The sequence below is a fragment of the Pantherophis guttatus genome, chromosome 2 (genome assembly GCF_059756535.1).
Source record: "Pantherophis guttatus breed Tessera chromosome 2, ASM5975653v1, whole genome shotgun sequence".
Taxonomy (NCBI): domain Eukaryota; kingdom Metazoa; phylum Chordata; class Lepidosauria; order Squamata; family Colubridae; genus Pantherophis; species Pantherophis guttatus.
In genome coordinates this window covers 168,666,378-168,794,267 of record NC_142064.1, presented here as the reverse complement: position 1 = coordinate 168,794,267, position 127,890 = coordinate 168,666,378, and the positions used below count along the sequence as shown (strand labels likewise).

At 36.5% G+C, this 127,890-nt stretch overlaps 1 protein-coding gene across 2 annotated transcripts; it reads right to left on the bottom strand.

Annotated features, from left to right (window-relative positions):
* Positions 1-8,815: 8,815 nt before the first annotated feature.
* COX10 (cytochrome c oxidase assembly factor heme A:farnesyltransferase COX10) lies at positions 8,816-126,152 on the bottom strand. 2 transcript variants are annotated; one of them, XM_034408355.3, is made up of 7 exons: positions 123,526-126,152; positions 120,035-120,161; positions 119,037-119,358; positions 107,488-107,612; positions 45,892-45,962; positions 23,422-23,654; positions 8,816-9,409 (listed from the first exon to the last, which is right to left on the bottom strand). In XM_034408355.3, the coding sequence occupies exons 2-7, from the start codon at positions 120,125-120,127 to the stop codon at positions 9,003-9,005; spliced, it is 1,251 nt and encodes a 416-aa protein (XP_034264246.1). In that variant the 5' UTR covers positions 120,128-120,161; positions 123,526-126,152; the 3' UTR covers positions 8,816-9,002. The 2 variants fall into 2 exon arrangements, 1 of the variants encoding a protein (XP_034264246.1); XR_015732504.1 differs by lacking the exons at positions 8,816-9,409; positions 107,488-107,612; positions 119,037-119,358; positions 120,035-120,161; positions 123,526-126,152 and adding exons at positions 81,223-81,317; positions 82,999-87,232 and having other exon boundaries at positions 23,593-23,654.
* Between the last annotated feature and the right edge of the window lie 1,738 nt (positions 126,153-127,890).

Here is a 127,890-nt window from a genome sequence, read left to right as displayed (position 1 = left end):
GGTAGGAATATTTAGAACAGCTCTGGAGAACAGGAGGACACAGAAGAACAATTGTGGTTGAGTGCAAGGGGAAAATGGGAGGCTGTGCGTGTGAACAAATAAAATAAATGATCTTTCTTACTATTTATATTTCTTGAGTTCAAGTGCATGATTTTTGCAGTTCAGAAAGAGAAAGGAACAAAACCTTTTGTGAATTTAACATGGAGTTTGTGTATGTTGAACTGATGTTCTTTCCAAGTCTCATGTATACTTTCATCAATTCCAGTGCTTTTATACTTCAGGATTCCAGCCTTACGCATGTAATTAGGACTATGTATTTGGAAGATCAGTCTAAATGAAGCCATAGTTTAGGGGATTCACTCATTCTGCACTTTTACATGATATGCAGAACCGTAAACTAACACGCAGGGTAGATTTGCAAACATGCAAAGCTAAAACATGGTTCTTTAGCTCCATTGTATGTTACTTGATTTCTATTCCCTTTAAAAGAATTCCCACCATAAAGTAAGGCAAAGCACAAGACAGAAGCTTAGAGCTGACTCTGACCTGTTACTTCTTTAGAAATAACATTTCTTTAGAAAAACAGGCTGCTGGATTCAGATCAGTGCCTGTAGGATTTCATCATGAATGTCATCTGTGATTTGAACTTTATTTATCAGTTATACTGATGTATACATTGCTGTCATGCTAAGACAGACCTAAACTGAGTGCATGGCATTTAGCAATATTAGCCAGCTTCAGATTTTCCAGATTTAAAATTTGCTGCAGGCATTCAAATGATCGCAGCTCCATCCTATTGGCATTATAGGTTTAAAAGCTTCACAGCCAGCAACCTCTTGCCTTGCACATTTCCCAGATAATTACAGATTAGAACAGGCTAATTTTTATTTTTGCAAAGCTGTCTACGTTTGTTATTATTGTTTCCTAGGTTGCCCCTTGCATAAATACATATGCAAAGCTCTTTGATCTGTAGACATAATGACACAGATTTATCAAATGTTTGCATTATTCTGTCTTTTTTTGTTTTTCGTTTTCTTTCTTTTTTTTAAAGAACAAGGTTGATTTATGGAGTGCAATTCCCCACTGCCTGCGTCTTTTGAAATATGAAGTGTTGGGGAATAGCTAAGGTAATATTTAATATCCTCCCAAGAACCCTTTGCATTTCCTAACAAATGAAGTACAACTTAACCAAATGGCTCTCATCTGTTTAGCCTCTTCTCTCTCTCTCTTTTTTAGCCAAACAAATTAGCATTAGAATACCTGGGAGAGAACATACAATATCTCCTCTCTAGATGACAGAACATAGACAATTATTAGCAAGGGGAAAACAGGGACTGAAAAGACCCCAGCCTGGCTTGATCAGATGTTTTCACATCTCCTGTTGGATCCTGCAGTGAGGGAGACCCGGAGGACACATTGCCACAGTCTTTTGAAGTGGGCCGGAAGGAAAAGTGGCTTCAATGTTTCATTTAAATTCATTCCATACAAGGCTAGCATATTGCTGCTCAAAGCCTTTTAAGACCACCACAGCAAAACATCCCTCATCTTTAAAAACTGCTTAAGTCTGTCTATGTCAAATTTGACGTTCCTTCCAGCAAAACTGAGTAGCAATAAAGTAAACCCATCGTTCTGCTTTGAGATATTAATTTGAAAACCACCCACCCATCCTTATTCTTAGAATATCAGGTCCTAAAAGCCCTGAGAAAGATCAGAGTCAGCATCCTCCATTGCTCCTTAAAAGTGCATGTAGGAGAAGTTCTACAACTTCTCTGAGTAATTTTCTTTCAACATTACAGAGTTTCCCAACAACAATTTACTCCAATCTTATGATGAAATGCTGCATACTTCATTAAAAATACCCTTGAAAGATTCTTGCAAATAAGAAATTGGCAGATCAGGAAAGAATGGAATGACACTGGGAGCTGACTTTTTATGCCCAGAAAGATTAATTGGCATGAACTTTTCAGCTTAGAATGTAAAAAGTATTATTATTATTTTTTTTTTGCTAAATCAATCCATCAATCAATCTAGATCAGAATTGTTACACTGGCAGGCATTAGTTCTTCTGGAAAGGCACCTAGGAAATGATGGGCCTGTAAATCTCTGCCCGCATTTGAACACGCCAGCAGGTTCTGAACAGTTCTGGAGAACCGGTAGTGGAAATTTTGAGTAGTTCAGAGAACTGATAAATACCACCTCTACTGCCCCCATCTATTCTCTGCCTCCTGAGTCCCAGCTGATTGGGAGGAAATGGAGATTTTGCAGTGGGGTGCAAAATGGAGATTTTACAGTATCCTTCCCCTGCCACGCCCAACAAGCCACGCCCAACAAGCCATGCCATGCCACGCCCAACAAGCCACACCCACAGAACCGGTAGTAAAAATTTTTGAAACCCACCACTGGTACATGCACACATTTACATTTAAGTTGCATCCTTTTTCTAAATGGACAGGCATCAGTCTGAATATAAATCAGATGTTAAGATTAGCAGCCATGTATAATATTAGGATGTCACTAGTATGGCTGTGATGCCTACTTCCTATCTGAAATGAACCACTTCAGGCAAGAAGTGAAAATAGACATTTATGAAAGCACCATGCTTTGTGTTTTACCACTCTCTTCTTCAGATGCTTCAAATAAAACTTTCATAGCATGGGGAATACTTTAACTACAGGAGAGAATTCTGATTGGTCCCTCCATCCCTTTTTTGAGGTCCCCCAGTTTCTCTTTCTCTGTCTTATATTCCATAATGTCAGCTCTCTACCCTTTTTACTTTAGTTTAATCTTCTTTTTCAATATGGTGACCACAACTGGACCCAAGACTGCACTTGAGACCTCATCTGTGCCAAATCAAATAACACTGTTACTTTCTCCTGTCTGGCAAGCTGGGATGCTGTTGAAACAACTGCAAGTAGTTTATGTTGTGTTTTAAGAAATACTATATTGCTGGCTCCACTTCAGATTTATTCCGTGACTTCCAATTCCTCCTCAGTAATGCTAGAACCTAGACTATCTTCCTCCCAGTTTGGTAATTATACATTTGGTATTCCTTTCCAATGTGTCATGTTGAATGCTTTTCATTGTCAAATTTCATTTTCTTATTTTCCGTTATAATACATAACACCACATTTCTCCCAAGTTTACTTAAATAAATCCAGATCACTTTGTTTGATCTCCTCTTGTAACTGTTTCCCCTACTTTCAACACTATCCAGCCTTTTAGTTGCAGGCAAAAGGAATTTGACTTTCGTTCTGTTTCATGATTCAGAGTTCAGCTGAAAATATGTTCTTTCTTTTTCTTTTTTTGTGAAAACCAAACAATCCTGAAAGTAGCAGAATCTCCCTAATGCTCCCAAAGAATTAAAATGAAGTGTTAGATAGATTATGGGAAGTGGTCACATTTTAGCTTTAATTCACAACAGGCAGGACGAACCACCTTGTCTACAAATTGCCTACAACTTAATATACTCTCTGGATGAGTAATGTAGCTTGGTTCTTGGCATTCCAATTTCTCTAGCTATAAAACACAGATGTAATGATAATGCCATAAGAAATGTTTGTTCAGTTTATTTTTTCAGAAAGTATTAATATGGGACATGATATTCCTAAAGCTAATGGTTTGTTCAATTATTAGAGTGAGATATGTATTTATGATTCAACATATTTGACTTTAAGAAGGGATATACTGTAATACATCCTGGTGGTGCAGGGGTTAAAGTACAGTATTGCAAGAAAACTCGGACTACGCCCTGAAGTTTGATCCTAATGGGACGCAAGGTTGACTCCACCTTCCATCCTTCTGAGGTTGATAAAATGAGGACCCAGATTGTTGGGGGCAATACGCAGAGTCTGTAAACCACTTAGAGAGTGCTTTAAAGCACCTTGGGGCAGTGTATAAGTCTAAATGCTATGCAATTTCTATCCTGAATAGATGAAAGAATGTCACCCAGAAGTTAAGACATGTTCCATATTGTTCTAGTATTTAGTGCATGGAAAGATATAGTATGGGAAGTAATATTAGAAAATTTAATATAAAGGATGTGGCCTATGATCTAATATAAAAAGTAATTTGACAGTGGAACAAATTAACTGAATAAGATGGTGGGCTTTTCATCTGATGTGCTTAAGCAAGGGCTAGATGGTTATCAGTATCTATCTATTATCTATCTATGTCTATCTATCTTCTATCAAATTTATAGGCCGTCCATCTTACCTCAAGATAACTCTTGGATGGCATGGGGTGCTTTAAACTGGATACCTGCCCTGAGCAGAGTGCTGGAGTTTATGACCCCAGTGGCTTCTTCCAATTGTATGTTAGTGTCAGACTTTGATGCTATCTCAAAATAAATGAATTTCCAAACTGCCAATCTTTAAGGAAAACTCTTTATTCGAGCACAGCAACCGGATCATGACTCGATGTGGACAAGACTGACCTTTTGCCCCCCAATCCTTCCCTTTCTGATCCCCAATTATCTGCTTCTCATTGGCTATCTTCCAAGTCATTCTCCTGACTTCTTGTCTCGTCATTTCACAGGAATGTCCCCCCTCCCCCCTTCATTTCCACGGAGACCGAGCTTCAAAGGGATTTAGCAGGCAAAAGTCCAGGGCTTATCTTCCTTTCTATGTCAGCGGTGAGACGCTGACAGTTAGTAGGCTTTGGTAATTCCACCACCATTGCTATTAATGGGACTTATAACCCAACATATTGGCAAGGCAGTAGAGAATGATTGACAGTAGCTACCCAGGATTTTAGACAGGAGTCTTTCCAATGTTGCTACAAACATTTGGTGTTCAGGAAACTCCTACAAAAGTGGAACTTCTATTTCCATGTAGTTTCTTCAGAAAAATTAGAGAGAGAAAATAAATGCACTATTAACACACACACTGAATGAAATGAGCAATGCAATGAGCACTTCCTGTTTCAAAATTTTCTCTCGAGGCACATCCAAACTTCCACTAACTCAAATTGTCATTTCATATTCAAATTAAGGAGAAACTTTGCGCAGAAATGTATTAAATGTAGTAATCCAAGGCTGCTTTTCCTGATGAAATAGTAAGGTGATAAAATCATATCATGGTTGTGTCTCATCCCTACAATGTCTTCTGTTCAGATTTTGGTTGTTTAAAGTAAGTGGATGGATTAGTTTTGCTCTTTAATAATGGTGTGTAGTTTGCACAAACAAGTTGAGAAGAACTACATAATCTACTGGGGACAGTGCAGTACTTTAGGTTTGCATGCCAGGGATGTAGTTTTACACTTTCTTTTAAGGGAAATACTATTGTTGCTACTACACATACTCCATTCAGTATGGGTGGAGACATTGTCCATTATTCTATTATTCTTCTGTTGAAACCACAGTCTCTCCTTGGAGGCAGGCCCCATTCTATTACATGGTTTCTTGGATACTATTGCAGGATTTAAGACTGCACTCCGTTAGCTTGATTTAATTTCTATGTATATAAATGAGTGCAAAAAGTGATTTATAGTATTATCAAGTATGGCTATTTTAATTCTGGGTCCTACAATGCAGAGTAAATTAAGCTTGGATGAGACTAAATCAAATATATTGATTATGTTTTTATTGCTTGGCATCACACCTTACAGGTGATTAAGAAACATACGTTTGTGTTTTTAAAGTATATAGATGGCATTGGGAATATTGAGACTTTATGATGTAAAAATAGCAATTAAAATTATGCTATGGTATAAATTATTTTTGTAGTCATAACGTCTTGAAGCCATAAACAAGGTTGGCTTCTTAAGTGAGCATGCACCTGTTTCTGTGGTTAATCATTCATAAAGGTTTCAGCCTAAGGTTATTTCTGATTGGTTCAAAATGTTTTCTCTGTTGCCAAACTCAGATGATCCCCTCCATTTAGCATTCCAACTTGTACCAAAGGTGCCTGATATAACCTGAAAGAGTGGTGGAAGTCAGGAAATTATACTGAGAGCAGTCTCTTTCTTCTCTCTCTCTGCACACAAGAGTTATGGAGGCACAGTGGTTAAAATGCAGTGTTGCCAGCTAACTCTGCACACTGCTAGCAGCTTGATCCTGATTGGCTCAAGGCTGGCTCAGCTTCCATTCTTCCAAGGTGGGTAAAATGAGGACCCAGATTGTTGGGGGAAATATGCCTATTCTGTAAACCGCTTAGAGAGGGCTGTAAAAGCACTATGAAGCTGTATAAAAAGTCTACGTGCTATTGCTAATAAGACGTTTGATTCTCTATGATATTCTTTAGTGAAGTCATCTTCCCTACTTTTGTTCCTAGGGAAACAATACTATGCCAGGCAGCAGGAAAGTGTGTTTATAGAAGTGAAAAGTAGTAGGCCTAGAGTGCCAAAGACATATGCTGTTACTAGGTGAGCAAAATTTTCATAAGATTACCAGCAATTTATATTTTTTAAAAAATAAAATAGCTAAATGTGGGAACTAGGCAGTGGTCGGTTGCCCCCGGTTCGGACCAGTTCTCAAGAACCAGTAGTAAAACTGGTGGAAGGCTGTGCCCACTGACCCGGACGTCATAATAGGTGATCTGCGCATGCACAGAAGAGCGCGCGGGTGTGATGCGAACCGGCAGTAAAGGTAAGTAGAACCCACCCCTGGAGCTAGGTAATAGCATTTAGATTCCGGGGACATAGTTTAAACAGAATTGGCTTCTTGTGAATGAAGTTCAGCACAAGTGTTCTGTATTGCATGAAGAATCAATAAGCTCAGCACCTTTGCACTAAAGAAAGCAAAGAGGAGTGAAAAGGAAATTATTGTGTTGCAGTTATATCTGGGAAAATTCATTATAGCATTAGGAAGCCTTCCAGAGTATGAACTGAGAAGTTACAATATGAGATTGGTATTTCCTCACAGTAGAAGACTGTAAGTAAAATCCGAGTATTAAATATCTTTGCCTGTTCAAACTGAGGATGTTCCACATATAATGGCAGTTTGCATAATAATTAGTAGATAGAATCACTTTTCTTTTAGAGTAGTTATTTCAAGTTCTTCCTCATCTCAAGTTCTTCCTCATCTCAAGTTCTTCCTTGTGACAACATTTTATAAAGGCTTGCAGACTTCATTGAAGAGCATTTTCTGAACTAGTGAAAGGTTTAGACATCTCAGCAGCTCATTGTAAAATGGAAAAGGATTGTTGTTTAGCAGCCAAGAGATGAACCTCGATTTTAGTCAGGGTTTTTACAGCAGAACCAGTGTAAAAACTAAATAGAAGTCGGGTTAAAAAAATAGCCCTTGCTTAATAGCCTTCAGAATGGGAACTGAAGCAGAGCCCTTCCGTAGCAATACCTGTATGAAAAGATGTTATCATACAGCAAGCACCATGATCAATCTTAATAAAAATTGATCTATAGAGGGGCTCCGAGTTTCGTCTGAAGCCTCATTTTGGAATTTTAAATGAAAGCCAACCTTAAACAAATAAAAGTGGTATAAAGAGTTCCTCCTGGGTAGTTATAATATTTTTCTATCAAGTTATGTGATTTATTTATTTAACATATGGCATATAGTGTTAGGGAAATCTGCAAATGCTAGAATTAATGCCATCCCGACCACTTTTTTTTTTTTTTAATTTGATTTATATGCCGCCCTTCTCCGGAGACTCAGGACGGCTTACAATGCGTTAAGCAATAGCCTTCATACTTTTGTATATTTATACAAAGTCAGCTTATTGCCCCCACAAACTGGGTCCTCATTTCACCTACCTTAGAAAGGATGGAAGGCTGAGTCAACCTTGAGCCTTGGAGAGATTCGAACCAGCAGTAAATTGCAGGCAGCTGTGTTAATAACAGGGTACGTAGACCACTGTACTATCAAGGCACTTAAAATTACTAGTTCATTCTGTTCAGCACTTGCGTGCCTATCCTTGTACTGCAGGGGGCGAACTAGATTACACCAACTGACTAGTAGCGTTCAGGTTGCTGGCTCTTCTGGGCTACTCTGCTAGTCTCGCCTTGCCTCATGTTGCATTGCCTTGTGTTTGCCCAGGTCCAATACCAGCTTCTGCTCTCCACATGCATGAACGCAGCTAGATTTTTCCCACCGAAGTGGTACCCAATTACCTACTTGTACTATTGCAGTGCTTTCGAACTGCTGGGTGGGCAGGAGCTGGGGAGCAAGCAGCAGGAGCTCACTTCATTAAGCTGCTGGGTCACCGCATCCCCCAAGTTATGCAATATGATGTATTGATCAAGTTAACCATCTGGCCTGAAGCCATTTTGTCAGTCACTACTTCGGTTATGTAAGCCAATCAATAAGTTTTATGTAAAGATAGCTGACATATCAGTTGCTAGTCAAACCATCTTAAGATGGTTGAGCAAAGAGATGTTTGTCTTTCAAAGTATATAAATAATAGGGAGGAGTTAGTCCCAAAATATCAGAGAAGGCAGAAGCAAATAGAAATGTGGCTGTTTCATTCATACAATACGACGTTAGTGTATTGGGACAAAAAGGGTCATTTAAAAGCAGGTTTGTGTAGGAAGCAGTTTATAACTGTCCAAGCTTAGGAAAGTGGTTGAAGAAAAAGTAGGTCATTTCAAATATAGGACAAGTATTGCTTAGTATTATAGACAGATAAAATTATCTCAGATATGTTATTGATTGTCACAAAAGGGATTAACTTTTGCCTAATGGTTTTACAAAGCTATAGTACAATGCATTACAAAGAGTACTATGATGTACTTCTTTATGCTATTACTGAACATTTATCTTTACAAAATATTTTCTCTGCAGTACTCTGGGATCTTCTGAAGGAGTGGGGTAGCAGTAAAATAAATTAATAATAATCACAATACTCAAACCCAAGATCCATGAAAGTGCCTTAAATGAAATCATTTAATTTGAAAATAATAAACACTGTGTTTATTGGACAGAAACAATTCAGACCATATCAACACCAACTTCTTCCATCTGCCATGATTAATCAAAACTGTCCATTTGGAAGGCAAGCTTCTGAAGCCATCTTTAATATTGAAACGCATGACTTTTTCAACATGAGGTAATCTCAGGTGGTAGGTTGCTTTGGCTTGTCCTCATGGGCCAATGACTTCTTGCAGGCTAACATAAGAAAAATGAGCAATGGCAAGTGCCAGAGGCTACACAAAAACAACTTCCTTGAGCTGGCACGGTCTGCATCTCTGTAGAAACGAAAGCCAAGGTAGGAAATGTATAAGTTGATTGGGAGAGAAATTACAGGGAAAGTCCACGTGGTGACATCAAGAACAGGAGCCAGCGACGTGAGTCCAATTAAGGCAAAGCAGTGACGCAGAGCCACTCGCCTGCACATTGCCGGGTGAGTGACAGACATCATGCAGTAGCCACTTCGGGAGTAATCTTCACGGAGGCCCCAGCTCAGGGCATTGAAATGAGGAAACTGCCAGGAGTAAAGAATTCCTCCAAGCACTAGCGATCCTGCAAAAAGAGAAATTTAAAGCATTCAATTGTTTATACAGTGGCTAAAATGGATTATTTCAATAATAGAAACTTTATTCCTAGAGTTGCCTTTTAATGTTTTATTATTCTGTTCTTCAAAATTTGAATGCCCAAAGTCTTCTGGAGTTGGAGGCCACACCAAATTTTAACAACAACAACAACAAAAACAACTTGGCTGAACTTACTATTTGTTATTTTATATAGCTAGTAAATCATTTGCAGATGCAGAAATCACATCATCATAACCTGCTTGTCCCAAGGCAGTGAAAGGTATACATAATGCAGCTGCAAGAAACATTTTATGTAGTTTGCCCATGGAGCCCCTAAATACTTGCTTTGTATGTGAAAGAAGGTGATAAAATCAGGTGACAGACCAAATGTTATATGCGTTATATATTATATGTATTATTATTACTACTATTAGCATGATGTATGAAATAAAAAAAATGAACAAAACATTCTCAGAAGGAACAACCCCTAGTTAATTCTTGATCTTAGTACCTCTATTTTCAGGTGGGCCCCCTTCAATTGTTGCCCACAGGAATTCTCTGTTTAATTAGAATTCACCATTAGCAGTGATCTCTCTGGGTAAATGGAATCACAATATTTATTAATAAAATGGAATTATTTAAAAAACAGAAGAAACCATTACTTTTCATATCCTAAGTCAGAAAAGTGCAATTTACTCAGACATTACATCTTACAAAAGAGCTACAAAATTCCTGGGATGAAAAAACACTCTATATGACCTTAGTCACTTCGTAAGTGGACAACTGACAGCTGCGTTTTACATGTGGCAAGCCTTGAAGACTTCTTGGAAGGTACAACTGATCCAGAATGCAGCAGCTCAGATGGTAACAGACATGCCTTTCTATGTACATGTGATACCTCTTCTCTTTGAGATCTCCTGCTTGACAATTGACTTCTGAATGCAATCCAAGAACCTGATTATGGCTATAAAGCTCTTTGTGACTATTTGAAAGTCTACCTATCTCTGATAGTTTCTGTACACCCTACACCAGTAATGGCGAACCTTTTAGACACCGAGTGCCCAAACTGCGCATGTGCATGCACGGACATGTGCACATGTGCAGCAGAGACCCGAAGACCAGCTGGCCGGCGGGAGGCGCAGCATCCCAACACCGGCAGCACGGCAAGAAGTAAAATCTTTTTCTTTTGTGAGCTTCTGTTTTGGCGTTTGCAGGGAAACAGAAGCTCACAAAAGAAATACCTCGGAGCTAGGGTGATGGTGCATGTGCTAGTAGAGAGAGCTCTGTGTGCCACTTCTGACATGTGAGCCATAGGTTCGCCATCATGGCCCTACACAATCAGCCAAAGTGGCTGCAGATTTTCCGAAAGCAGTCATTCTGCTTTCAAGAGATACAGGAAAGTAGTTTAAATAAAATGGCACCTGAATATTACCTTGCCATGTTTCTGGTGCAGGTTTATTAAGCAGAAATGCATGAAATTGATCTTGTGGTAGCCATGTAATTTAGATGTATACAATATATAGGCGAAAATGCTGTAAGTGTGGATAAGCATGTAACTAATTCAGCATTACAAAATCCATGTGCCATAGCATTTTATTGTTGCTCTGTACAAATCAAAAGTACAAGGTTTAAACATACAGGGTAAAAACAAGAACCGTAATTATTTAAAATGTGGTTCTATTTATTCTGTTTGTGAGTTATCTATTTTTGGACAACTTTAAAAGTTGATGCAAAAGCAAAAATTAAAGAGAAAACGAGAACCATCCTATAATAAGAGCTCAGGCACTTGGGCACTGTAATTGTCACAATAATTATGGAACATTTTCTTATAATTAAAGTCCATGTTCAAAATCATATGCTTCAAAAGATTGAATCTTACGACCCTAAAATTTAGTAAAGACACCCAATAGTCTCTTCAGAAAATCTGTCTTTCATGAGAGACTTTTAATAGGCATTACTAGAAGTTTAACTGAATTTCACAGGTCCAGTTCTGAACTAATTTCATGCATTCAAATTTCAAAGCATAACAGGAAAATCTGTTTTATTCACAAGAGAATGGAGAAATTGCTTTAATGGTGTTGAGCAATATTTTTGCCATGGTATGTACTTCCTTCCACTCTTTTTTGGCTAATAGTAACTTGTCTGATCTACAGTTTCTATTAAAAATATATTCTGCTCCACTACTCAAGCCCTTTTTTCCTGTTATAATCTATGTGCCTGTATTAAAAATAAAATCTGCAAATTTGGACTTGAACACTGCTTGAGCTAATCCCCTCCACATCAGAAGTAGCTATTCCCCATTCTGTTAAAAATCAGTATATAAATCTACTGTGCACAAAAAAAAAGTTTTATCTCTAGTTATGTTTGCATACATATATCTGAATGGAAACTCATGGTAATGTTTTGTAAAAAGTCTTGCAATGTAAAACTTTGGTTCGTTCAACTTTGTATCATTTACAATTTCCAAATTGGAACTTCAAACCAATTTGCTACCTCTTTCAAAGTCTTGGTTTCTGGCTTCATATGCATATAACAAAGACAGCCAACTAGGCATTGTATAGTCAACACTGAATGATAACAATATCAGCTCAAAAACAGATGTTGGAAGTCTTATTACTGTTCCTAAAGGCAATGTTTATTGCTTTAGCTACCAAAAAACACTGTTTCGTTAAACACACAATTTGGGTAATTCTTTTTGAATAATATGAAGGAATTTTAAAATTATTTCCACATTCTAGGAGCCAGTTGATATAGTTAGGGAGAAAGTTTGTGTGCATGGTAGTTGGTGGTGGGGAATACATGCCTATGACTTTGCTAGTTATGTAAGATAATGTAGGTATTCTGAAGTTTAAATCCAGTCTTTAAGAACCTCTGTTTAGAAGGAGTGTATGGTTGTTTTAATTGGCTTTGGTAAAAATCCTAAATCGTCCTAGCTTATAAAATACTAAATAAATTAATCTCCCTTAGTCTAGATCAGTGTTTCTTAAAACTTTTTTTTCTCAGGACTTCTTCCCACTTCTAAAAATTATGGAGGATCTCAACAGAGTTTTTGTATACATGGCTTATATTTATTGATATTTACTATATTAAACATTAAAATGACAGATTCTTATAATATTTATTTCCTGAATCAGGTAAAAATAACAATATTAAATCACTAGATACTAATGACACTAGATCTTATGACACTAAAATTTAGCAAAGATACCCAATAGTCTCCTCAGAAAATCTGTGTTTCATGAGAGATTTTTTAATAAGCATTACTAGGCCCAGAAGTTTAACTGAATTTCACAGGTACAGTTCCAAATAAGTTTCATGCATTCAAATTTCAAAGCATAACAGGAAAATCTGTTTTATTCACAAGAAGATGGACAAATTGTCCTAATGGTGTTGAGCAATATTTTTGCCATGGTATGTGTGAAAAAACCCTAACAAAATAAAAATATAATAAAATAAAATAATTTTTGCTAATATCTTCAATATCTGGCAATCATTTTGATTTTGTGTACCCCTAAGAGGGTCTTGGGGTACTCCCAAAGGGCCCTCAGATTAGACTTTAAGAAACAGTGGTTTGAACAACTGATATTAGAATCAGAAAATGAGCATCAATTCAGCTACACTTTGCAATAGAAGAAATATTAATGTCAGTTACATAACATTCAAATAAAAAAACTAAGCAAGATGCCTTTCTTGATGGTGTATATTTCCCAAAGCGAAGGCTGTACATTGCTGTTATTTTTTTCATATTTAACCTGGAAATTGAGATTTAGTATAACTGAGCCTTATTTATGTATAAACAACTTTGTTTCTATTATCTGAACATTGCCACCAATAAAACTGATCAAGCCAAATAGGCAAACTATTTTTTAGAAGTTATAACTATAATAGGTTGACAGATTTGTTAAAATTCCTAAAGCATATCATTAGTTTAATTTCTATGCTGTACAACACATCAAAATATATTTTATATAACCTAGTATGAGGGAAAATATTCTGACGAGAAAGTGGCAAGGTTGCTATGATGCAAGAACGATTGAAAACAGATTCTTTTAAAAAAAATAATTTGCTTAAAATATAAATTATTTTCTTAAAAATAATTATGCTAAGTGTATCTCTTTTATTAGTGATCCAGACTCTTAAGGAAACATACTGAGAAAATGTAGAGCATTTTTAACTTTCATTAATTCTAATTTAAGGATATGCTTTTCTTTTATGGACCACAATGGCCACTTAAAAGTATTTAGCTTCGGCTGAATTATCTAATGTGACCTAAAAAGGTCACAGATTCAGTTTTTAAAGAGATTATAAAAAACTACTTTTAAATGAAAAAAAAGTGACCGCTGAGGTCAAAGATTATGGATGTAACACAACAGGTCATGCTACTTTTATTTTTAAAATTTGTCTGTTGAAACAAGATAACTCTCTCCTTTTCAGCAATGTACAGTTTTTGCTTTGGGAAATATACACCATCAAGAAAGGCATCTTGCTTAGCTTTTTTATCTGAATGTAGTGAATTACAAGAGAAAGTGTTAATTTTACAACTGATCCCCAATTAGATATAAATTACATCATGCAAAGGTCATACAGGCTGCACAATCGTGAACTACTTTCAATGTAGAAAAATAGCTATAGCGTTTGTTGTCACTGTGATGCAGTCTATACATCAATGACAAGCAATTCAAAACTGCAACTGGTACTAAATGTGGCAGCCTGAACAATGATGTGTATATCCAAATATACCTGGGTGATCCTACTGCTTCGGGACCTATACTGGTTGCAAGTGGATGTCTGGGAGTGTTTTAAGGTACCGATGCTGGCTTTAAAGCTCTCCACTGATTCAGACCAGGGTATCTGTGGGACTGAGATTTCTGTACTGATCTGCTCATCCCATCAGACCCAATTGTCTACATTAAAATATCTGGGTCCGATCATCTAGATTAAAATATTCTCTGATGTGATCCAAGAAATGAATATTTTTAATTGCTGTTGCCATACTTTGGAATTTCCTCTCTACAGAGATCCAGCTGACATGTTGGGATGAAGATATGAAACTAGTCAGTGCATAATTTTGTCTACTACTGATAGTTTTGATAGTTACTATATTATGCTCAAGTTTAATTATTATTTTTCCTTTGCAAAGTTTTTTTTTTTTTTTTTTTTTTTACACAAACACACACACAAACATACAATGTATTTTTGCTGAACAGAGTATTTGGCCGGTTAACAAATTTAAACAATTTTTAGTCCTTTCAATTAAAATTACAATTTCTATACCTCCTTTTTGCCATATTTATTTTCATCTATTTTTTTACCAATATTACCCTTCATTTTCATCTCTAATTTTAACTAAATTCCATTTTCCCTTCTATTCTATATTAAACCCCTTCCCATTATCATCTATTTTTATATCCATCATCAAATTAATTAATTATGTGGTATTACAGTTATTTAATTCTTGCAGTAATAGTAAAACCCACTTATTTTATAACATACATTTCCTTAACTAATACAATCCAACATTTTAATATAAATCAATTAATTATGTAGATATCTTTTTCAATTATATATTTGAATCAGAAGGAAAACATATAGATAGATAGATAGATAGATAGATAGATAGATAGATAGATAGATAGATATAGATATAGATATATAGATATAGATATATATAGATATATATAGATATATATAGATATATATTCTTTCTTCTTCGTAGGGTTTATGTGTGTTTTTCCTCTAGCCAGATTTTCCCTACGTAACCAAGGTTTTTCTGCAGCACCAGCTCAGTAGAATCACACACACACACACACACACACACACACACACATATATGTATGTATTCCAATTAGTTCCATTTTCATATATCAAATGATTTTACCCATATGTTCCTCCAAACCACATCTTAATCATTTCTACTTTCACCACAATATGCAATTAAAAATATTTCTTTTATTAGTTTCCTTAGTTAAATTTAAAAATATTTTAACTATTATCCTCTAATCATATAGTTTTCCCCATATATTGTTCCAAATCATCACTTAATCATTTATACACACACCACTGTAAACTGTTAAAAATATTTCAATTATTATTCCAATTATTGTTCAGTTCATTTTCACCATCATGATTTAACATTATTTCTTACTACAATTCATCTTTCAATTCTAGTCATATACATCATATTCCTCTTCCATTTCTTTGCTTTTCTCTCTTTTCATTTTTATTTTTACCTTTCTTTCCCCTTTTTACTTTTTGTGCCTTAAAATCCTGATCTCTTCTATTTTGCCCTATATTTCCTATTATTTTCCACCTTTTTTCTTTTTTATCTTTTCCCTGTATATCCCAGTGTAATCATTTAAGTTCTTTATATTCTTTCTGTTCCACCCTTCCTTCCTTATTTGTCTCTTTCCATCCTCTTTATTTTTTCATTGTTAATCCCAATGTAATCTCTAAAAACCTCCTTTCTATTATTAATATTCACGTTCAGTTACTTTTTCATATTTAATCACATTGTCTTTATCTTCTTTATTTTCAGCCTCAGTGTCTTGCTTCTAAGTTTAATTATTATTTTTGAGGAAGTTATTTTTTGTTTATGAATTGATTTTGATTGTCAGATGCTCAGAGCTTTTGGAAATGGCATCAAAAATAGTAAATAAAATATGTGTGTTTATTCTTGCACTAGCCTTAGTTGATTTGCAGCTCCAAACTAGCTTAAACTTCTTATCTCTCCAAATCAAACATACTGTTTCCATGATAAGCAGAGCTACAAATTACTTTAGCCACATTTCAATCTTGTGTGTTGGATGAACCTTGCCTGCATGACAGTTCATAGCTCAGTGTGACAGGGATACCCAGAAAATTGGATTAGCAGAATAAACCATGCTTCTGTTAACAATGGGGGTAAGCTTGTGGTATGAACACAACTGCAATGTTCCCAAATGGGAAGAATTTAAAATATGAACTGCATTTTGACATTTCACTTTTAATCTGCTTCAAAGCAAACCTGAATGCATCAATTCTCTACAGGAGAAGTTAACCATAGGCTGCTTCCTTTCTTCCATAGAATCACTAAATTTACCTAAATATCCTTAATCCAAATGATCATTTTTTCCATCAGAACCAGTACACAGCATGATTAAAGCAGGAGCTCCAATTAAACTGATCTGAGAATAATCAGTCACTTCAAATTCACTGGAGCTTACTTTCCAATAATTATATGAACAAAGTAAGTTTCAGAGTATTTTTATTTTTTTAAAATATCAGTTATTTTTTAAAAGGCTAGGCTATTGGTTGGTTTAAATCAGGAGTATCAAACTCACAGTGTCCCAGCGTCGTCACGTAACATATCAGGACTTTTTCCCCCTTCACTAAACTGGGTGTGGGTGTGGCCAGCAGGTGACGCATCTGGCCTGCGGGCCAGGAGTTTGACAACCCTTATTTAAATCCAGTATGACTTCAGGATCAGTAAGTTAGAAATCTGGCCTTATGGATTAACTTCTTTCCCTTCACTTTCAAGAAAGTAGGTGACCTAGGGCCGTGATGGTGAACCTAAAGCACGTATGCCAGAGGTGGCATGCAAAGCCCTCTCTGTGGGCACGCATGCCATCGCCAGCTGCTCTTCTGGTTTCCAGCGCATGCATGCATAGTGGCCAGTTGGTATTCGGGTTTCTGGCACTCCGGCATGTGTGCATGTGCGCGTGTTCCAGTTTGGGCACTCGGTGCCAAAAAGGTTCACCATCACTGACCTAGGTGATTTAATCTCTTGATGAGCTGCAGTGGCGCAGTGGTAGAGTATAGTACTGCAGGCTACTTCTGCTGATCACCGGCTGCCAACAGTTTGGCAGATCATATCTCACCAGGCTCAAGGTTGACTCAACCTTCCATCCTTCTGAGGTCGGTAAAATGAGGATCCAGATTGTTGGGGCCAATATGCTGACTCTGTAAACAGCTTAGAGAGAGCTGTAAAGCACTATGAAGTGGTATATAAGTCTAAGTGCTAGTGCTAGTGCAGAAGAACAGAAGAAAAGCTACTTCTGAAAGTCTGATTCATTTCCGGTGGAAGATCCAACACCTGCTACGACTGTACTAAATTTTGTGTGGGTCCAGTACATATATCTACTTGGAACTTACTTTCAAGTAACCACATTGTTTGATGCTTTCCAGAGGGATGATAGAGGCCCTAGGCTTCCTAGGGCCTTTCCCTATTATTTGTTTTCTTCTTCCATCCTTGAATCAACAACAGAATTTAAAGGAGCAAGAAAGAAAAAGAATGGCAAGACCTTGCAGGCACAAACCAAGTACTTCCCCTGGATTGACAAATGGAAGGATTTATCTTGCCCAAAGGATGGGAAATATTGAGCAGCAGAGCTCTGAACAGAAATAAGAGAGTGGAAGGTGAATAGTAGATGACGAGAGAGAATGAGTAATGCAGTAATTAAAACAAGAGTTCATCACCTCTTGAATTAGAATTTTCAACAAGCATCCAAGGCTGTATTCATAACATGTTTACAATATGTTTCCATAATATTGTTTCAGTTAATGAGGCTGTAATCAAATCAATTTCAGTCCTATTATTCTCACACATTACTGTCAAGTCAACTCATTGTTCTTGCTACTACTTTGGTGCCCCCTGCTGATTACTTTGTAATAGAGACTCAGGGTAGAACAAACTGGAGCAGCTGTCCCATATGGGTGGTTGAGTATTTTTTTCTTTTATTTGAAAGCACTAGGAACTTAACACAGCTGTGTACAGTGGAGATGACAATGAATTTATTGACCGGGCCCTGACTTTGATTGCACCAATCCCTCAGGTATCTCAACGGCAAAATGAGCATATGATTGGGAAAGAAGAACCAACTGACTTTTGTCTTATTGCATTTAAAACAACTGCCTACAAGCATTACCCATATGTTTCCATATTTGTTAGATGAGTAGCATAGTATTTTGCCTTCAAGTACCTTGTACTATCCATCACTATTGAGATGTTTGTCTCTTTTACAAACTGGGTAAGATGTTTTTGAGTTGCTGTCATTTTTGAAGAAGATAAAAAAAATCAGGGTTTTACTAAAGATCTATGCAGCTCAATTCTCTATATAATTCTCCAGGGTAATGTGCTCCAGGCAAAGAAGCTTCCCCCCACTTTTTTTGCAACTAGTTATACATTTTGTTTGAAGGTGGTTCAAAACATGGTCTGTCTGTCTGTCTTCCTTCCTACCTACTGAAGGAAACTTCACTTGAAGTTTCATTAGTGTCATTGCTTCAGAACAAAGTGATGAGTTTTCTTTACTACCCTTCTTCTGGGTAGTTGAGGGCTTTTCCACACACACAATTGTCTTTTTCTTTTCCCCTTGGTGTTTTGTTGTTAAACCTATCCATCTGCCACCTGTCACTTACTGATAAGAAGTGCCCAGTTTAAAATCCCCAGTTGTAAATAGATGTGGGCTGACATAATTAATGTCTACCCTACGACCCAATTTGAATTACAAAGTCAAGGCAATTTGAAAATCAGCCTCAGTGTGATTAACATTAGTACACACAGGCAGTCTATAAATTCCACAGCCCCAGGAATTATTTAAATTTTCTGAAAATGAATGAAAATTAGGGCAAGATGTCTTTCAGGAAAAATAGAAGGCAGAAGTGGGGTGTCTGAGATAAACTAAATAGTCCCTTGAGATAAACATTCTTGGACCCAGTAATAGCAATGGGTCTAGGCCACTGTGGGTCTCTAATGTCTAACAGAGTTGCCAGGCTGTTGTTATCAGTCATGCCACCATCACATCTGTACCAGAGTAAATTCTCTTATCTGATGAAGCCTTCTCTGGCAAACATCCCTCTTGCAAACAGGATTGTTTCACATTGGATACATTCTCTCAGCATGGAGATGCCACACTCTATGGTCTCTGGAGTCCACTGTGGAAGTGGGAACTAGACACTATCTTGCAAAGCTAGCAGGATCTACTGCTTTCATATGGAAATGTGGCAACAATAGAAAAATCTTGACTGTTAAGATGGTAATAGTTGCTGTAATTAGGGTTATTCTGTTCCAATCTGTCTTTCTTTTTCTGGTTTCTCTTATTAAGTTTATTATTTTAAATCTCTACTTGCTGTTTGGGACTAAATAAAGACAAGATTTTGATACATGGGAGAAGTGACTGCAAAAAATTACATAATTAAGGCAGAGATCACTGAGATACTTATAACTGATACTACAATAATAATTGTAATAATGACAGTGCAACTCAGAAAGCAACCCAAAACTTAAAATTAGTTTTTTCATCAACTAACAAATTATACATATAAATTAATGATAGTCTATTAACCACAATAATGATTTGAATTTGAGGCATAATAGATTTCAATGCATCTAAATTCCTAAACTATACTAGACTTTTTTTCACATGTAAACAAGCAAATTAAATAATACTAGAAATGCAAATTATTAGATAAACAAGACCAATTGAGAAATGGAGATTTCTTTCATTTTGATGCATAATTTGTTCTTTGCATTTTTTTTCTTTTTGTGAAAGAATAAAAGGAACATTTTTTTAAAAATAAAAGTTCTTCATAAATACTAATACTTGTGTTATATTTCAACTATCACAATTTATCTTTAATATGAAAAAAACTTCACTTTCAGGAGAGGCCTGTGAATATATAAATACCTTTGACTAATCCTCTCTACCTAGATTAATTGCATTTTTAATCATTTTTCTTTGCAAAATTGAAATTGGCTTTTAGATTCTCTGGTTTACAGCACAATTCTTGCCATGGAATTGCAGAACCACTAAATAGGAGATGGTATGCCATGAATCAAGAAGAAGGATATATTAGTAATAAACTCTTGCCCAAAGGAAAAACGAATTGATGATTCACTCTAAATGGCTAGATTTAACAAAGCGAATAAACAAATTCTCCTTCCCATAAAAATAAAATACAGCAAGTGCCAATAAAATCTTGAATTTCTTTCTGCCTAATTCTCTCTTCCTTGTTGAATTACTTTTTCAGCAGAGAACTTCACTTTCTCTATTTTTAACTGTGCACAAATGTATTTCTGCCTTTTTACTTAAAGTTATATATGCTAATTAATGATGAAGTACTAATGGATTCCAGAAATCTGGCATGGACGTCTGTCTCCTTGCCCACACTAACAAAGGTATTCACAATCTGTCTTTCAAAAATATATATATATATTTAAAAAAATCTCCTTTTCCCCCTTCTCTCTTCTGGAGTAACTTTTGAACAAATTCTTATGAAATGAAGCCCTGAACTAAGAGTACATATTTTGAGAACTGCCCTTCATTCATTAGTAATTTTGTATTTATTTACAATGATTTTTGTACTGCCCATCCTAGAAATTACATAAAATAATGAAATACTGCTTACATTTAAAACCTGTATGTTTGACAGGAGTTCCAACATTTACAATGAAAATATAAATGCCAAACTGACAATGACAGAATGTGCAATCTATGCAATCAAAACTTTTAACTAAATTGCACAGAACAGACCCAGGGCATACCAAATGTCAGCAAGTGGCAATTCAATACAACTTCCAGAGTGAAAGCTACTGCCCACAAGTCCAACAACAACAATAAAAGAATGATGTGAGACAGACCTGGCATGAATTGGATACATTTCTATTTAATGGAAGATGTCTTGAAATACTGCTTAAAGTGAGCAAACAGCTGAATTTGCAAAGCTCAGCATGCCAAAGCAATTGCCTGTGCAAAACCAAGGTGAGAACCATTCTTTGCTTCATAGATGCTTTCCAAAGACTTCATTATGGCAGATTCAGTGGTATGAAATGCCAGTCATCTGTAGATTCTAATCCATGCTATTTGGTGCACCAGATGGAACACCTGGAATTGCTGGAGGGTATTGGACAAATGTGATTCTCCGGAAGAGCCTAGCAGTCAGAGAAACAGGAAGGGCTAGATCCAAGACTTCCCTCCAGTCCTAAAGCACATTGTGCAGAAGGTCAAGTAATGTGAAGACCTGGTTTCTCGCCTGTCAGGGTTGTCCTGCTTTTGTTGTCTACATCAGAAGCAGATACTACTGAATAGCTATTGTCACCAGCAACCCTCTGTTGAAAACAATCATTTTGGTTACTGTAACGTTGTGCATATGTTTCCTGAACCTGTTGCCTGTGGAAGCTCCCCCCTTGCTGCCTCAGACAAACTGTCAACCTACGTTTGGACTCCTGGACTTCTGGATGATGATCTGACTATAATTTTGCTTTCACCATCTGAATTCTGGCTATTTTGAACCCCCTTTTTTTGCAAGTAAGGCCTCTAGGGACTGGGATTTTGTTGCTCTGTGGGTATACTTAAAACAGTCTCCCTGTTTGCCTTGGCTTGAAATTGTCTTTCAAGTAAACTCCTTGGTGCACATGCATTGTGAGACTGGCTTGGAACAGGACAAGAAAAATCAATAAAAGGCACTGTTTTCACATGATATCAAAGGCAAAGGTGGGTTACCCTTGAAGCCAACTTTGGCCCCAGTTTTTAAAATCAGGAAAACAATTGTAAAGTCTAAAATTGGCTAAAGAGATATATATATATATATATATATATATATATATATATATATATATATATATATATATATATATATATATATATATATATATATATATACATACACATATTTAAACAAACTCAACTTTTTCTAAAATTCAAGAGAAAGAAATTGCCCCATGCACTTTGTACCATCACTCCATCACTGCCTCAAAAAAAAAAAAAAAAAAAAAAAAAGGTTAAGAACAGCCCCTGGCTATTAAAAGATTGCTCATATCTTAGCAATGAATAGACAGCAAGATTTCAAGGTATGTGAAAATGCTGGTGGCAAAGGCTAAGCAGGAAGAGATCAGGCACAGGTAATTTCACAGAACAGATATGCACATTAACAGCTTGCTTGTCTTTTGACATATCCAAACACAGTATTATTGAAAATCACAAGCTAAATGTAACTTCTGGTACAAGGGAATCACTCTAACCTTCTGGTAAGGATTGTTTCTAAATCACATGAACCCCAGTTCCTGGTTTCTCCTAAAGATCAATTGAAAAGCTGCCATCTCATCTCCCTACTCATGAATAGCAGTCTGCTTCCATTTTGGTTCAAGTGAACTATAGATGTACAAATAGCTCAAAATATCTGGCAGCATCTACTTCTCTTCTCTTCTTGGTATCTTTGTCAAATCCATAAGGCGAAACCTCTCAGTCCTATCTTGCCAAGAGGATTTTTTGTTCAACAAATAACATTTAAAGACAGCAATCTTGCAGGCCATACGTGTCAACTTCTTATAGTACCTAGCAGTGACAGATGAATCTTACATGACCACATAAATACTGTACATCTTTTCAAATCATCTATACTATTCTTTTCTAGCACTGTACTACCTCTAAGCTTTTTAAAATAAACCATGATCTCCATCAGCTTTGAACCAGAAGTCAAGCTAATCATGTGATTTATATGCATGTTACCCCTTTTTCCGTGACTTTATTGCATTACCCACTATTACAAAGTCCATCGTCTCCATGCCTGGAGCCATTCCCAGGATATAACAGCTTATTATTAAAGTAATTTTTAAGCGTTTTACTCTTTACTCTTGGAGTTATCTCATGCTTACTAAAAACTCTTTTCCACCCTGAGATTAGGATGCTAGTCTCATGCCTCTGCATATGTTGCCCAAGAACTTCTACCTATCTTTGGGAGTATCTAAAACAAAGATAATCTTGATTTTTACTGATATATCAATATGTAGCCAGGAGTGCTATGGAATTCAATATGGAGGATGCAGATTCTGGAAAATGTAAAGGCTACCCTAGCAAGTGTCGATTAAAAAGGGAATGTTTTATTTGTAAAAGAGACTTATGAGAAACAAAGCACTTACAGTATTTCCATAATATACTGCACTTGCTTTTTGCTAGTCCCAAAGCAAAAAGAAATTTTTAAAATTCCCATTCTTCTCTATGATGTTATGGATTTTCACTTTATACTCACCTGCATCCAGACTACCCGTTGCTGCTAGCCAACCCACGACTGGCGGAACGGCACCAACCACAGCTCCTACCCATGTATTCACAATGCTAACTCTTTTGAGAGGCGTATAGCAGCAGGAATACAGGAAAATGTTGAAGGCTCCTAAGGCACCAATAAGAGGATTAACTCCAAGGATCAGCAAGGTTATTGCTGGAACTGCACAGCAGATTCCGAAGGAGACAGCAAGCAGAGGACTGTTTAAAAACAAGAAACAAAGAATTTGGAAGGTATCAGTAAAGGATCTAAGATCAACATCTATTAGCATTTTCTCTTGTCCTAAACTTTTCATATTTTTAAGTCCAATGATGACAATCAGCATCTATAGAAGGGTATCTCTTTGGTGATATACTAAGTAAGCTGTAAAACAGACAGGCAGGTGAAAAAGAAAAGCAAAATGCATTGCACCATTACTATATTTTGCTGACTTGTTTTTTACACAGCACGATGGAAGTATGGGAAATACGGTGAATCTCTGTAGGCAGATTAAATAAGTAGATGGAAATATGTGTGATTTACATTAAATATATTATGCATTAAGCATCCATCCAGAAATTCTGATGCTGCTTGTACATAGTTATAGATATATTTCCTGCACTAAATTTTAATTAACCATGCACTGCTTTACAGAAATCTGTACTCAAAATGTATTGCCCTGGAAAAAAAATAATTTATCAAAACTCTATAAACCTAAACTATGGATTTTATTAATGTTCCAGCCATAACTATGTCAACTCTCAAAAGCACAGAAGAAATTATTTTTAATAACATATCTAAACATTTGGTGTGGATTTTTATACTTTCATACAGACCACTTATAGTGTTTATTTAGAATCGCAAAATAACCCCAGGACCGGCTCTGCATCAATCTTGTTAGAATGCTAAGAAGGAAGAGATGTCTGCCTTTAATTTAACTTTTAATTAAATGGACCAGGGCAACAATTTGATAAACTGAAACATAATTTGACCCATTTTACAAGCCCAACTGTGGATTTTGGTAATTTAATTTAGCGGATTGCAATGTTTATTACATTTTTTTCACAAGCTTTGGAGCCAAGAAAACTATACACAGCTTTCAATGAAAACATGTGAAACACTAACACAGGGACCTAATTTGACACAACAGCGTAAACTATGACAGAATATTGTTATATGACAAGCTTTATTGCATGAACCCATCACTTGCAAATGGAGGCAAGCCTATTGATTGATTAATTCTGCCTCAACGGGATGTCTGAACTGACCCCAATTCAAGCCATTAGCAAATGTTAAAGATCATATTTTTTTGCTGAATGGGCTGAAGAGAAGGAAGGACCCTTAACAAGAAAGAAGAAACAGCCTGAAGTTCGGTTTATTGCTTTAGATGTTACAGATTTTTTTATTGGACAAAAGCAGGAATTAAACAAAGTTTCTTCTTACAGTGGAAACAGAAAGCAGTAAATAGGGTCATAGCCCTGCTGGAAATCTACCTCCCATGAAGATCCTGTACAGCAAAACATTAAGTTTAGGGAGGAAGGCTGCTGTGATCATTGCAGTGACTGGTGGACTGTCCTAGAGGTGAATGATTATGGGTCATTCTGTGGCTGGAACTGGGCTTAAGGTTCATTACCAGTCATGAAGGGGTCTATGACAATTCGCCACAGTCAATTCGCCACAGCCAACACACTTTTGAGGTTTGCCCAAATACTTTTCAATATATGAATGTTGTTATGTGTCTAGATTCTGAAAACACCAATGTAGTAGTAATAATAGTAATACAGATCGTTCCAGGAATAGTTTTTTAAAAGGAAGAAAGCTGTTTTTGTACCTTCACAAGAAAGTTACCAGATCCTCAGGCACTAGACCTTTTTTTTTGCCATTTAATTGTTACCAGGTGCACTTCACCTTTAAGCAGATACTTCTCTTTCCAAACGTTGAGCTGGGAGTTTGGAAGATTGTCAAAATCAAAGACAAGGGAATATTCTAGTGGTCAAGTTTTGATTGCTGGGAGAACTGTAAGAAAATTCAAGTTTTCCCCCTTGGCATTTTATTGTTTAGTTGTAGTACAATTGGAGTTGATGTAAAAAGTTGAGAGTCAAATCCATATTAAAACATCAAAAACAATGGCAATTTAGGACAAATTCTCCTAGTTTAACGTACTCCATAAGAATCAGAGAGGACAAAATGGGGATGTTCCAGGTTCTTGGAACATCCCCTTCATTACATGCCCTGAATGATGGGTTTGAAAACTAACAGATTTAAAAGATTACACATCAACTATTTGTTTTGTCTATATATTTTGATTTTAAATAAAAGCTAAGAGCTTAATGATGACAACATTTGGTTTAAATTACAAGAGAAGTACGGTAATCCCATGGAGGAAATTGATTAGAAAAGATAAAGAAAACACCAAAGATTAGGATTACTCAAAAGAGATCCTTCACGTAGAACAGGAAAATTCATGACACACTTAACTTTAAATAATTAAAGAAATCACATCTTTTTCCAGACTTATACGTTGTCATAAGCTACTCCTGGTTGTCTCAAGTTACTTTTGCATACATAGTCACTTGATAAAATGATGTGGCTGCTTTAATGATTTGAAGCTTAATATACCAGATGACACCAGATATATAGCTTAATATATATTAGATGTTATAAAAATTGCAAGAAGTACCAATGAAACTAAGAGCTTCTATGAGTGTGCATGTAAAAGATTTTGCTTTGACATCCTCTCCTGAAATGAAAGCATCAAGATTTTGTTTTGGACAGCGAGGTGAATAGCTTATAATTTAATAAATAAACAAAAAGAAAAAGAAGCTGGATTCTGGTTCAAAGATCTTTAGTTTTTGATGATAATTAACTAACAAGACATGGCAATTGACTTGTCTCCATAAATGGAAACTCAGTATGGTCTTAGAATCATGCTTCCCTAATAGTTTTTGAAAAATACAAGCAATTTGCTGGTGAAAATATACAAATTTCATTCAACTGAGCAGTAGCTTTCTTGAAGTACCTTATAATGTAATTAATCTGCTATAATCTATTTATCTCGAAACCAAAACCCAAACAAGAATGCAAAACACAGTATCTACTCTGAATAATGTTGAAGGTTTCATATGTAGGGCATCCACGATACTGTATAATATACATACTGTTGCTATTTTGTTTGAAATTGCTTCTCTCAGAGTAAAAATACAGTATTATGCCACCTAACGCACAATAAATCCAAAAGGCAATGTTAACTAGGATTAGAATTTTGTCTTTTGGATACATAAAAATGTTCAAAAATAGAATGTTTTATTTATCTATAATTTTATAGATATACTCTCCATTAGCATGTTTATAGCAGGGGAGTATAACTGGCCAAAAATAACTGATTTTCTGGTTCCATGAGGTTACAGAAATCATCTGCTTTATAGGGCTAAACAGCTTTCGATCGTTGATCAAAATAAATAATTTTCTACATCTTACAAATTCATGTCAGTGAAGGGCTGATTATTCGGTGTGGAAAAAACACTGTCACGGGATTACATGATGACTGAAACATTCTTAAATGAATACAGGTAGTAGTCTGTGATGGTGCTGGTTAAAATTTACCCTTCCATAAAAGCTACTATATATCAATGTGCTTGGTTACAGAAATACCAAGTGGAGCTTAATAATAGAAGCTATTTATATTGGCAGTATATAAAACGTGAAGCATTTTTTACATGCAATAAATGTTTGCATTTTGATGTGGAATATTTTCTCCCCCAAAACATTGACTATCCAACACTTCATTCTAGAAGGAAAAAATTCAGCTCAGGTTCAAAGTCTACAGTAGAGAGAGAAAAAAAGAGCAAGTTTACTCTGGCAAATTCAATGCAGTCACTCTTAAGAGTATTTGTGTGACAGTGACAGACCCCGCAGGGTACAATATGTTCCATTTCCCTGAGTGTAACATCTGTTCAGTTGACAAGACTCAAGCAGATTTTTCTGTTTGCAGACATAGCCTGGAAGCTGATAATCCAGCTGGTGTATTCTGTTTCTAAATTACCAATTGTAACAAAATAGCAATCAAGAATTATGACAAATCTTTGATGAAGGATGAAAGGGATATATTCTGTACTTAAGGTAAGGAAAAGGCAGTCAAAGTTAGTTTGCATCAACAAAATATGTAAATCTTGAGCAAACATACACAGCTTTTTCCGACATTCCTCTGAACCATCTCCACTTATTCCCACAGTGCCAAATGGCAAACAACTAGGGCTTGCTGAAAACAGAGGTGGATAATTATTTTATAGAACAGGTTATTCTAATTTACTTTCATAATGTTTCAATGAACATCAACGAACCTTCATGGAACTACTTGTTACTCAAAGCACAGCATGTCATATCCTACATTCTTCTAAACACTATTTCAAAAAAGGTACCAAGGCATAGCAGAGACATGGTTTTTGATTATACAGTGGTTAACAATGAAAATACTCCAGAAATTAAATTATGAACATTAATCCTGTTTATTCTAAAGACAGCAGCTCTTTAAGATCATAAACACAGACTTGGAAGACACAACCCCTTTGATCTTTTGTTTCTTGTCTCACAGTGTTACACTATTTCCAGATGGATTCAAGTTCTTTTGAAAAAGTCAATATGCAAGACATCAAAAACAAACAAGGAAGCAACAACAAAAAACAAAAAACAGAGAAGGGCAGAATAGGATTTTTCAAACCTTTCTTTCCACAATACACAATGTCTTGACTTAACAGCATCTACAATAATTAAAGCCCAAACTTACATGTTTGTAGTCTAATTATTTTATTTATTTAAATAGAATCACCAACTCTTGAGGCTAATAAAAGCTACTCAATGGCCTAAAACAATTATAAATGACTACAAAAGCAGGCAACATCAAATCAAAAGTCTCTGCCCTGACTCAGGTTTTATTTTATTTGGGTAAAAAAGTGCCTGGCTAACTACTATAAGAAACGATGCTGTTCTTGTATTTTATTTTGTAAGTATTAAATTATGCCCCTCCCCCTTTCTTTCTTTGCTATATCCCTGCCAGGTTTTCTCATTTATTCCTGGCCTCTTTTTTCCGGCCCTGTCCATTTTCTGAGTGCAGTCTTGGCCTGCCAAAATGTGGAAACCTGAATACCACACTTGGCGCACTAAAAGGCTGTCTGGCTCTGCTTTGTAACAACAGAACAAACCAGACATTAGCTGAGCAACCACAGCAATTGTGAGAATTGCAATGGTCAATTGTATGAAGCCTATCTTTAATTAACATCTCGGGGTCCTCACGTTTCTGACTTGGTATGCTGATACCTTGTGTTCACCCACAGAACAAGCTACTGACTGGCTCAAATGGCTTGGGCTAACTTCTGAGCGAATGATAATGGAGAAAGCATTCGTAACAAATTAAGAAGTCGCCACAAACATGCGAATCCTGGCACTTCCTCAGTGCTGAAAGCACACGCTAACTTGATCCACATACCATTTCAGGCAGCTATATTTATATGTAGTATAATACAAACCACATTTACTAACATTTTCAGGTTCGAAAAATACCACAGCAGTAACGATAAAGTGAAACTAATATGTAAGGAATATGCAGCCCCTCCGAACTAATACTTATTTCATGGAAGATTATTTTTCTTTAAAATGAAAGAAAACAAAGGAACACACCCCCCCCCCAAATTAACTCACACATTATGAGAATTACAGGAGCTTTATCTGGCATCTGTGTAAAATACTGCCATTCACATATCCATCTTAAACTTTAAATTATTATTAAAAAGTGTCCATTATGCTTCTCCTTTAATACAATTTAAAGGTGGCATTTGTGACCTCCAGAATGTTTCAACACATACGTTTTAACATTCAATTAGTGGTTTTAATCAGAAATTTTGTTCATGTCTAATGAGATATATCTTCCAATTAACAGGAAAACATACTCTAAGCATGAGCATTGCTAATTTATTGCTAGAGCCACCTCTTCTTCTTTGATGGGGGGCACACATAGGAAGTAACAATGACATCCTTTAAGAGGACGAACATTGCTATAACATTTTCTCTGGGGTTGTTTTTTTTTTTTTTTATGTTTATGAATGAGCAGGAAAACTGACACCAGATCTGCTCTTTGCAAAGACACAAAATTACATTAACCCGAACTAAGTGTAATGAAGTAAAAGGGCACTCGTTTAAGCAAACAAAATAGGCATTACTGAAAGGGTGGTGGTGGTGGTGGGGGAATACTAATATACATATTCACTGATTCCTCCAGTCACTCATGCAAAAAGGTTCATGACTCATGAAAAGGACTGGAGACTGTTTGGTTTTAAAATTGAAATGCAAAACTAAATTACAGTTTTAATTGAGAACTCAAGTCTTCTTCGATCAATCCAGAGGCTTTGGGTTCTTCTCCACCACTCATGCCTAAAGAATGAAAAATGCTTTAGGTTTTAGGTGAAGGTGGAAAAGAATGAGAAGATTATAAAATCCTCTCCCAGGATTTTTGAAAATCTTTACTTACCCATGCAAATAAATATATAATATCCTGACTTTGTCTTCTGGACACGTAGATTTTTAACAGTCTTCACAACAAGGGAATTGATAAGTCAGGTGTTCTGACCTAGGCTTCCTTAGAAAGCATGAATCAAAGTCTCAGTCCCACAAAACCTCTTTTATTTATACGACTGTAAATTACTTTCATTTACAATCCGCAAGGCTTGATAAACAGTCTTTCAGAGGAAGGTTATCAACACCCACCTATCTCACGGGGGAACGCTGCCAGAGAGCTAATTTCCAGATGCAGGGCAAGTCCAAACTTGGCACAGAGTCACTTGCAAATCTTGAGTTGGCCAAATAAACTAATTGCTTCCTGCAAAAGCTCATGTCCTGTTCGCTCTTCTTTTATGTCTTATGGGAGGGGCCAATCATCTCCAAGCCTTATTCCCAAGATGACCCTGTTTTCTTAATTGTTCTTGTCATCTGGCAGCTGTATCTGCACGCACACAATGGAAACAGGCTCCCGCTGTTCTTCTGCCTCGCTGATGTCAGACTCCAGAGGCTGCACATAACTATCAGATGGTCTTGGCCCCCTCTCTGCCTCCGATGAAGACCCCTCATTCAAACTTTCCCCAGCCCCCAGGACTGGCCCCAGTTCCTCCCCAACCTCCTCACTGTCCGACTTTGCTGCCAGCTCTGCTGGCCGCTGGGGGGGCCACAACATCAGGAAATAAAAGATAATACAAAAAGTTCTTTATGTATGTTTGAAACAGAACATTGTGCACCTTAGCTGAATATTTCACATCAGAGAATAGAAACTGAGTAAAGCAAACAATGAATTCCCAATTTGCTTTTGCCATAATCTACACATTTTTTATTGTTCAATATACAGTGGCATAAGGATGCAAAAATACCCAACATGCCTGAAAGGTTTAAATCTATGAAATAAGAGAGGTATACTACTCTTAACCTCCTAGGCCAGTGATGGTGAACCTTTTCGGCACCGAGTGCCAAACCGGAATGCAGGTGCATGTGCGTGTGTGCATGGACCAGAACACTGGAAACCTGAAGATCAGCTGGCCAGTGTGCACATGCCTGGTTTTTGGCCGTTTTTGGGGGCCATTTTCAGGCCTTTTTTGGGGGGTTGTTTTCAGGCCATTTTTTGAAAACACCCCCAAAACAGTCTGAAAACACCCCAAAAACACCCTGGAAAATGGCCTGGTTTTTTTAGCTGTTTTTCAGGCCATTTTCCGGCGCTCTGGCAGCTGCGAAGACCAGCTGGCCGGCATGCATGTGCACACCAGAAACCAGAAGAACAGTGGCAATGGCACGTGTGCTCACAGAGAGGGTTCTGCATGCCACCTCTGGGACGCGTGCCATAGGTTCGCCATCACGGTCCTAGGCTGTTGTACTTTTATTTCACTCAGAGATTTCAAAGACTGAGCAAAAATGGCAAACTATATAAATCAAAACTCATTCTAGACCATACCAAATAGGTTTATCACAATAGGATTTTCAATTCAACCAGGTTGTCAGGAAAGACTAAGCCAGATGAAAATGACTTCCCTGAGATTTGATGTTGGTAGCCAGCCAGCTCTGTGTAGTGATTAAGGCAGTGGTGGTGAACCTTTTACTCACTGAGTGCTGAACAGGTATGCGTGTTGTGCGCTTTGCTATCTGCGCTAACATCCAGCTCCTCCATGTGCGCGCAACCACACCATCTGCGCATATGCACGGTTTTCACGCACACAAAGCATGTGCACGAATGCCATCTATGCATGTGCGTGCTGCAGGCAAGTACTCTCGTGCATGTGTAAACACGCGCACATGCTCAGGAGACTTCCAAAGACCAGCTGAGTCTCCTGAATTGCGCACATGTGCACCGAAGGCCCAAACACCAGCTGGGGTGCGAGCGCATGCACAGCTGCAGGTGAGTTAGCTCCTCGGCACCTCGGGCACGCATGCCATAGGTTTGCCATCACTGGGCTAAGGTATCAGGCTAGAAACCAGGAGGCAGTGAATTCTAGTCCTCCTTTAGGTAGAAAGTCAGCTGGGTGGCTTTGGGCCAGTAACTCCCTTTAAGCCCTAGAAGCAGTCATAGTCAAGCCACTTCTGAAATATTGCCAAGAATACTTCAGGGACTAGTCCAGGCACAGTTTGTTCATTTATTCATTTAATTTCTATAGCCACCAAGTGATTCTAGACCAGGAGTCATTAAAAAAGAAGTAATGCCAAAGAACTCTAGTTCAGTGATTTAGTCACTGGTATACACCTTCCCTTAGATTTGAAATCTTCACCACACTTTTATTGTATTTTGTATACTGGACCACTGGGCAAATTGTACACGATTTGGAATGCATTATTATTAGTCTTATTTCTCATCTATTATGAAGAAAACAATTACCAACAAAAGAGTTAATGTATAATGCTACTGTATGTAAACAGAGAGCAAACCACACTTTCACGCACTGATGATGCAGTGCAAGATGCTACCTAGTTGGGTAATAAAATGTCTGCAAGTATACTATCAAGCTCAGAAAACAAAGACACCAGAGAAGACAATATTCAAAGTTACTAAATATAACTATGGTTATTGTAATGTTGCCTCTCCTGTTAGCAAATATTTGGTACTGAGTTCAGGACGAAGAACTTTCTGGAAATCTTCAAAATTAACATGAATTTTTTTCCGGAAACTATTCTGTTTTGGAGAGAAATTAGAGATTAGAAATTAGCTCTGAAATTCCAGGATTTATTGCTTACAGTTGAGAATTGGACAGTTCCAATAAGCTCCTGGCTCAAGTTCTAGTTGGCTGGGAATGATCTGCTTTATTTTTTTAATGATATATTAGTAACATATATTTTTAAAATATATTTCTCTAATTGTTATAAGTGCTGAGTGTTTCCTTTGTAGAGAAAGGATACAAATCCAATAATGAAAGTATATAAAATAATTTTAAAAGTTAATTGGGGCTAAGAATAGGAGATAAAATTCTCTCATCCCTATTTTTATACAAATATGTCTACTTTACACTTCATAGATTTCAATACAAAAACTATTCGTGAACGGCCATGTATTATCAGTATTCAGGTATATTTTTGTTTCCATTATCATAAGTATGGAATATGACCTGTAAACTGAGAAATCTGAGGAAAATAAAAGTGATAGAATTACTGCTATTTATTTGATTAAATCAGATACCTGTAGAGAGGAAGATAAACCAATGAACTCAGAAGCATCACCCCTATATTAAGGAACAATGGTTTTCCTCACCTTGTAAAATCTTTGTGATTAATGAAGTCAGGTCAACAGATAAAGTGACATACAATGCAGCCAATACATTCCCATTTACATTCATTATAATAGAATAGCTAACAAGATCCTTTATTTTGTTAAGGAGTAATGTGGAATCCACAAAAAAATCATTAAGTAAAGTAAAGGCCTTTATGCTTAAAAGCACTTAGGGAAGGAATTTTGACAAACATCATAATATTTAATCTCCTGATAATGCCTTAATAACTTCAATTGTTTGGAAAGCAGAAATGCCTTTGATGTGCAAAGACTTAGAAAAGAAGATTAGTTGAACTGCTAATAACTCTGATACTGTATGAGGGAACCCAATCTCATCAATGATCTACTGAAGTATTCTTGACTTATATTGAAATCATCTGGCTGAGATGGAAGAAGCATAATAAAGGCTAAAATCTTCTACAAAAAGACTTATTTGCACTGTATCTTCACAAATGCTTTTGAGTAAAAACAAAGACACTTTAAGAATTGTTAATTGAATATATACTTTCAGTTACATTTGGATAGTGTGGTAGCTAAATAATATGAATGCTTCTGTACAGTGTTAATACAAATAGACATAGCAGAACATTGAAATTATTGTAGAAATGTATTTCTCAAGTTCTGAGGAAACTGAAGAGCCAAATTATACTCATTTTTGTTATATTATATTTTTCTTTTAATACAGTACTGAACACCTCCAAATTTCAGATGATCAGGGGCAGTGTGTACAACAATTTGTGCTCTATTAATATACCAGTTTTTAATAAAATTCCAACTACAGGATTTAGCATTCTTTTAGATTAGTTTATGTTCTATAATCTATGTTCCCACCTTTATTATTTTTAAAAATAACTCGAGGCAGCAAGCATACTTAATATTCCTTCCTCCTCCTTTTTTCCCATAATAACAACTCTATAAAGTGAGTTGGGTTGAGGGAATAGAGAGACTGTTTTCATATGTGAAGTTAGAGAACATTAACCTAACTAACAATACAAGATAAAAGTATCATCTTCTTGCAGTCCCGTTTTTCTTCATGCATTAAGTATAACCTCATGAAGTAAACAAGATGAAAAAACTAATCTAAAGCTTTTCAATTTCATATCAGATTTTTAGATTTTCTTGTAGTTTAGAACAGCAAATGTGTTTGTTTCATTTTTCATTCTCAGAAACTATTAGCTAGAAGACAGCGTTAAATAAGAATTCCCACTCTCATTACCAACCTTCCCCAAAAAGTTGTTTTGTAGACTATGGGCTATTTGAGTTCATGACAGTCATTATTTTACCTCTCGCTGATGATTTAAAGTAATTGCAACAAAGAAGCAGTCTGGAATAATGGCATAATAGTAGTGGGAAAATGGAAATCTAATTTTTAACTCCCCTACTCTACTGCAAAATCATATGCCTCAAGGATCTATGACAGCAAAACCATGAATGGGGTCCCCAATATTTACCCACCCACAAATATGAAATATTTCAGCACCTTAATTATTCCATGAAACAAGTGAGGTATATACTCATAGATACACATACACACACACACACACACACACACGCACTTATATGAATTCAAGTGTGTGTATCTATCCATTCATTGTCTATCTATCTGATTTGGATCAAAAGTAAGCTTATAAAGTTGTACATAAAATCATTTTTTAAAAAGTGTCTAGTACTGCAAGAAGCCTTTTAAAGATAAAATCAAGTCCAGAAAAAAAAAAGATATTAAATTCCCTATTCAGTTTTTTTAATAGAATCAAACACATTGCATTAGCACTGTTTTCCATACAAAAAGGTTTACCATTTAATAACTGATTTCTGAAGCAATATATTATAAATGTAATATATATTATATTGGCTTTTTTATAAATTAAAAACTCTTAGTGTAAAGGCTACAAAATGAACCGTTTTGAATTTTTATTCAGAAAACACATGAATAAAAATTAAGAAATTCCGAGTAATAGCCAACCTTTCATGGACATACCTTTGCTCACATAGTAGTGACTTTTCTGCTTCCCACTGTAGCTTGCTTACCATTAAATTGTTTCCCAACCCCCAGGAATAGTTTTTGTGGATAGTGGGGGTTAAAGGAAAGAGAGGTAATCGGTTTCACTCTGTTACATCAGGAGTAGATCTTGTAAGAAACCATCTTTTAAAAGCCACTTCTTTAGATTACTGCTATTAAAAACCAATTCAACTGACAGAAATGTGGCTGAAAGAAACAAATATCTCTTGGATTCCTGACATGGCACTTTTAGTCCAAAGTTGCCAGCTTCCCTTTCTTCGCAAAGAAATTTGTACTGGCTACATTAAAATATCACATAGCTATGTAAATTCATTTCTTTCTCTCTAAACAAGGGAACAGATAATATACGACATCCCAGCTTTGCTGTCAAAGAGCATATAAGCTGTTGTTTGAAAATGTAATTGACCCTGCATCTTAACCAAACTAAAGGCAATTAGTTTTCCCAGACCTTAACCAATCTCAGTTGCAGATGTTCCATTTCCTTTGCCCAGAATTACAGACGTTAGCAACTTTATAAACAAATCAGCCTAGTTTAAAGCAGTCACTTATTTCTTGAAAAATAGCCTCATCTCTTTCATTTTTACAACATTACAACCATTTTTAAGAATACTTCATTTCTTTTTTATAAAAATATGAGATTGTATGTTTGCATCTGTATTTTTGTACTTGTATTTTTTAATTTTGCTATAATTACTATTGCTATTATTGTTTCTTGTTTTTCATGCTGTTCTTAGATTTTTCTATCGTTTCTATTTATTTATACACCTCCCGTAAAGCTGCCATTACTGGTGATTTAGAAGGGCAACGAAATTATCAAATTACAGTGACTGACTACAAAGCAATCAATCAAAAGATATTTAGAAAAATTAAATAGTGAAAAGAACAATTAATTTAACTTTATTTTATTATTTTAACAGTTCTCATGAGAATCTCTACTGCACTAAACTTACAAAATAAGATATGAGAACAGAAACAGCATGTTAAAAGTACGTAAGTCCTTCTTTTCCTTCAAGCACGTATTCTGCAGAGAATCAAATTCTTATTTTCAAATATATTTTTTCCAGTTGGAAAGGGAGGAGAAGAATGACATCAATGCAATGAGACCTACATTCATTACTGTTTCATTTGTGTAGAAAGGTTTTTCATTATTTCAATGTTATTCTTAGATGAAATTATGTACAACAGTTACAACTCAGAATCACCCAGAGTTCTATTTGAAACACAGTAGTCCTCGACTTAGGACCACAATTGAGCCCAAAATTTTTGTTGCGAAGCAAAAAGTTGTTAAATGAATTTTGCCCCATTTTCTAAACTTTCTTGCCGGTTTGTTAAGTGAATAACTGCAGTTGTTAAATTAGTAACACGGGTGTTAAGTGAATCTGGTTCTCCCATTGATTCTGCTTGTCAGAAGGTCACAAGGTGATCACAGGACCCTGGGACACTGCAACGGTTCTAAAGACATGCTAGTTGCCCAGTGAGCGCATGACCATGGCGATGCTACAGTGGTCATTAGTGTGAAGAATGGTCGTAAGTCACATTTTCAGTACTGTTGTAACTTTGAACAGTCACTAAATGAATGCTTGTACATTGAGGACTACCTGTAATCTAAACATCCCCTGAACTTAGTTTTATCTCATCATCTCATATGTAGAGGATCTTCTATAATAAGGATCCCCAATTCCTGGGCTGTGAGCCATTCAGAACTTGGACGCGGAAGCAATGGGCAAGCACATGCACACACATCCCTACTTGTGCAAGTGACAGGTGAGCATGTGCTCTCCATTTGCCTCTCCCCCCCACCGATCCACAAAGGTTGGGATACTCAGCTCTATAAGGCATCATAATTCTGAGAATGCAACAACAAGGACCTTCCTATAAAATTACTGATATGTACATGAATTCTTATTCACAACCGCAGAATAAACTATGTATTAATAGCATGCATCTTATTTATATCCTATCCATGTCCAATATGGTTGGTTATTTGATTGAATCCCAAAAATGGAAAGACAGAAAGAAATTAAAAAATAGAAAGAAGAATGGTTGGAGTACAAATCGGCAGTTCTGCCCTAAAATACTGAACCTACTTGCTCTTAGATAACAATATCATAACCAATAATATATAATATTACAGCTATTGATAATGAATATATTCATTCATCATTCAGTTATTAAGTATCTCAAACTATAATTGAAGGATGGCATAAGAAATAATAACAACATATATTATCTTATACTAGAGTGACAATTTCACCATCTCCCTTCAATGTTATTTTTTATGGCAGGATGTCTATTTTCTATTCCTTTCCTACATTTAGGTTTCAATGGTTTCTGTTTTTTGCACATTATTACCTTTTCTGAAAGAGGTGTTCATGCTTTTAAATATTTGTGCAGGGACCCCGAACAGATAATTTGAAATTTAAGGTAAAGCAAACCAGCATGGAAATGAATATACAAATCCTATTACCCAGATACGCCCCTTTCAGAAAAAAATATTAGAATATAAACTGTGATTTTTTTTTATCAAGTAGATTCCAATAAAATGGGTGAGAGAGTTCTTTGTGTATCTTAGTCTCTGGAATGCAAACTCTGCAGCAATGACTATGCTAGCAATGCCTAATTAAAGTGTAAACCCTGGTATCTGACTTGCCAAGTTGATAATATGTAAGCTGTCCCTTGTTTAAAGGCCTAATAAACTCAACCATTTACAGAAGAAATGCACTTTTTACGTGACTTACTGCAAATAGAATTTGAGTTGCAAGCCATTTAGCATCCGAGACAGTTTGGTAATGGTCTTGCTGAGTAGTGTCATTTTTGAAACTACTTGGCACATGTTGAATAACGGGCCACTGTTGGTTAGATAAAGTCTTACAAGATTAAAAACAGAGCCAGAGTGCCAGAGAGTTGAATTGCCTTAAAGCAAAATGTATAAATACAAATGTAAATAAATTTAATAGGCTCCATAAGGAGAGTCTATTCTCAGATAAATTTTATTATTTAACCTAAGCAAATGGATATTTTTGAGAATATATATCCAGTTGCTTTCTGGCCTCTGAGTTTTAAGAAATACATATTTTTGCTTGTTATTTCCATAATAAAAAGTCAAGTCTTTTTTTACTCATGGCAGATTTGTAGGCATACCTTTGCACATTTCTTGAGGAAGCACTTTGCCATTGTCTGCTGTCAGGGGGTCAACTCCCCAGTTTTGCCCCCAGCTCTAGTTCTCTTAACCTCTTTCTCTTCCAACTGTTATGTAGACTTGACCCAGCATAGTTTCCAAGCCCAGTGAAGATCAGTTTATTTCTGCTTAATGTTGACAGAATTATCTGCCTAGGATGCCTTGTCTCTAGTTCCCAACGGCTATTAAAAAAAACCAAGAAGCCATTTAGAGCATCTTTCTTAGATCTTGCCTAAGAATTCAATAGAGGGAACTGCATCTTCTGATGTGAACATTCTTCTGAGTTTTGACACACACAAAGCTTATGCTACAATCTTCCATTGCAAACCACAGCATACCCCCCCAGGGCTGCCTTAATTCACACAACACAGTAACATTGTGGGTGAAAACAAGAACTTTTCACATTCATAATTATTATATGAGGAAATGACTTTAATGATATTATTAGAATGAATGTTGATGTCTAGAAGTTTACTTGGTAAGAAACTCTTTATACTTTTTAGTCTTTTGTAAAAACGGCTATGTATTTTAAGGGACTTTCAAATTGATCACCATGAAACAAATGGTTATGTAAAACTATATTTTGAGAGACTCTGATGTTACATTTCATGCCTCTGAGGTAGATTTTTGATTCAAACATTCATCACTTATAATTGCTACATATGACATGGTGTATTCTATTGTGTATTCTATAATGATATTCTGCCGTTATAAAGAAATGATTTGACTTGATTTTATTTTTACTAGTGTAACAGCTACTGTTATGCTAACCTACCAATGTTTTCTTAGCAAATATATTCATGCAAATCATATTCATTTACATTATCTCTATCCCCAGTAAGATTTTTAAAACCATTACTGGGTCTTCCATAAAATCACAGAACCAGTTTTCTTAAATTTGTTTGATTGATGCTTTTAATGGTGAATTGCCAAAATTCATATCATATTATTTCATACTATAAAATGCAAACATATAACCTCTAGTATAACATTACAGAGGTTATCTTTGAATTTTTCTCTCCAATGTCAAATACAGGTTCCATTTAGGAGAGGGAAATCTAATGTTGGATTTCCCCTTGAATTTTAGAAACTAACTTTTCACAGTAACAAAACATTTTATGCCAACAAATCTTAAAATAAGCAGTTTCTTAGTGTTTAGGTGTAAAGATAGATAAACATATCTATCTTTATGTTTAAAAGATAAACATATCTTTTAATGTTTAAAACCTTGCTACCTCAGTACCACAATACTACTACTACTACTACTACTACTACTACTACTACTAATAATAATAATAATAGGTTCTTATATTAAGATTATCTCCTCTCTTATTGGTTTTTCTTCTGATATAGTATGCTGTATGGAGTTAAGAAATATATTCTATCACATTTATTGACAGGAACAGAAGATTATGAATAATTAAAACTTTGTTGAACAATAACATAGTATGAACAGATAATATGATTATAGTTATTGTTTAGAAATTCTCTGCTTACTTGTAAAATAATAGTTTACTTTTTTGAATGGACCACCAATGTTTCTCTTTTTATTTCTTTTATACATACTATCTCCTTACTCTGTTACTTCTTCTCTCACTCCTTTCTCCCTCTTCTCTTAGTTTTCTGCCATGCCCACTTTACACAAAAGTGCCCAATCGTCCATCAATAGAAGGCATCTGTTCAACTATTTCAAACATGAATGGTACTTTAGGGACTGGACAGGATTTTGACTCTCATACTGTTCATCATTTCCCCAAATGCAGAAAATATTTAAGTCATCTTAATAAACAATCTCACACTACAATAGTTGCATCAGGGTGAAAAAAAAATAACGTGTGCACATTTTCCTACTGACATCTGTTTAGCCAGGTTAAGTAACAAATATCTAATATTGATGTATCTACCATACAACTATTTTTAGTTGAATATCACAACAGACTATAATCTAAGATTCTACTTTGTCATGATTGCTTTTGAAGTGAAAAAAGTTGCCCTCCATTATTTCTCAAGAAAATTGAAATGGCAAAAATGGTACATCCCAAAAGTTTACTTATATTGGAGGTCACAGTGAAAAGGATTATAGGATACAATTGTTGTCCTTATTCAAATAGCTAGGTTCTAGCCCCTGCTGTGTTGTGACATAGTAGGCTAAGACAACTCCATTAGGAGTGTGTATTACTCCTCAGCAGTGGTCTTCAGAAGCAGATGGAGGGCTATTTACTCAAATGCACCATGACTCCTGGCTTATATATGAGCATCTGGGATGTTTCCTAACTGGATGTGATGCACAATGCACTTAAATTTATCAACTGTCCCACATGCAATTAAAGGCCTTGATAAATAATACCATGGCAAAGGCCTCACAGTTGAATTGAAAAGCAGCAAAGCGTGAGGGTCAAATGTTTCCGTAGGATTTCTATTTAACACATGCAATTGCTTATAATGGAATGTCCCTACCAACTTGCAGCAGTCATTTTCCAGAGAGTATAACCAAGAGAAACAGTGCACTGAATAGACAATGACTTCTGCAAACATTAAAGTAAAGCCACTTTGCACATATGAGTTTTATTCTTGCACATAATTTTTTTTTAAAAAATGCACAGCAGAAATTTACACCCCAGAATTATAAATTCTGATCTGAGAAAGCATACAGATCTTGTATTGTGCATAAACCAAATAATCTGCAGACGGTGGAGTTAAATAGCCACTGCTGCTCCAGACAGTAGGCATTATAACATTCCATTAGTCACCCTTTGATGTAGGTTTTATCTCCTCTAAACTATGTTCTAGCTCAAGGATTTTCTTTTCACTGACTGTTATGCAACTACCTAAATGAGAGGAGCGAATAGGTATCCCACAGCTTAGAATGCAAGGGGAACATTTTCACAAGTAGTTGGACATGTCAAAATATAAAGGTACCTTATTAAATTTACCACGTTCAGCCAATGTCAGCTTCTTTCTTTTAAGAGAAAACGTACAGAAGAAAAGAAACTCAGCAGGATGGAATATACTTAATTTTATAAACATTACCAATGTCCAGGATAAACATTTGAAGAAAACACTGCGGCATTGTCTCTTTAGAACTACACCATTTTAAAAGGGAGCAACGCCCCCCCCCTTTAACAAGCATGAAATTAAACAAAAATATTTGCAGCTTCAGTTCGGAGCCAGTTACTCACTAACATATATTTATGAGACATGTGACATTTGAAAGTCCTCTGTGAATTGTGCTTAAGTATCTGGCAGTGCAAGTACGTCCCAATGACTTGAAATGAACAAGAGGTGAAGTTTAGCAGTTGAGATTGCTCTATTTGTATTAGGGTAATAATGGCAGACATTATTCATATGATAAGAGAGGTCTGTCATGCCATGCAAGTAGCACTTGCAATGAACTGTCCAATGAAGAATGAGATATTTGACACTGTGAAAAAGCTATTTATTATTTAATACAAAAGGTTACATGGCACAATAATCATGCTTTTGTTTTTATTCAGAAACACAAATATATATGTGTATATATATAAACAATATATATGATTAGATGTCAACCTTTTGGCACATAAAGTAGGTCTATCGGAAATCCTTTGCGTTTCAAGTGCCATACAAATTCAATGGTAAAAGTCTAAAAAAAAAAGGTTTGAAAAACACATAAGTTGCACTTTCTTTAGATAGATTTGAGTTGCACTTTCTTTCTCAACTAAGTTGAGTTGTACTTTCTTTAGATAGATTTGAATTTTATTATGTCATGCAAACTCACAATCCTAGTTTGTCAGAGGATCATATGCAGAGTGGAAAGGAAATTTACCAAGATGGTAAACTGAGACTGGGTGCTGAATGGAATTACTTTAACAAACTATCAAATGTCTATGATACATTGTCAAAACTACTTGAGGATAAAATATGCCTAGCAAATATAAATGTTTCTTTGTCACCCAGTCAGAAGTGATGGATTTACTATCCTAATAATAATTAGGAGTGTAATGCTTTCATAAGGATCACATTTGTTACTGCTACATCCAACTGGCTTCCTTGATGTCATGTGGTGGAGTTGTGCCAAAACTCTCATACTTACAGTGACTCATTTCACAAGCTGTGGAAGAATAAATAACTTGAACAATTTCCTCAGCCTTGGGGCAATTTCTGGTTGGAACAATTAACAAGATCTCTTTCCCAAATTATAGCTTATCATGACAGGGAAATGTGGTCCAATGTTATTTTATATTTATTCTTCATAATATTTATCATGGCTATATCAAAAAAGGTAGCTATATTCAAAACAAACAAACAAACAAAGTAACATAACATTAAATCTAAAATAGTTTCAAAGTTTGGTCCATTATAGCTCTATTATAAACAAAAACAAAATAATTGAAGCTCGATTGCACAATAATTTGCATAAATAATTTAAAAATCCAATGGATTTAATAGTTGTAGAGAGTGGATTCAATCAAGATGCATCCATTTATGCATTAAACATAAAATCAGAACAGACGGAAACAAACTGTTTTTGTCTAAAAAGTTTGATAGGTTGTGAGAGAAAAGAGACATATGAACATGTGAAATTATGGAAAAATGAGACCTTGCTAACAGTGAAAACTCCTCCCTCTATTGTTCTGAAGACAGCAACAAATATATATATTTGAGAAGGCTATCAAAGGTGATCTGTACATTCATGATTCTTAAAATGTTTTGATCAGTGACAATTGCATAGTTTAGTATCTTATGTAAAATCAATAGACTTCAAAACATTTTTTTCAGTAAGTAGTTGTCTCTGTATTTACAGCATCAAAAAGTTAAATTAAAAGAACAAGAATAGACTAGCCCATCATTAAACTTGATGAAAGTCAAATGTATCACAAAACACCCCCCCAACAATGCTTTGAAGGCATGCAAAATTCCTTATGCATGCCCCAAACATGTTTGGAATGATTCCCAGAATACACGATACCAGCTTTTCCAATACAACTATCTCTGTGTAGTTTTGATTTGCCTTCGGTGTTAACTGTAGAAGAAATTTAATAATAATAATAATAATAATAATAATAATAATAATAATAATAATAATAATAATAATAATAATAATAATAATGACGGAAGTTTCAAATAGGACAAACCCCACAATAAGATGGATCTCGTGCTAGTCATACTTTCGGCCAGCTGAAGAAATAGTGGCAGTTGAAAGTTAACATGAAATTTATAGGCATTTATCATTTAAAGCTTTGTGATATTTTAAAGATCATTAAACTATCTATAAATACATGGATGGTTGTGTGATTGCTTGGGGGATTGCCCCCCTCAATGATTACAACAGGCAGGGCAAATAGGACAATTTAAATACAGTATATAGTTTCTTTTTAAAAAAAAATATTTTGGCCAAATGGTGTATCTTTCAAATCCTTCCAATTTCACCTAAATAATTATGTGGGGAAACAGGCATTTTATATATGTACTTTAGCAATTGAGAGCTCTGTCCCTTAATGTATTTTAGAGCATTTTTCTGTGAGAAATACATACTGGATCGCCCATGTGAGTTACTGTGAATGTAATTCAGATGAGAAAAAAAAAACCTTTAATTTTATCTGGGAATGAGAAAGGAGGAGTTTTATTTCATATATAGTTACCTAACCAAATTCAAAGACTAGAGTGAAGGGTATAGATCCATTTCACTGAATTTTGGCTGGGCTCAATTTTTGGCTTACTGTGTGCTCAACAGATGTTCTCATTAAAATTTTCCTCATGATGTTTTTAAAATAAAATTAACTGAACTTAGAAATCTATAATTAGCACCACCTCACAGAACAAATCAGAACAAGTTTACTAAAGTACTCTATTTACAATGAGGGTGAGTTTACCCCCAGGGCTTGCTTTACTATTTTGTTTCAATTTTCGTGTAATTTCATCCATCACTTTTCTTCAATCCTCCAAAGATGATGGATAAAACACAGAAATAAATAGGACCAACTGTTCACAGATGCCTAAGGGAAAACATAATTTTGTTATAAATAATCCTTGGCACAAATCATGGAAATGCTATCTGAAAATTGTTTGTTGAATAGTTTATGAATAAGGGCTTTAGTTTAAAGTTTGCAAATAAGGTGCAGCATTCTCCATCCCCCTAGAACTTGGAACTGAATCCTTTAAGAAACTGAACAGACACACAAGCAGAAATCAAGGTTGCTTTATGTTCAAACAGAAGCCTCCTGGGACCTTGACTTTTTATTTATATGTATACACAGAGAAAAGTGTATGCACAAAAGATGAGACATATTTAAGAATTATTTTTTGTAAAATCTTGGCAAAAAGTGTTACAATGATTTATAGGAGGATATAACTATATTTCATATATTGTATTTAGCAGCATACTCTCAAGGTCTTTAGATCAAAAAATGAGCAAGTTTTGATACACATTCAGTCATCAGAAGTCACACTTCATTTGCAGAGATGTAATATTTTAAATGAAAAGTTTACTCTACCATTAAATGTAATATGCATGTGTAAAATGACACAATTAAGATTTGAGGCATGAAGAGAATGCAGGTACCAATAGAAGTGAATATTTGTAGTTCAAGGTTAAATTGTGGGATCCTTGGTGCTCTTTGAACTTGGTGGTTTTCTTGGTATTATCACTAGGTAACATAATCAGCCTTATGATGGTAGGTCATACAGTGTATGATGATGCTACCTAGTTTGGTAATGAAACGTCTGCAAGAAAACCACCAAGCTCAGAATGCAAGGTAACATGTCCAGTAGATAGGAAATAGCACATTCTCAGCTAGTTCCAAGTACTGGGATATGGCTGTGATTTGGCATAGCACTGTCCATAATAGTAATAGCAATGTTTTATGCTACTTGTGAATAATTGTGCATGCATACATTTTGGCCCCAAAATGTTATCCTTAATTCATGGCAATCACAATTATATATTATTTATTTCAGAAACTGCCAGAGGTTCTGAATCATTCTAATAAGGTAAATCCCTTGTGATTATGTCTCTGGCAGTAGGAAACGTATTGTGCTTCTATTCTACTAGAATATCATAAACCAGTGATCAGGTATTAAATGGTTTGTATCCCAAATATTTAAAGAGCACAAGCCTATTTACTTGTGTTGGTTAAGGTACATTTCTTTTAAGATTTAATGCAGGAGAGTTTAATTTTTCTGGAAATTCACAAGTCCTAGTAGCATCAGCATTTTGCTTCTAATGTTTATTTTTATACGAAAATGTTGAAGTCTGTAACTCTTAATAAGCATATTTATAATGGCTCTTATATCACATATGAACATGATGAAGGCAAGTTGATGTATTTTCTGGGTGGCATTATAAGTGTCAGAATCATCAAAGCATTCAAAATGATTTCTTTCCATATCTTTTAATCTTTATTTAACTAAGCATAAAGAAAGATTGAAAATGGGGGAAATACATACAGCAACAGTGAGATTCATTTCTACTTAAAGAAAGCATATGTGCAACCTTACCTGATCTGTCCTTGTACTAGAGGTCTGTTTTTTGTCCTGTTCATATTTGCATCAAATGGAACCTCAAAGAACTACAAAAGAAAGAAGAAAAAGAAAACAATTTTAAGAGATGCATTCGAACTGTTGATAGAATGAATTATTTTTGCAGATGCCTGGTCTTCATGAAAAAAAAAAATTCAAGGTACAACTGAAATAATGCCATTTTATTTTACATATAACTTTTCCTACATTTCCTTAAAGGGCAGGGAAACTGCATGAACAAAAACTTTGAAAATAAGCCCACAAAATCCATTTTCCTCAGAGCTTTTGACAAATCTGATAATACTTCCATAAAAACATCCTTATTTCTTCTGCCTATTTTTTTAAATAAAAGTGCACAATCATTGTTAATTGCAAGTCATTTGTTTTAAAGATTAATACTGCAGCAATTTAAGATCACCAAAATTTAAGGCCTATCAAAAGTCATTCATTCTAGCAAATGCCACTGCTACTACTGATTCATGAGAATCTTTTTCCACTCCAGTCAGAGGGATTAACATGGCAGCTCAGCCTAATATAATCCTGTGAATTCATTTTGCAAAGAAAACATATCCATAGCTATTAAAGCAAAACCTGGGGATACAAAAATGTCTTATCATTTTTATTTATTCATGAAAACAATATAAAATAATTAGTAACAGGTTTCAGTAGGTATCAATCCTTTTTATGAAATTATTCATATGAATTTCAAGGATGACCTTGTGATCGTTCCTTTAACAGAAGACCTTAAACATAAAAGAAACATATTTTTGTTGTCTGAAAGCAGTAAGGCTTGCATTCACAATAGGCAGATGTTCAGAGTTGCTGACAGAAGAAAATAAGTGAGGTATCAGCTAACTCATACTATGCTTTCGGTCACTGCTAACAAACATTATTTTCTATGCACAATTCATTATCTTTCAAATGGGACAGACAAGCAAATCAGTGCAGGAATTGTAATGGTAGTAGTTTTAACTGATGCCAACCAGATACAGGGTGGGAATCAAGAAAACAAAATGGCAAAGGTTATGTTTGCACTGGCAATGAAAAAGTATTAAAATATATGGGCCTTATTTTTCTTAGAAAGAAGAGTGATCCTTGAAAGAACTAATCTGAGGTGGATAGGACTGGTATTTAATATTTCATAGTTCAGCAAAAAAGAATATTGTTAGTAGTAATAAAAACTTTAAGGAATCATAACAAACTATCAACATTTAGACAATATGTATAATTGTTTTCAGTTTTATGAAAAATGGTACAATGTTACAATACTCAAATGCTGAAGACAAAAACTGATTAAAGCAACTATTTTTATTAATTATTCTACTGGGGAAAAGATTAGATTAGATTAGATTAGATTGACAGACACAGACAGACCGATTTCTATATCAGTTATTCCATTAGGAATAATTTTGACCCTCACATCTCCAACTAGTCACACCAAGAAAATATTTTATTATTCATAAATAGATGGAATGTGTCCACAATAAAAGAAGCATTCCAGTGTAGTTGAATGATAAGCGATTGAGAAGGAAAAAAGAGAAATATATACGTGTCTTTACTATTAAATAAGATGATAGCCTCAACTCTAATAGAGTATTCACGTAGGATATGGCTATAAATTGTTCCAAATCACATTTTTGTTTTTAGCTTCAGTATTCCTTTAAACACCAGATGTTTTGAGAATATTCCTGTCTTCATAGAAGGATTATGCTCTTACAGAAGCATTTTGTTGACCACAGTGGGAACAAAAATGCTAGATTAAATGGGTCTAAATCTAATCCAGCACATCTTTTTTATGTTTCTATACACGAAAGTACTCAAGATCTTGTTTCATAATGCAAAAGATACAATTTGGCTTTTTAAATAATTCAGCTGCTAAAATTCTTCAGGTTTAGGAATTAAAAGTAAGATATTCCTTGGGACTATCCAGTATCATTGGTCCATTTTCTCTAGGTGGGTATAGTGGCTGAGAGGAAAGTTTGTACAGATACTGTATATTAAACCTAGTTCCTAACATGTTTCCTTAATTTGTCTTTCTGTGATACTTAAAAGTAATTTTTATAAATAGACAGTATCTAAGAAAAAGTGTTTATACAATCACTTCAGATCCAAATAATGTCAGCAAAGTATCAGTTATCAGATTTTCTATACCTCCCCCCAGATGTTTGGGGACAAAAGTACCCCTCTAATTTTTCTCAAGAATGTAGTTCAAATGTCATTCATTTCCAGTTCCAAGCAGGAGGTAAGACTTGGTTTTAGATTAGATCATTAGAGACTTGATAGTTTTGCTTGTTTTAGAAAATAAAGAAACCCTGTAAGATGAAACCTGGATAAATAAATATTTTAGCTGCTTATAAAAACTATTTCCTCAGGAAGCCTGAATGCATCATTTAATTTGACCGAAGCAGAATATTACCTTTCTTACAATTCTGGCAATTTCAACAGGAGGAGGATGTAGAGAGAATTAAATATACAGTGATAGAGCATTAACACTCATAACTTAGCTGTAATATTAAGAGTATACGGAACTTTTGGAATCAGTAGAAATAAATATTTAAATCATGATGTTGAGAAAAACCACATTAAATATGACTTGTGGGTAAATTTCTGTAAAAGATCATTCCCATTACATAGCTTTCATTGAATTGACAACCTAATTACATTTTGTGGTTCTAAAAGTGTGAGGTCAACTGCTATTTTATTGTTTAATGTTAGGAACAATCATATGTTTCTCATCAGTTTTTTTCTGGACTGGCCTTCACTTATCATGTTTATGAAAGAATTAGAACTGTGTGAAAATGTCAGATTTTACATACAAATATAAAACTGATGCTTGAATATCAATCAGATTTAGAGCCAGATTAAAGAGCTCTCTTGCTCAGTGTTTTTCAGATGGTGGGTCATGACTCACAAATAGGTTATGGGACAATTTAAGACATTGCCACAATTTTCTCTTTTGGTGGCTGTTAAATGTTTGGTGAGTCACTCTAAAAAGAAAGTAATACTTATATATCTATTCAGTGAAGTAGAGAAAAAAGATATACAGGAGAAAGAGAGAAATAAAAAATAATTGTGACATATGTAAAAGATTCATGACTTATTTGCTAATGAAAGGACTGAATCTATAGCACAATAAGAATATAAGAAAAACTGAATCAGATCAAAGATTTAATTACTATGGCTTTCTCTTTCTACTGTGACTAATACTGAAGCCAACAGGGGAACTAAACAAGCTGGACAACAGTACCTTCCTGGTCATGTTGGTCAGCAAGGGTAAAAAAAAAGATGAAATTGTAATATACAGCTTTTACAAAAAAAGTTCTACTGAAAAAGTAATGCTCTATGTTCTATGATACTGTATAATTATAGTTTAAAGTTACTCAAATTAATGTCTTATTGTAATATTGATTTTTAGGGCTGTGCATCCTTTGAAAATGATTTGGTAAACATGTTTTGGAATCTGGAACACCCAAGTGCAGTACTCATTTAAAACAGCTCATTTTTTTTTTCATAGTTCCATGCAAATTTGAAAAAAAAAAAATGCTGCTAGAGGTGCAGTAATGGCATTCTTGTGTACTCTAAAAGCTTTCTTCCAAATCATTTTCAAAGGATTCCCAATGTACAGAATTCTGTATGTAAGCACTGTGTGAATACTCTCTTTGTTTTGGATCTTTCATTAACTCATTTCATTAGATAACCCTGAATTCTAACATGAGAGGAACAAAATCTTATCTTTGTCTAATTTCTGGCTAAATCTAAAAAGTTGCTTTCCTTAAAAAAATTAAATAGTGAGATATTTGATAAGGGAATATTATCACAGACATTTAATCAGGTATATATTGCAATTACACCAAAATCAGGTAAAGATCATACTCAATGTGCTAATTATCATCCAATCTCACTGATTAATGTTGATGAAACTTAACAGCAATCATGAATTAATAGCCATCAACTAGATTACAGTAAGTGATATTGTTCATTATTAAGAATTAACAAGCAGAATTTATAAAAACTAGGTAAGCAGCAAACAATATTAGATTAGTTGCATATTTACTACACTTCAATAAAAATAAAGATCTATTTGTAATTTTGTCATTAGATGCTGAAAAATCTTTTGACAAAATATATAGATAGCACAGGTTTGTGCTAAATAGGTTTAGATCTTTTTTGAAATTCATCAGAAGGATCAATTTTCCAGACAAAAGGATATGACAAACTAATTTTCTTGTGGGAGAAAAAAAGTGCATAAAAATGTCCATAAAGTGATAGGATTCAAAGGAGATTTTACTTATTTTTTAAAATTATTTTTAATATCTTTAAGATTACTTTCTGCCTATATATTAAGACTATTTTTTTGTGTTTTGACTAATCATTATGGGAAACAAAAGTCTACAACACAGACTGAGCAAATCTTGAAAACATCCTATACTATTTCATCAAAGGAAAATCTTGGAAGTCTTTTGGGAGTAGGAATAGTAGAGAATGTTTGATTTCAGAAACTGCACCTAACACCTGCCTGTCCTCAAGATACGAACATAAAGCAGAACGAATGGGATTAGAAGTTGGTCTTTTTTGAAACTTTTAGGCAGCTAAAAACATATTCAATGCAACTAATTTTTCTATTTATAAATTTGTTCATTATTTTCCACTTCAAATTAGCATCAAATTAAAAACAAGTTCAACATGCATCTAAGGTACCGTATGCTAAACTGAAACAGAATACCATAGATTGTAGGTCGCTTAGGCTTTCACTCGGACTAAAAATTAAATAGCCACAACCTATGTACAATATTTACACAAAAATCTGCAATTATTTGATCTTCTCAAATAGAAAGAAACTACTCTGTCCCCAGTCAATTTGGTAAAATATTAACTCGGTATTTTTCCAATTAAAGAGTTAAAGCTTTGCTGTAGTTCTTACCCAAAATATACAACATTATGTATAAATGATCTAAATGAAATAGTTTCGAGATGCATTAACAAGCATATGCACTATACGCTTATGGCGACAAGCTTGGAATTAGTTTATATGTGAATATGTAGGCTAAGTCAGTTACATAATCAAGTAACATTCACAAAGCTTTTCTGTTTAAGGAACATTTTGAAAGATGAGAGGCTATAGTGCACCCAGGGTTTGCTCTATTCTTATAGCATTAGATAGCATTTCCTGTTAGATACAGAAACACGCCTCTGATTCAAGTATTACCTGATTCAAGTACTTTGCATTATTGTATATTCTGCCTTTAACACTTGTATTCAAACATAAAAGTAACAGGTACCTCTAAAGTGTCATATAATTAATGGCTATATGGAATATGCAAAAAGTTTATCAAAATATCCTTCCAATTGAGAAGGTTAAGAAAAAAGAAGGGCTTTTAAAAATAAATAAATAAATAAATAAAATAATTACAGCACATTCAAAGTTAGGTGAAATCCTAATGATACAGCAAACTATAACAAAACTCACACTTAATACTACACAAAGGATTTCAACTTTTCAGAAAATTGATGCTTGACTTCTTTCAGCATAGAACAAACATTGTTCATTTAGTAGAAACAGTGGCTTTGCAAATTAATAAAAAAAAAATGATCTCCAAGCCAGTTATGACTGACATGGAAAATGGAATGAAAAACTGCAGGTTATAAATGATGAAAAGTAGAGCAGGTTGATAAATTTGTGTACCTTTGTAGAATGTTTACCGAAGACAGGAAAATGGGTACAGAAAATTTAAGTCATGCAAATACTGGTAGAAAGGAGAAGCAGCTTATCTTCTCCGGGTAAAGAATGAATGTTTGTTGAGTGAAACAAAAATGGCTATGTCTAAGAGAATTCTTTTGGTAGTTTGTTATTTGGACCTGAAAGTAGATGCATTGGAAACGTAACACTAAAGAAGTGTGTGTGTGTTTGTGTGAGATAACACCCCCATCCTCCCATCCTGCTGAATGAAAGTAGACTAAAAAAAAGAATGAGTAAGAAGTGAGTGAATAAAAGAAAAAAAAGAAGCAGACTGGTCACTTAGAGAAAAATAATAAAGTCAGCTTTGTAAAATCAATATAGGAAACGTGGAAAGGTTGAGGGGAAGGGAATGATGGAGAAAATTGTGGAGAAATTATGTTGATGAGATATTCAAAGAGAGATGAGAAGTTTAAAGAAGAAAATATGATATACATAATCTTTGTGAAGATGATGTAGAAGCAAAATTGCTTTGCAAGGACAGAAGATGTATAGTAAATGGTGTTGATGTACGTTAGTTTTTACTATATTTCCTATTCTTTTCTGTCATTTCCTGCTTTATTTGTCCACTGCTTTCCCTGGTTTTCTACATTTTGTATTATTACAGTAGAAGGAACTAGTAGGGTGGACTTGTATGATACTAGGAATTGTGAATCCTCAATTTTAAAGTATTTATAATAGTTTTGGGGAATACCCATTCAAAAATATTTTTTTTCCAAAACCATCTGAGTAATGTAGAATAGTTGTCAAACAACATTATCTATTAAACTGCGGATCTGCTCTGCACCTAAATTCTCATATGCTAAAAATATTGAGTCTCTACTTGTGATATTAATTTTTCTGAGTATTTTAAAGTGAGATTGGGGTTTCTTTTGATTATTATTTTTAAGAAATAGAGATTGCTGCCTTGGATATATTAGACCATTTTATCCTCTCTGTGTTTGCTCTGAACTACTCCTAATGTTAATAATGACCAGTGTTGCTTTTCACTTGTATTGTGTTTCAAATTTTTTACCGGCAGAATTACTGTAATCTGAGGGCGTACATAGCTTTTCTTTTCCTATTTTTTAACAATAAACATATTGTTAAGCAGAGAAACTAGGTAGGTTAATTCTAAACAGCTTAAATAAATTGAATTTATACTGAAAAATTAGATGAAGAAAAATATATGCTATTGCTCAAGGTATAGAAATATTTTTATAAGGTTTAAAATCTTATCTAATTTCAGCATTGAAACATAAATAAAGTTTCTAATAGCTACATGTTCTACTTTTATAAAAGTTTGACGAGGTTTATAAAATCTAAAATTCTCTTTAAATAAAGTTATTTAATATCAGATGATTATGTAAAAAATTCCAGATTGCTTAGCCAGAAATAGTTGATCAAGGACTAACTTTAAAGACACATACTGTATCACAAAAACCAACATTCTGTAAATGCTCCTTTTTACTCTCTATTGCTGTCGTTGAGGCCAGGAGCTTTCCTCTGTATTCAGCAAACTTCTATGACCCTGCTAAATTACTGCCTTTAATTTATCTGAAGGACTTTGAAGAAAAGTGTAAACCACACCTAAATGAAAGTAAAGTTTAGTCCATCAAATCAAATTCCATTCCAGATATGGTCATGCAGCTTTCTTGCCAACAGTACTGAACAGAATTGGTTTGCCATTGTCATCTTCTGGTGGTGGTGCTTTTTAATTCTTAGTCTACTTTGCAGCTCTGATAAACTCCTATCAGAAGTAGAATAAATCTGAACACTACTTAGCTTCAAATTAATAGCCTCTCCATTTTGTTTCGTAACAAAATTTCATAAGCAGGCACATCTTTATCTAAAGATGAAATGGAAAGTAGCTTGAAGTGAACAGTATAAGCAAAATGCCTACAGATATGGCTAATAGTCATTAGAGTTTGGACTGGAAACACTGAAGGTAGATTGAGCTATCAATCATTGAAAGCATGTTCTTGCAATAACTAATGAATCCAGTTGTAAGATGCCTGTGGAAAGGTTTGAGCTGAAAGATATAAATACATTAAATAACTTAAATACTTTGTACAATTAATTTTTCTAGCATTCACAATCTATAATTCATGGAAGCTGCTAAATGTTCCACACTATGCTGGAGTTAAACATTTTATTCTTTAAATGAAGACACTGGCATACATTAACAATTTTTCACATCTTCAAAGCAACATAAAGCACCACTAAAATTAGTTTTGAGTATCCTTGCAGGGGGTTAATTATCCCAATTTCATAGAGGAAATACAAAAGATATGCTAGTAGCAAAGCAAAATTATGTGATTTTCAAACTGAGAAGACAGATGGGTACACACACACTTCAGAAATGCTATTAGAATTAAACGTCAGACCTTTCTACTGAATTATCTAAGACACAATGCCTTTGTAATGTAGACGAATTAAGTGTTTATTTTCAAACAGTGAAATTTGGGCCAACAAAATTTAAATTATAATTTATTTTTTTATCATGCACACGAAAGTACTAGCTATGGTAAGAACAAAAAATGACCACAAAAATGTCATTGTAGGGCATAGTTATTCTTATGGGAAAAATAGTCTTAATGCGCACAGTCAGTGTTTTGTTGAATATTAGGTTACTGAAATGAAAATAAGCATGTAGCAGGCTGTATTCCAACAATTCTGAATCTGTTTATTTAGAATTGTGAGTGAAACAGCAACTATCCCTTGAGCACTCCGTTCGTTCTATTCAACATAGCTAGGAATTTGAACTTGCATCAAAACATAAATTCTAATCTAGGTTTGGAAGGATGGGTTTAAACTATAGTTTCTTAATTTGCTCTCTCAGAGGCAGTTGATTTCCCTCAGAAGGCAAAGGAATGGGGAAATATTTTTTTCATCGAAAGACACGCTAGGAACATTTTTCTTACTTACTTCACTTGGGGCTATAGGGGCTGTTTATTTTTTTGATTTATTTATTAAATTTGTTTGCTGCCCACTTTTGCCAGAAGATGATTCCAGGTGGCTTGCAACATTAAAAGCAATAAAACAATAAAAATAAAAATTTCTAATAGCATTAATTAAAAATTAAATTACAAATTATAATTAAAAGATGGAGAAGAATGGAGTAGGGGTGAGATGGGATCTGTTATTGGTCCATCAACCACCTCCAGCGTGATACTACCAATTGGCTCCCAAGCCAGCTGGCAGAGCCAGGTCTTCAGACCCTTTTGGAAGGTTAGGAGGGTGGGAGCAGAGTTTACCCTGGGGGCAGGATGTAAAGGGTCTTCCAGCCATCATTGCCACTTGCTTTTCAAGCAGGAGTCGTGAGTCCAGAAGGACCTCCAAACTGCACACTAGGTTTTTCTGGGGCAGTACCCCTCATCTAACATCAAATGGCATATTCCTAGAACCTGAAGGCCACAAAACCCAAAGCCACTCAGTCTCGCTAGGGTTGAGATGAAGACTTTGCTCCCCATCCAGACTCTCATACAACATTCACAGCACTGCTTAATTCGTCAGGGACAGAAATGCATAATTGGCAGTCATCAACATACTGATGATATGACAACAAATTAGCTCACCTAGCAGCTTTAAATACTGAACCCTGTGGCAGGGACCAGGGACAGGATCTCTCCTCCCAAATCACTGCCAAGTGATATTGGCCTGGAGGAAGGAGGTGAACCAGCACACTGCTATCCATCCCCAGTCCTCAGAGCTAATCCATAGTTGATGGTATTGGTATTGAAAGTTCTGTGAAGAAGTTAAGTAGGGCAAGAATGGTTGCATAAGATGCATAACTTTTGTTCTGCCCTCGCCAGAGATTATTCAATGCTGTTTCTGTCCCATACTCAGAGTGAGAGTCAGATAATCCATCTCCTTGAAGGTCCTCTGAAATTACTGTGCAACCATCTTCTCAATCATCTTCCTTTCAAAGTGGAGATTAGATACTGGCTTACTCTTTGTAAAGAGTGTTCAGCTAGGGGACAACACAGGTGATAAGGGAAATCAATCTCAACTGGAATGTAGCAAGGATAGACCATTAAAAAGAATATTTAAAATGGATTGCTATTATGAAAATCATTGGTCCACATAGCATCTGAGTCCAGCTGATGAAAACCAAAGTGATTATGAAGGAGGAATCAGACAGATAAAAACAAAGTAATTATGAAGAGTTTAAGAAGACATTCAAAAATGCCATGTAGAAATCCTGGGAATAAAGAATATAAATTCCATAGAGTGAATCACTGTTAATAGATTTCCTCTTAATTAAATTCAAGAACATCCAGAATTATGGCACCAGTGGCATTAATCTTTATATGACAGGACAAGAAGATGAGTTCGTGACCTTGATGTGATGCAGACATGATAAAGAGCATGGAGAGTATGGTATAACATTTTTACTGATACATGTACTGGCTGAGTTTCCAAACCAGGGGTCTTCAACCCCCGGTCTATGGACCGGCACTGGGCCACAGTATGCCAGAAACCAGGTTGTGCAAGCAATGAAGCCCCATCTGCGGGCTGCAAGCAGTCCACGAAATCACAGCCCCTCTGGTCCACGGAAAAACTGGTCCCTGGTGCCCAAAGGTTGGGGGTCTCTGTGTTAAACCATATTAGGATTTATTTTTTATTCAGATTGATATGTGATAAGGGATAAGCAGATAAGTTTCTTTAAATTTACAAAGTGTCTTGAGAATATGTTTTGTAGTTGCTTACCAAGTATAAAACTGTTAACAAAGATATGCAAAATGGAACCCTGCTTATTACTGGTCCTTCTTACACAGCTCACTTGTTTTATGCCTTGCTCAGTCTCTAACTAGAAGGACAAGGAAAAAAAGTTGGAAATACAGGGGAGGAAATAATCCAGGAATTGGCCTTTGCTCTTTTAAAAGACTGACTCTAGCTTATTATTATTTTATTTGGTTAAAAAAATCTTTAAACATATTTTTCAAAAATGCTATCTACATTTTGGCAATGGTTGTATGTCATAGTCAATTATAATAAACTCATAAACTACTGTATTTAAACAGAAAAACTGTTGCACTTAATTCTAAGGTTATGACATCTGAAAACCACATTAAAATTGTGATATCCATATCTAAATAGCTTCTTGAGAATATTTTTTTCAAATAGAGTTAAAATGAAACTTAAGTCCTGCTACCTTGAAACTTGACAAAAAAAGATTAAAGGTTAAATTCATGAAATCCAATTAAAGTAAGACTCCCATCATGTTTTACTGGGCCCCTAAAGCAAAAGACTGATACAATGGATGGAAAAAAATTAAGGACTATACCATATGTTGAGTAATAAAATTAGCAAACCTAGTAAGATTAAAATACAGCCATTATACACATCTGGACAAAAAAGGAGGGAACAAATCATTAAGCAATCTGAGAATCCCCAAACAAAGAAACTGTAAAATTCTGAACTGTAAAAGAAAGGAAACATATTTAATCTCTCTGGAGTTTAAGTATGTATTTCAACTGGGTTATCCCATTGCTCAAAAGAACACAGAAACACACAAAAGCTAGAGACATTCAATATATCCACTGTGTTACTGTAGGCAAAGAGCCAAATAGCTTCAGTACCCAACAGCCTTGGCACCTGTTGGTTTTGTCATCAACAAATATATTACCATTTCTCTGGCACCGAGGGAAGCAAACACCATATTAGAAATGCTTGCCTCTCTACACAGAAGGCAAAAGAGGCAACTGGCATGTGCTTTATGGGAATTTTGTAAGAAGGAGAATCTGGTTATGATTTTTGCCTCTATTTCATTTTCTACATGCCCCCAAAATACGGGGATAGTACATAAAGTATAATTCTTGCAGCCTAGGCTGCATTTCATCTTTCCTTAACTAAATTACATACTATAGGTGCATCCTCCAAATGAAATCTAGATTAAAGATTTGCAGGGAAATTGAGAGATGAATTTCTATTCAGAAAATAGCTTAGCTATTTTTATGCTATAGAAATTTCACCTGATAAATGAAGTGTGTAAATAAGAAACGGTAGCAAGAAAAAAAAAGCCTTTAATTAATCCAGTTTCTAGAAGGAAAATGTATACATTTCTATTTCACCGGATTCAAGTAATACTTCCATTTATTTATACAATTTATCAGATACAGCAAGAAATATAGGTAAAAGAACACCTTCCTCTGGAGGCATTATTCATTCAATTCAGCTTTCACCAGCAAGACTTATTAATATCCTAAACTTAATCTAAAGAGAAGATCATGCCATGTATATGGTCTTGTCAGGTGAAAAAGCAAAAATCAAACATTTCTTAGATATGACAGATGATAATGGATCAGAATTTCTTGCTCTTGAAATATAGTAGCAGAATCTAGGGAAAAAAAGTGTATTGTAGACTTCCACTAGAATAGTAAAAGCAGTAAAAGGAGTAACGTTATTAATGAATATTTGAAAGAATATTTGATAATAGAGTAGTAAAGCATGCTATATGCACATGGACAGCTAAAATTTTAAAGTACATAGGATTCAGAAAAGAGAATCCCTAAATATTGATAGGCTGTAAAGTTATAGATAATTCATTGATAGGAAACAGTGTTGATTGATTTAGGTGAACCTCCAGAATAAGAAATAACCACAATGAATCCAAATCTTTACAAATTGCAGTGTAGCGAGGACAGGATTGATTCATTAACTCTGTTCTTAGTATTAACACAAATAAGAACAGTGTTATGATGAACTGTTTCCACTATTTTCAGTGGAATGCTTATAGTAAAGATCACTGAGTATTCATGAAACAATACACATTTAAATAATTCATGAATTGGTATATTGAGGTTCTTTATGGAAATAACTTTCTGTTAATTGCCACCAAATCAGAATTTGTCACTGAACAAGAGGTAAAACAGAATAGAATATATTTTATACATGATAGATAAGAAATGCTTTTAAAAGAAATTCTCTCTTTCTCTCTCTCCCCCCTCCCTCTCTTAGATTACCAAGATGAACAAATCATACAACAATAAATGTTGGAAATGTCACAACAAAGGAGCATTTTACAGTACATGGTGGTTATGCAAAAAGACATAAAAGAACTGGAAAGAAATATACCAAAACATCTAGAAAGTTCTGAAAATAAAGTTCAATTTAAAACCACAAATAGTTTATTAGGTATTATCCCAGAGGAAATAAATGAAAAATTCCACAATTTATTAAGATATATCTGACAGTAGCAAGAATCAATCTCCCTGACTACATCTGCCCATCAGATCAGATCCGACAGAAGAGGTATACTACAGTCCTGTCTGCCACAGAGCCGCATTTGATGGGATGCAGGAGAAAGGCCTTTTTTCCTATGGCACTCATCTTAGGAAACATCTTCCCTGAAGTAAAGTTGGCTCCATCTCTGTTGATTTTTCAGAAGTCCCTCAAAACCTGGTTATGCCATTAGGCCTGAGCGCCCCAAGGGACTGATGAATTCCTCAGATGGCTCCATTACTGTTAATATTTTTTTTTTGCCTTTTACTCACAATTTTTAATTGTTTGGATCCATTGATTGTTTTTTATATTGCTGTTTTATATCACTGTTCTTACTGTATGCCTCCCAGAGTCATATTTTGTGTGATAGGCGGCCACATAAATGTGATGAATGAACAAATGAATATTATGCAACCATAGAATATGATATTTTTAAGAAAAACAGAAATAGTTTAAATAATCCAAATTGAAATGAGTTACAATCACAGTTGTCCAAAGCATATAAAACCATTTAAGTAGCAATTACCAGTTAGAAAAAAAGAAGTAGCTAGAGGCTACTATACTAGCATGCTCTTTCCTGTATTTTTTGTTTGTCTGATTTGCCTTTTGAAAATGTGTGCTCTTTTGTAATAATATTTTCACTTCAACCTCCCTCTAGTGTAAAGTTTATTGTAGACATGTATGTGGGTGTTTGTATGGTTTTGCTTTTCTGTTATTTATTTCACCTAATTAATAAAAAAAGGAAAGGATTGGAAAGCCATGCCCAAGGGAAAAAAATGGATAAATATTAGGGACATGGAGTGAGCAAAGTTCAGAATGTTGAACGAATGAAAGCACAGATGTTTTCATGCAAAGTAGAAAAAAAAATCAAATCTTGGCCATGCTTCCAGGAAAAACACCACGTGATTCTGCTCAGAAACTTAAGGAGAGCACATGTTGGGATTCTGAAAGGTCTCCAGCTTTGAAGGGAGATCATCACTGAAGATCATTTAAGTAGGAAAGCAGACAACATTCTGACAGCTTTCAGCAGCTGTACCTGTGGTCTCTACCATTTGACTTTGCTCCTGCCAACTGCTGAGATCACCACTACTCTCCTGCTTGTCACTTTGTATCCACATCAAATGGAGACAACACAACATAGGCTTGTTAATTCACATGGATGATAGAGATCCATGGAACTATGGAATGACTGCTGAAAGGCTGAAAAAATACTGATGTCATCTGCAGGAAGGAGAGAATGCATACACAAATATTGTGCCTTACACAACAGCTCCAACTTTCTACATTTGTTTCACTATATCAACAGGCTATATATCATTGACTATGTAATTTTAAAAGCCATTCAGCATACAGGTATACCGGTATATTTGAAATATGAATCACCAAAATAATAATTGATCTAATATTTCAAACAATCACTTTGCATAACAAATTAAAAACGAAGGCATTATAGGAAGATAAAGAACTAAGTGGTGTACTTTCCTCCACTTGAATAGCAGTGCTTTAGAAGCAAAATTATATACTTTCCAGGCCAGGCCCCAACCCTCCCTTAGTAAGCCAGAAGATCCTGAGCCATAATTTAGACTGTGAGTTTCAAAACTCACAGAGGAGATGCTATAGGAGACATCACACAATGCTTAGAAATTGCAGAAGTTCAAGCAGCCACTTGACACAGAAGTGCTCACTGGAACACTCAAAAGGGCTACTTGAGAGTAGTAGCTTACCATGAAAAGAGAATCATCAGGGTCATTGGGAATTGCCTGTAGCTAAATCTTAGGAATCCATGGTACAAAATGCTTCAATAGAGGCTTGTTAATTGCTGGAACAATATCTAAACCCAGTGTCAGAACTGCATAACAAATCACAGAGAGGGCTTTTTAAATGTTACTGGGCTGCTGTCCTACCCTTCAGTAGCAAAGACTTCTATCATCATATTTCTTTTCAGAATCTGACCTTGCTTTTAAATCTGTATTCTTTGGAAAGAAAGGAATTCCAAAGGCCCCATCAAAGCTCACTAGGACATACAATTTTGCAGTTACTTGTAGTCAAATATTTGTTAATGTTTCCAGAAACTTTTCCAGACTTTATTGCTTTTCCGAATTATATGTTTCCTGTGCTAAAGGAAATATTAGAAGATTTCAAGATAAATAGGCAATATACAGTGTATTTATTACAAATTGTTCTGCAGCATAGTTTTTCCTTAGAGCTGATCAAACTGCAATGAATTGGAGGGTGCAATATAATGCAGATGAAAACAAAAAATATCCAATATTTGAGGAAACAGGTGAACTGATGAAGCTATAATAAGTAACCTATTGTATTAACTTAGAGTTTCATAAATTACAAAATGTATAGTACCAATAAGGGAGAATATTTGTAGTTCTGGGTTGAAATAAATGTATAGATAATTCTATACATAGAATTCTAGATAATTCTAGTTTCAAGGTGCATCTTATTTTATGAATAGGATAGGATAGGATAGGATAGGATAGGATAGGATAGGATAGGATAGGATAGGATAGGATAGGATAGGATAGGATAGGATAGGATAGGACAAAATTCTTTATTGGCCAAGTATGATTGGATACACAAGGAATTTGTCTCCATTGCATAAGTTTCTCAGTGTATATGCAAGCAACAAATGATAAATCATGATCTTAAAATACAATAATAGATCAAAAGATATAACATATAACATTGATAGTCATAGGATACTAAATAAAGCAATCAACACAAATCATAAGATACAAACAACAAAGTTATAGATAAGATGCTGAAGGAATAGATACCATAATAGGAAAGGTAGGAAAGAAGGATAATAGTAATAAAGCCCTACTACGTGAGTTGACATCCTAGGTCATAAGACAATGTTATGGGAATTAGATTTATTTTTATTTTTATTATTAGTATTAGTATTATTTATTTTTATTATTAGTTATTTCTATTTTTAGTCAGATAATGCTATCATCAATATCCATATTTTATTGGTAAAATTTGTTTTCAAACTATGATTTGCTATATACATAATCATCTTAATAAAATTAGGGATGGCAGGAGTCCCTCTATTTGTATCTGTCATAAAGGTTTTGTGTAACCTTTATGTGATTAATTCTAAATTAGAATTAGAAAATGTATAAGGTAGGAAAAATACTGGCTACAATGTATTCGCAATTTTCAAAACTGCTTTCAACACAATATACACTACAAACAGTTCTAATACTTAAAAAAATTAAATATATTAACTTTTTTCTGTCTGAAAATGTGGGAAACATGGCTTTTTACTCCACATGAGCTCATTAAATAAATATTAAAACAATGGTTATAGAAACAGTAAGAGGCTTGTACCCAAATACTACATTTTCACCAAAACAAAGTACTTCGTTGAAAACTTAAAAATCAGAAAGCACTTTCAGACTCCTTCCTCCCTCAAAATTTCCATCAATTATTTTACAAATTATCCTCATAATTCTTATGAACAGTAGTCTTATTAGAGTTGTCTTGCATCAAGATGGGCGGCAAACAAATTTAATAAATTAAATATTGAGTTATTACATATCACAGTAAGTTACATATTGAGTTATTGTGATGAATCAGATTTGACCCACCAGTTTTTCTGCTCATTTCTGGAAGGGTTTTAAAATGAATATTACTGAGAAAGTAATGGAAAGAAAACCCTTGAATATTAAGATTACACTGAATTACACAGGGTTAATTTTCAAGATGAAAATATGTCAAATTAGTGTTTATTTCAACAAAAAAATCATGGTAAGCCTTTAATAGTATTATAACATTTGACAAATTTCTTTAAATCTTTTACATATGAGTGCAATCATTTGGATATAAAAAATTTTACACAGATTACTAAATAGAATATATATTATTTAGAATTTTGTAGGGCAGGACTACTTTTTTTCTTGAAGATAAATATATATTATCTTCTATTTCATAAAAAAATACACCTAGAACTTTTCATACACCAACCTGTAAACTTGAAATTAAATTTTACAGAGTAAATCAGACAAATATAAAGTTGTAATTTTGCTTACCATATCTTTCCAAAGAAGCTAATATTTTAGAAGTTTCAAAATATATTGCAATTATGCTTAAGAAGTTAAAATTTACTTTTTAGAAATCAATTCAAAAACATTGAAAAAAGGTATTGAGATTCTGTGCAATTTAAAAAGAAGTTTAACACTATTCAGGTTTAACTTCCTGATTATAAAATGTAGGACTTGTATGGAATCAGAAGATCGCAGAAATATATACAACATTCCATTAAGATGTGGTAAATGTCATTCAGCTTACTATAGAATCTTAAATATGTCTACCTAAAAGAAAATTTATTATTTCAATGGGACAATTTTTAAATTTAGTATGTACTGCATTACAGTCTTAGCCTTCCACTACTGTTACTGATGTATGTTCAGAGCCTTTATATTTTAAAAATATTAGGATTATTATTTTTCTGCTCAGTACTTCTGTATAAAATAAATCTACTTTTCCAAAGATTTAATAATTATAAAAGATTAAATATTGTTGATAGTAAAACATGTTCACAGTTATTTAAATTAAACAACTAAAAATAAAGTGGAATTTTATTACTACACAAAATAGAAGAATGTTAAAAATGAAAGCAAATTCTGTGCTGAGTTATATTTGCTTTAAATAAGTTTATACAAGAAAATTATATTTATATGATAATTGAATAAAGTAATGTAAAGATCATTAGGAAGTATAGCTTTTTAACTGATTCAAAAGAGCCTGAAAAGGAAAGAAATTGATGATAACATCTGGAGAGTTTCAGATTTTTTCCAAAATATTAGTTTCATGTAATAGGACAGAAGTCAATCCATTCCTTATTTCCCACTAATAGTAACAAAGGTAGGGTTTTTGTTGTCATTATAACTATCATTCTTAATGTACAGATTAGGAATAAAAAAGATAATTTTCACAAAAACAAATATATTTTTCAACATAAAAGTTTGACAAAATAATTTTTACCTAGTTTATTACAATTATATTTTATTTTAATTTAAGAAGCATGCAAATATTTTACTATAAGTACAGTATAGCAAATGAGCAAAAATCAATATAAAATAAATCTTCAGGATTATGACTTAAATATATATCATCAGATAGTCAATTACGGTAAAATGTTCATTTAAGGGTCAGCAATTCAACAAATGAATAAGCTCTCTCTTTGGGCTTATTTTTCACATTGCATAGTATTTTCATTCTTGCTTAAGGGTGCAATTTCAACTAGCTAAAGTCATAGAAAACAATGCCACCACACAGAGTAGGGGTAAGAATTACTTTCTAAACATCACATCTTATTTTTAAAATACTACTCTGATCAGATTCCCCCAAGACAATAAAGTGTCAAATCACCTCTATTTAAGAAAATTGTTCTAACAAGTACTGCTAGTTATTTTATTTTATTTTCTATCAAGTTTGCAGTTTAAAACATGTGCTTGGAATTTCATTATATTGGGTGAAAAAAGAAGTAAATGTTCTGAAAAATAGTGATGATAGAAAAAAGTTATATTTAACATTACTTTAAAAACTATTTTTATGATCAGACTGCAAAAATGTAATCCTTTGAAGATTTACTTTAAATTATGAATACACTAAATTACCAACAACTGTGTATCTGTTACATTAAAATAAATTATCAAAATTCTGCATCTTGGAAAAACAATATTGTGTTATCTATTATTAGCGAGGAAAAGAAAGGGATATGATGAAAAGAAAGCAAAATTTTTGTTTTACAAACTATTGGCACTTATTAAAAATGAATTATTAGTAAAAAGCACCAGTGTGTTCAGAAAAACTCTACCTTCAAATATCTTACCTGGCAAGAAAGGTAACTGTGTGGTTTTTCAAAACTTATTGTACTCAAACTCCTATCAGATACTGGCCGGTAATGACCAGTGATGAGGGAAGGTAGGATTTGCATAATTTCTTACAATTGTGGAAGACCTATATATGAATGTGCTTAAATCTGCCATTTTAGATACCTGGATTCACCTGGACACAATTATAACAAATGATATATTTTCATGGAAGAAAACCAACCATTTTCAGATGAAGCAGAAAAGTTCATATATAGGACATAATGAATTAATCCAGAAGACATTAGAAAGTTTTTATGATCTAGTAACTGAACTACTACTGAATTAAATATTATACAAATAATAATAATAATAATAATAATAATAATAATAATAATAATAATAATAATAATAATAATAATAATAATAATAATAATAATAATAATAATAATAATAATAATTTTATTTCTATACCACCCTTCTCCCGGAGGACTCAGGGCGGTGTACAGCCTATTAAAAGCACAAAGACAAACATCAATTAAAAATAATTAAAGTTATTAAATAGTTTCGGCTCAAATTTAAAACCTCCAAAATTTAAAACACCTAATTTAAAATCATTACATTGATAGCCCGGCCTGGCGGAACAGCGGGGTCTTGAGGGCACAGCAAAATACACGGAGGTCGGAGGTCTTATGCATTTCCAGGGGCAGTTCGTTCCACAGGGCAGGGGCTCCCACAGAGAAGACCGTTCCCCTGGGTGTCGCCGGCCGACATAACCTGGCCAATGGCACCCTGAGGAGACCCTCTCTGTGGGAGTGGACTGGCCGGTGGGAGGCTATTGGTGGCAGAAGTCGGTCTCAAAGGTACCCGGGTCCTATGCCATGGAGCGCTTTAAAGGTGGTAACCAGCACCTTGAATCGCATCCGGAAGACCACTGGGAGCCAGTGCAGCTCGCGCAGGAGGGGTGTCACGTGGGCACCACGGGTTGCGTCCATAACCACCTGCGCGGCCACATTCTGGACCAGTTGGAGCCTCCAAGTGCTCTTCAAGGGGAGCCCCAAATGTCTTGATCATGTATTTCCTTTGTTTTTTAAAAACAGAAATAGCAAGAAATGTAATCTACAGATATAATAAGACCATATACTGTATAATCAGCAATATGTATTTTAGACATCTACAGTTATCGGAATATTACTTGTATATATAGTTCCAATTCCAAATACTAAAATAAAGTATTTAGAATGTTTCGGCTGGTTGGTTACAAGTAGCAATATTCACACTGCTATTTTTTGCTTATCCCGTCACAAAAGCATTTTTTCTACAACTTCTTCGTCCGATGATCACGCGGCTCAGCTGGGATCATCAGAGCCTTTTAAAAGCATTTTTTTTACAACCTCTTCGGCCAAAGAGGTTGTAGAAAAAATGCTTTTAAAAGGTAAAAAAAGCCTCTGACGATTACAGCTGAGCAGCGCTCAGAGGCTTTTTTTTTACTTTTAAAAGCAATGCTTTTAAAAGTAAAAATAAAGATTGCGCGCCACAGCTGATCACCCTCCCACGTGCTGTTCTACTTATCGCATGCCTCTTTTTGGCGTGCACTGTGTGGGCACCCCTCACATTTGGTGCGTGGTGCGCACTGCGCATGCACAGCCAGCGAACCGGTAGTAAACCAATTCAGATTTCACCACTGAGTATACCCCCATATTTACATGCATTTTATAAAACTGCACTAATTGAATTTTGTAAATTATGGTGTCTCCTTTTGGAAATTAAAAATGTTTGATCTGTTAACAGCACCTTAAGACAGAATTAGAACAAGTGTGATTGAACGCACAAAGAATCTGACTGGTACATAAGTTCTCAGTGTACACACAAGCAAAAAAGTGATAAATCATAAATCATAAGAAACAACCAACAAAGTGATAATCATAAGATACCAATAGGAGTAGGTAATAAGAAAGTTAAGAAGAATAATAGCAATACAGCCCTACTATATGGGTAAATATCATTAGGCATAAAACAGTGCTGTGGGAATTATATGTTTAATGATGGCATGAGGAAAAAAATTGTCCTTGAGCCTAGCTGTTTTGGCATGCCCTATAGCGGTGTCCTATAAAAGTTGTTATAGTTTATGTCTAGGATGTGAGGAGTCTGTAGATATTTTCTGGTTCGTGCAGTATACAGGTCCTCAATGGAAGGCAAGTTGGCAATTGTTTTTTATGCAGTCCTAACTGCCCATTGATGTCTGTGCCTGACCCAGTTAGTTGCTGTACCAAACCAGACAGTTACAGAAGTACAAATGACAGACTCAAGAATTACTCTGCAGAACTGTATCAACAGTCTGAGCTTTCTGAGCTGAAGAAGAACATTCTTTATTGTGTCTTTTTAATGATGGCTCTAATGTTAGGTGTCCATTTCAAGACCTGGGAGATTATAGAACCCATAAACGTGAAGGTTTCTACTGTTGATACTGTCTTGCTTAATATTGTAAGAGGTGGTAGAATAGGAGGTCTCTTCCTAAAATCTACTATCATCGCTATACTTTTAAGTGTGTTCAGATAGATAGATGAGACAGTTTAATTATGTGGATGCTTAATCAATATTTTCTAGACCACACTATCTTTGTGAAATGTATATTTTTTATTTACAACAAAGACATCTCAATAAAAAATTAGAATAGCTATTGCCAATTAAATTCCTTCCGAAACTGCATAAGACCTTGTAGCATTACTGGAAAAACAGAACTTTGCTTTCATTTAAAACAGTTTTTTCTACTGTACAACCTCAACAGCATCTCCACCACACACACAAAACTACCAGAATTTGGCTTTCCCATTCACGTTAAAAGAGAAGACGGTTGAATATACCATAGGCATTTACTTATGAAGCTGGTCCCTCAAGTGAAGTTAATAACAATTCCTTGATCAGGCAGAGCTTTGGCGCCCACTGTATCTCTAGTGTGTGGAAGCAGCTGTTATGCTAAAGTCAACGAGTATTTCATACAATATTGTCTTGCATGCTTTTGTTACTATAGATCATGTTATTATGGCAAATTTAATGGTAAATGTGCTCAACCGTGAAGTAGTTGGATACATTCTCTTAACACTGTGGATAATATGCAGTGAATATAATGAACAATATAGTAGATACTGCATAATGCTCTGTCAATGTATGTAGTTGCCAAATTATGCGGGAAACTTTGCACAACTAGCACCATGAAAATGGCATTTCATACATTACCACTCATTGCATTTTTAACTTGGATTTTGCATATATTACCAAATAACTTCATTTTTCATAGCCTTTATCCTGATATGGATACTATAGATACTGACTGGATACAAATAATCATACCAGAAAAAAAGGTATGATTTGCCTCAGATCCAAGATTCATTTAATTCAGCTTTGTATTCCCACATTAACCAACAATATGCCAATCGAAAGACCACCACTACCACCCATGCCTCTCATATCAATGGTAATATGATAGTTCACCATGTCTTTTAGACTTTGACATCTCCATGCATTTGTCAAATCAATTTTTAAAGCGATTTAAAGTTGGTGGGCATTATTAGTGTTCATCTGGCTTTGTTCTCAAGGTTACCCACTGAACAGTATCTAGAGGACAACCCAAATCCAATATATCCCAGAATACCCAACTTCAAGAGAACTTGAAGTATCTTCCTTATTCCACTGCTTGACCAGACAATATAGATCTCCCACTATGAGGATTCCGAGGCTCAGAAGATATTTATGTTGACAACTATAGTTTGACAACAACATAGAAGACTTGAAGCTTCCAGCCAAAAGAAAAGAAAAGAAAAATCTAAGGACAGCCTCAAGCATCAGTTAAATTTCCAAGAGCACTTGTATTGAGATAAATGGATGGATGGATGGATGGAGAGAGAGAGAGAGAGAGAGACAGAAAAGCAAACTGATTGTGAATAAACATATCCTAAATTCTCAATTGCAATCATTTGGAACAAGTTTAAAAGTAATGGTTCCAATAAAAATCAGGGAAGGAGAATCATACTTTTTGCATCTCTTCATTACGAGCACTTCTCTTGTTTAATCAACTACCAATCTATTAAAGGAACCAATACAAGCAAATAAAAGTTACCCAAGAGATACATCAAAATAATTTTTTCAGCCTCTAACATTCCCATACATTCAAGAGCTTTTTCATTTGCTGCAATACTAGAAAATTTAAGTACATATGCCTTATAATACAATGCTGCCCTCACTTCAAAACTAAAAAAGCAATAAATGAAGAAATAGGGCGTTGGTCCTACCTAAGCGCTGATTCTCTTCGGCTGCAGAATGGTCTGATCTGCCTGGAGACTGAGTCATAATCTTTTGGCCACACCTCCACGTCTCTCCGTCAGGCCCCAGTTTTGGTGATGGAAGACCTGAAAGAGAATCTAAGCCAGAGCATTAGTAAGGCCCCGGCTCCAGGCCCACACGATGATGGGTGGGGTTGGACCATTCCGCAGCCGAAGAAAATCAGCGCTTAGGTAGCACCAACGCCCTATTTCTTCATTTATTGCTTATGGAATAGTACCCTTATCTCCTTTGGCCTGGTGAAATGGCCTCTATGGCCCTGATGTTTAGGAGATGCTGGATGGCATCCTCCATGAGGTCTCGCTTTGGCTAAGTCGCGGGAGACAGGGCATGGCACGAAGTGGTCCAGAGGGCTGGAGAGGAACTCCAGGCGTAGACCGAATTTGATGGTTCTAAGGACCCAGGGGTCCGTGGTTGTGAGTGCCCACTGGCCTGCAAAGAGGCTCAATTGACCTCCTATGGGGGGAATGGAGGGGTCATTTCTGTTTGCAGAACTGGTGGCTGCCAGTTCCGCAAAAGGACCGTCTTTGGGATCCGATCTGATAGCCCCTGTACTGAAATGCCTGTCTGTCTTGCTAGCGAAATTGCCCTTGGTGGTAAGACCGCTGTTGAGACAACCCTTCCTGAGGATTGAACCTAAAAGGCTGCCACCAGGAGTATGGAGTAGCTCGCCTGTCCACCCTCCGAGCTGCAGAAGTTAAGACCTTGCGCTTATCTTTGTCCTCTACATGAGGTTCAGGGGCCTCCCCAAATAATTTGGTCCCCATATAGGGGGCTGCAGCAAGCCGCCACTTGGCCCTGAGATCTGCTAGCCAAGATTTGAGCCACAATAACCTCCTAGAAGTGATCGATGAAGCTAGGGCCCTGGAGCTGTATTTCACGTCATTGAGAGTCATGTCAGCAGAAAATTGCGTGGCGGCAAGGATCTTATTAAGATCCTGGTGTAGCTGGGCCTCGGAGGGTGGCTGTTGCACCCATAAGATAGTAGAGTGATTGAAGAAAGACGCCAATTAATTGCCCAGGTGGCTGCCTGGTATGTCTTTCTGAAGGATAAATCGATTTCCTATCCTCGGGTCTTAGGTTCTCAGAAGGATCTCCTGCCATATAAGGCGAAGAGGACAAGGCCACAATTGGACTGTCCACTGAAGGAACTTGCAGGAGCTGACTAAAGGACACCGGCTCCGAAAACATCCCATGTCCCCGCCCAGGGGTAGGGGTCTGAGCTGTGGGCTCTTCCTCTTGTAAATCGGCTGTAGCCATTGCCTTGTGTAACAAGGACTTAAAAAGCCCAGAAGGGAAGAGCCCTGTGAAAGCTGGGGTATCCGGAAGGACACCTTTCTCATCATCAGAGAGATCAGGGTCCCTCTGAGTCTCCTCCCCGATGCCAGGTCAATATTGCCCCCCGAGTGGGAGGGAGAGTGGTGAGAGGGGTCAGTTAGACTTGCCGAAGGATATGTGGGGGCCGCTGGCTAAGGTAGTCAGATACCAGGGACGTAGAGCGGTGGCTATGAATGCCAGCAGTGATACTTTTGGAAATGGCCCTGGAGACCAATAATTGGGTGTTATCAGGCAAATCACCCAGGTGAAGGTCAGAAGACTCTGGAACTGGGGCAAGCTTGGGATTCTCCACCAGAGCAGAACATGCAAAGGGATGTTGCTTGTTAGAGCGATCCAGGTTAGTAGCCTGCTCCTGTGGGGTTGGTATAGATGGTATAGACCCTGGGAAAGGCCACCTGCGCCCTCAGGAAGAGAAGCCTAGGGCGAGGGGTTGGTCAACTCCTGTTGTGGTTGCTGGGAAACAGACTGAGCACTAGACTGTGACAGGGTGTCGAATTGAGCTTGTCTTCGTTCTGCCAGAGAAAACTGCTTTTCCAAGGCCCACTGTCTCCACTCCAGATCCTTCAGTTCTGCACTGGAGAGCTGAGAGGCCTTGCGGCCATGTTTAGACTTGCATGAAGCCTTTCTGCAGGTGGATGCCTCGGAAATGGTTTGAGGCCTAGGAATCTCCGCCATTTTGATGGTTCAATAGGCTGGAGTGGGCGAGGAGACAGAAGATAGTGGTGGTCGTTTTGGGAACCAAATTGACCAGCTCACTCAAGACAGATATTCAATCTGTCGCAGGGCGGTTTATCCAGGGTAAACCTGGGTGGTGCCAGCTCCTAAGGGCCCCCCCTCGTATAATGGGCCTGCTCAGAGAATTGGGAATACTTGCCAAGGTGCAGCAAGAGGCTGATTGGTGCTCCCACGATGTAGGCCGCCCATGCAGTTGCAGGAGCCAAGATGGCTGCCACGGAGGCTACAGAGGCAATGGCGGCCGCTCTGCGATGAATCTGATGGAAGGAGGAGGGCGTGCCACGCGGGAGATCGCTGAGGGCTTCAGCGGCCAATCCTCTTCACCACAGGGCTGGGAGCTGTGGCTGTGGCGGCAGTCACTGAAGAGCCGCTTCCCTGCTGAGGCTCCGTGCTGCGTGACTTGGAGAGCGGTGGTGGCAGCAATAGATGAAGGGGAAGGGCTCACAAGCCACTTCCCAGGCGATGGAATTTACCACACGGCTCAGGAGAACGGCGATGGTAGCGGTGAGGCGGGAGAAAATGGCCATCCAGGCCAAAAATCACGCCACAAGGCTTTGGAGAGCAGCGGCAGCGGGCCAGCAAGCCGCCCCTCAGAAGCCAAGCCTCACCGTGAGGCTAGGATTAATGGCGGCGGCGGCACTTTTAAGGGACCACCTCAGTGTTGATGGGAATAATTGCAGCCCCCACGCATGTAAGAGACCACCTCATCGCTGATGGTTTCACCGTGTGGCTCTGTAAAGCAGCGGCTGCATTGGTGGGAGCGCCTGAGTTGGTGGTACAGAAGCCTTGCCAGAGGAGGGGGGGTTGGGGAGGGTGCTCCCTTCATTTTAAGGTGGATGGCCTGGGTTCTGGCCAAGGCCAGAAGGCCTAATGGCCCCCCCAAGGGCAGTGGCGGCATTACCAGCCAAGGCTGACCTGGCCAGCATGCAAGCCTGTAAATCTTTTTAAAAACCTGATGCTGTAATGGTCCAGGAATGGATTAATTCAAGAACAACTGCCAAAGATGTCTCCGTCAGATGACTGAGTCGAAAACTAGGGCCTGACGAAGAGAAGTGGAGGCGTGGCCAAAAGATTATGACTCAGTCTCTAGGCAGGTCAGACTGTATCAACCCATTCCACAGCCTATTAGGAGAACCATCTGCACTACAAAGGTAATGCAGATGCAGATTCAGTTTAATGGTTCCTATATTTACCTGAAAGAAAGACAAGACTGAATTTAAAATGATTACATCAACTATCATATCTATGTCTCAGTAAGAAAAGGTCGGACAGAAACATGTATCTTCTTCCAAAAATGAATTTTCAGCAAATAACATGACTCTCCTATTTTTAACACTGGTATCAGACCTCTGAACATCAAATCCAAGAACAGGAATATAAAGTAAAATATCCCAATCACATCTAACCTTTATTTACTGTAAGTGCATTCAGAGAGGATAGTCTACCACCTCTCTGTGCAATTGGCTTTGTTTATTTTTAACTGAATTTCTCTATTAGTTATACCCTTATTTGCTTCTAATTACTTTTAAATGCATTTCACTATTTACTTATTTTAATTTTAATGAAGTGAGTAGTTCAGAGTTAACACAGTTGCGAAAAAATCTTTACAACTTTTCAGATTTTGAATTTATTAATAGATATTTACTAGTATACCTCTTTTACACAAGTGTTTTTTTGTTGACATACATGGAGTATTGCTTAACATGCTTCATTTTAGAACAGTAACAGAAAATGTGGGAAAAACAGTATACAGTACAGTACAAGACTGCAAAATGGTGAAGGGAGAAGAGGAGTAAGATTGAGACTTAGTAACAAATCAATAGATGCTTCTTTTTAATTGCACCCCTTCCCCACATTTGAAGCATTTTTCTAATTGACACTGAATTAGCCCTCTTTGTGGCAAGCACTTTAATGGAAACTGCTTGATGGTTTTGGCTCATGGCAGAGGTGTAACAAATAAGATTTAGTGGGAAGAGGGAACAGCAATGTCATACTGAACAGTACATTGGCTTTCTTCTTTTTATCCACATGGGAAGCTATGCATGGCCCGCTTGCCTTTGACCAGTAAATGGGCACAACTAAAACAATGAATTAATTATGCATTCCCCATGAGTTTAGAGACTGTGCTTAATATGATTAGTGCTGCTGTCTACCCAACTTAAGGACTGACATGTATTTCAAAAACTGAAAGTGGGGGTAAGATGTCTTCTGATATCCAGAACATTAATTCTGAAATCCTCTCAGTCCTTGCATACTAAAAGTGGGACATTCTCAAAAGAACCATAAAAGAAACAGGTCAATATACTCTTTTTTGTACTGTCGGGGGGAGGGGGGGCGGCTAGTCTTTATTTTCACTGAAGACCCAAAGAGAAGGGAAGAATGGAAAAAAAAAAGAAAAAAGACTCTCTCCCCATGATTAATGTTCAACATTCCAGAACATATTTATAAAGAAATCTTAGAAAGGAGCTACCTTATTAATTTGCTTAAAATTATCTATATTTCACTCTACTTAATAACTTGATTTTCAGTTTCCTTTTACAAACAATGTAGTTTTGTGCTGAAGCAAAATGGGTTAGGGTTACACATTTCACAGCAGTATTTCGAAACTCGTATTTAAGCAGCCAATAAAATAATGCATATTTGTTATTTCTATTTTCATAATACTTTCATAGCCTACCTATCATCAAACTAATTTTGAATGTCCATCATGATTATTTCTAGCATGCATGTGTTTATAACTAATCCAATACAAATGGCTGTTAATCTGAAAAAAAAAATCAGTTTAGCTGTTATGGCTCGTTCTAACAAAAAGAATCTGATACAGAGGAGAAAGAAGTCTGTTGCCTATCCCCCCACCCTTTATAAATGAAATAAAATAAAAATTAGAATACCACTACAGCTAGCTGCCAGGGGAATATCTTCCCAGCTGCAAAGAAAATCCAAATCTAAATGCAATTCATAATGGTCACTTGAGAAACCATTTGCAGACAGTTTCACACAAGCCTTGCTGTTATCACATGATAAGATGAAATTATAGTGGCAAACTGCACATTGATAAGAAAGATTGTGTATGCTGATTATAATGTTTGGAAGACCACCCAGTTAGCCACAAACAGCAAGAGTTATCTCTTTTGCCGACTAATAAGAGTTTATACCAGTACAAACTGACTGTTGAATAGTGAATAGCATAGGTTATTTCATGCTGTAATCTTTGTGAGCTAAAGGGAATTTATATAGCTCTAAAACTGGAGAGTGCTAAATATTTATTTTATTGTAACCTGTAACCTTTAACTGAGCAATATGCAGTCCAAGGCCAACATTATCTACTAGAAAGTCTTGAATCAGAAAGCAAAATATACCTTACCTATTTCTTTTAGGTCAACTGTAATGCTTAGTGTGTATTTCCTATTCTAGACCTGCATTTTTCAATTTGATTACAACTATACAAATATTTGAAATCCATGAAAAGGAGTAGATATAAAAAAAATATGTAGTAACGATTTACAGTGAGGGTGGTAAGAAAGACTTCCACAATAATCTTAGAAGTTATGTATATTACTAGCTCACTTCTTTCATTTCTCAAATTTGTTTTTTCCCAGTTCTTTGATGTCTTATGTCATATGGATGGCTGCCACTATCCCTGCAGATACAGGTACCCAGCAAACTTGATGATCCCAGCTAATTTGTTTACTGGGTTTCTACTTTTACTTGAAAACAAGAAAAGAAAAAAGAAAAACTAGCGCTTTTCAAAGCCAAAACACCAACTTCAAACATAGTTTTTATTTAACAGAATAACAGAGTTGGAAGGGACCTTGGAGATCTTATAGTCTAAACTCCTGTTAAAGCAGGAAACTCTATACCATTTCATACAAATGGTTGTTCAATCTCTCCTTAAAAATTTCCAGTGTTGGAGCACCTACAACTTCTGGAGGCAAGTCATTCCACTAATTAATTGTCAGGAAATTTCTCCTTATAAGGTTCTAGGTTTGTTCTCTCCTTGACTGGTTTCCATCCATTGTTTCTTGTCTTGCCTTCAGGTATTTTGGAGAATAGGACGACTCCCCTTTTCTTTATAGCAGTTTCTTAGATAGATACTGCTATCATATCACCCCTAATTCTTTTTTTCATTAAACTAGACGTACCCAATTCCTGCAACCTTTTTTCATGTTTTATCCTCCAATTCTCTAATCATATTTATTGTTGTTCTCTGTACACTTTCTAAAGTCTCAAAATCTTTTTTATATCGTGGCGACCAAAACTGAATGCAATATTCCCAGTGTGGTCTTACCAAAGCATTATAAAGTGGTATTAACACTTCATGTGATCCTGATTCTATCCCTCTGTTAATGCAGCCTAGGACTGTGTTGGCTTTTTTGGCAGCTGCAGCACACTGCCGGCTCATATTTAAGTGATTGTCTACTAGGACTCCAAGATACCTCTCACAGTTACTACTATTGAGCCAGGTACCACCTATTCTATACCTGTGCATTTGGTTTTTCTTGCCTAAATGTAAAATCTTACTTTTCTCCATTGAATTTCATTTTGTTAGCTATCGCCTGTATCTTAAGCCTACCTTCTGGAATACTGGCTATTCCTGCTAGCTTGGTGTCATCTGCAAATTTGATGATTCCCCTTCTATCCCCTCGTCTAAACTATTGATGAAGATATTGAAGAGTACTGGTCCTAAGACAGAATCTACTATCCTACTGGGTATTTCCCTCCACGTAGATGCAGTTCCACTAAGGACTACACATCAAGTGCCTTTAAATAACTCATATATACTAGTGTACTTCGTAGAGATTCCTGAATTATCAACATATTATACATATTACTGTAATTCATTCCCACTAAACCATAATTCATAATCAATTAAGTAACTAAAGGAAGGCAACCATAGTATAAAACTTAAAAATAACAAAATATTTTGTAAAACTGGATTGTCTTCACAGAAAGTTATTAACTGATCCAATCAATCTGTCCAGAAGTTGTTAGGGAGAAAAATTACTATAAGGTTATTCTATTTGTGCTATTTTTGTAAAGGTGAAGATGAATGAGAGAGGAAGGAAATTACTTTCTTGATAACACCAGTTAAGCTGCATTCTTAAAACAGAACTGAGCGAAGAGAGATAAAATAATGATGCATATCATGCTTGTAACTAGCACATTTAAAAGACAGAACAAAGATAATACTTACCTACATAGCTCCATTTTATATGGAAAGATTTAAGTTTTTTTCTAGGCTTTCAAGCTAAATTACATTCACTTATTGAACCAGTAATAACACCTAAGCTTTATTGCAAACTAAGCATGCTAACCTATAGATATCACACTAATACAGAATACATTTCAAATGCTTAGCTCTGGAACAAAGCAGATTTATGCCTCTATTTCATAGTTTTCTTGGGAGAAAAAAAATGTTTACTTTAAAATAAATTTATGTAATAACTCATAAAAATAATGTTTCTTCAATTTAAATTTTTATTACAATTTTGTATAATTAACTTTATGATCTACATAAAATTGTATTTTATCACTCTTCTTGCTTTATGTATTTTCAACCTTTACACAACTATGTCATATGATGAGAAAATTCCTGTTACAAGTTTAATTTCACTCATTAATAAAGCCAATTATTTTACCTCACAGAGTTTTCAGAGGTCAAATTATTAAATTAATACTGCAAAAGTTAAGATCATGGATTTCTTTTCTCATTTATTTTTCAATGTGATAGCTATTAAAAGGTTACTTGCTTCTATGGAACTGGAATTAACTATATAGAACCAAAAAAGCAATAGGATGTAGGTATCATTGCTTAGCTTATTTAATCTTTAAATAATGTAATTTTATTCAGGATAGCTAGAAGGCTCTAACAATAAACTCCTCTGTGAATTACAGGGCAAAAGCAAAAATAACTAATTGTATTTGGAGTGAGTTGTCATCAAAATCCTAATGGTACCCACCTATACATCACTCTCCCAGGACCAGTGGTTAATGCAGTAGAAGCCCCGGTCCAGTGCTCTGATCTGGATGGGGCAAAACATGCTAGAACTCAATCCAAGCAAAATAGAATTAATATAAATTCAGAGGTCTACTGATTCCAGGAAGTACCATCTTTAACCTGCAATGTGGAGATTATCTTGAATTTATAGTTCAATAAGCAGGTGAAAGCTGCAGCTAGAAGACTCTTAGTTCATCTTCAGCCACTTGTGAGCTTACCTGAAACAGGATCAACTAAGTGCAATCATTTGTTATAATTTGACAACATGGGATATTTTACGAAACTCAGAATTTTAGGTAGCAGAAAGCCCACTTGTTTCTACCACATCATACCATTGCTTTGGAAGCTGCACTGGCTACCAGCATGTTTTCAAGTGCAATTTAAGGCACTGGTTATTAACTTTAAAACTCTGTAGAGATTGCCTTCTCTTGAGAGATTCTGCCACCTAATCATGACAACTAAAGATCACCTATTAATGGTGCCCATTTAGCAGGAAGTGCAGTGGGAGTGGGCCCAAAAGAAATTGTTCTTTATAGCAGTCTTCTGCTTTTAGAACTGTCTGCTCCCAAAACCAAGGATTTGGACCAAGAAACCAAGGAACCATAGCCTTTTCGAAGTTGTTAAAAATCTGGCTGTCCCAGGACTTCTGGTTGACGTAATGGCGCTGTCGGATGCGAAGAGCAGGGGCTCTGCGAACTCAAGTCGAATTCCTTCATTGGAGGGTCCCATAAGGGAATAAAGTCACCCTATAGGGGTGACAAAGAGTGGTGGGGTGCCCTGCAGGTCGCGGAGAGAGGCATCTCTCCTGCTTGACCCAGGGCTAATTCCCTTTCATCCGACGAAGAGGAGAGGCAGCCATTATGGGTAGGGCAGCTGAAGCTGGGGCAGCCAAAGACACAAAAATGTGCTGGAGTGGTGTGGATAAACAGTGACTGGAACTGGGTGAGATTATTTCTTTTACCTAGAACTCACCCTAAAGAAAGTAAATCCTGGAAAAGAGTCTCTTTGAAAAGCAGCGAATAATTAGAGAGAGAAAAATCACTGACCCAAAAGAAAATATTCTAAGAGGAGGGCGCAAAACTTTTAAAAATATAGAAAGATTGGATTTCTAATTCTTATTGGCAATAAGGCATTTTAAAATGCTGGAAGTACTTGTTTGAATTCTGATTATCAGTTTGAATAAATATCAGTATTTTTCACAGGGTTGTAGAAGTATAATGTCTATTCCATTCATCAGTAGGTGGCGCTTTCAGTTTAACTTTCAAGGTTGCACAAAATCTGACAGTTTGAATAAATATTAAATAAATTGAATAAACTGGTGAATGGAATAGACATTATACTCCTACAACCCTGAGAAAAATACTGATAAGACAGAGGAGAAAGGGGAAATAAATAACACCTGGAAACTGCTGTGCTATCTACTGCTTTATACTTATCCATCTCATGACTACTGGAGCTCCAATAGTGAGAACATGGAAGACATTTAAACAAAGTGGCTCTCAAATACCAAGAGTTATGATTGAACTCAGAGAGTGGATTTAAAGAGACATTTGGAAATATTCTTGAACGACCCAAATAGAACTAATTGACTAATTGTGGGACATGAAGTATTATAATTACTGTATTCTCTGAGGAGCAATGTCAGGATTGAGCAAACAGTTTCCAGATCAACTTTCTGAGCTTACCGATAATTGAGATTGGGGCTGTGATAGACTACTGAGCAATATTTGGACCTATCAAAATAAATAAAGATGTTCCATCAGGGGGATATAAGTGGGTTGCATAAAGAAATGGTGTAGATGTTCCAAAGCATTCATGATATGATGATAGGGAATCGCAGGGAAATAAAGAATCTAATGAATAACATAGATGGGAAGTTAGAAAATGTTCAACAAGGGATAATGAACGATGATCAAAAAGCCCAGGAAATAGAGGAGATAATGGAAAGACCAGGGGAAAAGATAGGAAAGATAAATCAACAAATAAAACAAGAAGATAAGAAGGAGAAGGCAATAAAGACTTATGAAATAATTCAGGGAAAGTATATAATAAAAGAACAAAAAATGGTATTGGATAAACAGAAAGATATTCTTGAAAAGAAGATAGGGACAGATCCTCTGGAGGCTTGGCAGCAAAAGATAGTAGAGATGGAAGGAATATTTAGATTAGGCAGAAAAGAAGTAGATAGTGATAAAGATCCAAGGGAGGAGTTTGGCAGGCAAGTTAAAAAATGAATAAGAATTGAAATACTTAAACGGGCAAGAGATGATGGATAGAAGAAATGCTTTATAAAACAAGATTGGCTCTATTAGAAGGTAGAACAGAAGCAGAAACAAGAAATGGGGGAATATTATTATGCATATTTCTATAAAATATACTAAAAGCAGCAGCTTGATGTAAAGATTAGATGTTGAAAGATGGTGTCACTATGTATATTTTAATGATATTGTTATTGTTATTAGAATGGAGTTCTAAAATACTGAACAACTAAATAATGAACACCTATATTTTAACATAAATATGTATAACTACAATTACATAAATATGATTAAAGTAACAAATATTAATATTACTATTATTACTTGTATCCAAATGAATGATATCCAGATCCCTCACTGTTCATGTATTGATATTGATGTATATTCTAAAATAAAAATTTATAAAACATAAAAAAAAAAAAAAACCTGGCTGTCCCAGAAAGTCTTCAGGGACTAACTATGGATCCATTGGTAACTATGTCTATTGTATTAGTTTTAATGAGTAAACTAACTGTATTATTGGTTACTGTTATTGTAAACTGTTATTATTATTACCTGTATCCTATCTAGAATCTATAAGGATTGTAGTGGTACATAGATAAATGGTGACAAATAAAGGACTGTTTTAGAAGAAGCAGCAAATAACTCAGTTCTGCTCCAAATGATACTGCTGTAAATGAAGAAAAACTAAAATAATAAGAGTGCATTTTTAGTAGAACAACTGTCATTCTTTGCTAGTATTCATAATGAATGCTTACATTTAGGATTTTTAAATTCTAGATATCCCTTTTGCATCAGATTCCAGTGGTGAAATCACAGGAGCAGCAAAAGAATAACGTTGATTCTGCAAACTGAACTATATGTACTATAGTTGTAATCTATATTAAAGTACAAATTATATTAAAGTAGAAATTGCAGCAATTGACTCAAATGCATCTATAACTTTTCTTAATATAAAGCAGGGGTCTCCAATCCCTGGGCCACAGCCTACTACTGGGCCGTGGCCTATTCAGAATTGGGTTGCACGAGTGGCTGGCCAGAGTGCACATGTGTGGCCAATTCAATTTACGCAAACAGTGGGCCAGCAAACACTTGCATGCATCGACCCACTGCTTGTGCAAGTCGAGCTGCACATGTGCATGCCAGCCCGCCACTCATATAACCCAGATCCCCTCCCCTCCCCCCCGGGCTAGACTGCCAAACTACAAAGATTGGAGACCGATGATATAAAGGGTCTGGAATTGAACGATTGACAAAATGACAGCAAAAATATATAATTGCTAAGGAATTCAGACAATTTGTAAAATTCCATAGAAAAAAAAAATGATTGACATCATCACTGGGCTTTGCTTTGTTTTTTGATATAATTCAAACTCTGTTTGGTATAGTTACATTTCTAGTGGGTAAACAGAACAGGTATATTGGTTAATGTTAACATTTAACTGTGGCTTGTATTGTGTATATATTCAGATATTTTATTGCTACGCTATGTTTTCTTTATAAAAATGTCATTATGGGATTTTAGTAAGACTTGCTTTATGCAAGCAATAGCATAATAGTAACAATACAGATGAAACAATTTTATGTGGGAGCCATTTTTTCCAGCATGTGCATAGTAATTGTGCATGCTCAGGAAAATACTTGGTTGAGAAAGGAGAGAGGTAAAAAGGGGATAGTGTACGAATAAATGTTTGAATGTGTATTAGATTTACTAGGTACCAAGTTGAAAAAAAAACACCATAAAGTTTCACAATTTTGTTCAAATCTTTTCTCAATCAACAGAAACCTGTAAAAGTATATATTGCTAGCCAGATGCTATCTATATAACTCAGAAGGAAAAGGTTTGTTGTTTTTAATTATATAGTAGTTTACCTGAAGTTTCATTCTCTTCTCCTTAAATGACAACTCAGATCCAGTACAGAGTGACTCTGGTATTGAGAAGTAATACTGGACTTCATGTATTAGTCCTGTTTCAGAATAAATGAATTATTCTTTATTCTTTTTGTTTTTATCTGTTCCAATTCATCAATATTAGAAGGTTCCAATGGTTCAAAAGCATAAACAAAGTACTCCTTTGTTTCCTCCTCCACCATAAACAAAGTACAGATCAAAATGTAAAATCAAGGATACCTAAGAGATTGCCTTTCCCAATCTGTTAAATGCTATTGAACTAGCAGAAAGAATTTCCAGTACAGTCTTTCAGTTTACTCTTTGTAGATCATTATCCTTAATTATAGAGTACACTGCTCTACTTCTATTTTTTTCATGATTGCCAAATATTTCCCTTCCTTTAATTTCATTTTTAAGTAAACAAGACATTCTTCTAACACTCAAGGGAATTTAGCAGGGAAAAACAAAAACCTGCACATTTAGCCATGAAATCCATGAAAACAAAACGACAACAGCAAAAGATTATCCACACACTAAGTTTGTGAATAAATGTATGCTAAAGTGTACAAAAACTAGCCTTAATGCACTGACTAAAAGCTGATTAAAAATTATGGGGGGAAAATAATAAGTTCTGCTTATAATAATCATATTTCAGATTCAAAAAATGAGATTGATTAGGCAATGTTTCCTGTGCGAGTAGAATTTATTTTCATTCTCACATTTTTCTCACTTTTAGCAAAAAAATGTCTTCAGTATCTGTTCATTTCAGTGGAGAATAAATATCCAAAACTTGTTTTGTGGTGTTTGTGGGGGGTGTATAATTATATACCCTGGAGGTCAACAATCAGAATGTAACAATTAGTCAACAAATAGTCACCATACTTCCGAGGTGGGTAAAAGGTCTTGGTTACCACCTTTAAAGCGCTCCATGGCTTAGGACCCGGGTACTTGCGGGACCGCCTACTACCACCAATAGCCTCCCACCGGCCGGTACGCTCCCATAGAGAGGGGCTCCTTCGGGTGCCGTCAGCCAAACAATGCCGACTGGCGGCCCCCAGGGGGAGAGCCTTCTCTGTGGGGGCACCTACTATCTGGAACAAGCTCCCCCCAGAGATACGGAGGATCCCGGATCTGCGCACCTTCCGCCGCGCCTTAAAGACCTTACTATTTCACCAGGCCGGCCTGGCCTAATTTTCCCCCTCTTTTATAAAAGATTTTTAAAATTTTAAATATCTTTTAGTATTTATATATTCAATTTTAAATTGGTTTTAAAAGTTTGGGGTTTTAAATTTGTCGGGGCCAAAATTATTTAATTTGATTTTATTCTATTTTTTAAATTTTGTATTGTATGTGTTTTTATTGTTTGGCTGTGCACCGCCCTGAGTCCTTCGGGAGTAGGGCGGTATAGAAATCTAATAAATAAATAAATAAATAAATAAATAAATAAATAAAATGAGGACCCAAATTGTTGGGGACAATATGCTGACTGTGTAAACCGCTTAGAGAGGGCTCTAAGTCTAAGTGCTATTACTATTAATTCTAATACTCTGTATTAATGTTAAGGACAGGTTTTGCCTGTCTTAAACATTAATACTTTGCATTAATATTTTGTTTGATAAGGATAAAATTGGCAGCTTTAAAAGTCTGGAAGATTAAAGCTCTAGTTACGTCACAAATTAAAATATATTCAATCATTTAAAGTATGGTTATTTTCTGAGTAACCTTTACTATTAAATATTATATATAAAAATTACTTACATCTTTCTTTCTTTCTTTCTTTATCTTTTATTAGATTTGTATACTGCCCTTCTCCTTTCGGACTCAGGGTGGTGAACAGCCAAAATAAAAACATTTGTACACAAAAGTTAAAATAATTTTAAAAATAATTAAATGAAATTTGGCCCATAATTTAAAACATTTCAATTAAAAATCAGTATCAAACTTTAAAACCAACATGGAATCAGGCCAGCCCAGTTAACTGAAAAAAGTAAGTTTTTAGGGCCCGACGAAAAGTTCGGAGGTCTGGAATCACGCATATCTCTGGGGGTAGATTATTCCAGAGGGTAGGTGCCACCACAGAGAAGGCTCTCCCCCTAGGGGTCGCCAGCCGACATTGTCTGGCTGACGGCACCCTGAGGAGGCCCTCTCTGTGGGAGCGAACTGGCCGGTGGGAGGCAATTGGTGGCAGAAGGCGGTCCCGTAAGTACCCTGGCCCTAAGCCATGGAGCGCTTTAAAGGTGGTCACCAACACCTTGAAGCGCACCCGGAAGTCCACTGGAAGCCAATGCAGCTCGTGCAGGAGAGGTGTCACGTGGGAGCGCCCCGTCGCTCCCATAATCCCCCGCGCGGCCGCATTTTGCGCCACTTGGAGCCTCCGGATGCACCCCAAAGGGAGCCCCATGTAGAGAGCGTTACAATAGTCCAGACGAGAAGTGACAAGTGCTTGAGTGACCGTGTGTAAGGAGTCCCGATGTAGAAAGGGGCACAACTGGCATATCAGGCGAACCTGATAGAAAGCCCCCCTGGCCACGGCCGTCGTATGCTCTTCTAAAGACAGCCGTGCGTCCAGGAGGATGCCCAAGTTGCGGGCCCTTTCCATGGGGGCCAGTGATTCGCCCCCAATAACCAGCGATGGCACCAGCTGGCTATACCGGGACGCCGGCAGCCACAGCCACTCGGTCTTGGAAGGGTTGAGTCGAAGCCTGTTTCTCCCCATCCAGACCCGCATGGCCTCCAGGCACTGGGACACTACTTCCAAGGCATTGTTGGGATGGTCTGGGGTGGAGATGTACAGCTGAGTGTCATCAGCGTACTGATGGAACTCCACTCCAAAACCACGGATGATCTCACCCAGTGGCTTCACATAAATTTTGAACAGGAGGAGCGAGAGGACCGACCCTTGTGGCACCCCACAAACAAGGCACCTCGGGGTCGACCGTTGCTCCCCTGTCAACACAGATTGCGACCCATCGGAGAGATAGGAGAACCACCGCAAAACAGTGCCCCCCACCCCCAATCCCTCCAACCAGCGCAACATGATACCATGGTCGATGGTATCAAAAGCCGCTGAGAGATCTAACAGAACCAGGATAGAGGAATAACCCCTACCCCGAGTCCTCCAGAGATCATCCACCAACGCGACCAATGCCGTTTCCGTGTTGTACCCAGGCCTGAAACCGGACTGGAGCAGGTCTAAATAGACAGCTTCATCCAGGTACTGGGGAAGCTGCCGCGCCACCACACTCTCAACAACTTTCGCAATAAAACGAAGGTTGGAGACTGGACGATAGTTAGCCAAAACAGCCGGATTACATGAGCAATCCACATTATATATATTTCTTTGTACTTAGAATTTAATTTTTTGCTTTTTGCCTGGTGATAGAAAAGAAAAGTTGATGCTCATACAGTATTATGCACAATGTTAGGGAGATGTTTGTGTAAGTATATTAGAGATGGAAATTTAAATCAGTCCAGAAAAGAGTTAGTAAAAGTAACTATTGCTAACATTTTAGCAGCTGTTATTCAATACAACATTCACTGTTTAGCCCAGTTAAAAAGACAACACACTTTTATTTCTCTGACTACCACAAACTGGTATACCACTTGGAAAACGCCTTAATGTAACCATTTTTAATGGATAAAATATATGACTTAAGAGTCAAACAGATGATTTACCTTGAAGATACAGCATGACACATCTGGTAATGAATAATGTGGTTTACCAAATGACTGCTAAAAAATAAGCATGCTATTATCAATAACTTTCACAGCTGCAATTAATTTTCAGTTGGTTTTATCTGCTCCCCTAGCTAGCATACAATTTCACCTTGCCTTGCATTTTACTGTAATTCAGTTGAATCCACATATGAAAAAGACCAATCACTGTCCAAGAAAGAATATAACTTAGCAACTGTATTTTTTTCCTTAACCAGAGAAAATGCAGAATATTTAAATATTTACAAACAATCATCAATAAGCTTTCAAAAGAAAAAGAGAGAAAGAGCGTGCATACTGTATTTTCAAGAAGTAGCTTTTATTCATAAAGATTCGTAATTACAGCTGTGCGTTGTATTCCTGCCTTAGACATGGAAGCCAGCTAACTTTGGGCCAGTCCCCACAATCCCCTCAGCCTTTTCTCAGCCCAATCCACCTCAGACAGTTGTTGTGGAGAAAATAGGAGGATGAAGGAATACTGGTATGGTTACCAACTTAATTATAAATAAAATAAAGCAGGAAATAAATAAATAATCAAATTATATTTCCATATCGAATTATTCATGGTGGCTATGACTGAAGGTTACTTTTTCAAAAGGACTCAGTTCAATACTGAAATGCAAATGCATTTCTACTAAATCTTAATGCAGAAAATGTACTGAACTCTAAAATACTCATTTAACCCCAAAGTCCAACCTGTCTTTAAGGAATGCTTATAAAGTAGATAGTAACCTTAGGCTACTTTACTTTGTAGCAAGACATCTATGGCATGTAGAAATGTATTCCTTTGATCATGTTGCTGCTTCAAAAAAGATCCAGAATATGTCACCTGCGTATGAAAATTTACACCAAGAAAAATGCTACAAAACTGGATTTCACTTATGTCTATATTCCCTCATTAAAAATAAACCCTTTGATATTTTCAAAAATAAATAATACCCTGTTAGGCAGACACTGCTTAATTCCAACTTATCTGTTTTATTAAAGGATACAAAATTACTAAAAGATGGAAAGCAAATATCACAAAACCATCGTGCAAACCCAAGAGATGTTGGGAATTTCCTAGATGTTAATTTCTCCTCCCTTTCTCTCTGGCAGCCTAAAAACTAGAATTTTAGAGACTTTTTAAAAGCTCTCGAGTGAAATATTACAAAATTAAATTACAGTTACAGCCTGCTACATTTTTTGTTTTCTGTTAAGGAGACAGCATTCCATTCTAAAACCACTAAACCTTAATAAGTTTGGAAGAAACACAGCTATTTCCTAACCACTTAAAGAACAAGAGGGTGTGACTGTCTGTGGGGAAGGATGACTGAGTTTTGAAGTTCAATCATTAGTCCTATTAAGATACGAAGCAGACAGTCTAAGAATGGCACAAGATGTAAATGAACATTGGAGTAAAATAGCTTAATTTGACAGCTGTTTGACAACTGTAAAAAGAAAACTGACTTCAGACAATTGTCTAGAAATGAAACTATTAAACCAAAGAAATTCCCATGGAAATATATAATATCTACTAATTTTCACATGAAAATAGATAAATGTAGACTGGAGTTTTTATTGTCTTTGAAGTTGGTAAGATTAAAGTAATTTAAGAAAAGAGCTGCAATGTGCTGTGTTTTATTTTTTGAGATTATAGCATTTTGGAAAACAGAACCCCATTTCTGACACATACCAAATAACTGTAAATAAGCATTTGTGACTTGTAATAATATTAGGAAATGCTTTTAAGAATAAAAGTTAGGCAATTCAGAACCAACTATTTAGCCTATCACTTCTAAAGTTTGAAGCAGATAATTGATAATTTTAAAAAGGCTGTGGAGGCTGTGAGGGCCTGAATGGTGGACAACAGGTTTTGGCTGAACCCTGGCAAGACCGAATGGCTTTGGGTGCACAGAACTTCAAGACCTGGGAATTTAACCAACTTAGTTCTAGATGAGATCGGACGTTGTGTTCCTGAACGTCCATTTTCGGGGCACTGCGACTCCAATCCATGGATGGGTAGTATCTCCTAGTTGCTGGGCAGAAACTGAGTGCTAATTACTTCCCTTTGTTAGGCCACGCCCACCTCGACCAATCAGCTTCAGTCTTTCCTCACGAAGGCGCAGGAACAAGGCCAACTATGGTAACTCCAACAAACAAGAACCAACATAAATAACACAACAGGAAGCCAAATGGGTGGGTATGGATTGGAGTTGCAGTGCCCCAAAAATGGACGTTCAGGAACACAACGTTCGTTTTCCATTGCGCTGCTCCTCCAATCCATGGATGGGATGTACCCAAGTTCAAATGCCCAGGGCGGGAGGCTGACTGGAGTCCCCATTCTGGGGCGTGGCCACTTGTTGCAAGACTCTGCGTCCAAAGGAGGCATCCGACGAGGCGTACTGGTCAATTTTGTAGTGTCGGATAAAAGATGAGTCAGAAGCCCAAGAGGCAGCTCTACAGATCTCAGACACTGAGGCATTCGTCGACCAAGCTGCTGACACAGCCGTACTGCGTGTTGAATGTGCGTAAATTTTAGTCGGACGAGGATGAGCCTTCACATCGTAGGCCGTTGTGATGCAAGCCTTAATCCACCGGGCGATTGTAGTAGACGAAACCTTCTTCCCCATTGAGGAAGGAGTGAAAGACACGAGCAAGGACTCAGTCTGTCGAAAGGACTCAGTACGTTTGATATAACGCCTGAGAACCCGCCTAATGTCCAAAGTATGCCATAATGACTCAGTCTGGTGGCGAGGGTGCGGACAAAAATTAGGTAGAACTAACTCCTGGGCGCGGTGGAATTGCGAATTTATCTTTGGTAAGAAAGATGGGTCCAAGCGCAGAACCACTCTGTCGCTATGAAAAATGCAAAGGTCCTTGTGAACGGACAGAGCAGTGAGTTCAGATACACGTCTAGCAGATGTAATGGCTAATAGAAAGGTGACATTAAGCGTCAGAAATTTTAGAGACACTGAAGCCAAGGGTTCAAATGGCGAGGTGGTAAGCACTTGAAGCACTAACGGAAGATCCCAGGATGGGTATCTGTGTATTACTGGCGGCGAGATGTTGGAGGCCCCATGGAGGAAACTCCTAATCCTAGGGTTGTGCAAAAGAGTACGGTGTCTCTCGCAGCAGATGATGGTGGATAAGGCTGCCACCTGACGACGAAGCGTGGCGGGAGCAAGACCTTTGGCTAAACCCTCATGCAAAAAGTCTAGTACATCCGGGACATCCGCAGAAGTTGGGTCCACGTGATGGGAAACACACCAGGAAGAAAACGAATGCCAAGAAGCTTCATAAATTCTAGTGGTGGAAGGGCGTCTGGCAGCTTGAATCACCTTAATGACATCCGAAGACAATCTGTCCTTTTGTAGCTGGAGCCGCTCAAGCGCCAGGTGGCCAATCGGAGCCACCCTGGATCGGGGTGAAAGATGACCCCCTGGCTGAGCATCCTCTCTTCCAGTGGTATTGTCCACGGTGGAGCTGCAGACAGGTCTGCATACCAGGGTCTGCGAGGCCACTGGGGTGCAATCAGAAGCAACTTGGCTTCCTCCAACAGCATTTTCCGAATCAGCCTTGGAATCAACGGTAGAGGCGGGAAGGCGTAGAGAAGCCCGGAAGGCCACTGACAGTGCAGGGCGTCGTAACCTTCTGCTCCGCTGGTCGGGTAACGCGTGTAGTACCTCGGCAGCTGGGCGTTCTGGGGCGTGGCGAAGAGGTCCACTTGAGGACGACCAAATTGGCTCACAATCTGCTCGAAAAGGGCAGGATTGAGAGACCACTCTGCTGGGTCTATGTGCTCCCTGCTGAGCCAGTCCGCCATGATGTTGTCCTGCCCTGAGATGTGGTCCGCCACTAGAGATGCAGTGTGCCGCTCCGCCCAAGCTAACAAACTCTCCGACTCCATCATCAGGGACCTGGAGCGTGTGCCCCCCTCCCGATTTATGTGTGCCTTGGTGGTGACATGTGACGTGTTGTCCCTCCAAGGCATGCACGAAATGGCGTAAAGCGAGACGAACAGCCCTCAACTCCAGCCAATTGATGCTGTTCACCTGTTCCGCCGGAGACCACTGACCTTGAATTACTGCGTTCTGCAGATGTGCTCCCCAGCCCGACAGGCTGGCGTCGGTAATCAGGATCACTCGGTCTGGTTCGAGAAAAACACATCCCCTTTGTAGAGTGGGGGACCTCCACCATGTGAGCGACAGTCGAGTTTGTGGAGGCAAGATAATATGATGAGTCGATGTGCTGCGGTGCACTCTCTGGAAGGGGAGCAACAGCCACTAAAGAGGACGGGAATGTCTGCGTGCCCACAGAATGACGTGGATGCAGGATATTAACTTCCCCAACAATTGATTCAACAGGAGCAGGGACACCTTCTTCTGGGATTGAATTTGCCGCACCATAGCTCTGATGTCGCGAATGCGATCTGGAGACAGAAACACCTGGCCCAATTGGGAATCGATTACTGCACCCAGATGTTGGAGCCGCGTCGTAGGTGTCAGATGGCTCTTTTTCCAGTTGATGGAGAAACCGTGATTCTGGAACACCTGGAGGACTATCTCCATGTACTTTCGTGCCTGCGATGGTGACGTTGACATCACTAGCAGATCGTCGAGGTAACAGCTGAGACGCACGGAACGAGATCTGATGGAAGCCGCAACCACTGTCACCAGTTTCGTGAAGGTCCTGGGGGCCGAGGACAGTCCGAAAAGCATCGCCCGATACTGAAAATGCATGTTGTTGTATTTGAATCGGAGGTAGCGACGATGCAGCGGGTGGATGGGAACATGTAGGTGTGCTTCGCGCAGATCTACAGATTGAAGATAGTCCCCTTGCCTGATGGACGCCAGAATTGATCTGAGGGAGTGCATCTTGAACCTGCGATATAGTATATATTGATTGAGACGTTTCAGGTTCAAGATGCCCCTGTGGCCCCCCAATGATTTGGGCACCAGAAATAAGGTAGCGTAGAATCCAGTTCTCTCCTGGTCCTTGGGCACGGGTTCTACGGCGTTGATGGAGAGGAGGTGTGAGATCTCTGCTTCCATGAGCTCCCTCTGGACCTTGCACTGCGGAATGGGGCAGCGGCGAAAACTGGTGGGCGGTAGCATGTGGAATTCTAGGCGCAGACCCTGTTGAATGGTTGTGTGGATCCAAGCATCAGTTGTCGAGAGGCCCCACCGGAGGGAGAATTGCTGGAGTCAACCTCCGATGGGACCTGGGAGCAACGAGTCACTTCCCTCTGCGTGGAGACCGGTAGGAGGAACCTCTGAAGGGACGCTTCGCTTGGGACTGGTTCCTGGCTCTATCACGAAATGGCTGTCTGTCGGATGCCCGGTCAGACATCTGGGAATAAGAGCGTTGGTAATACGGGCCACTCGACCCCAAGGAGGGCCGAAAGGATTGTCGCTGTGTGTAAGGTGTATATCTCCGTTCAGAACGGCGAAAGGAGGACGGCAACACCTTGCGTTTGTCTTTATCTTCTATCAAGATTGGCTCCAGACAAGGGCCGAAAAGTGACGGGACAGTAAATGGCGCTGATGCCAATTTCCATTTAGCTCTGTTGTCTGTGCGCCAATTGCGAAGCCAGAAGAGACGTCTGTTGGTCACCGTTGCTGCCATAGCTCGTGAAGCAAATTTTGTCGCCGTCAAAGAGGCATCTGCGGAGTATTCCGTTGCTGCCACAAGTTTATTAATGTCCTGGTGCAGCCTGGTATCAGTGGGGGGCAATCTCTCCTGAAGTTGGCGGAGCCAGATCAGGGAAGCCCTATTGAAAAACAAGGTAGCAGTGGCTGCCTTGATAGCCCAAGCTACGGTTTGATGTGCTTTATGGAACCCCATTTCTATCTTGCGGTCCTCTGCCTTGAGGCCATCCACAACGTCTGAAGTCAGCATTGAAGAAGTGGATAAGGCAGCGACCGGGGTGTCAACTGAAGGTATGGCAAGAAGCTCCTCCAACTGCGACTCGGCAGAGTAAAGACACTTGTCCAGGCCACTCGGGGCTGTCAGGGAACCTGGTTGGCCAAAAGCCGATTTAATGACATTGGAAAACAAAGGCGGACAAGGAATCACGTCCTGGTCTTGTTTAGAGACTTGGAATAGGGCATTGTGCGGGTGCTGAGAGTCAGAAGCGGTCCCTTCTGCAATACCAAACTTAGTAGCAACCTTGGTTTTATGTAGTAAAGATTTGAAGACAGAGGGCCGAAACAAATTTGTGAAAGAGGGTGGGAGATCCTCATCTTCTGAGAATTCGACATCCTCCGGACAAATTTCCCCTTCTTCAGATTCCTCAGAAGAAGATTCGACAGGGCGGTGCCTACTGGTACTGGGAACTGCGTCACTGACAGGTACTGGAGCCGAAAAATGTTGACCGGTATTAACTGGCCGGGCCACATCTTGCTGTATGCCAGCTGCTAAGATCTTTGCCAGCGCATCTGACAACATAGATTGAAAACTCACAGGTGTGTCAGGAACCTCTGGGCGGAGCCCCGCCGCAGTAGGTGTAAATGTAGCCTCTGGCAGCCGCCTACGGCCCAATGAAGCATCAGATTGTCTAGAAACATCAGGCAATGACATCGATACTCCTTTGGAGCGTTGTAAGTTAGAAGCAGTGAGTCTGGTTGATGATGTAGAGGAGGATCCGGCTTGAAAATTCCCAGAAGGATCAGCCCAGTCTTCAGAAGCGGAAAACTGTCTGGACAGGTTCGCCTGTTGTTGTTGGGCCCTCTCAAATTGTTTCTCTAAGGCTTCATGGTGCCTCTACTCTGCCTTATTCATATTGGATGATTTAGAGACCAATTTGGCTTTTCGAGACTTGGATTTTGCCTTCTTATTACCAGACTTGTGTTGGGTGGCGGGGTAATCACAGGCGCCCTCCGAATCCGATATGTCTGCCATATTGAAAGCGGAAGCCCTGGCAAGCAGCAGGCCAAGACCACCAGAGATCAGCACCGAGGCTCCTGTCAAGGAAAAATGCGCACAGTGAAGACTCAGTTAGGCAGGGGCAAAATATGCTCAGAAGCTGCTGAGCTCAAGCCCCAATGCAAAAGCAGCCAACCCAACCAGGCAAGGGAGGGACAAAGATGATACTTCCTGGTCAAAAGTCAGGGCACAAGTCAGTAAGGGTGGCTAATAAGGCCCCAAATGTCACCCCGCCACTAGCAGGCCACTGTCCTCTTGATCCTTTTTTTTTTATTGCCCCTCCAAAATGGCGGCCGCCACGCCGGCAAAGCCCCGAAACAAAATGGCGGCCATCACTGAAGCCGAGTACCTCCTGAAGCGTCGGGCCTGGTCCTCCAGGAAAAGCAGCTCCAAAAGTTAAAGCACAGCGCTCTGGTCGATGGGCGCTTTGACGCAGCGTGAAACGGCTCAGAAGTTGTCCTTCGGCCGGCGCTTGCCTCCTATAGCGCCCGCACACTCCCTGCGCTCTCCAGCTGACTTGAAATCATCGGAGGCCGCCCGAGGACAAGGCAGGCACTCCGGAGCCGCTTGATGCTCGGAGCTGAGGCGACGGCAGCGCTAACGGCTCACCGGTAGGCCAGCACGTCGCCAGCGGCAATAGGGACACGGATCTGCCCAGCCGGGTCGGAATCCGGCGTGCTGCAGCCCCGATTGGAGGGGAGATAGGCCAGACGGCTTGGAGCCCCAAGCTCACCCAAGGCACACAGCAGTCAAGAAATTCTTTAACGTAGCAGCTCCTTAATAGAAATTTAAAGATAACAAAAATAATAAAATAAAATAAGAAAGTAATAAGAAGGGAAGTCTAATTTTTAAAGAGAGAGAGCACTCAAATTACCAAGTTCTCACAGCAACTGAGTGAGAAAGACTGAAGCTGATTGGTTGAGGTGGGCGTGGCCTAACAAAGGGAAGTAATTAGCACTCAGTTTCTGCCCAGCAACTAGGAGATACTACCCATCCATGGATTGGAAGAGCAGCGCAATGGAAAATGTACTTCCCCAGACAAACCCGGTCTGTAACTTGGGGGTTCTCTTGGACTCGCAACTCCTGCTCTAAGAGCAGGTGGCAGTCGCAGCTAGGAGAGTCTTTGCACAACTTCATCTTATGTGCCCTAAAAGAGCATTTGGAAGCTTCAACTGGTGCAGAGTAAGTTCTTGTGGTCCCTAGGGTGATCCATATTACATCATTTCCGCCCAAGCTGCGCTGGCTGCCAATCGGCTTCCGGATAAAATTCAAGGTATGGTTATTACCTTTAAAGCCCTATTTTGGATGCAGGTAAGTGCAGGGCGTGCGCAGAGGCTCAGGGAGGGCAAAATACGGACCTATTTGTGGCCTCCAGAGGGCTTCCAGAGCCTGGGAAGGCCGTTTTCGCCTTCCCAGAGGCTCGAGGAAAGTCTCCGGAGCCCGGGGAGGGCAAAACGCCCTCCCACCATCGTGCAGGAGGCTGACTAGGCCACACCCATCAAGGCCACGCCTGCAACCAGGCAGAGAACCCCTTGCTAAAATTTTTGAAGCCTACCCCTGGGAATAGCCAAAAGTGCCAAGAACAAATAGCCTTTATTGGCTGTACCTGTTAATAATATAGAGAAGAGAGTACAACACTGTAGTGCCAAAAAAGTCAGAATTAAAGTTTATAATGGCACTTAGCTCCAATTAGTAGCCAGTACAGGAATCTGTAGTGCACAGAAATACAAAAGAAAAGGGGAAAATTTAAAACAAGTCCGACTACAGTACTGGGAATCTGGGTCAACAGAGTAAAAGTAAAAAAGGGAAAGACTGTAGGTAAATTATCACAATAATAAGAATATTTCTAGCTCAGAGTTGATATGCGGGTCCTTGGTGCTCTCTGAGTTTGCGTGTTTTCTTGCAGACATTTCATTATCCAAACTAGGTAACATCATCAGTGCCAGTACTAGCACTGATGATGCTACCTAGTTTGGGTAATGAAACATCTGCAAGGAAACAAGCAAGAGAGCACTAAGGACCTCTCATATCACAATAATCACATGAAGCAATCAAAAAAACTTTGCTGAATCTAATATTAAGGATTCAGCAAATATGGCAAGATTAAAATGGCAGTAAGTAAACATAAAGACTGAAGGATCCATGTGTTATCCATCTACATGCACAATTTTCAGGCAACCAAGATAGTAGCAATTTCATGGTCCTGGAGCAGACAAGAAAATCATTAAAGAGGTAAGGGAAGAGACAGGACAAAATGCGTGAAACACTAAACACTAAATTGTATACATTTCCCTTGTCCTCTGTTTATTAGGGGTTTACTAACAATTCAGAGGAGACACCTGGAGGCCTTTTCTCAGTCTTTTGAGCATATGTGCTTCACTACAGCATAAATCCCAGGAGAAATGCCTTCTGGTGATAGACATTGATTGATTATGTGGCATCAAGTCAATGTCTAGTCTTAGCAGCCCCATAGATTTGCTCCATGATGATCTGTTCCTAATCTGGTCACAGACATACATGATTAAAAAAAAAAAACAGGAAAGGGTTTTTAACATCTCAGAGAAAAGTGGTGCCTAGAAGGAGCTCTTTGCTTGCATTGCAAAGTACTCAATTGAACAGTTTGTCCTGCAATACTGTTTATACATAGAGAAAACCACACACAAATCTGATTCTAACCTTTTCTAGAGCATGCACATAAATATTAGGTAATTTAGCAGAAGCAATAGCAATTACAACCATCAATCTTATTCCAACGATCTTAGTCTTATTTACACTGTATTATGTGTTTATTGTGAAACTTAACATCTACTGTCAATGAAAATGTTCACTGAAGGATAAAGGCCAGCAAATCCTTCATCAGAAATTCTAATGACATTCATGAAAATGAAATACTCCATAGGAAATACTTTACTTTTGAGACATGTACTACTACTGGGAACTTTATGGTCTTACCCATAAAGAAACTTAAATTGCTTACAATGAGAAAAACTTTAATGTCAGAGAGGAGACAGCCAGGATTAACCAGGCTGTTCTCTTTCTATCACACTTTAACTGTCTAAAATTTTGTAGAAGTTGGGATGCAAACATTCAGAGGATCAGGCTGTATCTGTCACAAAGTGACAAGTTAAAGAGGGCAGATGCTAAATTTGTGTTTAACTTCCCCCCCAGTTATTAGCTCCATCAGCTTGCCAAAAGTATTTCTCAAATATTTTTGCAAAAGGGAGCACTTCCAAGAAACTGTTTTGTCTCCTGCACTATGTAATAAACAGAGAACTTTCTTTCTGAACTGCTAATGTACCTTGTAAAAGATTACCAGAATACACACACACACACACACACACACACCTGCTAAAGTTTTGAAAATAAAGAATTTAAATAAAGAGATCAGTTTTAGAGGGCAAAAGACGACTGAATTGGGTTGCCATAGAAGGGAAAACAGGGTTGAATTGGTTGCTAGATGTCTTTCTGACAAAATATGTTTTATATATTATAATAAAGAAGCTGATGTACAGAAATATTTTTTCTTAGCTACATTTCATGAAAGTAAGTAAGCAAAGTAAGCAATTTTTCATACATTTAATGTTAAATTTTAATGTTTGTGCCATGCAACGTATCTTCTTAATTTAAAACAGTTGAAGCAGTTATTAAGATACAGCCTATGGAATGAAACCTAATAATTCTTGTGTTTTAAGAGACTAGTATATTTTGAAATGCAAGGCCACTGTAGATTACACAGGCAGATTAATGATATTAACTACTAAATTCCCTTTGTCTCATGTTATCTCTACATTTCATCACTGCTGCTCTTTAATATGTCTTTGTTCTTCCAGCCATCAGAGTTTACAGGAAAAATCTGGAGTGCATCTAAAAAGGAGCAATGCAACTGAAGTTTTCCTGAAGATCCATCATAAAGGTAAATTGTTTCCCTCTCTCCACTTTAAAAAGGTTAGTTAAATGACAGCACACTGCAGTTGCCACAGCCACTAAAAAACATCTGGAGAGAATGTAGATTGCATTTTATATTGGTAGAACTAATATAGAATGCAATTCATACGCACATACATGCACAAACTACTAAACCAAAGAGTCAATGTGCAATCTCTGGCAGTTGCTGCTTAATTTAAAATTAATCTGTAATACGGTTTGTCTCATTCATATAATTGTGAATCAGTGGGCCAACCAGATATGAATTACTGAAACTTGGCTGGGTATGGGGTGGGACACAGTCTGACAGATGTGCCCAACTTTTTTTTTTATAACACCAGCTGTGATTGTGGGGCAGAAATGGTACACTACAGATAGTCTGATGTGAAAGTCTTTTTATGAAGTTGGCCTGAAGGAACAGATAAGATTGCTGCTTTCATACTGAGCCATGATGGCGCAGTGGTTAGAATGCAGTACTGCAGGCTAACTCACTGCTCACTCTAAGAGTTCGATTCTGAACACCTCAAGGTTGACTCAGGTTTCCATCCTTCCGAGGTGGGTAAAATGAGGGCCCAGATTGTTGGGAGCAATAAGCTGACTCTGTAAAGCGCTTAGAGAGGGCTGTAAAGTACTGTGAAGCAGTATGTAAGTCTAAGTGCTACTGCTATTGCAATCCTCCCTGCTTGGAATGGGACAACTCACCATGGCCAACTCACCACCGCCAATTCACTGAAGGACAACTCACCAAGGAACAATTGAACAATTCAATTATTTAAAATATTTTAATTTTTGTCATTTATGTTTCATTTTGTCCTTCCTTTTCCATCCTTTCTTTAATGATTCTATTTCGCCATTTCTTTGATTTTAGTGTAACTCTTGTCCCACAGTGAGTTCTCCTGAGGTGAGTTGGCCATGGCTAGTTGTTCTGTGGAGAGTTGGCTGTGGAGAGTTGGCCATAGTGAGCTGGCTGTGGCGAATTGTCAGACCACTTCCTGCTGCATAGCTATTTTCCTAAGAAGCTTGACATTGTAAATGCGTTGGCAGTAAAATTCCCAGACTTGTTTCTGGGGATCTTCAATTTGCCTTCCCTGGGTCTTTGATCACAAGCTACTTTGGAGTCCCATATCCACCATGGACTATTGATGTCCTGACCTCTGCAAAGGCCACATAGTAAATTTGGGTTTGTATTAGGGCAGTGATAACATATTCTGACACGGGGGTGGGGTGGGGATTTATGTTAATCCCTTATTCCAAACAAATTGTGGTCCCTGCAATGAAAGGAGGAATGAACTAATTGATCCATCCTGGTGCTTGACACAGTCTTATTCTATTATCTGGGAGGAATCTGAGTTGATTTGTCCTCATAAAGGCGATAAGGTTCTTGGGGCTTTAAGTATATTAGATCCCTGTCCAACCTGGTTGGCTAAGGCCTTCTGGAAGATGACTTATAGCTGGATCCACCTAATTCAGCCATTGCTGAATCTTACTGAACTGAACAGTTTTCATTTGATTTCCAAACTTTCCTTTTAGGGAAAAGTTGTTAAGTAGAATAGTATACATGCAGTTGCGAAGAGAAAGCAGATTATCCAGGTCCTTTTCAATCAAGTTCAAGGCTAGGCTAGAGTACCAAAATGGCACTGATGATGCATGTGAATGATCTCTGGCAGTCTCAGGATGGAGACTCTGCATGTATTCTTGACCTTTCAGCAGTTTTCAGTATTATTGATTACGGTATCCTTCTGGACTGCCTTAATGAGTTGGTGAATCTGTTTTGGGTTGGATCTTCCTCCTCTGCCATGCTAGCACTAGTCAAGGTTATGGTGGTGAAGAGAACTAGTTTCAGATCTCTGCACTCTGGGATCTCCTTCAAGGTTCCATTTCCTCCTCACTCTTATTTAACATCTACATGAAGCTGCTGAATAGGGTCCTTTATTGGCTCAGGCTTAAATGCCTTCACATACTAATGCATTCGTCTATATTCTGCCCTTCATTATCCAAGTGATACCATAACTTTTTCCCAATGTCTGGAAGCTATAAAGGTCTGGATGGGGAAGAACAGGCTTCAACTCAATTTTAGCAAGACTGAATGGTATGGGTTTTAAGGGAGATCCTTCTGGATTTGCAGCTCTGCTCAAGAGCAAATGGCAAGCATGGAGAGTAGGCCCTTTGCACTAATCCATTTTTATTTTTTTTATTTTTTTTATTTATATGCTGCCCTTCTCCGGAGACTCAGGGCGGCTAACAATGCGTTAAACAATAGCCTTCATACTTTTGTATATTTTATACAAAGTCAGCTTATTGCCCCCACAAACCGGCTCCTCATTTTACCTACCTTAGAAAGGATGGAAGGCTGAGTCAACCTTGAGCCTGGTGAGAATTGAACTCACAGTTATTTTACATGGCTATGTACAGTAAGTCTGTGTCATTTTTTTGGAACACAAGATTCTGCTCACAGTCGCTATGTCTTAGTTGCCTCCCAGTTGGACTATAATGTACTCTGTCATGACCTTCTTTAAAGAACATTCAGAAACTGCAACTAGTCTAGAATGCAGTTGTGTGAGCAGTTTTGGATGCACCATGTTATGCCTAATTTAGTACTACTGCTTCACATATTCCAGTGGCTCCCAGTGGGCTTCTAGATCTAAATTAAGGTTCTAGAGCCAAGTTATGCACTACTATTAATCTTCTCATCATTCCCACCACTCATCTCCTTCCATTTATGACTGTATGACTGTAATTTTGTTGTTTGGATCCTTACGATTTATATTGATATTGTTTCCTGATTGCTTATTTGTACCCTATGACTATCATTAAGTGTTGTACCTTATGATTCTTGATGAACGTATCTTTTCTTTCATGTACACTGAGAGCATATGCACCAAGACAAATTCCTTGTGTGTCCAATCATACTTGGCCAATAAAAAAATCTATTCTATTCTATTCTATTCTATTCTATTCTATTCTATTCTATTCTATTCTATTCTATTCTATTCTATTCTATTCTATTCTATTCTATTATTTCTGGGACCACTTCTCTGCAGTTCTGACCACCAGGTATCTCACCAGATACCTCCAGGTTGCCTTGTAAAGCAATATTATTTAGCAGGATCTAAGAAGCATGCTCCCTTTGTCTCTGTGCCTTATCATCCTTCTCTCATGTAGCACCTGTTTATGGAATGCATCTTCCCTTCATTTTCTTAAAAAGAAATCTATTAGAATTTGTTAGAAGAGACTCTGTAATGGAAACAAATCTAAGTATATTTTTTTGCAAGTTTTTTTTAAACAAATGAAATGAGCGCTTAAACAATTCATTTTAGCTTAGGAACATTCCCAGTGAATTGAGTACATCACAGAAATTGTACAGCAAATTGTTTTCTTGGCATTCAGCTCTCTATTATTAAATACTCAGAACCTTTACCAAAGTTGAAAACTGTTTTTTTAAAGAAAAAAATACAGTTTTTCTTTATAAGATAGTACAAGATTTTGAGATAGCAAGTAACCTGAACATTGCTCCACTCTAGTGGTCTGAAATCACACAAGTAAATAAAGTAGTATCAGAAAGTATCTTCTTTACTTTATTACAATTATTATTTTGTTGGTTTATAAAGCCATTTAATTTATTAGAAATATTAGAAAAGCCTCCCCACCATCACCTGCTTGCTCCATGGGTATTCATAGCATGCTTATAACTCAAAATATCTTCCTAACATCACTCACTAATTTATTACATTCTACGAAGATACTTTATCAAGTTTCAGTCACAGGTCAAATAATTCATGCTTTGGAAAGATGATCTCTGCTTTTAAAATTTATTGTACTTATGAAGGTTGGGTCTCTAAGTGCTTGTCATTTTTACTGCTTATGGTTGAGCCATTCTTCCTCAATATTGAAGATTTCTTCATGCTCACTTGATCTTATGGAGTTCTAGTTATGAATTATACGACTCATAAGTTATGAGTCTCAAAGTAACCACTAATGAAGCCTGCCAAGCAGTTAAATATCAAAGCAACATATATCAGAACTTTTTTGAGTACAGAGATAGATTCCAGCATTGCACTTCCCAGATATTTATTACATACTGTAAATTACATCATCGGCTGCCTCCTACACCGACAGTCTTGTACTCCAGAACTTAAACATCAGGTTTTAATAACCACAACTTGAGAATCTTTTGATCATCAGAGAAAGATGAAAGGAAGAGCTGCCTGCTGCAGGCCCTCTGCTCAGCCAAAACAAAAAGAAACTTCAGAGAAAACCAGAGATGCATCAGGTGTTAATCTCAAATGAAATACACAGAAGTCACACGTATTGATTCCCCATTCTCTATTCATCAAAAATCACTAGCTACTAGATACCATTTTTTTTAAAGTATTTCTTTTTTAAAGTATTAAAGTATTTCATCCAAGGATCACAACGTATTACACAACTTGAAAGGTTTATCCAGATTAAATTGAGACATATTCACATGATCAAATTTCACCTTTACTCCTGGGGAATACAAAAATTTCTTTTTCAAGAAAGCAAAATGCAGGTTGTAATGCTTAATAAAGTCTCATCATGTTCTCATCATGTTCTAACTGCCCATATTTCATAAATCGAGAGGGAGAAGATCAGCTTCTTGTCTTCTGTTCTAACCAGAAGACAAGAAGCTGATCTTCTCCCTCTCGATTTATGAAATATGGGCAGTTATTTGGGCTATATTTTTCTGTTTTAATTGCAATAATATGTATGTGAACAATCGCTTTAAGCTCAATATAAATTTTTTCTAAACTTGACTGTAAAAAATATGATTTTTGTAAGAGTTGTCAAAGTCTGGAATGCTCTACCTGATTCAGTTGTCTCAGCTATAAATTTTCGCAGTTTTAGTCACAAATTCACTTCCGTGGACCTCACTTCATACTTAAAAGGTCTGTAGAGGGGGTATGCATAAGCGCACTAACATGCCTGTTGTCCCTGTCATTGTATTTTTATATAATTCCTGTTTTTCTTTGACAAATTATAATAAATAAAAATAAATAAATAAATATTTTCCAATACTCCAGTCAATACTATCTGATAAGGATCACCAGGAAGTTGCTTACTTTTTAGGTTTCTTGCTTTTGATCTTTCTAACTGATTTAGGGGAATAAATAATATGGTGGGTGACCAAGCACTAGCAGCAGTATGGCTTCCTTTTGGTATTATGTACTTCAGTTGGAAAAGTCTAAGACTGACTTGATCCAGGAAGAGAATCCAAGAACAACAGAGATTAATTTACTGTTAATCCTTTTAAGTACTTACCTGTAGTTAAGAATAAAATTTAGCTAAGGAAAAAAATGCCATTATGCAACAAAAAAGTGTCACTTTCAATATGTAAAGTTACATTTTTATACATATCCAGACTAACTAAATAGAAAATGAAAACAGAATTGACCATCAATATTTGAATTAACCACAAGTATTTGCTTATTAACTGAAGTTCTTTAAAAATAGGAAAGTATGGAAAATAATAGCAATAAAATGTATCAAAAAGGAGAAAAGAAATCAATACTGGATCTTGTTAAAATTAAACACCTAAGAATCTTTTGCAAATAAAAATTTATGCTGAACAAATTTTTAAAAAATGAAATCAGAAAGCTTCCCCATCCAAAGTCAGCCACCATAAAGTAAAACAAAACTGAATTTCTGTTAATCACTGATCTTTTCTCTTTGTTTTTTACTACCATCTCACCCCAATGAGATTGGCCTCTCCACATGCGCCAGTAGTAAAGGCACACTGCAGTCAAGGATTCTGACTGGTGGAGTTTAGGAGAAGAGCCTTTTCTGCTATGGCTCTTGCACTTTGGAACATCTTATCGCTTGAGGTGATCTGCCCCCATCCTCTTCACCTTCTGAAAGGGCTTTAAAACTTTTGGCTCTGCTGATTGGCCCGGGGGCATGCCAACATAGAAGTGGTTAGTGGATTAAACAGAAGATCCCACCTCCAACCCATCGTATACTGCCCCGAACTTCGGCCAATTCTGTTAATTTGAGAGTTATATTTATTATTTTAATGTTATATAACGGGGTATCAAACCTGCGTTGTCATGTCATCATCACGTGACATATCGCAACTTTTCCCCCTTTGTTAAGCCGGAGTGGGCATGGCCCGCAGGTCGCAAGTTTGACACCCATTATATAAAGTTATAATGTTATTTTACCATGTGGTAAGCTAGGCAGAATCACATGACAGTGAGATTGGTCGCATATAAATTTAATAAATAAATGATTTATAGGGGGAGAGAGAGGATATTAGAATAAGGTCTTAGAGGGAGCACCTGATAAGATTCATATATTCATGGAGGAGGGCTTTTGAATGTAAAATTACTGAGGCAGCACTCCACATTTTTGAAATTATACCTCACCTCTTGCTACAGATGTTGTATATTGGAAGCAATACAGCTAGGGAAGCTTTTTGTCTATGGGAAACTTGCTGGTTTAACTGTTACCTGGTTGAGGCCCTCAAGAGCAGCAACAGTTGTAAACATAATAACAGATTTTAAATCCTGCACTGGCTGAAATGGTCCAAGCATTTTAATTTCCCAACAGGCTTCAACCCAAAATTAGAAGTTAAGAAAAGGAAGATCTTGCTGCTGGGCTGGCAGCATGATTTCTGCCCACCTCTTCAGTTTCAAAAATACAGCAAGACAAATGCTTATGCCATGATAACTTCCACAGAGAATTTTAGAGGTAAAGAAGTATTCTGAATTGTAAAATATAGAAACTATGGATAAAGCAAAAGAAACAATACAGTTAAATGGATCTGATATATCTTTTGTTCCGAAACAATTTCTCTGGAATTAAATACCAGAGAAATTGTTTTGGAATAGAAGACATATTGATCCATTTAACTGTGTCGCTTCTTTTGCTTTATCCATAGTTTTTGTACAATGAAACATTCCATGTAGATCACACTGATTTTTTAAAGTAGGGTTCTATGCCTATGGATATACTTCTAGAGTAGGAAATATAATTAACATACACAAAAAATCCAGTACTTTGCTTTTAAGAGGGAGGGAGGGAGGGAGGGAGGGAGGGAGGGAGGGAGGGAGGGAGGGAGGAAGGAAGGAAGGAAGGAAGGAAGGAAGGAAGGAAGGAAGGAAGGAAGGAAGGAAGGAAGGAAGGAAAGGTTTTAACATCAAATTACCACATACTTATGTATAAATTCTGGAGAAACTTAGTTCTTTTTATTTGTTTATCTTCTAGCTTTATTTGCTTATCTTCTAGCTGACCACATTTACTTTCATATCCATTTTAAGTTTTACCTTAAATTTAAGATATTATCAATCAAACCCAACCACAACTGTTTATATTTCAGCCACTATAATCAAATCATTTTAAACATCCTGGTTTCATTTTTCAACCTTCCCCCACTTTGAACCATTCCAATCTGAGAGGAATTCATATGACTTATTTTAAGATTTCAAAGCCATAGATTTTGTTGTAAACACTACAGGTTTTATCTCCACTGGAGTGGCATAACACAGAGATTAATGTTGCTGAATTTTAATAATGTATTTTTCCACATAAAGATATGATAATACACTACTATAACCCTGATGTTCAGTTTTCATAAAGATTGGACAACAGATTTACAAGTCTAAAATGGATATTTAACTAAAACACCCAGGTTGGAAATGTGATTCATATTGTGAAAAAAATAATAAAATATTTCTGGAAGAGAAATGGGATGAGAAGGTAGAATTTTATTTTCTTCTCTTATTTATTTGGGAGATAGGATTTATAAAAGAAAACTGGGAGGCATAATTTGGAAGCTCTACAGCTGATATATTTCATAATTCAACAAGCCTTTTGTTCTAGCTTCTATAAAATGCCAAATTATTTACTTGTTCAGAAAGATTGGAACTGTCTCTCTAGGAGGAAGAAGTTACATTTAATGCACTTTACAATATAATTACCAGTGTATAGCATAATGTATGCAATTTGTTTCTGAAAAGGGATACTATAATTAGCTTTTTGTCCCACCTCCAAAAGCAATTTCCTATTTATCCTTACAACTATCACTAATCAATTACACATGCATATCCTAAACAAAAAAACATAAAACTTATGAACACCTAGTAAATAAGTATATATATATATATATATATATATATATATATATATATATATATATATATATATATATATATATATATATATATATATAAAAATATAAAACGACTAATAGGATTTCTTGCTCATTAAGGTTGCTCAAACAATGAGCCATGCAACACTTTTTAGTGTGTCAATTCAAAACGATCATATAATGAATTTTGGCTTACTTGTCTTATCTACATGTATATACCATACACCTTGGTATCATCAAATATGAAATTGCTCACTGTCTGAAACCTAGTAAGTTAAGATGCACATTATACATAACTAATTTTAGCATTCCATAAAATATAACCAAAAGTTAATGAAGAATAAAGGATAGGGCCATGATGGCGAACCTTTTCCAGACCAAGTACACAAAGTGCACGCATGCCTGAACCCCCAAAATGCAATGCATGTGCGGGCCCTTGCATGTGTGCACGTCCACATGCTGTGCATGTGCGCATGCCCCCTGCATGTCCCCCACCCTCCACGCATGTATGTGCAGCTCCCACGCATGTGCCCCCCATGCATCCACACACCCCCTGCATGCCCCCTGTGCAGCTGGCTGGTGGGAGGCGCGCGCGCATGTGCAGCAGAACTGAACTGGGGTGACAGCTCATGTGCCCGCAGAGAGAGCTCTGTGTGCCACCTGTGGCACACATGCCATAGGTTCGCCATCACGGGGATAGGGTAACCTAAATGCCTTCTTAGCACACAGCATGAAGAGGCTAAAGACAAACTGTTCATCCTCGAATTTATTATGGAAGATTAGAAATCTTGGATTGGGCACTGAAAGGTCTAGTATAGACAAACAAAGCCAAGTAGTCTCCCAGATGATGAAAGAAAGCTAAGTGGAAGGGATGATAAGATGGAAGAATTGACACAAGGGAAAGCTCTTTTCTTCTGCCGCTTTAGAAAGTATCCCAGAGTCTTCTTGCTAACATTATTTCTAGTCCTCCAGATGACGACCTGCTGCCAAAAGCCTCAGAGACTGAGGAAGAGGACTGTTCAGCTCTGAAAAGGAATGGATTCAAGCTTCTGCCCCAAAGAGGAGGAAGTGACAGAAACCTCCTACTTAGGGGAACGTAAACAGTTGTCAAACACATATTGTAACAAGTGTACAGTAGTTATTATTAGATGATAAAACATGCTTTTACATAGGACATTAATGAAGGATTAAAAAATGAAAAGGACAAAAGCAAGTATACACATTTAACTTTTTAAAAATAGGTATTGAAACAGAGAGACCTCCAGGAATGGCACATCAATCTTGCATACAATTGTTTTCATACATCATTATAATTAAATGAAGCAAATTGCAATTTGCAGTTGTAATTGTCAGTTTTCCCACAATTTTTCTCTATGTATTGAATCAACACCACTTTAAAATTGATAAAGGCAACATAGATCAAAAGTCTAATCAATGCACTGAATAGATGTTGACCAACTAAACCTGAGCCATCATCATAGCATCATAGATTGAATTAGTCAATCAACCAATTATATGTGCCTGGTGCATACTCTGCTAATAATATGTAAAGAAGCAATTGAATGAAAATGGAACAGATTACTCCTTTTGCCTTTCTTATGATGGCGTTATATTCCATAGACCTGGCAGAAATGGACAATCTGTTTGAACAGGAAGAAAAATCTCCTTCCATTGATCCAGGCCATTCATGCTTTGAAAACACTACAAGGAAGAATACTGGAAGTGAACAACTGACTATGGAAATACTTTGGATTCTTTAATCATGGTATGAATTTCCATGAAGACAGATGCCTGACAAGGGATGAGATATACTTCATGAGAGCTGTGAAGAATACACTGGGAAGATACTTTGTAAGTCTGATCCAAAAGCCTTTAAACTGAATCTTATATCAAGCAGAGAAGGCATTTTATATATAAAAGAAGTTATATCTAAACATTTGGGCATGAAGACGCCTAAATACAGAAAAAGGGAAACAATTATAATATTATTGGGGAAATATGTCACACATAAGGTTTTTTCAAACTGAATTCCTTGGAATCCTAGGATGACCCCAGGAGAACGTATGGGGTCCCACAGGGAACTAAGAAAAAAATGATGAGGCATTCCAGGAAACAAAAATGTTCACATTCGGAGGGAAAAAAGAAAACTCCTGCTACATGTCCTGTCTGGACATGGTATTTGGGAGAGTAGTTTGCCCTAGATGATCACAAAGGTATGTTCCAATCCTTATGTTTTATGATTATATGAACTTTACTTTTCAGAATCTGCTATCATGTCTGAAAAACACACGTTCTCAATTAAGACAACAATTCAAAGCAACCTACACATTGTAGCTTAGATTGAATGTAGCAATAAACTGTATTCTATTTTTACATGATGAGTCTGCAGATTTTGTAAGCATTCTTATTCTTTCAAGTACCTTTTCAATTAGCCAGCGTTCAGTCAGCTAAACCTTAATATCACCTAACCTTAAAACTAAATATAGTTTAATTAAAATCAGTGTGTTGATTTAGAATAGACCATAATTTGAATTAGTTATAGTTTAATGGTTGGACATAATTCTAAGCTACAATTACTTAAAAATGAAAAGAAGCCTTCTGATAGTCTTTTCTTGGCTTGGGAGGGAGAATTACAAGAGACTTAGATTCATATATAGTATGTAAAGATAAGAAGTTATTTAGTGATACATTTTAATGAATGAGTTTATTTTGTACACTGATCATTTCTTTCCAATTCTCTTTAAATTCATTCCAATGAAGCTGAACTCTCTAAATTGGAAATTAAGAAATAGCATGTAGAAAGTTTTATTCCTTTTTCAGGAGTGGGTAGGGGGGAGAGATTCCCCAACTGTTTTTTAAACCTAAAAAAAAGAAAGTTTAGATTCATTAGCGATACCTCCTGGAATGACAGGCAATACTTCAAATGTCTATGGGGATTCTCAGTCATGCAGGCCATGGTTGTCCCAAAAGTGCTTTTTTTCAAAAGGCAACTGGACTTTTTTTTTCAGGAAAAACGAAGTCCAGTTGCTTTTTCAAAAAAGTACCTTTGGGCAATGCTTCAAAGTATCCTTTATCTGTTTGGATTAGGTGGCTATGGGATGTTCCATACCATACTATTCCAAAGACTGTTACAACCAAAATGCCAGTACAACTAAAGAAAGATGTATGTGTGATGTCTGTAAAGCACTATAAAGCTTAAGAAATTTGGATTTAGTTCATCACTTTCTATGCATCTGACTTTCCAAGAAAAAACTGACATTTTCTGTACAACATTTTCTGAGTTTCTTCCAATTTAAATCAATGCACCAGTGCATCAAACAATCAAAAGACAGAAAGGAAATCCTTTACTCAGACATTAGGTAATAGATTTGAGAACACTGCTGAGAAGATCTAACTGTACCTTTAGCTTTATACAATTCATTGCTTTTCTACTGTGTGTTCCTGATACCACTTAATTTACATTTTCATTTTCCTAACATAAACATTCGTTTCCACATGCTTACCCTTTGATTCACCATAGTAAAACCTCAACAAATGAAAATTTTTAAGTTGCTTCTGATCTAAACATGTGAAAAGGCTATTAATAAAACACTGACCTGATTAATGGAATTAGCTGCACACGATGACAGGCCTGTTCCAAGGGTGACCAATAGGAAGCAGCTTAAGTCAAACGGCACGGGTGCAAGCGCAAATCCAGCTGAAGCCGTACCTACAACCAGGACTGAAATATAAACAAACAATTCAGCACTAATAAACAAACGGAAGATAATTTATACTTTTGCATTCATTACATGTCAGTTACATTATTAATAAGGTAGTAATGGACAATAATAATGGACAGCAGTGCTACATTTGTGGAACAGCAATAATCCTTCCTCTTGCCTTAACAGAATGCAGGAAAATGGCTTTAAAATTTCTAATAGATGTACTAGATTATATTAGTCATAACATTTTAGATTCGCTGGCCATTAGACTGTATTTTACTGTTTGTAAATTTTTCATATTATTTTTTATATTCTTTTAAAATTGTGCATTTTAGTATTTTTTTTTAAAAAAGTTAAAAAGTAAAGATATTCCCACAGAAATGTGTTCCCCTTGTGTAAATGTCCACTTTATGTGAATTAGTAATCTCGTCTAGGGAATAAATTGTATCCTTTCATTATTAGGGCCAAAGCTCTGGAGAATACAGGTACAATCTTAATTTGCCCTTCTACATTTATAACCATTAAAATTAGTACAGGTAGTCCTTGACTTAAATTAGTTTGTTTAGTGACTGTTCAAAGTTACAACAGCTCTGAAAAAAGTGATTTATGACGGCTTTTCATAGTTACGACCTTTCTGGCATCGCCATGATCATGTGATCAAAATTCAGCTGCTTGGCAACTGGTTCATATTTATGACCAGTTGCTGTGTCCTGGGGTCATAGATGGGGTCAATAGGGAAGCCAAATTCACTTAATAACCGGGTTACTGACTTATCAACTGCAGTGATTCACTTAACAACTGGGGCAAGAAAAATCATAAAATGGGGCAAAACTCACTTAAAAATTTGTCTCACTTAACAACAAAAATCTTGGACTTAATTTTAGTCATAAATCAGGGACTAACTGTACTGACAGTTATTTGTCCACATTTTATCTGTATTTATTCATCCACATTTAAAAGCCACTGTGTAGTTACTGTGTAGTGACTCTGTAACTACTCTTGATGGCTTATGAACAAAAAGAACAACACAGAAAATAGGTGGTAATAGCTAAAAAATGCAAATGCATCTGTTGCTGACTTCTTATTTGTTTTTTATCAAGTTTTGCTACACATACCAGGTTTCCATTAATAAGGCATATATTTTCTTTTACATTGCGACTAGAAGTTTAATTAAAACTTATCAGACAGACTGCTTTAAACTTATGTATAATAGCAAGATACTAGCCGATTTATAAATAGGGAAATGAGGAGCAGTCTGTGTAACATTATTATTTTAATGCCCCCAAAGAATTCTAACACACCAGAGCCAGTGTTCTAATTAAAGTCTTCATTGATTTCTCCAAGTTAATTTCATTGTAACTTATCAGGATCTCATTAAAGCAGCTGTAATATATTCTACTTTATCCAATTGGCTGGCTATTGCTGTAAGCTGGCTCAGACCTTATATCCATAAACAAAGTTCTTAGTGTCAAGTACATCATCTCAGTCTTTGATAAAGCAAATAAATATGTGTTTACCTTTAAGGCCGACTCCTATAAAGTATTCTGATGTTAAACTTCCTATAGCTTCTTGAAGGGTATAGTTGCCACAGAACATGGTGAACTAACCCAAGATAAGATAGTGTTACTGAACACAAGCATTTCACATATTTATTAATTAATTATAACCTCTGCATACCATACACTCATAAAGTTGCACAACGTTCTCTGGAACAATTTCACTTGACTACCCTGTTAAAAACTAGCAGGGAGAGTTCAAACTGAATTTCTAAAAGTAAGGAATTCCTTACGAATGGAAAGTATATTCAAGAAACATTGTTTTCTCAACTCTTCTTCCTTAAATCTCAAGTCTTAAACTACCTAATAGGGAATAATATTCTATTCAGAGTAGGAAAACTTCCAAATAACTAGGAATTGGGGCACATAGGGTCCCATGTAGAATATAATTCATTAGTCCTTGCTAGAGCTGATAAATTCATGGGTGATAGTTACCAGGACCTCCAAACAGAACTATAACTGATACACCAGCTGAAATTATGCAAACACCCCCTACCCACTTGTGTATCTAGTAGTAATTATGGATCTAGGATGACTCCTCGGTCACAAACCTGTTCCTTAAGGAATACTGTTATGTGGCACTGTTATTTTTTTTTTACCTCATAACCTCAGCCTAACAATAATCGGATCAAATTTTAAAAATAGTACCTCTATTTATAAGGGTTTAATTTCAGTTTGTTCTTTCCTGTACACAGCATAAGAAATGGCCTTGAATGACAGGTGGAACAGTCAGTACCAAGGCAATGGTCAGTACAGCAGGACAGGGGCCAAAGGCAAGAAATTAGTTTTGGCAAGCCCTTCTTTATGAGGGAAGCGAGAAGCACATTCAATCTTACAAGATTTTGTTCCTATAGTTGTTACAGTAATAGTCCTGAGTTATTTGGCTTTGGAATCTTAGTCTGGCCTACTTGTAGGGCTGATACTTCTCTTCCAATCCTTCACAGCCTCCAGACATTGGGTCAAGACTTCCACGGGATCCCCACTATGGCCTGAGTAATGATGTATACCTGAATATTACCATCTCATCCTATCCAGTTGACTGACATCCCCCAAAGGTTTCATATGGCTAAAAAGTAAGAGTAAAAGGCATGAATCATGATTAGGGGCCTAGATGCTAAAACATATAAAGAACGGTTGTGAGAACTGAGTATGGCTAGTCTAGTGAAGAGAAGGACCAGGGGTGACATGATAGCAGTGTTCCAATGTGTGAGGGGCTGTCACAGAGAAGAGGGGGACAATCTACTTTCCAAAGCACCCAAAGGCCAGATAAGGAACAATGGATGGAAACTGATCAAGGAGAGATTCAGCCAAGAAATAAGGAGAAATTTCTGACAAGGAGAACAATCAACCAATGGAACAGTTTCAGAAGTTGAAGGTGCTTCATCACTGTAGGCTATTAAGAAGAGGCTGGACAGCCACTTGTCAGAAATGATATAGGGCAAGGTTGTTAGACTGGCGACCCACGGGCCAGATGCATCATGCGCAGGCCACGCCTACCCCATCTCCGCAAATGAGAAAACCGTCACAAAACATCACAGTACAGCGAAGTGACGCGTGCAAGTTTGACACCTGTGGTATAAGGTCTCCTGCTTGAGCAGGGGGTTGGACTAGATGACCTACAAGGTCCCGTCCAACTCTGTTATTCTGAATCTTATTGAAATAAAGGAACCTCTCAGATTACCTTTCAGCTTCCCACCCTCAACTAAATCCATTCAGTTAGGCAGCAGTGGAACTACTTGTGATCCTTGTGATATTACTTGTGATCCTTACTTGAAGACTCTATTTGGGATTGGGAATTCCATTGCTAAACAGTCAATAACTGGGAAATCAAGTGACCACCCCTGTGCTTTCCGGTTGAAAAGACTACCTGCTTTCTCATTTTCAGCCTCTGTTTGCCTTCTAACCACTCCCTCGCCCTTTGGACTACTCAAGTACTGTGTACTGCGTTTTATATACATCAAAAGCAATGCAATCAATCGCAACTTGAGGCTAGGCGCTGGGTGCACTATACAACCAACATGTTTTCTTGAACTCTCTTTCTCTCCTCTCCAATTTCTCTGCTCTGCAGAGGAGAAAAAAAAACAAACAAGCAATCTGTGCTGGCAATTTCTCCTTTGCCTGACCCTTATCCCCTACACTTCAGAGCAGAGACTGGAGATGGATTTCAAACAAGTAAACTGATTGCTATTTTAAACACATCAAAAGAAAAAAAAAGTGACTTTTGACTATGTCCTTGCACTTATAACCACTGCAGCATCCCCAGAGACCTCTGATCAAAATTTGGAAGCTTGGCAAGCAGCATATCTTTCCCAGAGTCACATGATCACAATTCTCAATCTTCCTCGCTGGCTCTTGACGAGCAAAGTCAATGAGGGAAGCCAGCCTCACTTAATGATCATGTGATTGACTTAACGACGATTGCAAAAAACAAAAAGGTTGTAAAATGAGGTATGTCTCATTTAGCGCTCACCTCCCTTAGCGATAGAAGTTCTGGTCCGAATTGGGGTTATAAACTGTTTACTCCTATCTGAAATTGATTGGAAAGAGAAGATTTCAAAACAAACCTGTAAGATGTTTGCATAATTTTCCTACAGATTCCAGCTCTGGGCTCTCCTGCAATCCCTTTCTTTCCAATCAATCTGCTCCCTGTGAAGGGAGAAAAAAAGTGGGGGAAAATGCAGGTCCGGCACAGGACAATATTATACTGACTATAATGGTTACCACGTAATTAAGGTGTAGTGCAAAGGTTGTAAATGGCCTCTAAAGTGGGTTTTTTTTCAGCACCATGGTAATTTCAAATTGTTTCTGAACAAATGGTCAGTAAATGAGGAATACCTGTGCTCGTACTTACCAACACTTGTATGTACGAACTTCCTCTACTTACAACAGTTCATTTAGTGACTGTTAATGACTATTCTAAACTGAAAAAAGTGACTTATGACCATTTTCCACACTTGTGACCATTGCAGCATCCCCATGGTCATGTGATTTACATTTGTATGCTTGACAACGGGTTCATATTTATGACGCTTGCAGTGTCCTGAGGTAATGTGATCACTTTTGTGACCTTCTGACAAGCAAATTCAACGGGAAAGCCAGATTCACTTAACAACCATGTTACTAATTGAACAACTGCAGTGATTCACTTATCAAATGTGGCAAGAAAATTTGTAAAATGGGGCAAAACTCAATAAATATCTCACTTAGCAATATAAATTTTGGGCTCAATTGTGCTTGTAGTGAAATGTCATTAAGAGGTCTAAAAGAACTGGGCAGAGTTTATGGAGTTGGAAATTCTGGGGCTGCAGGCAATATTTGCTATGTCCTGTCTCCTCCCTTAGCCTACTGCCTCAAAGGTCTCCAACTAAGTTGTAGTATTCTTCATCATACAATCCTGCATACAAATCATTATCACAAATTTTATGATAAATGTGTAACGAAAATAAGAAAAAAAGTATAGTTTTGCTTTAATGGGAATAGTTGGAGAATTTCATCATACTACTCTAAATTTTAATATTTCCCCAAGGAAAGCTACAAAAAAATGTCTGTATCAATATTTTTCTTCTTGCACTTTCACACTTTGCTCACTGAAACACTGTAAGAGTAACGTTGGTGGTAAGCGACTCAATTTGTTTACATTGTAAACCTAGATTTGTTTCTAGTTATATGGTTGTTTCACTGGCAGTTACATCATGAATATTAGAAGGAATTCATATTCTTAAAATATTCTCACAATTGACAGTATTTGAACCAAATGTAAGCAAAACTTTTAAAACAAACAAAGAAAAATGGTATTGAAAAAAGTACACTGTAATGCTAACAACATTCACTCATAATACCAAATCAGGATTATTACACACGCCTCTGCAAACCTATCCTTTTCTCTAATTTGCTGTATCACGTAGCAAACAATTCAGAAATTTTGTTAATTTATGTAACTATTTACTAGAATATATATTAAATCAGGATTTTTAGATATTATGTAAATAATATCTAGAATCTTATTTTGCTAGAATCCATACTTTTATTTTTGCTACTCACAGAATAAGATACTATTTTTTTTTCTTCTCCCTAATTCAAAGTGGTACAATTTAATGGCCTACTTAACACATAAGCCAAAATATAAATTTTAACTTTGCTGTCCTGAGAACCCAAGCAAAGAAGAAATAATAATTGACTACAGTGGGTACATAGAATCTGTAAAATCAGATTTGAAGAATGTGCATAGTAAAGCAACAAGATATTTATAAAATTAAAAGTTGATATTTTAAGAATGTCTGCTATCAGTCACTTAACTGGAAAAAATATGTTAACACTATAGGCAGTACTCATTGAGCAACCAAAGATGCTGAGCAGAAAATTATGTCTTGCAACAGGCTTACAATCTCACTTCCCCTTGGGTTATTTTTTTATACCATTGTAAGTTCAAATGGGTGCTAAATGAGGCAGTCAATAAGCTAATCTATGTAGCAGATGTCACTAATACACATATTATAATATTTCAAATAATTTGAAGATTTAAATTATTTTTGAACTGTGAACACATTTTTTTTAAGTGATGGGCTCTGTTATAAAACAGCTGCTGTAGGAACACAGCATTTATCACTAAATTGAATACCTGTTTCTCAGAGTGCAATTGATATGAAAAGGGTGGATTTGATTTAAATCGAGTTGATTTAAATCACAATTTAAATCATGATTTAAATCACTAGTAAAAATGCTTGATTTAAATCAACTCGATTTAAATCATAATTTTTAAAGAGCAACTGTGATCTCTGCTACTCCTTTGACCCACTGTTGACTCACCGATAGTCCCAGTGTTGCAGAATATACAGCCTCATGCTATATAACTAAGCTCCATTTCATGCTGAATAAACTAAATTATTTATGTATCTTAAATAGAAAACTATCTTACGATAGATTTTTACCCCAAAAGTTTTTTATTAAAATAAATTCAATAAAAATAAAAAAAATCCGATTTAAATCAAAAAAATCCGATTTAAATAAAAAAAAATCTGATTTTTTTGATTTTTAAAAAAAAATCATTGATTTTTATCCACCCTGGATATGAACAAATAATTTGTTTGAAACCTAAATGCAATGTAGAAGTAGGACTTGATAACTGAAATAAGCCACTGTATCTGCTCCAAAATAGCTACTGTATTTTTCGGAGTATAAGACACACCTTTTTACCCCCCAAAAGGGGGTGAAAATTTAGGTGCGTCTTATACACCAAATGTAACCCTGCCCACCCACTGGCCCCCACCCTTTGGCCTCTGCCTCCCAGCAGTTACCTCCTTGCAAGCAAACAGCAAGAAAAAACAGCCCCATTCAGCTTCAGCATAGGCTAATTAGCACAAGTTGATTAGATCGGCCTCCTGACTCTCAGCTGATTTGCTCTCAGCTGTTTTGCGCAGGCTCTTTTGCAAGCTCTTGTTTTGCAAGTTCTTTGCTTGCTGCAAAGAGTGCTGGGGCAGATTTTTTTTCCCCTAGCTAAAACGAAACTGAAAGTAAAGCAGGCTCTGCTGCAAGGTCACAAAATGAGGCAGGGAGAGAGATTTCTTTTTCTTTTTGCTCACCAAAAAAGGTAGGTGCAAACAATGGAAAATTTAGGGCAAAAGAGGAGAGTTCAAGATTTTAAAACACAAAAGAAAAAAAGGTCTATTTAACTAGGGAATTGTAATAATTGAGATGCTATTATTTGTATATTGTGTTGAAAGCAGAAATGGTTAAGTTATGGTTTGGAGGAATATATGGGGGAACTTATTTGGTTTATTATTATTGGTAAATATAATTAATTGATTTGTAAGAAATTGGATTGAATGGAAATAATTGGAAGATTCATGTTCATATTGATTAATATACAAAAACATAGTTATAACTAATTGATTTATATAAAAATGTTGAATTTGTATTAAACAATTGTAATATTAAATAATTAACAAATGTGAGGATGGATATAAAAATAGATGACAATGGAAAGGGGTATAATATAGAATAGAAAGGAAAAATTGAATTTGATTAAGATTAGAGATGAGAATGAAGGATAATATTGGTTTTTTTTAAAAAAAAAATAGATGAGGAATAAATATGGCAAAAAGGAAATATAGAAATTGTAAATTTAATTGAAATGACCAAACACTGTTTAAATTTGTGAACCAGTCAAATACTCTGTTCAAAGAAAATACATTATATGTTTGTATGTGTGCTTGTCTAAAAAATAAAAAAAAAAACCTTTTTTAAAAAAACAACAACCAAAAAAGGTAGGTGCATCTTATACTCTGGTGCGTCTTATACTCCGAAAAATATGGTATTCACAAAGACAAGCCAATTACTATTCTGAAATTATTTCTAAATAAAATTAATTTGTAATTCTTCATGCATTCAAATATATATGCTGTCTCTATGAAGCCTTCCCCATTTTTCAACAGCTCAAGACCACTACCACCCAAAAAATATAGCTGATTCTCAGTTAACCACTCATTCAGCAAGCAAATAAACTTACAACATTGCTGAACAAGTGGTACTTACAATTGATTCCTAAAGTTTCAGGTGTTACAGAACTCTACATTCACATGTACATGCCTACAAAATAGGCACTTGCCAATTGGCCTGTATTTTTGACCAGTGTCCCATAGTCACATAGTCATATAATAACAATCTGTGACTCTCCCATAAGCAAAGACAATGGGGGAAGCCAGCAGGAAATTAGAAGTTACAATCACATGAGGGCCTCATTTAATGATTAAAGGTGATTCAGTTAATCATGGCAATGTTAGTGCTGGAATGTTCATTGCTAAGCAGTGCAGGCACATAATGCTGTGCTTTATGACCGCATATCTTGGCAATGGACATTTTGGCTCAATTATCAGCATTAAATAAGGACTATCTATGTGCTTAATATCCTTTTAAAAAAGTTACGGGAAAGAAAGAACGTTAAGGGAAGGGGCGAGATCTAAAGATCCAATGGAACAAAGAGAGACAAGGGCGATGAAGTTAAAAATTAGCAACAAGTAAACCATGGAAGAAGAAATCAAAGCAATAGAACTAAATGCAAATGGACTAAATGCGGCGATTAAAAAAACCCAGAACTTTAACCAAATTTAACAGTTTGAAGATGGACATTATATGTTTACAAGAAGTACACATTAGAAAACAACATGTAAAATTATTACAATATCCAAAATTAGGGGTTCTATTTACATCATTGATACAACAGAGTAAAAGAGGAGTGGTATTGTATATTAAAGAAAAAACTAGAACCTAAATTATGCTTTGAAGATGAAGAAGGTAGCATTTTGATGGTGGAAATAAAAATGAATTTAAAACAAATACTTTTGATAGCAGTATTTGCCTCAAATGAAAAGCAAGAAGAATTTTACCGAAGATTACACAAAAAATCCTAGAACTGGATTATGAATTTGTATGTATAATGGGTGATTTTAATGCTATAGTAGATGTGGATTTGGACTATAAAACAACGAAGTTAAATAAAAAGTCCAGAAGAACACTGCCGAAGTCTTTTTTCACAATGACAGAAGAATTGAGCATTCAAGATGTTTGGAGACAAAAACATATGAAAGAAAAGCAATATACCTTTTGCTCAAATAGACATTTATCAAGGCTGAGGATAGATATGATATGGATGTGAACAGAATTTATGGATAATATACAAGAAGTAAATATTGACTCAAATATTTGGGCGGACCATAATCCAATGATAATAACATGGAAAGGTCAAAAGAAAAGGACGAGATGGACCTTAAATGCAACAATACTAAATGAAAAGGATCGTCAACAGTTTATGGAGAAAGAATTAGATTTTTTCTTTAAAATAAATAAAAAAGAGGACATATCATTTCAGACTGTATGGGATACCATGAAAGCTTATATTAGAGGTCTGGCAATAACATATTTGGGGAAAAAGAATAAAAAGAAAAGACAAAAACAGATAAGATTGGAAGAGGAGTATAAGAATTTAGAGAAAGAATTTCAAAAAGATATTCAAAATAAAAAAACTAAGAAGTTGATGGAATTGAAAAAACATGAAATGAACTTAAATGAACAGGAACAACTAGCAAATAAATTAAGAATAACTAAACAGAATTTCTTCAAAAATGCAAATAAACCAGGAAGGTGGTTAGCATATAAATTGAAAAAAGATAAGAAGAAGAAAATAAAATATTTACAGGATGAAGAGGGGAAATTATATTATAGAAACGAGGAAAAGAAGATAATAATTCAAAAATACTATAAAAAACTTTATTCTCAAGAGAGAATAGATTTATTCTCAAGAGACCTATCTCACTATTAAATGTGGATTTCAAGATTTTTGCTTCAATAATGGCGAATAGATTAAAAAGACCATTAAATGAACTTATTCATACAGATCAAAATGGATTTTTACCTAAAAGGCAAATTAGAGATAATATGAGGGTAATTTTGAATACTCTGGAGTATTATGAGATACATTCAGAAAAACAAATGGTAATGATGTTTTTAGATGCCCAAAAAGCTTTTGATAATGTGAATTGGCAATTTATGATAGAACAATTACAGAGAATGGACTTTGGGGAGAGATTTATAAATACCACAAAAACGATTTATGACAATCAATCTGCTAAAATAATGATGAATGGTGAAATGACAGAAAATGTTGGTATTATGAAAGGTACTAGATGAGGATGTCCCTTATCACCATTATTGTTTATGCTGACTTTAGAAGTATTAAATAGAAATATTAGGTGAGATAAAGAGGTAAAGGGGATGAAAATTAAAAAAGAGGAATATAAATTGCAAGCTTTTGTGGATGATTTGGTATTTATTTTAGAGGAACCACAAGTTAGAGGCCCAAAATTATTAGAGCAAATAGAAAATTAAGGAAAAGTGTCTGGATTAAAAATAAAGAAAAAACAAAAATTTTGGTGAAAAACACTACAGAAAAAACAAAAAAGAGAGAGAAAAGAGAAATTAGATATACAAGTGGTAAGAAAAGTTAAATACTTAGGAGTATACTTGATTTCAAGATGTGCAACGATAAAAGAACACAATTATTATAGACTAAAAGAACAAATTGAGAGAGATTTGGAGAAATGGAAGAATCTTCAACTGTCACTTATGGGAAAGATAGCAATAATAAAGATGAATATACTACCAAGATTACTATTCCTATTCCAGACAATATCGATAAAAATTGAAAAGATTTATTTTCAATACTTAAATAAGACAATAAGGACATTTATATGGCAAGGCAAAAAAGCAAGAATAAGTTTAAAAATGCTTCATGATACGAGACTACGAGGATGATTTGGACTCCCACATTGGGAACTATATTATCAAGCAGCAGCATTGACACGGCTGAAAGAATGGGTCAAACTAAAAAATACAAGACTATTAACACTGGAATGCCATGATTTACAGTTGGGTTGGCATGCATTCTTATGGTATGATAGAATTAAGATAAATACGTACTTTCATGGACATTATATAAGAAATGCATTGTTATTGGTATGGGGAAAAGTTAGAGATAAATATTATGTATATTATGTAAATATTTAAGATAGGGAATCAATTTTACTATTGGTTAGAAAAAAGATATAAATAAGCTTTAATAGAGATAGATAAAATATGTTACAACTAGAATATTAGATTACTGGGAAATTTTTGTAATGGAGTTGACGAGAACAAAGATAGTAGAGATAATAGAAACGAAGAAGTTTTTGGAGATAACACCGAGATGTCACATGGAAGAAATGAATGATGTACTAAATGTTTGTTTGTTAAAAAAAAAACCACCACCCCCCTTTTTTTTTAAAAAAAATAGAAAAATGCAAAGAAGAAAATACATGTAATAAAGCAGTTCCATAAAAGAAAAAAAAGACCTACCTGTAAGTTTAATTTTGGTCAAACGAACCAAAATGTTAGGTAAAGTATCCACATTTAATTTCATTTCCTTCCAATCTTTTTCTTCTTTCGATGCTGATTCTTCCACAGTTTTTGCAACAGTAGTAGCTGCTGTCAACTTCAGTGTTTCTTCATTCATTACTGGTTTCTCTGAGAAGGGAGGCAGAAGAGGTGAAATTGATTTCACCTCATGAACGATCATTGTCTCTTCATTTGAACGCTGTCCTTCCAGGCAAGGCGGTACTGCTGATGCTGGCTTCAGCTTTGCTTGCTGGAAAAGTCTTTTCTTATGCTGCATTACATACTGGAAAAGAAAAATATTTTTTTTAAAAAAAAACAGCCATTTTAACATATTTAGGTTTCTTCAAATCACACTTTTCACTTTCTATATGCTTCTGAAAAAAGTCACATTGTATTGATTGAATTTATATATGATAATTTCATGAGAGCTTTTTTTCCCTAGTAACATATCCAGAAATATTTCTTTATCTTACAGCTATTTTATATTTTAAAACACTAATGCAAGATTATTACTAAGAGTACCTTAAATTCTAGTTGAATGCCATGATTTACAGTTCTTCCTTGCTATATAAATGTAATCCATCCATGGATGATGTGACTAAAACATAACCCAATTTAATTCTACCCAAGTGTTATTTTTTCTCCCTTGGGATATTTAACATGTATTTTCATCTCCATTTGTAAATTCCAAATGCTGAAGTGCCATCATATCCAAGTGGATATGAGCGTAAAGAAAATATGCAGGCAAAGACAGAAGAGGACAAACAGCAGCAAAGTGGATGGACTCAATTAAAATGGTGATGGCAAAATGATGAGAGGCTTAAAAGGCCAGATGGTTTATCTATGTTGTTGCTAAGAGTTGACAATAGCACAATAGCTCATAATTAATCAATCCAGAAATTGTACAGCTGTAATCAATTCCAGCTTTTGAGGTGGTATGCAATGTTATATAAGCTTACTTTTCGCCTGAAGAAGTTCAGCTGTTGAAATGTAACTCCCTTTACTTTGACGACTCTAAAGAAACATGCGAACTTGCATGGCATCTGTTGCATGATGTTTTTTCTTGGATGTGCTGCAAAAGTTTTCCTGCAAAAGAGATTTCCTCTTAAAAAGACATTTACAATATTAAGCAAACTACAGGTGTATACATCAAACATAATGCAGGAGAAGTTCTGCCAAGCCATCCTATAGGAACCACTGTTCAACAAAATAAAATTAAAAACTTCTTTGCTGTTCTCAGTTGCCTAAATAAAGTCTGCAGGGATCCCAATGCAAGAAAGGTAAGACTAGTATACATATTTCCCTTCTTCCATGAAACTATTCTGAAGACAGTTTATCTCACCAGCCGACATGCTTTCCAGCATCTATTTTTTCCTTCCTTCCCCTCTACCACTGACACAAGCCATTTATTTAATAACGTTGGTATATTGTTTCTTCACAGTGCTATTTCCAGCAGCTTACCTAAAATAATACAAATAAAAACTATAAAACAATACAATACAAATTGAAAAGCATATTAAATGGAAAAATATGCAATAGAAACCCTTCACTCACAGTATCTAATCTCAATGGCAACCATTATACTCCAGATGCTCTCTCAAATAATACTGGTTTCATAGTTCTATCAAATATAAGCAAACTACAAACCAATCTAACCTTGCACTGATCTTCACAAATTTTTCTCCTCACACCTCCTTCTGCCTTCTCTCAGTTGTCAGGACCAATGTCCCAATGCATTATATCTCACCAGCCTACATCTCCCTGATCTTTGCAGAATTTTCCTTTCTCTTGGCTGCCATTGTCTCCATCCTATAGTGATATGTCCTAGTGTCCTGCCTGCCAGTATATCACAACACTTGTGCAAGAATGGCTATGTTTAGACCATAGCTGGACTGTTTCAATCTATATCCAACCACACACTTTAATTCGGACATAAACAATTTCAAAAATAGTTGTTCTGTGCAAGACATTTTGCATTTCCTAAAACCAACTTATACAGATCTTCAATTTCAATAGCAAGAGGAAGATGCACAAGAGAAATAAGATTAAAAAAACAGAAATTACATACAATTTGCCAAATACAAAGGAAAATCATTTAGTATTTATTTTCAAACAACCAAGCTAAATTCTTTTACTAGTCCCATTGGCTATAAAATTGTTTACAGTAAGTCAAGCATCAGTAAGATGGAACATTTGCTTAAAAACAGCTCATAAAAGTACTGAACATTAACATCAGGACTGTTTTATTTTATTGTTTAACCAGATGCAACATGTTTATTACAGAACTTAAAAATGACTTGCTATGATATAAAGCAACCATAAAATTTCAGCTTTTTAACTGTCAGAGTAAAAAAGCCATCTAAAGTACTGTTCCTGCTCAAACTCATATATCATAGTTCTGCTAAAGATCCACTAAAAAGCAGTTTCAGTAATCTCAAACAAAAAAAATCTTTTTAACAACTGTATGTCAATAAAGGAGAATATTTATAGCTCACGGTTGAAATGGGGCTGGGGGGGGTCCTTGGTGCTCTCTGAGATGTTGCTTGTTTTCTTGCAGCTGTTTCATTACCCAAATTAGATAACATCATCAGAAAACAAGCAAGCTCAGAGAGTACCAAGGACACCTCTAAATTTTATATATACATAAAATATGCTTGAGAGTTAGTTTGGTATAGTGGTTAAATAACCCGGTAGAAAACTAGAAACTGAGTTCTAATTGTATTTTATGTACGAAGCCAGCTGGCTGACCTTGAGCCAGTTACTCTGTCTCAGCCCAACAAGGAACCAATGGCAAGCCACTTTTGAAATATTGCCAAGAAACCTGCGGGAACTTAATGATGCTAATGTGAGAAGTCAAAAACTGACTCAAAGGCATAAAATATGCTTCTACGTACCAGTATATATTAATTTTTACATAGTGTAAGTATTAAAAGCGTATAAGTATTTAATGGAACATGTCTCCAGGAAACAGAGACACTCTTTTAGCCACATAGACATTTTAAATTGAAAAGCTTTTTCACAGTGAAGGGAAAACAATTGCTACCAACCTGCCTTCCATTAAGGACCTGTATATTGCCCGAGTCAAAGAGGGCTGTGAAAATATTTATAGACTCCTCACATCCTGGACACAAACTGTTTCAACGAGCCTGTAGTACAGTGGACTAAAGCACTGTGATTAACAACTGCTGCTTGCAATTACTGCAAGTTCAAATCTCACCAGGCTCAAGGTTGACTTAGCCTTCCATCCTTTCAAAGGTAGGTGAAATGAAGACCCAGATGGTGGGGGCAATAAGCTGACTTTGTATAAATATACAAAAGTATGAAGGCTATTGCTTAACGCATTGTAAGCCGCCCTGAGTCTCCAGAGAAGGGCGGCATATAAATTAAAGCAAAAACAAACAAAAAAAAAAACCAAAAAAAACCTCCTACCCTCAAAACAATGAGCACTGCACACCAGAACTAGACACAAGAACAGTTTTTTTCCTGAATGCCATCACTCTGATAAACAAATAATTCCTTCAACACTGTCAAACTATTTACAAAGTCTGCACTACTATTAATCTCATCGTTCCCACCACCCATTTCCTTCCACTTATGATTGTATGACTGTAATTTTGTTACTTGTACCCTTACGATTTATATTGATATTGTTTCCTGATTGCTTATTTGTACCCTATGACTATCATTAAGTGTTGTACCTTATGATTCTTGATGAACGTTATCTTTTCTTTTATGTACACTGAGAACATATGCACCAAAACAAATTCCTTGTGTGTCCAATCACACTTGGCCAATAAAAAATTCCATTTTATTCTATTCTAAAATTTAAAACATTTACATTATTAAAAGTTTTACTTTCACCAATTAGCACTACAGATTAAGGAGATTAATATTTTAGTGTGTAAATGGATTAGGAAAAAAATGATGCTTGTCAAGATTGAGGATAGCACAAATATGCAGAAACAAACGGATTGCCAAAAAAAAAAAAAAATCCTTGCAAGAGCTTTGATTTAGGACTGATCAAGATGGCTACTATTGATCCCTGCTGTCACCGGGATCTAGAACTCGATTCAGGATAAGTAACATAAAGTGAATCGAAAATCGTTCCCTTGTCTTTAATTATGGTTTAACGCCTCTTATTAGCTAGAGTTTAACAGCTGCCTGCGGATTATCTCAGATTGAAACCTCTGAGCTTTCACGGTGGCTTGAAAAGCAATGAAACAAGCAGCAGTTGAGCTCGACAGGCTAAAACACGATCTTGACCTCCAATCACCCTTTGAAACATCGGGAAGAAAAGCAAAAATCTGACAGAGAAAACGATGCGCAGAAGAAGCGTCTTCCCCACGTCAACCACTCCAATCCATCGCTCCTGTGGGACAATAAATCCAGGGAGTGGAAGCAAGCAAGCAAGCAAGTCCGAGGAATCGACCTTCGCTACATAGTCAGTTACCTTGAGGCACTCGCCTCCAACCGCCGCGAAGTGAACAAAAAGCTACGGTCGAGTTGAGGCGTGTCGATCTCAGGGCCGGCCTTAACCTGAGGTAAAGCGGGTAACGGAAGGACCGGCCCCGGCCCCGACGCTCAGCCTGCCCTTCATTTCCTTCAACACGACTCTCTGGGCGCTGCCATCTTGGAGAAGAAAACGACCTTTCCCGGCTACGGATGTCTCTTCGTTTCCGGGTCACTAGGCGGGGACTTCCGGGAGAGAACGAGCGAGCGAGTGAGCAAGGTCGGGTTGTAACCGAAAGGAGCTCGAGGAAGGTTCATTCGCAAGATTGACGCCGCCTCCCCTCCCCTCCCCTCCTCCCCTCCCCACGGGAGATTTTGCCACGCGGCGCCCTAAAGGCTGGCAGAGGGTTACCCTGGCGGGAAATAAATAAATAAATAAATATATACATATACATACATGCATGCATACATACATACATACATACATACATACATTTAGTTAGTTAGTTAGTTATAGTTATAGTTATAGTTATAGTTATAGTTATAGGTATTTCTTTTCCTGCGTAGTAGTTGGAAGGTGGAAACGTTCAGCAAACTGCATGCTGAGCAAAGATTTCAGTCGATCGCTAAGATCTTCCAAATTCTCGCACAGCATACTCGGTTCTTTATCACTTCTCTAAGAGCTGCTTTACTTCTTGGGTGATCTTGTAACGAAAAGTCCTGCCCGGTTTTTTTAGACGATGCTTTTAATTTGGCGTGTGTGTGTTTATTTATTTTTATTTATTTATTTTCGTCAAGCATACATTAGATATATGTCTCCAGATAAGAGCGGGAAGGCTCCCTAAAAGTAGAGGAAAGCAAGCAAATGACATGTTCGGTTGAATCTTCCACAAAATCTTTGCTGTCCGCTCTTGTATGGGAAAATCATTTAGAAATGGCTCTAGACAGATTCTAAACTTCTTTGGGAGGATGATACGCTGAAAAGTAGAAACAAAAATACATTTCAAATAGAATGAGAAATATGCTTAGTCTAAAAGCTATTTGTTTTTCTTTGCTGGGAAAGGAAATGCATTTTTTACACAATTCAGGGCTTAAATTGTAGAGTTGGTGGCCAAATAATAGGCTACATTCTCATTAAGAAAATAAATTGAGTAGTAAATCAAACATACCATTCACAATAAAAAAAATACGGTAAGTTTTTCCATTTGCTTAGAAAATTCTTGGCATAGACCACTGCATGGTCTGTGTTTAAACAAATCAATGCTGCTTTATGTATGTCTGCAGAAATAGCTATTCACACATTTTTATTGTACCACCTTTGGCTGCCTCCATGTTCCTACTGTGGAATAAAAGAGAGGCAAAGAGAATTTTCCAAAATTCCTGTGTCTAGTGCTTTTCCTTGGCAGACCTGGAATGACGAATAGCTTAATTTAATTCTGAGGTATATAGCCGTTGATTAGTTATATATATTTCAATTGCATTTGCTGACTTTTATTGTACTCATTATACAAATTGCTTTTTTATTTGTATTGTTTAACATCATTTGCAAGCTGCATTTTTCTGCATAAATCAGCATAAACATTCATAAGTGTTGAATGTTATTTGCTTTTATAGCAAATAGTCTTGGTTCAGGATACCTGAAGAAATCTTTTCTCCCATCCTAGTTTCCCAATGATTTGTTCAAAAAATCCTTTTTCCTGACCCCAAAAGAAGGCTTCTGTCCCTGATCAAATTATTGTTTTTCTTAGGCTATCTCTGAGAAGTTTACATTCAGTTTGAAACACTACATAACAGAATACAACTTCCATTTCTATACCAAGGAACATAATATAATATGGTACTATATAAACATCCCACTGCAAGACAAATAGTTATATCACATATCAAGCTCAAGATCTGACAGAATAGCCAATTAGATGGCTTTCCTGAATTGCAACAGGATGTCACTTTACCTCCATTTTACTATTTATTTTGCTGCCTAGTTTTTGACCAGCATTTGGCTTACTAAATTGATCATTTTGAAGTGAAGAAAATGATTTTATTTGCCAAGCTTATTTTTTGCTTTTGGTTAGAGTTTTAAATGTAAATTTAGTAACCTTGTATCTGTGGAAAAGGTGCTGAAAGCTGTTATCCGTAACCAAAATCTTGAGCTTTTTTTTTTTTTTTAATTTGATTTATATGCCGCCCTTCTCCGGAGACTCAGGGCAGCTTACAATGCGTTAAGCAATAGCCTTCATACTTTTGTATATTTATACAAAGTCAGCTTATTGCCCCCACAAACTGGGTCCTCATTTCACCTACCTTAGAAAGGATGGAAGGCTGAGTCAACTTTGAGCCTTGGAGAGATTCGAACCAGCAGTAAATTGCAGGCAGCTGTGTTAATAACAGGGTGCTTAAACCACTGTACTATCAAGGCTCTATTCATCAACTTATTCATATATCTTATATCCTGAGGAAGATACATTAAAGTACTTGTGTATATTTGATTTGTTTTGGAAGCTAGATTCTCTATTTTAATTACCAGCTTGATCTTGAACCATCAGTTCCAAATAAGATCCTTAGTTAAACAAACTCACATTTGATTTCTTTCTTTTAATATACAAAAAAATAAAAAAAGGAAAGACATAAATAGTAAATACCTTCATTTTTAAACACAGTGTTAAATCATGACCACATGGAATTATATTGATCAGTCTTTCCATAAGTTCGCATAAGTATCATGAATCAAAGATTGCAAATTGTACAACTGTAAATCATAAAAGTGCAGTCATTCTTGAGAAATGTGTATATCTTCATATAATAAAGTATATATAATCTGTAGGAGATGACTGTCCTGAGCCTGAGGGAGGGGTCAAGCATGACATCCGTCTGGAGTCCTTTTGTGCCCACAAGAGTCCAACTCTCCTTGAATTCCATCGATACTTAACCTACCACCAATTTGTCTTGACCACTAGTAGTTCAGATTCCTGTTTAGAGGTAGCAGGGAATAAATTTGTATTCATTTTGGACCTAAGCATGGCTCCTATTTCTTGCTCCTGACAATTCCAAATTTTTGTTATACAATTTAGAATCACATTCACTCTTGCCAAAATCTAATTAAGAAGCATAATATTAATTAAACCAAACCAGTAGATTAGTAGGACAAAATATGTTTACAAGTATACTCTCTTTTTCACAATTCCAGAAAAATTAATTTGATAGCCCAGTTTATAAAAACACATGAGATGTCCAATAAACATTTTTTTAAAAAGGTTAAAAAGGCATCTTTAGTTCCATATACATTGAAACTATTTCTACAAATTTAATGTTGTCTATTATTTTCTGCTGGCATACATGTACAGTACAGGTAACTAAGCAGCTTTATCGTCATTTCAAATAAGAATAGCTTTGCTTAGTAATCTTTAATTAGCATTATAGATTTTACTAACCAAACTGCTGATTTGTTAGTCATTATATACTTACTGGGTCCTTAATAGTTGAAATGATACTACTTTGTTGTTGTTATTTCCATCCAGAGGGCAATAATTTACCATTTATTTCTTCTTATTCTCAGAATGCAATTCATTATTAGTCTATACCAGGAAACTAAGTTCCAGTTTAGCAACTTTAATTAATTCTGGTTGTTTTACATTCTAAAGTTCCTTAATTTTATTTTCTAACATTTCTTTCTTTCTATTCTTTCCCCCCACGCCAAATAAGAAACAGCAATATGTCCATATATATATGCTTTAAAAGCATTTGAGATAATCATTGAACTCTTACAGCAGCAGTCCCCAATTGTTATGGTTTGGTGGCCCGATGGGGGGAGGGGGGAATCAGAACATACCAGTATGCACCCACCAGTAGTGGGACAAAAATATGCTTGTGCAAGACAGGCTGTGCACCCTGGCCCACCACGCATTCAAGTTGAACTGCCTGCACCGGCCAGCCGCTCGCATGGCCATGTCCTGAATGGGCCATGGCTCGGTAGTGGGTTGCAGCCAGGGGTTGGGGACCCCTGTCTTATAGTGTCTATTTTGAAAATATTTTTGTTTAATATGTGTTATAAAATGTTTCATCAAATAATGCTATTTGAATACCTCACTGAAAAAATAGGATGATTTTCTTTTATAGTCATTATGTTATTAGAGCATTATTAGATAAAATGACTAAAATTGAAATTCTAAAATAATAGTCAAGTGAGAAGTCGGATACAGTTTGGAGAAATTACGTGTGTTGTGTGTGGGTGTGTATAATATCTATCTATGCAAGAAATTTAAAAGTCATATATGTGATATTTGATACCTGATGTTACTTCCATAGGTTTCTGATGAAATACCACTCTAATGGCAGAAAGTGAAGAGGAACTAAAGAGCCTCTTGATGCA

Excerpts from the sequence above, each read along its gene's own strand:
- COX10 (XM_034408355.3), bottom strand. The coding sequence starts at position 120,127 with ATGCAACAGATGCCATGCAAGTTCGCATGTTTCTTTAGAGTCGTCAAA. Across the intron at positions 107,613-119,036 it reads GACCAAAATTAAACTTACAG|TCCTGGTTGTAGGTACGGCT; the intron begins GTAGGTCTTTTT and ends TTTATATTTCAG. Across the intron at positions 9,410-23,421 it reads AACGGGTAGTCTGGATGCAG|GATCGCTAGTGCTTGGAGGA; the intron begins GTGAGTATAAAG and ends CTCTTTTTGCAG.